Genomic DNA, 144,179 nt, shown 5'->3' on the forward strand with positions numbered 1-144,179 from the left:
TGTCGTCGATGAAAAGCCTCCACCGCCTTTGCTGCATTTGCAAGATTCTTTCTTGGTTCCCATGTGCATTCACTAATACCATATCCGCGCCAATGGACAAGATATTCCAATTTATTTCGGTGCCGCCTTGAATCTAAGACTTCTTCTACTTCAAACTCTTCATTATTGTCCACTTCTATGGGAGGAGGTGGAGCTTGTCGTCTTCTTGATATGTCCACTACCTTGTAAGGTTCAAGAAGAGACATGTGGAATACTAGATGGATTTTCATTGACTCCGATAGATGTAAACGATATGCAACTGAATTGATTTGTGAAGAAATAAAAAATGGTCCCAGCTTTCGATAGTCCACCTTATCACAAGTACAAGTGGTCTTGATATTGCGATGAAGTAGCCATATCTTATCACCCAAGTGGAATAGTGGTTGTTTCTTTTGATAGACATCCGCATTGACCTTTTGTTGTTCTTAAGCTTCTCTTATCTGCGCCTTCATCATTGCATGTAGCTCTAATAAATGAATTGCCAAATCTTTCGCAGCAGGATTATCAACTTTTGAAAAGTCAAAAGTATCAAGTCATGGATGATAACCATAATTAGTAAAAAAAGGTGTTTATTTTGTAGAAGAATGTATCGTGTTATTGTAAGCAAACTCTGCCAATGGCAAAAGAGTTGTCCAATCATCTTCTTGGTAGTTAATGGTACATCTTAAATATTGCTCCAAAACTTGATTATCCTACTCCGTTTGTCCATCAATTTGAGAATGGAATGTCGAAGATAGTTTTATATCCACTTTTAGAATCTTGAAAAGAGTTCGCCAAAATCTTGATACAAATTGAGTTCCCCTATCTGATATAATATCCTTGGATAATCCATGATAGCGATAGATATTGTCAAGAAAGAACTTAGCTATTTCTTCACCTGTGATAGATTTTATATATGGTACAAAATGTGCCATCTTGGTAAAATGATCTACTATCACGAATATAGAATCATAAGAACTTGAGATTGGAAGATCCATGATGAAGTCCATAGAAACAAAAGACCATGGTTGTTGTGGAATGGATAATGGCTGAAGAAGTCCAAAAGATCGATGACGAGGAGTTTTTAATCTTGAGCAAACATCACATGATTGTACAAAATCTTTGACTGCCTTCCACATTTGAGGCCACCAAAAATCCCTAGATATCAGCTCTAAAGTCTTATTATATCCAAAACGTCCTGCTGTTGGGAAGTCGTGACGAGCTTGAAGAACACGTAAACATGCTTCTCCTTTTGGAATATATAGGCGTCCTTTGAAATAGAGTAGGTTGTTCTTGAATTCAAATTTAGAGGAATCATGAAATTTAGAAGAATTATTCTTGATATCATGAACAAGAGGGTCTGAAGACATACTTAACTGAACTTGCTTAAAAATAGTTAAATCAACAGTCAATGTTGATTTTATTGCTCGAAGATGAAGTTACTCCGGCTTCAAGAAAACCGTTCTTTGTTGCTCAAAAGCTGCATCTCTTTCTTTTGGTGCAAGAAAAGAACATCTAGACAAGGCATCGGACAAACCTTGTTATTTTTCTGGCCGATAAGTGATGATGAATTCGAATCTTGATAAAGACATGCTCCAACGAGCTTGACGACGATTTAATACGCGTGCTGACATAAAATATTTGAGGTTCTTGTGATCCGTATACACGGTGACAAGATTGGAAGCGCCTTCTAGATAATGATGCCATTCTTAAAAAGAATCCACAATTGCAAGAAGTTCTTTGTCGTGGATCTCATAATTACTGAGAATTTTCTTGAATGAAAAGCTACTGGATGAAGTTTGTCATCTATTCCCATTTGTGATAAAACTGCACCCAGAGCAAAGTCTGATGCATCTGTTTCCATAAAAAAAATGCTTTGGAAAAATCAACACGATATAAGATTGGTGCAGAAACAAACGCTGTCTTCAAAGATTCAAAAGTAACTTTCGCTTTTTGATTCCATTGGAGTTTGTCTTTACAAGTCAAACGTATAAGTGGAGCTGCAACTTGAGAGAAGTCTTTGATGAAGATCCGATAGTAGTTGGCAAATCCCAAAAAAAATTGGACATCTCTTACCGTTTTTGGGATCTTCCAATCTATAATAGTTAGAACTTTCTTAGGTTCCATCATAAGTCCATCATTTGAAATGATGTAACCTAAGAAATTGACTTGAGTATTGTGGAATACACACTTTTCTATCTTGGCATAGAGACCTGCATCTCTTAATTTTTGTAACACATGACGAACATGAAGTTCATATTCTTTTGGATTCTTAGAATAGATCAAGATGTCGTCTAGATAACAGACCACAAAATCGTCCAAAAACTCTCACAAAACATCATTCATTAGATGTTGAAAAGCTGCTGGTGCATTTGTAAGTCCAAAAGGCATGACGTTTTATTCAAAATGTCCATACCTAGTTCGAAACGCAGTCTTCCATTCATCTCCTTCCTTGATGCATACTAGATTGTATGCTCCCCAAAGATCTATTTTTGTATAGATCTTAGCTTGATTCAGCTGATTAAGAAGTCCAAATATTAAAGGTAGTGGATACCTGTTCTTGATGGTAATCTTATTGAGTCCTCGATAATCAACACACATCCACAATGATTCATCTTTTTTCTTCTCAAATAGAATTGGAGCTCCTGCCGAAGATTTAGAATGGCGTATGAAATTCTTGGCTAGATTTTCTTCAATATACTCCTTGAGTTCAACCAACTCATTTTGTGATAAATTGTAGATTGGTCCGAATGGTGATTGTGCTCCTTCTTGAAGGTCTATTGAGCAATCATAGGGACGATGTTTCGGGAGTGTATCTGCATTCTTTTTTTCGAATACATCTTGAAATTCTTGATATTGGCTTGGAATGCCACTTGAAGTCTTTTCACCACTAGGAACAAGTGTGGCATAAATAATATATGGTGATTCTTTCATAGCAGTATGCAAGAAAGCTTTTGCACCTATAAATACGGGTTTAATTGAATTGGACTTATGACTCTCTACTTGATTAACTACACTGTTAGTTATACTTTTAGAGAAAGTAAGAGTTCGAGAAATCTAATCTATATGAGGGTTGTATTTTTTTAACCACGATAAACCTAAAATGACTGGATTATAGGGAGATCTAATGATATTAAATACTACAAAACTATTATGACCATTGATTATTACTTCTATAGGAAAGGTTTCGTGAGTAATATCTCCAGAAGACAATGGACGACCATCTATGACTTCTAAATGAACAGGTTTAGTTTTCTTTACTAAAGATATACTATGTCTTTTAGTAAACTCTTCATCTAAAAAACATGCTGAGGCTCCTGAATCTAATAAGGCAGAGACTTTGTAATGTTTAGGTCCTAAAATAATATTTAATATAAAACAAGGAGAGGGCTCTGAGGAGAGAATAGGACCTTTACTAGATGTTGTGCAAGGTTCCAGCCGCACGATCCCTATTGTAGCTGGACAAACTCGTTTTTCGACATATTATCTTGTTTCACAGCCATACTCCTCCTTTTGTGATTGCGTCGTTTCTTTGGACAATGTTGAGTAGTGTGCTTTGGTTCTCCACAATATAAACATAATCCTTCTTGATGACGACGAGTCTTTTCTTGCTCAGTAAGAGGTTTGAAACGTACTGCATCAATTTGCATATCCTCTACTTCCGAATGTATGTGTTGAAGAGGTGTTGGTGTTGCCATTGAATTATAGTAACATTGAGGTCCACTTATACGATTCTCAGATCGGAATTCAAAAAGGCGATTGTCACACTTCACAGCAAAGTCAATTGCTTGACTCAATGTTTCAGGATCAGGTAAGTTGAGCATTAATTTTTTTACTTCATATTGTAATCCATAGAAAAATTGACTAATAAGTGCAGCATTATCCCACTTGATATCAGTTGCAAGTTGTCAAAATTGTGAAGCATACAACGTTACTGATCGATTGCCTTGTCGTAAAATACATATCTTATTGGTTGCAACACGAATTGCATCATGTTCTCCATACATGGATCGAAACTCCACTAGAAAAGCCTCTAGATTATCTAATATTGGATCTCATCGTTCAAGAAAAGATGAAAACCATGATAGTGCTGAACCTGAAAGAAGCGTACCAATGAAACTAACTTGCGATCCTGGAGTTGGATAGCTTTAGGGTTGAAGTTCAATCACAAGTTGCACTTGATTGATAAATCCTCGAAACTTGGATCCGGTGCCATCAAACTTCTCGGCTAGGACAATTCTTGGTTCTCTAACACTGGAAGGGCGTTCCAGCATAGGAGAAAGGACATGGTTTGGTGCAGATGTTGAAGCAGCTCCAACTATTTCTATATCTTCACTTCTTGCCAATCTTGTTGCTCCTTGTGGTTGTAAATTTAGTTGATGCATCGCAAGCATTAACTCCCTCAATTGCTCTTGCATTTGTGCCATTGCATTCTTCATTTCAATAAGTTTTGTCATGATAACACTTAGAAAAGAGAAGATGTCTAATATCGCTCAAGACAAATAGAAGAGAAGACTTGAAAACAAAGAAAATACTAAGGACAATATTAGTTTAGAAGAGGATAATCCGCAACTTCTAATATGCTTATATCTTATCAAAAAAAATGGATAATCCACTCTTAATCAAGATTAGACAAAGCTGTGATATTGTAGGTGTATTCTTGTCAATCTGTCAAGGACAAGAACTAGATGAAAAAAGCAATTCAGACAAGTGAGCCTTCACTCAAAGAAAGGTAACAAAATATAAATAAACAAATATGTATATTGAAAGAGAAACTAGAATGGCTATTGCCAAAAGAAAAGAAAACTAGAGACCCTTGAAACTAGACTAGAAGCAAGAAAGGAGTTGACAAGAGTGAAGAAGGCTTCATTCTTGTCTCTATATATACTATCTAACTAGGGGCTACGTGGTGACTGTCTATAGGACCTCCAATATGTGTTGACTTTGTAGGACACATGCCTTGACTTACAAGGCAAGTTTTTCTACGTGTAGGCCACATAGTTAGCTTGATCTTCAAGCTAACAACATGTGTGGCACATGGCCAACTTGTTGACCACGTTTCTAATCCAAAAAGTCAATTAAAGACACCTATGAAGTCAAAGCAGCGTCTATGAAGCTTTTAGGAAGCTTCCATATTAAAAACTATAGAATTAACTTACTTTTACCTACTAAACTATTTAATTATTCTAAAATTAGTAAATATATAGGTATTTAAGTCTAATTTTATTTCACTTTTTTTTGCTTCAATAAAACTAGCAGATTTAACAAGATTGCAAAAAGTCTTACTGATCCTAAATTTCAATTATTTGAGACCATAATCTACAAAAACTCTTACAACCTTCAATCTAACAGTTCAATTGATATCAAATTTTTTATACGTATTAACAACAAGCACACTCACAAATTGATAAATTTTTATCCATAAATATCTTACAATACTCATAAAATTATCAAATTTGTGAAATTCTTTTTATTTCTTAAAATCCAAATACACCTTTTACTTTGAAAGACTCTCAAAACTTCTGTATACCTTCAAATTATATGAAATTAACTCTCAAAAATCTTTTACAAGTCTACTCTCAAATCCTATTCTTTGATCAATCAAAAAAACATTAAAGTTGCTATAGGTATATGGTTTTTTGCAGTAAGATCTAATTTCAACCTTCATTATCAATTAGTCCTCTCCAAATATCAATTCTTCATGTTTTGAGGTAATTTTTGCTAAAATCTATTCTTAATATTCTTTTAAACAAGTCTACATTAATTAATTATCTCATTTACTTTGATTTGGCTCATTTATGCTCTTACAAAGTAAATAGAAGTTTCTTCTACAAAGGATAGTATTAAGACTAAAGATTTTACTATTTTTCTATTATTTATCTTTATTTTTTTACTATATATTTTTATTATGTTCTTCTATAATAAAATAATTTCTTTCTTCTTTCACTTAATAATTGTATTACTATATAAGAATACATAATATGTAACTAATTTATTGGTCAATTTTTTAACCTATTAATCAACTATAAATATGTCTATAGTCAAATATGTATCTATTTAGCTTCTAAAAAGCTTTGCCACAAGATATTATCAAATTTACTTACATTTGCCTTCTATCTCATATTTCTTAACAAGATAAATATATTAGTTTGTGATAAATGGCTATTACCAAATTATAAAAAAATAAGAAATTATTAACTAGGATAGAGCATAAGAAAGACATTGACAAGAATGAAGAAGACTTCACTCTTATTTCTATATATAATATGTACTTAAAAATTATGTGATAATATCCTACAAGTCATATAACATGTATCCAACTTGCAAGACAAGTTTTTTATCTATGCAATACATGGTAAATTTTTAATATAAGTAGCTAAATATATAACATATGACCAACTTATTAGTTAAATTATCAACTTATAAATCACTTATAATACCACAGATATCTATATTTATCTAAATCAAAAGAATTAAATAGAAGTAAATAGAAGCAAATAGATTTGATAATATCTTGTAGAGAAGCTTTATAGATACGATTTGACTTTATATGAGTTTGTAGGTGATAGGTAGGTTAGAAACTTAGCCAAGAAGTTTGCCATAAGTTGCTCATATTGACCATTTGTAGTAGAAGTTTGTCATGTGATACATATATAAAACTTATCTTGTTAGTTAGACACATGTCTCACAAGTTGAATATATATTAGAGGTCTTAAAAAATAGTATGTGTTTTTTAGTTAAATTATATATATAGAAGCAAAAGTGAAGTCTTCTTCACTCTTGTCAATATCTTCCTTGTCCCTAGTCTTGTTTTAAGAGTCTCTAGTCTTCATCTCTTTAACAATAGCCATTCTAGTTCTAATATATTATTATCTTTGAATTAATATATTAAGTGAAATAAGAATGTATTGAAGATTTTATTATTTGAAATTCATGTCTTTAATATTTAACTATGTGTAAAGTATGCAAAACTTTTACAAAGTTTTTACACAAGAAATTAACAATTTAATCTACATTTACTTATTTCTAGCTACTTCTATTTATTTAAATAAAGTTATTAATGAGTATAACTATCTATTATATAAATTATTTCTTCTTCTTTTAAAATTTTTAATATTTATTATTAAGTAATTATTAAAATTTTAAGTCTTTGTGTTCAAATTTTTAATAACATAGAATTAGTATAAAATATGCTTTTTAAAACATTCTTTCTAAAAATATAGTAAGAATTTCTAAAAAGCATAATTCAACAATCAATAGATGTCTTTAGATTTCATGTAGGTTTATTACAAACACTATACAATATCATTAATATCTAAACTATTGTATTATTTAACCTAAAATAAAAATATTAATTAAACAAGTAACTTTCTTTTTGATATATATATATATATATATATATATATATATATATACATATAAATTATTAATTATTTTTAAAAGAACTTAAAATGATCCAAGACAGAATTCAAAAATAATTCAAAAATAAATCATCTTTGATTGATCAAAAGTTCTAGTTTTAAAGACTTTTAATTTTTGAGAAAATTTTAAAAAATTATTGGAATTTCTATTAATATAAATATTAAAATTTTAAATTTAATGTTTAAAAAATAATTAATAGATAAATTTATATTATTTTGTAGTATATTATGTGTAGTATTTTTATGTACATATTTCTAATTATTTTAATGTACATATTTTGTAGTATATTATATATTTTAATGTACTTATTTTTTATGTACATATTTTTAATTATTTATTACAAATTAACCATAGTTCAACAATCAATATACATATTTTTAATTATTTAACATACATACGGTTAATTTGCTTTTTAACCGTAATTTTCGGTGAATCAATATACATATTTTTAATTATGCTTTTTAGAAATAATTAATATACTACAAAATATTTTTTTATGCACATTAAAATAAATAATAATAATAATAATAATAATAATAATAATAATAATATGTACATAAAAAATTAAATAAATAATTAAATATAAATATATATATATATATATATTGATTATTGAATTACGGTTAAAAAGAATAATTCAAAAATTAATAGATGTAAAATAAATAATAATAATATGCACATATTTCTAATTATTTTTTACATATTTAAAATAAATAATAATAAATTATTTTAATGTACATATTTTTTTATGTACATATTTCTAATTATTTTGTACATATTTATTGATTTTTAAATTATGGTTTTTAGAAATAATTATTCTAATGTACATATTTTTAATTATTTTGTAGTATATATATATGTACATATTTTTTTTTGTAGTATATTATATTAAATTTTAATATTAAAAAAAATAAAATTATAATCACCAGATTATATATATATATATATATATATATATATATAAGGATTTATTAATGCTACACCCTATTTTTATTAAAACCACATCTCCCTTGATATTTCATAATTAGTTCCGTCCATCTTCTATCTCTGCTTCATATCCCTTGTTCCTCGTTTTCCATGCTTGTTCTATATTCTTAGTCTTCCATCCCCTCATTCCTCGCCACCCTATCTCCTATCTCTTGTTTCTCCTCTCCCTCTCCTTGTCTTCTATTCTTAGCCATCTTGTCCTTCATTTCCAACTTCCTCGTCCCTCATTTATAATTCCCTTGTTTTTCATTTTTAACTCCATCACCTTTCATTCTCAACTCCCTTATCTCCCATCCAAAATTCTCCTATCCCTTAGGTAAAAAATCAACTTGAATTGTGGTAATGAAGCTTTTTATTGTAAATAACATTTTTCGTAACATTTTATTCCATTCTATTTTATTTTTCTTCTAAAATTCTAATTTTGATCTTATTTTCTTTGAATTAAAGGTAAAACCAATTTAAGCTTGATAAATTCTATCATTTGTTTAAATTTTGTCATATAAAAAAAGAATTTACAAATAAATCAACTAAATAATAAATTCAATTAAAAAATACTTTGTTATATGGACATATTTTTTTATAATTATTTGTGGTTATTTAAAGAAATATTATATATAATTATTCATTATGTTTTTGAAATAATATATATATATATATATATATATATATATTTATATATATATATATATATAATAGTGATATTTAATTCAAATACTGAAAGAACATAAATTATTTAAAAATTAAATTAAAATAAAATGTAAAGTAAATATTAAAGCAAATAATTAACATTTTACAAAATATCTTTAAATATAATTTGATAATTTATATGTTTCTAAATATTTAATATTATATTATAATAATATTGTAGTGTAGAATTAAATAAATTTTATGTAAATTATGTTGTGAAATAATTAAAGTAATAAGAGGTCAATACATTTACATATAGTATGTATAAAAATCAATAAGCTAGAGTAGGTTTTAAGTAAATTATTAAATAAATTATTTATCGTCATTTGACATTGCCAAACATATTGAATATTAGTGCTTAAACAGGCATGGGAACATTGAATACGAAATGGTGTTAGATGGGACAATAATCTAATATAAAAAATTAAACAAGAAATAAACATGAATCATTACTTTTATTACTTTTTTAAAACAATTTTTTAATATATGTTTTGAAGTTCTTGAAGTAAAACACATATTCAAAAATAAAATTCGAAACTTAATTATGATGTTAGTAGAACAATCATTTTAACAAAGAATAACCATTTATGAAATGATTTTGATGATCCATTAAATTCGAAGAACACATATTAAAAAATAAAGCTCAATAATATACAAAAATAATCTTTTCTTAGTTTTTTTTATAAAAACGCCTGACTTATTTAATATTTACATAAATGAAGAACATCCAAGAAAAAAAAAATGAGATATTTTTATAATTAATAATGATTCCTACAAGAATGAAGAACTTGCAAATTGAGGTCTTAATTTGATTGGCCATTACGGGAGTTTGCACTAAAATAATCATCCAGAAAAATATGTCCACAGAATAAAGTGTTTTTTTATTTAAATTTATTATTTGGATGACTGATTTGTAAATTCTTTTTTTAAATGACCTATTTTAAACAAAAAAATAGAATATTTATTATTTACCAAGCTTAAATTGGTTTTATCTTCAACTTAAAAAAATAGGGTGAAAAATAGAATTCTAGAAGAAAAACAAAATAGAATAAAATAAAATATTACAAAAAAATTTATTTACAATAACAAGCTTCATTACCACAATCCAAGTTGAATTTACACCTAGGGAGTAGGGTAGGGGAGAGGGGGGGCGGCTAAAAACAAGAGACAAGGGATTATATACATACATACATACATACATACACACACATACACTCATTGCTTTGAAAAAAAAAATTAAGAAAAAAATTTTAATTTTTTAATTTATGATATTTTTATTATTTAAAAAATAATAATTAGAGTGATTTATTTTTTAAAAGTTATTTGAATTTATACTATAATATTATAGTTAGTTTAAAATTATTATATGAAATTTTTAATTTTTTTATAATTATGTTAGAAAAATAATAAATATCTATAAAAAGATTAATATATATATATATATATATATATTTTCTATTTATCTATATTGAAAAAAATAAAGATGATATGTTTCTGTAAAAATCTTATAAAATTTAACTTAAAAACATTGGAAACAAATAGATATATTCTTAGAGATATATAAGTTTGTAAAGGCGTTTTTAAATATTTATTTTCAATTATCTATATTTAAGACAAAAAAAATAGTAAAAATTAAACAATTATAATATTGATCCAAGATCAGAGTTGTTTCAACTTAGTGAAGAGATTCACTCTAGAGTAGTGTAATTTTGGAAGACAAAAACCATCCCTCTTCTTATTTGCATTAAAGTTGATTTATTACATGAAAATATAGTTGTTTAAAATGTGAATACATATTCATCTATTTTTAAATAAAAATCAAATATACAAGTCTAAAACAAGTAAGATGCTTAGTTCTTAAATTTTATTATGTTTATTGATAGATGCTAACTTTAGATTTGACGTTGGTTGGAAACATATTTCTTCTAAAAAATGATTGTTAAAATAAAAAGATGTAAAATTCAAAGAAGCAATACAAAAGAAACAGATGCATCTTAATTTGGAATCTAAACATCCTTGTAGGATCTCTGGTCTTGACTTTGGTACCATAGGTGTCTTCTAATCTCAAGTTTGTCAATCCATTTTTCAACACTCTCAACACAATTAAGTTGAACAAATACTTGATAAGAGAAAATTCTACACTGGTTATAATTATAAGTTAGACTATAATAACTTCAATTTGGTTAGTACATATAAATAAATAAAGAAAGAAAATAACATCAAGTTTAATTTGTAATAAACAATTTGAATAAGACGTAAGATTTTAATAAGATTGGAAAAAACACAAAAGACAAAAAATGAAGGTATATAGAAGTAATAATGAAGGTATATAGAAATTAATTTCAATTTTCATGAACAACAAAAACATGCAAATATGGCTCTCTTTTTTCTTTTCTTTTTTTTCTTTTTTATATAATACTATTCTAGTTTTTTGAAAAGTCTCTATCTCAAAATTTTGGTGTTACTTCATGCAAAATTAGATATAGATATTTATTTTGGTTTAAAAAAATGGTGAAATGTTATTTTGTAGAAACAATATGCCTAGTATAATACATATTCAAGCCACATTTTTTTTAAATAAGTTTTGATATATGATTCCATAAAACCAAATATGATTTGGAAATTACATTTATTCTCTTTTACCTATTGTATCTAGTTTGATTATAATGTAGGTGGTCAAACATGTCCATATAACGTTTAATATTTAAGTACTTAACATACTCATTTAATGAAGATCTAAGTGAGAAGATTCTATACATTGTAATATCTCAACATGGATAAGAAAAAAGTACTAATTTATTGCAAACAATGTTCAATAAAATAATGAATAAACACTCTTACTAAACTGCTGCCCATTGTAAAAACAGATTGTAGAAGATTGCATTTGATATTAAATAAATATAATAAACAACTTTTGTTTCTATTTGAAAATGAATTTTGAACATTGAAAAACACATATGTAGTTATTATCTTGTTCTCCTAGAACAACAAAAAAAAAAGCATGAACAATAGATTGCATCTTCAAAAGAAAAACTATTCCAAAAGAAATGAAACGATTAAAGGTTATTCGTGATCTACTAAATTCCTTGTATTCAGTATCTTTAATCGTGTCAGTCCACTACGCTGCCAAAAAGAAAAAAAAAAAAAAAAAGTTCTTGAATGTCATGAAGCAAGTGTAACATCTCAGAGCACAAAACCCCTCATTTTTAAATATAGTATGAAAAAATCTACACTGTTGACATTGCGACATCTGATTTGCACCTTCGAATGTATTTTGTTGTGTACTGTAGAAAAGTCTTGGATGAATTTGGATAAATTAAAGCCATTTCGAAAAGTTCTGAACAACTCATTGCAATCGTGACAACTTTGGCAGTTTTGAAAACTAACACTCAAAGATATAGACTACCATAGACAATTTTCATGCGATTCAAACCAAGTAAGCATGCGAAAACCCAGTGTTGACTAACTCGAGAAGTACTGAAAAAAACAGCATATGATACAAGATGTAAGACACAACGAATCGTGCATCTTCTAAGCAATAGACTATTGCACCATCCATTTAACACAGCAGTTTCGAGGAATCAGCTCTGGCATATGAAAGGATGTCATGCCCATGACACTGTTAGGCAACATCATCGCAATCCGAGGGTCTAACTCCCCATGCTACACCATGTCTTATTATGTAATATTTATGCACATCAGTACCATCAACTCGACGCTTATTCCACAAATGTCATGCGAAGATATGGCTGGCCAGAAGGCAACTTAAAAGTCTCCCATCCCTGAGGGAACAACTCCTTCGCCTCCTCATTTGAAACGGAGGGAGAAATGACAACGGGTTCACCCGGCTGCCAGTTGGCTGGGGTAGCGATCTTATGCTTGGATGCCAATTGCAATGAATCGAGCACCCGCAGAACCTCATCAAAATTGCGGCCGGTCGTGCCGGGATACAGGAAACTCAGCTTCAACTGCTCACAACAGACCCAATATCGAGACAAAAGTGAGAAAATAAAAATAATAAGAGATGTAACGCAGCTTTGAGTATGATGAAGATTCTGGTATGGTGGATCAACAATTCAGAGACGATCAAGGTGTTCTACTCGTAACTAGTTTGAAAGCAACCTCAGCTACCCTAAGATTATAGAACAAGGTAGCAAACATACCCTGCAGTCGGGGCCTACGATGTGTAACGCACGAGAAGCGAGTGGCTTTCCGTTCGCGTCTTTCTCATCAGGGTCCATCATGTTGAGGGCCACTGTTATCTTCCGGTCAGGGTCAGCAAGAATGGGGTACAATACTGGTGCACCCGGCTATCCACATTCCACCCAAAAATTTAGTATGAAACTACTTCCATGTGCATAAACCGATGAAAAAACTTCAAGTCTTCCTCTGCGATCGATTTAATCCCTGATCGTTAAAGGCTCTACCTAACCAACCAGCTGCCTCCAATTACTACTTCAGGAGCACATTTTCTAAATCAAGAAAAAAAAAATCATACAGAGTTTTGCAAGCATACTGTGTAAGTTTCAATGTCCTCAATCCAACCCAGATGATCCTCAACGGAATCGGTTGAAAGTCCTAGCAACTTCACACCACGATTCTCAAATTCAGGGTTGTATGCAGCGATCTTTCCTAATTCCGTGGTGCACACTGGTGTGTAGTCACCTGATCCAAGGAGTAAACATCTCGAGTAAGTTTCTAACCCAGATATTTATCATAGGAATTGTGTCATGGCATGCATGAGTAAACAGCAAAACTTAGGCAAATGAAGTTTGTCATCTGAAGCTCCCATACGGTCTCACAGCCGGGTTCGCATTCCACGCACCAGGGTGAGAGAAGATAATAGTCCAGCCATCCTTGCAGTAGTCCCGAACCTTAATGTGTCCCACAGTTGAGTCGGCCTCAACATCAGGCACCAATTCTCCCAAAGCCCATCCGCCTCCCATCTTGCTCAAACAAAGATCAAACTTCCTCAACCAAAACTGTCGTCTTCAAGAACTCTTAGACAAATCGCACGCCTGCAGTGAACAAGATCCCACACCATTTTTAAACCCCTTGCCAAAACCTCGCAGGAACAAATCTTCTTGGCACAGGATCCCTTTCTTGCAAAACCGTTAAACATACTCAAACTTTCAACAAGAACATGGACACGATACAACAAGATCCTAAACAGTTCAAATCCTTCCGCCTCATCACCACAACCAACAACAAACACGCAACACGTTCATCTCCACTGCCATCCACTAGACCCCATCTCAAGCAAACCCAAACCAGGTCCGAATTACGAAAAAAACGCACCTCCAAAAAAAAAACAGAGAGACGGTATCATATGGAACCAAAAAAATACAGCAGCTCGCAAAACCCAACGTCCCACCTCATACAAACAACTGCAGCTAAAATGGGAGCAGGAAATAAGCGGGAGAGAAGGCTCTGGAGACAGGCAAGGGGGGGGGGGGGGGGGGGGGGGGGGGGGGGGGGGGGGGGGGGGGGGGGTGGTAGAAAGAGGAGACATGGCGACACGCATGCACGCCATGTGCCACACGAAGGCGCCTGGCCAAGTGTCCGAAGCAAGGGGCAGTGAAGAAAGAGTCCCCCTTCACAGCTTGGTCATGTGGACGTGAGCTCTAAGGGCCTAGGCCATGACCGGCACGCAGCAGGGACGACGGCTCGCGACGCTGGGGAGTGAGAGAGAGGCACTGGCCCTGCTTCTGCTGCTGGGTGGTCGCGTGGTCGCGCGGTCGCGCGGTCGCGCTTGTGGTAGGTGCGAGCGAGGTGCGGAGGCGCCACGGCCACGCTGCCGCAGCGCGGCGAGGACAACGCCCCATGGCACTTAGCACGCTTCGCACACACGCTCCAATAAAAATAATTTTTTATTAAAGATGGATATAATTGAAAAATTAAGATGTACAACTTTGGTCATCAAAACATCCTTTTTTATGTATATTTTGAAAGTACGTCTAAAATATTTTGTAATTTTTTTATAAATCCACGACAATAACCAAATTATGTTGTTTTCTTAAAAGGTTCGAGAAGATTTGAGATAATGAGAACAAATCCAAGATAATCTAAGATTATTAATGCATTAATTTTATGGCAAATAAAAAATAATTGTCTAAACTTGTTACCAAGAACTCCTTATTAAATAGATAATTACCAGCTAAAGATAAATTTTGAATAAAAAGTACTTTAAAAAGTAATTATTTAACATCTATATACATATATGTAGTATAAAAAATTAATTTTTCACCAAAGAATTTAATTCTAAAAACTTCAATTATTATAAATAACAATGAATGTATTGGATGATGATAAGATTTTAAGTGTAAAATACTTCATATAAATATATGTATATATAGTATTTGTTTGAGATGATTTTCTTATGGATAATTCAAAGTTTGTATACACTACAATATGCATGAGTATTGTATTGATAGATTGATAATATAAAAAAATGTAGATGTGACTCTAATAACTATAAATAGTTATACGGTACAATAGAGATAAAAACATAAGAAAGACATGTGATTTTAATAGTAAAGATACAAGCAATTGAGATAGTATTTTATGTATTTATTACTAAAAAACATGTAGTTAACATATCAACACCAAAATATTCATTTGTTTTGAGCAACCAAATATATACACATATGTAAGGAACATGCTTGCACAACAATGAAAATTAGAAATATGGATGATAGAATCAAGTAATATGTTGATGCATTATATATAGAAGCAACCTAAATTTTATATAAATTAAAATGCAAGACAAGATTCTAAATATTATTTACCTTTATTAAATTTTCTTTTTTATTACAAGAACAAAAAAAGAAAAAAAATAATAAAATGTTCTAAAGAATGTGGTGTTACAAAAATCTCATATTGATATATATATATATATATATATTCAGAACTTCTACACTTTTGTAGAAAATTAGATTTAATAATAATAATAATAATAATAAATTTATGGATTTTTAATTAAAATTTTATATTTGAAAAACTCTAACATTGGTGTGAAATTTTATATTGGCCTTTTCTTACAAATATTTAAGGCTCAAAATATTTTAATGATTTGTACATAATAGATAGAATAGTCTCTCTTACATTCAAGAATACATACTTTGAAATAAAATTGTTAAAAGATAATAAATACTAGACCTAATCTTATTAAGAAATATTATCAACAAAGACTATAAGACAATAAAGAATATTTTAAAATAATTTTATTTTAATTTATACTTACCTTCGGAGAAATTTTAATTGTTTTTTTTTAAAAAATCTTTTTTTAATAACTTGTGTTCTTTTCTACTTTTCAAAACATATTATAGTTTATATACTCAAATGTTTATAATAAATACCAAAGTTAAATGCCTCAATGTCTCTGTTTTTAAAAAAATTAGCCATTCACTTATTTTTTTACCTTTAGCTAACAGAATAATATTTTAAAAATAATCTTATAATAACTTGTTCTGATTCATTTGAACTCATATTAATTTTTGATGATAGTTTTAAAAGATTTTATCTTATTGTGCCTTAATAAAAGTACTAGTCTCAATCCACAATCAAAGTTTTAATTTGATTAAATTTAAATTAATCTAAATCTCTTTACATAATTAAAAAAATTAAAAAAAAATTGGATATCTCAATTGAAAAAAATTGTTTAATTATGTTGTGATTAAGTTCAGTTAATTTTAAAAATATCATTCTTATAATTCATAATGTAAAGATTTTCATGAAAATATATATATATATATATATTTATTGGGATGTATAATTTTGACTTCTAAATTAGAAATCTAAATGGAAGAATAAAAATTAAAAAATATATTGCAAAAATTTAAAAAATCAGTTCATCATAAAACTAACATTGTTAAGAAATCTAAGTTATATAATTATTTTTTTCAAAAGAAATTAAAGAGAGTAATTATATATATATATATATATATATATAGCACATTAATTGTAACATCTACTAAAATAAAAGTTAATAATTCAAGTTTAAATATTCTTATTGAAATAAACGTTTCTGTATTTATAGTTTAAGCTTCCTTCTTTACATTTTGAACTTTTAATTCGAGGACAACAAACTTTGAGAAACATACATAAGTAAGTACATATGAACATGTTGAAAAAACCATCAATCATTTTAAATGATTAGTGTGTATCATTATGTTAATTTTTTGGAATTAAAATTGTTTTCCTTTTATGCACAACAACATTGGCATAAACGTTGTAACTATGGAGGAAAATAATCAGTAAGTAAGTTGACTCTTAAATATTGCTTACAGCAAATGAATTTAATATTATGTGATTAAGATTTATTCCAGATGAAAATTCAAATCTTCTATAAGTATGTAAAAAGATACTAAAAAATTTAAATGTTCTTACATAGTTATGCTAGTTTGTAGTATTTTCCGCTGGATTAGATAAATATGAATATTGATAACTTTTCAAAGACATCAGCAGATAGCATACCAGAACATTTACCCTTGCGTACTACGGTGGGGCTTTGTACAGATGTGGAATCGAAAGTCTGGAAGCTAGACTTGATATAGTTTGGTGGAGATCATGAACTGAAACAAAAACATTGTGTCGGTTGGTAGGAATGCATAGCAGTGATAGCACATGCCTCACAAAAGACTTCGCTAATCGGGACAAACTTACTAATAAGCTTACCCAGACACTGAGACAACTTTATAGAACAGAGGGCTGGAAAGAAAGGATTTACGCTGTTGTTTTCAGGATTTGAACTTTTGTAAGCCTGAATCTGGAGACTTTGAAGTTGTTCTGGATCCATCTCGAATAGCAAATAATTAATTGAGAATTTCAAAGATTATCTCCTGTGAACTATCTCAACACATCAACCGCCAAACAAAAACATGCACAAAATGGACAACTCAAGATCGGTGAGAAACGGAAAGAACAATCACGAAAGTCGACTACAGAAATGCAATGATGAAATATTAGTTCGAAGTCCTCTAACAGACTGAACTCACCGAGCAATTGACGCAGGGCACTGAATGAATACACAGCTCTGATCAATCCTAACGAATATTTAACTCAGAAACCAAATCCTGCACACAATAATTGCCACTAATTAGCGAATTCGTACAGCACTTATGCGAATACCAAGAATAACAAGACGAGCTCAGGATCGCCCGAGGATAGCCCCACTCCCTACTCTGAGCTCTCCAAAAATGATCCAACCAAAATAATCGTGTTTCTAAAACAGCTCCCACCGAATAGACTAGGGATGTCTAAAGCTACGAGCGTAGAAAATAAAGAAAAAAACGAAACTGGAGATACGATGAAAGCCTAGAACACGAAATTTGAAGAGACAAAAACCGTCGAAGGAAGCCGCCGCGCCATGGCTGGTTTTGGAACGTGACGTGATGTGACATGGCAACGTTGAGTTCGAATAAAACTGGGCATCGAGGTCGAGCGGGGTGGGGGGGGGGGGGAGAGACGAAGTTCCCAATGGGGAACGAGGTTCTCAGGTAGGGAACAATTGGGCTCCGTCCGAGGTGACGTTGCTCCTCCTCTTCCGGATGTGCTCGCTGCTGAGAGGATTTGGATTTAGATTGGGGTTGGGGCTGTTGCGTCGCTTGCAATTAGGAAGGTAGAGTCGCCTCTTGCAGACGGAGGGCCCTCTTCCTCTCACGTACTCCTCACCAATCCGTCTCACAGTCGACGCATTCGCGCAATCATTCTTGCAATTGAAAATGCCGGCGTCTACTCTGTTTCGAAGCGTCTGAGGAGGACTCAGTCCTGTGGATTTTGTCGCGTCGAGTGGGTTTTTGAGGGGATTATGAAGTGGGAATCAGCCAACAACAGTTGCCGATTCTGATGGTCAGAAGAGAACAATGACGGTTGCTTTGTGTGGTTACAATTGTTTGTAGAATTGGGAGCCAGGAGCAGGGGATACTGGGTTGTGATTGTGTGTGTGTGTGTGTGTTGTGGGTGCGGACGTTGGTGTCTAGGTGATGGTTCTTGAGTGGGGTTTGGGACGGTGGATTGTTTTTTTTGCAGGAATAAAATTTTAGGGGGTGTGACGTGAGTTTGGTTCTGTGCCTAAGCTGCCCTAATTTCGAAGATGAATTGCGAGTGGAGGGGCTTATCCGAGATAGAGGCTGCTGAAGAAGGGGTTGCGATACGCGAGGAAGTGAGGCGGGGATGTGTGTTGAATCTCTGGTCACATGTGTCGTTGTGAGGACTGGATTTGGGCGCAATTGGTAGCGGTAGTGGCGTCCCAGCTGCCGGTGTATGTTGTTTTCAACGAGTCCAGCAGTAGCTCGGTGAGTTTGTCGTTGGAGGCCCCTCGCGCCTCGTTTTGCAGGCAATAGTTGTACATGTGCAGCGCATTTCAATGGTTCCTGTGGCTGCCGAAATGGTGGTGCCGAGCTGTTTGCAAGGGCGACCCATGATATCCGTCGCGCCCCGAATTTCTTATGGAGTTCGTGGGAGTATTCTAGGGCTGGGGTCCTTTAAGCAGCTGCAATTGCGCACCAGGGTTGTTCGACCGCGTTCCAGAAGAAGAGCACGTTTAGGTTGTATCGTTGCGTCAGCTAGGGGCGGGGGTGAGGGAGAAGATTATATCTCCAAACTATTGACTGAAACTCCCAGTCAAGTGGAATCAAAGTATTTAGTCGGCGATACGTTGTACACATTGAAAGAATTGCGAGAGGCGGAGACTCCAATTTGGAGAGCGGTTACCGATGCTCTGTGGGGTACTGTTGTCCAGCCGTTGTTGGAAAGGCGGCAGTATGTAAAAGAGGATGCGGTTGAGTTAGCAGAGATACCGCCACCAACTGAAGGAGTTCCTGCCACTGCAAAGACTAAAGAACTAGCTAGCAGCCGTGTATATCTCAACGACCTTCTTCGTGGCTTCAAAGGCAACCTCTATGTTCCAGAAGAGGTCTTCGAGAGTCAGACGGATGAGTTTAAAGAATACAGCCGGCAGCTTGAATCACTACCCGAGATGAGCTTTGAGGAGTTCTTAAGGGCAGCCAGGGCAGGAGAGATTAACTTTTTAGTATCAAGAGGTGTAAAGACGCCGGAGGGCAAGCATGCTTACTATGACTTCCTCGTGGAGCTTAAGCCAGTTCCAGGTGAGTTAACCTTGCAGGCGCGGAAATGGTCGATGCATTTGTCTAAAGAAGAGGCCGAAGTTGCCCTCAAAGAATGCAAAGGCGAGCAAGTTGAGGTGGAGAGTCACTACTCGCCGTATGTTGCAGTTCCTGAAGCAGCACCGCATCCAGTTGCAGCTGCCATATCCGGGCGGGTTATGATGGAAGTTACGGTGATCGCTAGTTTGGTGGGTGCGGCGGCTCTCTCCGTTGGAGGCATGGCCTCAGCCGTTCTCTTTGCCGCGACTGGAATAGTCTCCTTTGTGATATTACGGGTGTTGTGGCCTTTGAGCTCACCGTTTGTGCGACCATTAGTTGGTCTGGTTGCTGCCATGGGTAGGAACATCGGATACATGATCTCTGAGGCACTCATAGGTGGTAAGGGAGCACGTATGTTTCCTGGCATTCGAGAAATGCTTTCTTCTGGCACAACGTATCAGTCCCTTCGCACACTGGGTGCAATCATCTTTGTCCTCGTTGCCATGGCCGCCCTTGCAAAGTTCACTCTCACAAGACGACCGAAAGACTTCACAAAGTGGGATTTATGGCAAGCAATCGAGTTTGGCCAGTCTAAGCCGCAAGCTCGGGTGGAGGGATCAACTGGGGTTGGATTCGCAGATGTTGCAGGAATAGATGATGTCGTTACTGAGCTTCAAGAGCTGGTGAGCTACTTGAAGGACCCTGAGCGGTTCAACCAGATGGGTACTAAACCCCCGCATGGAGTGCTTTTGGAAGGACCTCCCGGCTGTGGCAAAACTCTCCTGGCCAAGGCGATTGCAGGCGAAGCTGGTGTGCCATTTTACCAGATGGCTGGCTCTGAATTTGTTGAGGTCTTGGTTGGTGTTGGCGCTGCTCGGATTCGTGATCTCTTCAAGCGTGCAAAAGTGAATAGGCCATCTGTCGTCTTTATCGACGAGATTGATGCGCTAGGAGCCATGCGGCACGGAGCTGCTGGCGAGGAAGGAATGGACACTTACAATGCAGGAGCACAAGAACGAGAGACGACGTTGAATCAGCTGCTAATTGAGCTTGATGGTTTCGACACGGGCAAGGGTGTTGTGTTCTTGGGTGCGACGAATAGGATGGACATGTTGGATCCCGCCCTTCTACGACCTGGTCGGTTCGACCGCAAGGTAGCCATTCGACCTCCGCGTGCGAAAGGGCGGTACGAGATCCTCAAAGTACATGCCAAGAGTGTGAAGCTCGATGAGACTGTGAACCTAGAATCATACGCAAAGAATCTGCCTGGATGGTCTGGAGCCGAGCTCGCTCAGTTACTCCAGGAGGCGGCTTTAGTCGCTGTCCGCCATGGTGGAACTATCATTGAACGCATCGACATGGACCGGGCACTTGACCGTCTCACCATGGGTCCTGAGAGGATTGGGATGCGGCGTCGTCTTCCAGTGCACCGTCGCATGGCTGCCCACGAGCTCGGCATTGCTCTCACCTCCCACCTCCTCCGCCACTTTGAGCAAGCTGACACCGAATTCTGTGATCGTGTTTCCATTGTCCCGCGTGGGGATACCCTCGCCAGATGCATAATGAACCGCCTCGAAGACGAGTATTATTTATTTGAGCGAAGACCTGCTCTTCTCCATCGTCTGCAGGTGCTTCTGGGCGGCAGAGCGGGTGAAGAGGTTATGTATGGGCGCGATACCTCAAGTTACTCTCTGACTCATCTTCCTGACGCGACCTGGCTTGCTCGTAAGATAGTCTCAACTTGGAATCTAGAGAAAGGAATTGCATTGACTGGCGATCCATGTCCTTGGGACGGTGGGGGATCCATGACTGGTCCTCCATTAGGCTTTGAAGGTGGACTTTATGATGATTATGGCTTTGTCCAAAAGCCTCTGAATTATGACCTTGTTGATGCCACTATGGAGCAAACAGAGAACTTAATAGAATCTATGTACACGAAAACGTTGAAAATGCTGAAGCAGCATCACGCGGCGCTCACCAAAATGGTGTACGTGGTGATGGAGAGGGAAGAAATTTTTGGGGAAGAAATTGAGCAGATTCTAGAGCTGTACCCAGCAGGTACTTCAGTTCAAAAGGTTATGGATGAAGAGGAGCCTGGTGATTTGCCTCCTCTTAGCGACTCTTCTAAAGCAAGCTTTGCTGAGGTTACGACCCGCAATGAGCTTCCGTCTAGAGCTTCCCGAGACCCTTTTAGTGGCGCGGATGCTCTTACCACGGGTGCTGATGATACTGCTGAAATTTTTCGCCACTCTGGCTAATCGATCGATACTTTTTTGTATATCGTTTGTTTATGCTGTCATCTTGTTTGACTCACTGGAGAGCACCTTCATTGATGTGATGTAGAGTGCAGTTTCTTTTGCCCAATTGCTTGTGTTTGGGCTGCATTAGTAAATGTTTGGGAAACATGGGTGGACTTTTCTTTTCCTGTCTGTTTTTTCTTTGCGCACAGGATTTGAGATGGGTATACTTGCACTGTTTTTTTTAGCGTTATATTCACTCCCTGCAATTCCTTATTAACACGCCGTAGAATTCTGGACACTGCGACCCCACGTCAAGAGCTCACAGTACGATCACATCAACTGTGCTTATTTTGCATTTGTAGGTGATAAGTATGGTGCATACCAATTTTGACTGAAGTGTTATACTAATTATTGTATATTGGTTTGTCACTTACTTCCACCAAGAATTGTTGTTTGTTGTGGCATACAAAAGGTGGCACCTAAACCATTGCAGTAGCCTTGAAGATTTCATTTTGGTTACTCCTGTTGGGTTGTAGGTAGCTGAGCCATATATATATAAATATATATATATATATAGTTTGCAAAATTAAATTTTTGAGCTGCATTTATTGTAATACCATATTATAAGACAAAACGCAAGGTTGTGACTATGCCTTGCAAAGAGTTTTGCAACAAATTGGTAGTGTGTTGGAATGCGTCTAGTTCCTGTTATGAGTGCTTGTTCATTGTCTTAGTTTGGCATTCATGTAAAGTGGGGACATTGGTTTGTCATTTAGAATCAAACAAAAAAATTGAGAAAATATGTATTGGAAGAATAACAATTTTTTTAAAACAAGATTAGAAAGTAACAGTTTGTAAAATATCGATACAAGCATGGTTGACTAATGTCAAGTTGAAAACTTGGTCCTATTATTTAGAAAGAGGAAGAAGACATGTTATACTTCTTTAAAGAACATTATTATACAATATGATAAGTCATTGGATTAGAAATCAAGAATTTTCTTATGGACCTTACTTATATCCTTATCTATTTTTATGAAGGTCATCTACAAAGATTTCACTTTATAAATATTACATAATTTTAAAATTCGAAATAAAAGTTCCAAAGATGTGTTCAAAATAAACAAGTAAATATTTATTTATTAAAAATTAATAACAACGACAATATTTATATTACTTTAGATCTCAAGTATATATATATAAACAATGATGTCTAATTAATTCTATCATAAGGCAGATACATTTCTTTTACTATTCCGATGGAGATTCTCTTTAAAATCATTGAGATAGAAAGTTTTTGTCAAAAAAATTCTATTAAAGATTATTTTTTAAGAAGTGGTACATCAATTTCTTGATTTATAATTTATTTTCTGCTATTTCAATTATTTTTATTTGACTACATCTTCTTAGTCAAAATTAATTAATAGTGGAATTAATTTATTAAATATTTTATTGTATTTTTATTATTGTTGAAAGAGATTATGTTTTTAAACTTGTAAAAAATGTAACCTCAAATTATTTTTGATTCAAAGTGCAATTGAAATTTTTCTTTCCTATAAACTAATTAAGACATGTTAGATTTTTGGTTTGTCTTAATTATAAATTATAAAATAGGTTATTTTATTTCAATTTTACTTTAATGGTTATCAAATCCATTTAGTAAGTCATACAAATATTTCATTTTTCATCTTTAAGTAGAAATTATAAAATTTACAAAGTGTTTTTTTTTTAAGAATATTATTTAATTCTATTATCTACGAGAAAATAGTACAAGATTGAATTATATAATGAAAGATATTAAATTCTTTATATAATTTTACTAATAAAATTATAAATAAGAATTGACTAATTGAATTATCATCTTATCAATTTATTTATTATTTAACCAGACATTTTATTAGAATATATGTGTGGAAGCACTTATATTATTTTTTGTTTTTTTACTACCTTAATTCAACACAGGGTACATTATGTTTTCTTAAAAAGACCATAGAATTTTGTTCTGATTTCGTATAACTATTTTATAAACCTAATTACTTTTTGGAATTATTGACATGTTTTTGAATAAAAGTGCATATGTATCTATCTATCTATCTATCTATCTATATATATATATATATATATCTATCTAGAATTTCATACCTTATGTGTTTCTTAATATAAAATTGAATACGAATTTTTAATAAGTATGTATATATATGAATGTAACTTGGATTTTAAATAATTGATTGAAAAATTTATTGTAAAGATAATAAGGCTCTCATGAATTATAAAAGAAAACAAGTGATAATGACCAATTCTAAAAATGGAAATTTCAAGCTTAAAATTCAAAAGAGGATATTGGGATATAATTTGAAAAACGAAATAACAAATGAAAGCATTCCATAAATACAATATACCATAACGTATTTTCTATTATTATTTTTGGTAATGTAATACTACTTTGTTAGACCTGTATGTTCATTTATATATATATATATATGCACATAATGTTCAAATTAAAGTCTCAAATGTATGTCACATTTAATAAAAATATTATAGCTATCCTATTGATTTTTGATAATACTAATAATAATAACCATATTATTGATATCTCACTTTAGATTTTTCACAAAAAATTGGTAATAATGCATCTTTTTTTAATTTAAGAAAACATAAATTTGTGTCCAAAACATAAATGCTTGATAAGAGCAAATTCCACATCTTGTATTGTTTTTGATGATATATTTTATTATAAATTCAAATTTAGTATCATGTAAATTTACTTAAATGATTGAGTATATTCAAATATTATATTAAATAGAATAATTTGAAAACTAAAAAACTAAAAATAGTCAAATCATATTAAATACAAATACGTTGGTTTTTTGTTCCCACATAAAGCCACATAATAATTTGGATATTAATATTGTTTCTAAGTACTAAGTTAAATTTGAAAAGTAAAATTTCACAAGATATGTAGATTCCAAAAAATTATTATTTTTGGATAAATTACAAAATGGTTTTTTTGTAATTAATTAAAGGTTATATGTTCAATAATTATATTAATGTTTGTTAAAATCTATTTATATATGATTTTATTTTCATTAATAGAATTTGATGTTTTTTTTAATATTGTTATCTTGTTTCTAATAATTCTGTAAATTTCAAATGATTTTCATTTATTATGTGAAGTTTATGTCTTTGAAGGAATTTGTTTTAAAAAAATAAAAAAATCTTCTACAAATTTATAAGGATATTCTATTTTGCTAAATATTCAAATTTCATATAGTAAAAAACAGATTGAGGAAGTAAGTAAAGATGTAAATTTAGATCAACACTAATATAATTTATTTTGTTTTATAAATAATCTTTTTAATATTATTATAATGTATTAACACTACCACCACAAATTGCTACCTACTTAACATGTTTTTTTTATTATTATTTATTTTTAAAATGCAGTTAAAGATTATGTTCAATCAATTGATTTGAAAGGTATTTAAGAAAGAAAATTTGATTTTAGAGGTACTAAATAAAGATGGCATATGGTAGATGGAAGAATGTGGAGGCAATAGCAAAAATTGTGGCGGTATGAATAATATCCTTATTATATCATTTAATTGTTACATGTTTGTATATAAATATATATATATATATATATACACACACTTCTTTTAATATATATTTAAAATATTTCCAATAATTTTATATAAATCAAATGTATGTTTTTGCAATCTATAATTATATTTTAATTTCAAGGAATCACTATGTAGACACCTTCCATTTTATTATGTAGACACCTCCTTGTGCCACACATTGTGTATACACACAATATAATTCTTATTTATATTAAAAAAAATTAGAGTAAATTTACAACATGTGATTTTTTAAATGAAATTGATGAACATTTTTATAAAAATATAAGTATCAAATAAATTTTATTATAAAATTGTATTAGAATTAATAAATAAAATATAATAAAATAAAAATGTCATAAGCCATTGTACAAAAATCTTTTTTTGTAAATTTATCCTAAATATTTTTAATGTAAATAAGAATTTTATTGTATGTATATAGAATTGTATGCCACAAAAAAGGATGTTCATGTAGTAAAAAGAGGTATCCAACTAATAATTCTCTAATTTATCTTACTTATTTTAATATGGTACATTAATGATCTAATTATAGATGATTTGAATCATCATAAAAAGATCTATTATATAAAAATAACTTAGATATAAGATGAAAAGACAAAGAAGCCTTATCATTGGCTATAAAGAAAGAAATGCAAGGAGTACAAGAAATGTGAGAACATTAGAACTTAGAAAATGTAGGAATGCATAAAATGCACGAGCACAAGCACCTCTTTAAATGTGATCAAAATTTTAAAATTTTAAATCATTATATAATATACAATAATTTATTAACTTATTTATTATAATATCAAGATAATCATGTTAAATATAAGGAGTTGTTAAAACAATACCTTATTTTGTTAATTCTACATTCTCTTTGCCATCTTATGATTAATTTTGTCTATCTTCCATCTCTTGTCTTTAGCCTTGAATCTCATTATCTCCATTTTTTTAGTTCTTAATCTCTCATTCTCTGTCCCCAATTCTCCACTTCCTATCTTGAGTATCATGTCCCAATATCCTCACCCACATTCCATGTCTCCAATTCTCCATTTCCTATCTTGAGTATCATGTCTCAATATCCTCATCTACATTCCATGTCCCCAATTCTCCACTTCTTATCTTGAGTATCATGTCTCAATATCCTCATCCACATTCCATGTCTCCAATTTTCTATTTCCTATTTTGAGTACTATGTTCCAATATCCTCATCCACATTCCATATCCCCAATTTTCCATTTCCTATCTTGAGTACCATGTCCCAATATCCTCATCCACATTCCATGTCTCCAATTTTCCATTTCCTATCTTGAGTACTATGTCCCAATATCCTCATCCACATTCCATGTCTCCAATTTTCCATTTCCTATCTTGAGTACCATGTCCCAATATCCTCATCCACATTCCATGTCTCTAATTCTCCATTTCCTATCTTGAGTACCATATCCCAATATCCTCATCTACATTCCATGTCCCTAGTCTTCCATTCTCTATCCTAAGTTTCTTGTTCCCTATCTTGAGTACCTTGTTCCAACCTCCTTGTCTCCTATCTCAAACCCCTTTTCTTCTCTCCTTCTCTCATGTCTTTGTTCTTAGAACTTGTCCCTCACTCTCATTCTTTATCATTGTGAATAGCAACAATAACTTTAAATCAAGATATTTTTTTACAAAATTGTTTTATGACTAAAACTTTATTGATGTTGCATTGTAATCTTCTAATTGCAATTAAAGGCAATACATCTCTTTTAGATTTAAATATTATTGGATTAATTGATTGTGTTCTATATACCTTTGAAATCTTAAATTTTCTAGTTAAAATTTAAAATGTACATGTCTTTTGAAATAAACACCATGTATTAAATCCATGACTAAAGGGTTTGGGATTTAGGATTGGTTTCTCAAGATATGGATTGGAAATAGGGACAAGGGCTATGAATAAGGGATGGAAGACAAGGAACAAGGGATGGTAGGATTTGGAATGGGAGACATGGAATGTGGATGGAGAGGGGTCAAGATGGGAGACAATGAATAGAGACAAGAGATTAAGGATTTAAAATATGGAATAGGGATGGGAGGTAGACTGAATTAATAATGAGATGGCAAAAAGGGGTGTGGTGTTAATATAATAGAGGTGTGGATTCAACAACTCTCTTTCTATATATATATATATATATATATAGGTTCTTTGTATAACTTTTTCAATTTTGATTTTGACTTTCTATATACACACATGATTGATGTTTAAATATGATTTGAAGTGATTTTTTATTAAAAGAATAAAAAAAATCTTTGTTTCATTGAAATGGCTTCTTAGTGCAACATTTACTTCATTTTTGTCTTAGATATGTTTTTAAGCATATAAAGAATGACATATATATATATATATATATATGCTCCAAAATTACATTTTGGAAGTATAAGAATCATAGAAGATAAAAAATTAGAGTAACACTAAAACAATTAATTAATAATATAAATTTGCACTTTTAGAGCAAGTAGTGTTGAAGTATGAACTAGATTTTGTTTTATTTATTTTTAATCTTAAAAATAAATGATCATGGCAATCTTCCTTACTCTTCAACATCAGTTTTTAAGATGTAGAAAAATTTATGGTTCTGTACATGATAATACAAATAAGACTTCAAAACAATAATAAAAATTACTTGTTTGCTTTCATAGTGTTGTTCAGCCATTTAATACTTGATTGAGTCAAATCTCTTATTAAATTATCCTTATAATAATTCAATTAGTTCATCACGTTTGTACAAATCAAATTACTTGAGATACACTTCAAAATTATCAAAATTACATTCTAAAAATTTCTACACATAGTTTTTCAAAAATTCATACAGTATGATGAAAAAAGATCATTAAAAAGTAATATCTTTTCTAACTAACACGTATGCTTAATTGCAATAGATCCAAGATAGTGAACATTTACAGACAACATGACATGAAATTAAAACAATTATAATCAAAAGCATATGAATGGAACATGTAATACCTGGGTGACATACATTGGAAGGGTAACATAAGCCTATTTTTAAAATGCTATAATACAAATCAAACATGAAGAATATCCAAACAAATACCGAAACAAAACGTGATCAAGAAGCTCAAAGTAATCAAAACTCAATACTATTGAACCATTTAAAAGATTATCTCTATACAGTTCATGTCCATTAGGTGGTGTACAAATGAACCTGGTAAATTAGTGCTGTTATGGACAATGCCATCAAGCAATGCAAACTCTCGTAGTTCAATGTCAGATAATAGCTGGAGGCAGAAACAAGTAGGGAAGTAGAGGAACTCCAAACCCCAAAAACGAAAACCCTAAATCCCGAACTCGATCCCTAAATTCCAAACCCTGAAACGCGAGGAAAAGTTGTCGCACTTTCCAGCGATGGATTCGGAACGGCGGATGGAAGGAGAGGGTCAGTTCTTTGCTACATATTCCATGGTGGGGTTGAGAACCTCCCAGATGGCTTTCACCATCTTGTCGAGGCGGTAATACTCTGCCTCTTTGAGAAGCGCCCTGTAGCTGGCCGCGTCCAACTCCGGTACCACGCCGTCGCCGTCACGGAGCCAATTTAATATGTGCCGGAAGTGCGTGCCATCCCGATCGATAAAAGTCTCTGCATTGGAATAAATGGTAGTGAGCCGTTTCAGCCCGCGCCTCCTGCGACAGCACCAGCGCTTTGTGACCATCAGGGCAAGCAAGTTTGTGCGATCTTTCCCTCGTCTCGTGACGGTGCCGAATGTTGTGTCGAATTTCGCACCTCCGACGTTGAACCTCACGTGTTTGTTCCACTTCTTGCAGCCGCAACAGCAGTTCCCCATGATGGTTTCAGTGAGGTGATGCAGTTGTTGGAACTGTTGGAGAGATCATCGCACTGTAGCTGTGCGCTGGGGGAGACATTGATTATATTCAGAGAGTTCCCCGTAACGGTGGTTCTTTGTCTTCTATCCTCAGCTCTTCGGATTCTCCCCTACACCGGTTCATATGCACTCCATAGCATTTGTCACTTGGCCCATCTTACCGTTTTCAAAACACTCTCAAGGTTGGGCAAACCTCTTCGAATTCCGTGCGATAAAATTGAGAGCTCGTCGGCAAGACATGGACCAAGTTCAAACTACCTGAGATGAAGTAGAAGGGCCGCTGCTAGCTGTAAATTCCCAGATGCAGATTTGTGTTCAATGCTAATCATATATGAACAGATGATTACGCTCTCAAGTCCACTATTCAATAGATTCCACGTCATAGAAACTTAAATTCATCTGACAATGGCTGTCAAATGAATGTCACTCGCAAGCATACATGTGCCAGCAATCTTAATTCCCCTCATGGAGATGCTGCAGTATAGAGTGAACGAGCTGGACATGCAGTGCAGCATTTCCCTTTTCGTCCATTCCTTGAGGTCACTTCATATGGGGAGAATTTTTTTGCGTGCAGCTTCGTTGAACAATCCTCGAGCTCCTGAACACACACGACGACTCAATAGTCATGGATACAGGTACGTGAAGGTTAGATGCAGGAGGAATTTCATTTAATCTACTCAAAGGTCAAATGTAGGGAGGCTCTCGGTCATGAAACTGAATTTGTGTTTCGCAATCCTAAACCCTAAACCATTGATCAACAGTCTCCGAAACCCAGCCTTCAGAATGCGGATTGCACCCAGAGTGAGGCGACTGGATCTGATATAAATGTAACATTATTTCTTAATATTCTTAGTTATGAAATATGTTCTAATAAAAAACACAGGCATTGTATTAGACATCCAATAATCCTTTCCCTAAACTTGACTTTTGACAAAGTAAGTATTTTTACATTCATTTTTGTACTGTAAATTATAGAAAATGGTGACAATGTATCATTTGGGATACAACCATTCCTATAAAAAAATGTCTTTGATGAGATTCAAAGCAACAATGACAGATGATTCTTAAGTTTCAAGGATTTATTTATATGTATGTATGTATTTATGTCACTTAATGCAAGCTTTGATAAATATAAACTAAACATATTATTCATCTATTTTTTGAAGATGATTGTGAAGTTTCTTTTGTTACACTATCTCTAATAAGTTTTATACAAGTCATAAAATTCTAATGTAGATTTATATAATTAGGCTTGAAAGTATCTTTCTTATCAGAAATGTTTTAAAATTCTACAGAATCTGTTTTTCAGTATTAAAGAAGTTAAAGAGTTATTTATTTTATTTTATTTCAAATTTTTTCAAATTTTTAACACAAATTTTATTCCATGTATTGTACTAAATATTCTCTAACAAGAAATTCAATATCTTTAGAAAAACTTTAGATCATTCACTATTTATTTATTATTATATATATACACACACACACACACACATACATATATATATATATATATATATATATATGATCTTGTGTTTATACTTAAAGTATTGTTATATTTCTTATTTATATCCAAATGTGTAAATCTTGGACATAAATTAAAGATTTGACTTGCATTTATAAAACCATGAATACTCTTTCAAAAAAAGACATACATTAGTATCATGTTTCTGTAATAAAAAAAGGATAATGTAGAAAGAATCATCTTATTTGGTGTTGATAGTTTTTTTATTTTATTATGAATGTATCTATATAAACACACACACACACACATACATACATACATACATACATACATACATATATATATATATATATATATATATAATCACTAAAAACGTTAATTGTTTTTATAATTATAGCACAAATGTTATTGGGTATTTTATACATGAATAAAACCTTTATTATAAATAACATCAATGATTATAATATTGAAAAAGATATTTATTGTAAAGTAATAATATAAAATAGAATAGAATTAGTAAGTCTAAGCATAACTAAATATAATCTAGATTAACTTCATAGATTCAATACACATGAATAATTTTAAAAATATGAAGTATATGGATTTTAAGTTATTCATCTTCTGGTTTATATATATATATATATATATATATATATATATATATCACCAATTTTATAAAATCTATATATGATTCTAAAATATTAAAAAAAAGAAAATTCAAATTATGTGTTACGTGTTAGACAGAATTAGTAAAAGGAATTGATAGGATTAAAGATGGTTTTCAGCATGCATTTGATAATGTTAATTTGAAAGCTAGAAATTTATTGAAGAATTATGTAATAGCTTGTTTTGTCAGCTTCCAAAAGAAGCTGTACTGTATGACATGCTACCTAGGCTATTAGAGAGACTATTTTTATCGAGTTTTCCCACAAAGACTTACCAACCATATAGCTAAAATAATAGTACATAAAAAAAATAAATAAATAAAAACACATTATTTTAAAAAATTCATAATCAATTCAATTAAAAAATTAAAAATCAATAAAAAAAAGTTTTAGAGCCAATTTGCAAGAATCCTAATTAATTAATTCGATTTACATAGTTTTTCTTAACATAATATGTGTTAACATATATATATATATATATATATATATATATTGTTAATTCATTTTAGGTTTTTAATTTTTTTTAGAAATGCTTATTCTTATATTAATAATTGGATGTATAAAAAATATATTTTAAATAAATATAGATTTAAAATAATTACAAAGTTAACAAAGATTAATTCATGTGAGATATAAAAAAAAGAATTAAAAAATATTTAAACTTTATTGACTAAAAGTAAATAAATGGTTCTTTCCAAACTTATAATTTATTTCTAATTAATTATATTATTATATTATTTAAATTAGAATCTATTATATTTATCATGAAAAAATTTATATTTGATCTAAATAAATATAAAACATCAAATTTTTTTCTTTCATAGTTTGAATAAGTGATCCAAAAAAATATTGATCAAACATATTGTAAGGCACAAAACAACTCAATTAAAACTAAATGTTGACAAATATATGTTATTTTTAGTAAATAAAATAAAAATATGATTTATACTCATTTAATCATAATTTTTATTATATAATTTTTATTTGGATGCACAGTAATGCATATATGTATATATATACCAACATTGGTCCCTCTTTTTGTGTAAAGTGTAACAACAAGGCCCTAAATGCTTCTTCTAGGGAGGTAGAAATTAGTCTTTGCTGGGGTTTTGTTGAATTTCAAATTTTATTTATATTATTTAAATACTTGAAATAAATAAATAATTAAAAACAATTGAGTAATGTTTTAATTTGTTTGAACGTTCCCCTCCCTTTTTTTCGAAATGATTTTGGCGGCAGAATGAAAATGACGCAAAGGCGCGGCACAAGGTGCCAGAGAGTCATCGGCGTCACGAAGATGCCTGACAAGAAGTGGAAATCAAGCTCCATTTCTTCAGGCCCCGCGTTGTTTCTCACTCGCAGATTGCTGGAAGGAAGGAGATGCGCCGCGCCTACGGATGCTTTGCAACTCACAGACACCAAAGGCACCGGGGAAATTTATTACTTTAAGTAGCGATCGGACCCAGATGGCTTTTCACCAAGTGGAGCGTGGGCGAGAGGGGATAGTGGTGATGATCACATGCACGCGATGGGCGGGCGCCGCAGATTGTGAGCTGTGACCTTGTAATTATCTTCTCACTATGCGAGTCACAATGCGAAGCTTTCGTTAGGCCGAAATAAGCTGGGAGGAGGGATCGTAGCGATCATAACTTGACATGTCATGAGCGTCCATCTCTGATTTTCAATCAAGTTCACGTGGCCAAGTATCCACTGCGTATCCTTGCACTGGATCCGCAGCAAGAAACTTATTACTTCCCTTTCGCTGGTCTGCGTATGCTTGTGTCCAATGGTTGAGTTCGTAAGTGTGCTTTTCTTTCAGTTGTTGCGAGGTGCGCATTCGGAATAGAGAATTGGATTGAACAAGTTTTGGATTCGGAAGAGTTGGTCAGTATGGCAGACGAGGATTGCTTTGAGAGGTTAGACGTCGGGGGGAAGAAATTTGTCACCACGGCGAGTACTCTTACCAAGAGAGACATAGGCTCGGCCCTGGCTGTCATGGCTAGCGAACTTCAGGAGAAGAGAAAGACTCAGGGCTATGAAGCGAGAGAAATGTTTTTAGATCGGGATGGAACGCACTTCAGGCACATTCTGAATTGGCTTCGTGATGGCGCCATCACTCCAGAGATGGAAACGTCCATTTACCACGAGCTTCTCCAAGAAGCAGAATATTACAGGCTGCCGGGTTTAGTGTACGCTATCAAATCGATTCTGACTGAGAAACGTGAAGGCAACAGCACGCAGCCGAGAACGAGCAAAGTTGAGTGGATTGATGAGTTTACACCGCCCTTCAAGAAAGTTGACAACAGCATTAACTTGGGAGAGGCTGAAATGAGTCGCCGGGATGTAATCGAATTGCTGCATGGTCCACTGCGGTTGCAAGGAACGAATCTTTCGGGTCTAAACCTGTCCGGTCTCAATTTAAGTGGCGGAAATTTTCGAAATACCCGTCTCATCAATACTAAATTCCCCTTTACCGACCTCGAAAATGCAAACTTCGAAAGCTGTGAGGCAACTGGGGCTAATTTCAGAAAAGCAAGACTTCTGAATTGCGATTTTTCAGGTACGACAATCTTGCATTGTTTTGCTGCGACGACCTCATTTCCAGTAAAGTGAAACGTTGGTTGCAATTCAGATCTCAAATGATCTGGTGCGTGGTTAAACCTGGAGTATTACACGTAGTTTATTCGTAAATTCAGCTTCCTGAAATTACCGTACCTTTTGCTTATTTGTTAGTGTATGACATTTTTGTAGGTGATCGAAATTATCCGCGAAACTGTGGTAACAACACTTTTCATTTTACTGTCCAAAAATTTTAGTAGAATGAGGAGATTCACGTCACTTACGAGATTCAGTTTTCCAGGTGGGGAGATGGTTGGGGCGGTGCTGGACGGTACGCATTCAAAGAATGCCAAGTTTGATGAAGTACGCCTTGAGAATGCAAGCTTTCGCGAGGCTAATCTAAGTTGCGCGACATTCGATGGCGCTAACCTTTCCAAGACAAATATGTCGAGATCAAGGTTGGTGGGAGCATCGTTTAGAAATGCCAACCTTACCGAAGCAAACTTGTCGCATGCAGACTTGCATGAAAAACATGGCTACTGGGACGGTGGTCCAGCTATTCTGACACAAGCAAGGCTCACTAGAGTGAACTTCTTTCGAGCAAATCTGAAAAATGTTAATGTCAAGGACTCTGTAGACTACCGGAGTGCCATCAATTTGAGTACAGCGATAGGCTATACACCAGCCGGGTAGGCGGGCCAGCAGAAAACACTGATAAATTTAGAAATATCTTACCCAAGTTAAGCGCTGTTCAAACAGCCAGTCACCATAGTAGTAACAGAACCAGAATTACTATTTCGAATGTAAACTGGACCTCTGAAACCAACTATGAAAGTTGCTCATGCTACATCGACGTTTCAGCCTCCAATCTCAATTAAGTATTTCTTCAGTTGGCGTGTGTTTTGCAGGTAGATGTTCTATTGCAGTTCATCGTAAAACAAGGAAAAAATGAACGTTTTGTAATGCAGTTCAAATCAATACTACCGCAACAGATTTGTGCTGGAAGCTCGTACATCAAGTTCAAACCTTATATTGCTTCTGCCCCACGCCCCTAATTTTTGAACAGGAGCAGCAATTTGGACATGTCCAGCTTTCAGGATGAGTCAAACCCCATACAACCAAATTCAGAGCAGCAAAATATTTAGCAATAAAAGCAAGGAGGCCACCAGATCTTCCGCCTCTAAAGTTCTGCGACTGGAGTTGTGTTGAGCTTGAGAATGGAAGTTCCTAGCCATGAGAGTTAGTGGAAATAGCAGTTATATTCACCCTCATAATCTCCAACTGTAATACTGCGCCCTTTTAGCTTTCAGTACACAATTACCCTCATTCCAATCATTGGAATTCTTCACACAGAACTGCCATTCACATTATGGTGTTTCACACAAACAGAGACTCATTTTCTTTGCTGAACTACAATCAAATTTCAACATTCAATCTTTCTTCTTCTCAAATAATATCAATCACATTTCCATTCCATAATTCACTTCAAAATATTCAGAAACTCTCAATCCTCTTATTTAAAGAAAATAACAAACAAAAGAAAAGAGGTAGCACCAAACTTACCCCGGCTCACACTATCACAATGATGGCCCTCGGCTCATGACTATCACAGTCTGGCACCCGTAATTAACTTCTACAACTCCTATATACTTTCCCCTGATTCTCCAGATTCTAACCGTAATTCTGTAATTAACCGCTTTTAAGAACTAAATCACTCATCCGTCTTCCTGAATTTCTTATTATATAGATTATTAATATATTTTACCAATATCTTTCAAAAACGAATTAATTTCTATTCTATACACTTTGACTTGTGGGTTGAGGTTTGAATCAACTATTCACAATTTCGAAAAGGAATTAAGTTTGCAAAACCACAGTCTCTGGGTGAACTCATTTATCACAATGCATGCTTGATGAGTTCCACAATAGTCTGTTCATTTCTTCAAAAGTTAACAAAGGTCGACCTGGAGGCGATTCTATACTCCATATAATGTACAAATATATGTACAGAATGAAACTGAATAGTTGAAAGACTTTCTTTCCTCTTCCCTTTCATGACTAGTCTTATGTTATATCTTGATTGGAATATATTGTTGGTGATGCTTTATTAAATTGTTTTTACTTAAGAAAATAATAAGAATAGAAGTAACGGGATGTTGGGTTGTTCAATCACAACCATGCTTTGTAGCATCTAGTTCTGATGTAGCCAGCCAGACACACGGCCTTCCGATGGAGAACAAGCGCGCTAGTTCACTGAAATCGTGAGCCGAACGCAACATTCTACGTTCGGTTCTCACGTTCAGGATCACTGAAACTAGTAAACCAAGTACCCACATAGTGATCTGGAACAAAAGCAAATTGATTCCTGGCAATAGTTCGATGTATTCAATGGCTTGTCAAGCTTGGTGACAGCCGATACTGTACAGCCGTTCTCTAGGAGGCCGAGGGAGCCTACATTAACAAAATTTGGAGAGCACAACCAGCCGAAACGAGACGTTCCCTACAGATTGGCTATACGGCACGTGACTTTGTCGACAAGTTCAGTGCTTTCCATTTAGATACCCGATGACGCTGCTGACATCCTTGTCACCACGGCCACTGCAATTCAGTACCACTCGGGCACCGTCTTCAAGTGTGGGGCAGAGCTTGTCCAAGTAGGCCAGAGCGTGGGAGGTTTCCAATGCTGGAATGATGCCCTCCAGCTTTGACAGCCTCTGGAATGCTGCAATACGAAAAGACGAACTTTAAAGGAAGACTACCAAAGGCAAAGAATCATTCTTCAGAAAATTCAATCTCCAGGGAATACAGTCGGTGACATGAGGAGGCCACCTTAATCAGACCCTAATGACGAGGGATTACAAGCTAGCTTAGACCTCGCAAAAACGAAAAGGCAGGGTCCACAAAACAGAATGATAAGTCGAGAAGACTATCTACTGTTCTCTCTTACCCTCAAGGGCTTCATCGTCAGTAACGCTGTAGTATTCAGCTCGACCAACGTCTTTCAGAAAACTGTGTTCGGGACCGATACCTGGGTAATCCAAGCTGCGTACCACGAACTCCCGGTGTCAAATAAAAAAATAAGTTAGCTGATTGAAACACAATTGTCTTGGTGAACTGACAAACGATCACGACGCAAGTATTGGGCACGGCATTTAATCCTGACAGGTACATGCAGAGCACAATGCACGATGGACTCCGAAGTTGGCCAGGCTCAGCGGAATGTAAGGATCGTTCATGATAGATGATTACCTGGCACTGATAGAGTGGGGTTCAATGATCTGACCATCGGCATCCTGCAGCAGATAGCTCATAGCGCCGTGCAAGACACCAACTGCTCCCATGGTCAACGTGGCTGTGTGATTGTCGGTATCAGCACCCAAACCAGCTGCCTCTACACCAATAAGGCGGACGCTATCGTCTTCGATGAATTCGTGGAACAACCCCATTGCATTGGAGCCTCCCCCAACACAAGCTAAAAGTACATCGGGCTTACCGCCCCACTTCTCCATTGCCTGAAGGCGAACTTCTGCGCCAATCATAGAATGAAAATCTCGCACAATCATCGGGTAAGGATGAGGTCCGGCAACAGAGCCCAGAATGTAGTGAGTAGTTTCCACATTTGTAACCCAGTCGCGAATGGCCTCAGAGGTTGCATCTTTCAAAGTCGCAGTTCCAGAATTCACAGGACGAACCTAAATTGCGAGTAACAACGAAGATTGCTTGATTACGGTTCCAAAAAATACCTAGATTCCAACGACTAACGGACGAAACGAAACGACGTCTGAATTTCGAAGAATACAAAACACCCAGGGCGCTACGCAAGAACAGCAGTACCCAGGTCAAGTTACTCTCTCCACTGAAAGTCTATAAAAACTTAATGGATTCCGTACCTCAGCTCCAAGGAGACGCATTCTAAACACGTTCAAGGCTTGTCTCTCCATATCTTGAGCTCCCATGTAAACAATGCACTCCATTCCAAAGCGAGCACAAACAGTGGCAGTGGCAACGCCGTGCTGCCCTGCCCCTGTTTCAGCAATGATACGCTTCTTTCCAATTCGCTTCGCTAATAAAGCTTGGGCAATGGCGTTGTTAATCAAATGAGCGCCAGTGTGGTTCAGATCCCCCCTCTTTAGAAAGATCAGAGGGCCTTTCCCATCACGTTTGTAGTGCTCGGTGAGGCGTTCGGCAAAGTATAATGGAGTCTCCCTGCCAACGTAGTCCCTGAGTACTTCATTGAGCTCTTTCTGCGCGAGGAAACAAGACCATATTATCTCTTCACATTCATACATCAAAACCAGCGACGGGAAACACCATGGGTCTGCTGTAAGACTCGCAGCAAGAGATGGCGAGCAAGAGAGTAAGTCGTCTAGATGATGGCGGAGACCTTGAAAAAGCATCTCACCTTGAATTCTGTGTCGTTGATGGTAGAACGATATGCTGTCTCCAAGTTGCTTAGAGCAGTCATGAGTGTCTCAGGGACGTACATTCCTCCATAGACGCCATATCTTCCGAAGAAGTCAGGGCGTTTGAGTCCCTTGCAAGATGGGCAGTCAATCTGATCCTTGGTGTACACATCAGCTGCAAGAGTGCAGCGCGCCTGACCTGGAGGAACTATATACTTTTTTCTGCATGCTACGGCGCTTTTGAGGTTTTGGGATATGCTGCGCGCAGCCCCGTTCATGGCGAAGGGGAGGGCATTTGTTCTGGACAGTCTTGCATCCTTCCATGTCGGAGGTTTACGGGTTACTTGACAAGAGGCGATAGAGCCAGTGGCAAAGGTTGAAGCCAACGCCGCCATAGACATTGCTGGTAGGAACAATAATATCTACCTGATGAATCAAAAGGAGGCAAGCAGGATGGTAGTTAATCTCCACGCATGAGGAAGATTGAAAGGGCATCTATTGAAGTTTTGACAACATAAAAAGCGCTCAAGGGTGGGGATAAATCGCTGCGAAGACCACAAATACGGAGAGCATATTTCAGCAAGCAGGCAGTGAGGATGCGAAGAGACTGGATGCACATTGCTCTAGCTGACACGGCACTTAAATCTACTTACACGTGTCGGCGGATCGATTCAATTATTCAAGATGTCAATAGAAAAGAAAACGCATCCTAAAACACGTAAGCTGTCTCCCAGAAGAAGTGTATCCTAAGAACGAAAGCCTGATCACGGTCGAATCAGTTGCTAACCATCAGGCAGTTATGATGGACTGTAGTGATTATTCCATTGCAAATCAGACACAGAAGAGACTCGACCCACTGCAAGAATACACGATGAACTCATGGGTGTTACATTAACTGGAGTAGCAGAGGCGGAGTTCGATCAATATAAAATAGGAATCACAAGTCAGATCGTGCACCGCCTACCTCACCACCACGACACCACTCTCCTTCCCTGATGACCCAAATAAAATGCTAATATCGAGCATTACACACAGCCGCTACCTTCCCAAAAGAATACCAATGAACACCACGAACCGAAACTTCCGATGGAGATGGTGAAATCATCAACGGCTAAAATTTCAGAAACGAACCCCAACAACTGACGTCGCGATCGCCCAACCACAGACCTGGAATCTTGCATGGTTAGATACAACTAGCCTGCGTGTTTCTACCTAAAATAGTAATCGGTGAATGCGGGGTAATGCCGATTTCTTTGAACATGTATCGAGCGCAAGGGAAATCATCCAGGAAGAAGAAAGTTACGCCCTGTCGGTCCAGGCAGAACGGCAGTCAAATTTAAATGTGTTCAGGAATATGAATGCAATTACACGAGACGGTGGGCCTGTCGAGATCTTGATGCCACAACCGGCGGCGCGGAAATGGCGAGTGTGTGAACAAGGAACTTATGACCATCCAGGAGTGTCGCTTCACGGATTTCAAACGGGGAATGGGCCGTTCGAAAAGGTTTGAAAGGACCGTTTGAGAATGTGCGATATTGACTCTTCCTTTTTAAGCGCTTCACTTGTCCGGAAGTGGGTCAAGCGGAGCTTTACAGCTACCCTCTGCGACAAAAGAGGTTATAATTTCGCAGACGCAGATCGTCCCAGTGACCTGCATGACTCTCCGCATGCGATGACTGAGATATTACAGGTGCCAGCACGTTTGACGCACATTACCATGTGACCAGTACACAATCTATTTACCGAAGTCTCCCCTCATCGTCGGTCGAGAAGACCCAAGCAGCTGGACGTCCTGTCGCTAGAAGGATTCTCTCGCCATCCACAAGAATGCTTGGATTTTCAAACTTCTGGGCATTCATCAACTATTACACCGACATCGATTATAATGCCAACCTTTGTAATTGCTTCAAAACCCTAGTTCATTAATGTAGAACAGGTTCAATTGAGAACTCAATTGCGCGTCCAAGGGACATCGGTTTTTATGTTTTTTCCGCTGTGGGACGTCGTCCTCTCCTCCTGCTGAAATCAGAGTTCAGTACCCAGAGACGTAGGCCGAAATTACAGTCGAATCAGTCTCTGAAGCCAATTAAGTCTTTCAGACCCGTCTAATCTGTGTGCATGAACACCACGGATAATTGGTATTGGTTGCTTTCCTTAGGTTTCTTACCTTTCTTCTCCTAGTCTACTTCCTTTCCCAGTTTTAAGAGATCCTTCTTGTCCATAGGGTTCTTTTCTATCAAGTATTTGGCTACAAAATCAACTGGATTGTCCGGCCTGAAATGACCATTGCACACATAAGATTCGGAATAGTTTGCTCCAGACCTTGTACCCACCTTTTTCAAGGCAGAAGGATAGCCAACTAGCACAACAGAAAATTGTGCCCAAGAAAACCAGATTTAAATGAAAAAACATTGCACAGGACTAGGACAGTAAAAGGTAGCAACCCATTGCAACGGCCACCGTGTAGATTTGAAAACAATCTGAAAGAAATGCTGTTTCCAAGCCACCCTGAAATGTCTAATCTTCTGAATGGTGACTGAAATCATGGTCTACCAAATACACCCTTGGTATTCAGGGCTCTCGACTCTCGTTTTTGAATGTATCACAAACGAGATCGAAGTTTTTGAAATAATTCATGCATTGCAAACCATGAGCACGTCAGAATTTTAACACTGTTCGATTATAAAACTGAACACCACTCAGTCATGCCACAACATCAAACTTTAATACGGAATTGGATACGCTATACTTGTAGCATTAATGAACACAAGTGAATATTGTAGAACCGCTTGAAAAAACAACGCAATCTTGCGTAGTGACCTACACTGGTTGTTCCACTACCTTGCACAAGAGTAAATAAATGGACAGAGCAAACTGAACGATGAGAACTTAACTTGCGTGCCACATGAAATGAAAAACTTGTGGCGTGTCTTTCAGATGGCATGACAAAGGATGCTTATGAACGTACCTCTCGGTCGCCAGTAGCTGCAAACCATGGAGCAGCAATGGAATCACGGCAGCTTCCTGCTCAACAGATCATATTAACAGTAATCTAGCTTCATGCTCGAACAGATTCTGAAATCTTTAAGAAAAGAGGCAAAAACAGTCAGAAGTAACCGTAATAATCTTATTCTTTCCACGAGGTCCAGATACTCAGTGAATGGCTTTGTGAGATCCTATTTGAACTTGGTATCACACAGAGACTCACGATCTACATCCTGACATTTTGGGGTATTCCCTTTACCAAGTACTCTCTCACAGGCACGACCCTGATCTCCATCTTCTCTGCAGCTTCATTTGCTGCTAGTTCTTCCTGCAAACTTCTGGATTGATTCAGGATGGAACGGAAGTTGAGTATGAGATTGGCCACTTTCAGAAAACAGAGACCCGAAATACGAGCTTAAAATGCTCAAGTAAATAATGTGTTACACAGGCCATCCAGATGCCGATGCCTGTGGGCTGCAGGTACACATATGAATGGTACCGACAATGTCTAAAAAGATGATGTGAGTTCAGTGCCTTTATTATGAAATTGCCAGAGAGCATCGTAGCGATCCTTCAATGCAAGACATAGAAGTATGTGGACATGGAAACTAAGATCATGTGGGAAGACTTGATTAAAGCACATGTTAACCGTGGTGTCCATCTTTAAAGGACACAAAGCGAAACAGGGTATACCTCCAGTTTGGGATCAAACCATAACTCAGGAGTAAACCCTAAAGTTGACGCAGCATCCCCAGCTACTGCTCAAGACAAGGTTAATCAAAACTTATGGATCTGGTTTCAAGTTGAATGCAGTGCAAGCCCGGAATTTTCCTGCGACATCAAATAGTCTCAACCAAGCTTATCTGATATACAGAGAAATACAAGAGATATCAAAAGCACCGGATACGCCAGCAGCGGCAGCCGAATCTAGGGCAACAAAGACCTTTTCTTCCCCAGAAATAAAGCCATTCTTCTCAGCCATTTTCATATAAATAGAAAGCCTGTGAGCAATAACATGATTTTAGTAACAAGAGTGATCTTTCTGTGTTACAAGAAGAACAATAGTACCACACAAAAACCTCAGTTGGAAAACTACTTACTATTTTGAGATATGAAAACACAAAGACAAAAAATTTAAGCACCTGCCGGTGATGTCGAAGGGGAGGGCGAAGGGGAGGGCGAGGATTCATCCACCATGATCAGGTGTTAAGTTGCGAAAAACCCTGCCAGTTTCGAGCTGGAGCTCTTCATAGCCAAAAGGTTATAAATGTGGGCGACCTTTCACAAACAAACCGACACAGCTGGCTTCTGCGATATATCCCATGTCAATCAACTTTTCTATTTGACATCCAGATATGCAGTGACAATTTCAGGCTATTCTGTCGGAAATCTGCATTGTAAGATGCATTCAGAGCGCTGCTTCCAAAGGTGTAGGTTTCTCAATATTCTGTCACACACAGAACCACCAATATGCGTCGTATTCTTCTTCTCACATTGTAAGGAACTCATTTGAAGGCGGTTTCCTTTGCTGATAAGTCTTTCACAAGAGACTGTATGCTTACCAAATACGCTACAAACCCTGGATGCAAACGAGTGCAGTACTTCAGGAACCCTATAAATTGCCCTTATATCTAAGTCAATTGAATCGAAAAAGATGGTCTCGTCCCTCTCAGACGCATAATTTTTAGGTCGATTAGTATAGTATTACCTGATTTTCAAGACAGGCCCCATGGCGAACCAACCTCCACTCACGCAGGCCGCAGTCGATGACATCACAACGAATATCATGCAGGCGAGACAAAACATGCTCGACGCCACCATAGAAGCCGCTGCTCTTAAGGTTGTCATCGCTCCAAACACGTTAATAGTTCTGACTTTTCGGCTAACCTTTGGAGATGTATTACGCCTCGTCCTGTGAAATAATGATGATAAGCAGAACATCGTTGAGGTCTCTCGGAAAAGGAACCTAGATATCAGAATAGCAATCTGTATGTGGTCAGATTGTTTGTTACTGCTGTCCTACATTAGCGGAGATCAATGTGAGAGATGTGTACAAAACTTCTGAATTCCAAATCATCGCTCGAATTTGCTGTGCTCTTCAAGCGAATACCACGAGTGCTACAAGTTTTGTGCTAATCTATAATCCAAATCGATTACCACCGATGTAATTAAATCTAAGAAACAAACTATCAACCATTCACCAGCCTATATTTTCCTGCATTATGAGAAATCCTAAAATTCAACGTCACAAACCATAACTCACAGCCAAAGATGGTGGTATCATGCAGAGAGCACCTAATTTAAGCCGCGTGCTGTACGTAGGCAAAATTCCTGCGGAAAAGTGGCCAGAGACCTCGAAGGAACGCGTAAGGGGTATTGAACCCTGAACCACCCAGTGATACCATCGAAAGCAAAGCTGCAATCGCCTACGTCAAGTTAAAAAAACTCTACAATAGCCTCCAAAAAACAAATTCCAGGTAACAAAGCATATGTTGAAACCAATAAGAACTGGAGTACACGCACCCATTGACAAACGACTTCATGTCAACTAGGTGCGCAGAGTGGCATGAGACCGTAATGAAAGGTGCAGGCATGGTAACCAAAATGTACGGCTTTCTTATGGTGTACCCAACTTGCGTCCTACATATGCTCGAGGTAGCATCCGATCAAAACCCAATTCTAACACCTTTCCACCCACAAGTTTGCTAGCATCCGCGCCCTGCAGCACCACCTAATGAAAAATTGGCTGCGTGAGTGCCCACCCCACAGGCAGAAACAGCGGTGCTTATGCACGTGGTGAGGGCGCTGCGTGGCGAAGGCAAGCTGGAACCCATCCTGGAAGGCGTCTGCGTCCTCTCCTTCACGGAAATGGTAAATCACAGCCTGCAAGTTGCGTCGCTCGCGCTCCGTCGCGCCTCGTCGCGCCTCGACGCGCTGCTGCTGGTGGGGTTCGTACCGTGACGGCGTGGGCTGGGGCGTGCAGGTCGCTATGAAAGTGTGGCCGGCGTGGATGAGCACCTTCGTAAAGAGCGACAACCTGGGGCCCTACGTCCACGAGGGCTTCCACGTCATCCGCAAGGTGGGTCCATGTCATCCGCAAGGTTGCTGCCACTTGTCACCTCCTTTCGTGCTTGACCTGGTCCATGGTTTTGGATGTGGGGGAAAAATAAATTAAATAAACAAAAAATGGTAGAAATTTTCATTTCAAACTTTCATGTTGAGTGAAATTTATCACAATTCTAAGTGTAATATGCAATAATGGCAAATGGTATTTTGTTTGAAGAATTTTGCTACTTTCATGTCAATTGAAACATGATGAGGGTCAGATTTCTATTAACCGACCAATTGTCTAAAGAATTCCCTTGAGGGAAATCTCTAAAAATATTATTGATTTTCAAATTTTTGTAGGTTGGTAACATACAGCATCAAAGAAAGAAAGAAAGAAAGAATTATCTAGTCGTTTTCTCACGTGAAAGAAGCTGGAATCATCAGAAAATTTTAATAAGTGCAAGATTATTATGTTTTAATTAATGATAAACAAATTAAATTTGGGTGAGGTGGACTATTAATTGCAGATATCAGAGGTGAACATAAATTTACTCAAGGCTGGTCGCATATTCTCCGATTTGCCAAAGGTTTTTCTATCACTACTAAAAGATCTCGTTGTGACAAAATTATTGGATTTTCAATTAACAAGGAACTCAACTATGTTGATATATGAATATGTGTAATAGGATAATAAATCAATCAATCAATTAAGAATATAGTAGCTTCAAATCTTAATTATATGTGGTTGTTATTTCTAAACGATGCATGTGTATTGTCCCAGGATGATTTGCCGGGAGCTTTAGAATCACTACGGCACACTGTGGAAGATCTTGTAGTGTGGGATCCCAATGAAATATGGAAATGTAAGCTTATTATACCTTCTAAATTATTTGCACTCGGTTTGGTGTATGTATGTGTGTGTATATATACATTTATACACACACATAAGAATTTCTATATTGAGTTATATTGAATTGAAGTGAAAAGAAAAATATTCAGATCTTAGATTATATTATGCTTATATTTGATTCTGATTACTTTGACATACACAGATATATATATATATATATATATATATATACATACACATGCACATATTTCTATCTAAACTTTGCATCAATAAAAAATAAAAAATTAAGCCAACAGTGCAAATTGAAAACCAGTCATACTAGACGAAAAAACACCGAAGTTGGATGAATTTTGGGAATTGATGTGCGAGCCTCCAGTGGTGGTTTTTGATTCAGATATCCTATTTTTAATTTTCGAATGAGAAAAAAAAATTAGAACTTAGTTTAATCATAAAATATTGGGTGTTTGTGTTGTATGAAAAAAATGGTTCTTATTATATAAAGCTAAAACTAATTTTACATTTGCATATTGCAAACGTAAATGTGCTTAACATTATCACCTTAATAACAATTTTCTACAAATTAGATGTACATTTGAACAATGTAAGTATATGTATACAAATGTACCTCCTTGACCTTCAGCACATAAGATATGGCCAATGACGGACCTCCCAATTAGAGTTTTGGATTGATTTTTTTTCTTATTTCTTTTTTATGTTTCTGTTGTTGTTCAATTGGATTAAAATTTTGAAGGAACCTTTATTTTTTTTTACAAAACAATGTTCTTAATGTGGAACACAATTTTGAATTCAAGAATGATTATTCTAAGAATAAATAAAATAAAATAAAATATTCTCTGTAACTTTATTCTATATTTATATGATTTAACCTCAAGAATTGATAATATTCAATAGTATCCGTTTCAATATCATTCTATTAATATAAGGTTGTATCTTTTTGATAATTTACATAAGGAAAATCAAAGGTGGTAATAGATGTTAAAATGATATTGTTATATTTTTTTTTATTCTTAATCTTTCATTATTTTTTATATATAATATTTTAATTTTTATTGAATCTAAAATATCTATGCAATAGAATAGATTCGTATTAGATCTATTGCATAGATATTTGCAAACAGTCTTACTTTTATTTGATCATAAAGTTATATCTAAAAAATATTAATGAAATTGTTATGACTCCATTTGTCCTAATTATATCCAACTCTTATATATATATATATATATATATATATATATATATATATTTTAATGTACATAATTCAAATTCTTCTAATCAAATTCTTCAAACAGCTTTTTTTTCAATTACATAACTCTATTTTTATTTATTTATTTATTTATTTATTTTTTCTATTTCACCACAAATCATCACATTTCTAAAATTCACAAATCATTGCTCCAAAACATTTTGCTTTAACCCTTTTAATCATCTCATTGTCACACACAGTCCAAACCATTATATTAACCACAATATTTTCTATTCTAATGGAAAAATATCAATAATATCAATAACAAGAATAAGATCCAATATTAAATAATAAATGCTATTGTATAATTCACCAACTTTGGACCTTATGCATGATTTAAAACCAACTTTTTGAATAGTACCATAAGCATTGTATTACAAGCTAGGACTTGTCCAGCACCTAATCAAAGTTCAACAAACTGCTGCCCTTTTCTTCTTCGTGCGTATTTTTGTTTGCAACATTGAATCAATATTATTTTTGTAACATGGTATTAGAGCCATGGATAAACAAGAGCCGTGGATAAAAAAGATCCATAGATGAACAATGATTGTGGATGAAAGTAGCTCAATGAATATTCTATTGAATATGCTTGTCATTTTGATTATCTTGTTTAATATTACATACAAAAAAAAAAAAAAAAAAAAAAAAAAAACTTCAATAGCTTGATACAAAGACAAAGAAAGGAACTGTTGTTGGATATTTAGATATAGCAAAAAGACATAAGTTTTTTCTATTTGAGAAGAAGAAGATGATTCTTAGTTAAGATGTCATTTATTTTTTATTTTTTTTATGACAAAGATGAGTTAATTGATGAGCCATTAACTTCTCAAGAAAATTATAGAAGAGATGGAGATTACAAAAACAAGCTTGATTTATTTAATTACTAATTTTTATAGGGATTAAAAACACCTAAATATCAAGCCTTGGAATCACATGTATATAATAGATTTAATAGAAGAGTGGTTGGTGAGAAGTGAAGTTCTATAATAACAAAAGTAGAAGAATTCTATTAATTAGAAGTGGAGGCAATTACTCAAGTTCTACTATAAAGATGTTACATAGGTGAAATTAATCTAGCCAACATATTAAGTAACAATAAGTTATGTTATAAGCCTTGAAAAAATGACAATAAGTTTATTTGAAGAAATTATGATTTGCTAGTTGAAGTAATATATATTGTTCATGTTGATGAACATACAGAATCAAAAACCATTGAGCAAACCATGAGTACATTCTTTAATAAAGAGTAGAATCATGCTATGAAAAAAGAACTTGATTCTTTGAAAGATCATAATACATGGGATTTTTTATCTTACCAAATAACTAGAAGGCTAAAAAATTAAAATAGTTTTTTAAAAAGAAGCTTGCTAATAATAATTCCATGAAGAATTTAAAGCACGTCCAATTGCAATAGATTTTATGTAAGTGAAGGGTCTTGATTATCAAGAAACTATTATATCAATTTTTCTTCTTGTAAAAATTTATATATTTTTGGAATTGTTGCTATTATTGATTAGAGTATGTTATGTGAATTAAGAATTTAAAAAAGAAATTATCTATATAAAGATTATAAATAAATAAGAAGTTTTGCTTAAATACAAAGACATTGCATTTGTTTATCAATACTTTGCTCAATACATACTACACCCATGTGTTTTGCATTGGAAATAGGTAAAACAAATATTTTGTTACTTGCAAGAAATAAAAGCTTTGGTATTGCAATATAGAGGCAAAGGAGCAAGTTTACAACTTGTATGCTATTGTGATGCAAATGGAACAAGTTGTGTAAAGATGTGTCGTTGAGTAGGTAGTTATGCATTCCTATTGGGTAGTACACTTATCACTTGGTCAAGCAAGAACCAATCATTAGTTTTTATTTCATTAAGAAAAGTAGAGTATATAGCTTTGGCCACTATAATGAGGGAAACTTTGTGGCTTCATGAAATATTTAGAAATTATAACATTCTTGAGTTGGAAAAGTTCTTTATTTATAAAGATAATCAAAATGCTATTGTTATTACTAATAATCCTACAAACCATGGTCAAATGAAGCATTGGGACATGGAATATGTTTTCATCAAGCAATGCATAGAAAAAGAATAGACTGAATTGAAGTATTGTACCTATAAAGCAAATGATGGCACATATCTTCATAAAACCTCTTCTTCGAGATAACTTTCTAGCTTCTAAAGATATGTTAGGTCTTGTTTTGGTAGAGAACTAAGTTCCACTTCTGAAAGAGAAGTGTTGAATAGTATTGTAAGCATTGCACCATAAGCTAGCACTTATCCAACATACAACTGAAGTTTGACAAAGTGTTGTCTTTTCCTTGTTTTGGTGCATTTATGTTTGTAACATTGGATGAATGTCGTTTAATACAAAAATATAATATTTGGCAAAATCCTAATACAATCAAGTTTATAGGATCCTAGTGTACACACACTTACTCTCACACACACTAGTTTTTCAGGGCATGTATCCCCACCGTGGGAACGGGTTGGTGAGGGTTTGAATCCCATGGCGGAAGTCTTCCAGGCCGCTAAACAGTAGAGGGAGGCGCGACGACGACGGAGAGATTGAGAGGCGAGAGATAAAAATTTTGGGTTCACCACCGATCGTGATGAAGAACCTGAGGACGTTGCTCGATGCTGCTGAGACTATGGCTGCATACAAGTGGTTGGTTCGTTGGGATGTCGACGTTTCTTCGTGCTTCGGCTGGCGTCGTGCCACTCTCCCTCATGGATCTGCTCGCGTTTCCAACGAGGTCGCGGTGGACGTGGACAAGTTTCGAGGTTGACACCCAATCATCGTTCCAGCCAACGAAGATCCTGTAAAGCGAGTGCTACTGTTCGAGGAATGATGGTGATTGGGATTTGATATACGAGGGGAATTGATCTTGGGTAATCAGTGAAGATCATGCGAAACGGCGTCGCTTTCCTTTTCGCCCCGGCCTTCGCAGCAACTCTTCAACCCGCTTCTCTTGGTTGTTGTGGTCGCTGTTTTGTTGCTATAATTGATGGTGAAATTCGGTGAGTCTTTCTCTCGGAATTGCGGATGATTTTGGGGGTCGTTGTGCTGTTGCGGTGTAGATTGTTAGTACAGCTTCGAGGAATCGATTTCTGTGAGTGGGCTGGTTGGAAGAAATGGCAGACGAGCTGGAGTCTGATATGCCCCCATTGGAGGATATTTCAGACGAGGCGGACGAGCATGACTTTGAGACGTTGAATGTTGGAGGAATGAAGTTCGTTACCACGGTCAGCACCCTCACTAAGAGAGACACACACTCAGTGCTTGCTGTGATGACAACTCAGCGCCACGAGAAGAGCAAGGTCCTGAGAGATGAAGATGGGTGCATGTTTATTGATCGGGATGGAACACATTTCAGGCACGTTCTTAACTGGCTTCGCGATGGCGTCGTCACGCCTGAGCTGGAGACACCAGAATACCATGAGATTCTTCGAGAAGCAGAGTATTATATGCTGTCGGGTTTGGTAGAGGCTGTGTTACTGACGTCAGGTAAGAAACGTGAAGACGTCCGTGCGAAGTCGGGAGCAGCCAAGGAAGTGAGGATTGCTTCGTCGATTACATCCCAGATCGCCCGGATGGCGAGGCCTGAGTTGAGTCGCCTGGATGTAATAAAATTGCAGCAACATGAGCATGGTGTGCGTGTGAGAGGAGTGAATCTCTCAGGATTGAACTTGTCCAATCTAGATTTAAGAGAGGGAGATTTCCGTAATGCTCAACTGATCAACACTACCTTCGACAATGCGTACCTCATGAATGCGAGTTTCGAAAACTGTGAGGCTACTGGAGCTAGTTTCAAAAACGCTATGCTTCACTATTGCGACTTCACAGGTATGATCACGCAATTTTTGCGCGAATGACCTCATTTGTCTTACATTTGAGACCACTCCAAATTATCCACAAGTCACACAATCACAGCACTTTCAGAATGAAACTTAATTATCTGTTCACGTTAATTTTGCTAATTACATAATTTAGTAGATTTAAGGTTTTATGTTGCTTTCTATAAATCAATATTCTAGGATCGGAGATGGTTGGAGTGGTGCTGGACGGTGCGATCCTGAAGGATGCAGAACTGAAGGGAGCGTGCCTCCAGAATGCAAGCCTTCGCAATGCGAGTCTGGTTGGCGCGGAATTCGATGACGCTGACCTTTACAAGGCGAATCTGACTCGAGCAGATATGTGCGGAGCAAAGTTTAGGAAAGCTAATCTCACTGAGGCAAATTTAACGGAGGCAAACCTTTCTTCCAAAGGAAGAGAAGGTGGTACAGCTATTCTAACACAGGCAAGGCTCACGAGAACTAACTTCTTTCAAGCAAATCTGAAAAATGTGAACGTGTCTGAAGCATGGGACTATCAGAATGCTGTCAACTTGAACGAAGCGATAGGCTACACCGCACCTAAGGAGAAGAGCAAGGAGAGACAGTTTGATGGCAACTACAAATCCCTCCTCACCATGCCCCACAAACATTTCACCGTATGAATCTCGACACACCGTATCCAAGTAGCATGTTCATGGTTGACGCTCATGAACCAAGAAGCTGCACCCTGTTCTTCAGGAAGTACTAGTCTCAGACTTGGTAGAGGTGCAATTGTGATTGCATGACAGGCATATGGTAGCAAAAGACCAACGTCTCTCTCGTTGTATCGAAATTTCAGACTTCAATCTCAAACAAGTTCTCACTAATCTCTTCGCTTCATTATAAAGACGAAAGTCATGATTGCTCTGTTTTGCGCTTCAAAATCATGCCACCTAACTTTGCAAAAATTAAAACTAAAGCACTTGCTGGAAGCAACAAAACTTTCATGAAATGTCTACTCTGCGTTACAATAACGAATGTGCTTCACAGTCCGTGCTCCATCTCAACGATCTGAACCAGCCCTACATTCAGAAGGGCGACGAACTGAAAAATGAGTTGCAATCGATAAACACAGGTACACACTTTGTGTGATCGGCGAGGCCACGGCAGAGGCCGATGGGATATTTTTCTGGCCGCACCACGATGTTGCAGGCAGCATCCAACACTCACTTCACAGATTGTGCGACGCCCCTCAAGAAGAGGTGCACATTGTCATTCTCGACCTGCGAGGGTGTGTTGTTTTCGGGTCTGTTTGTTTTTTTGGATGCATCCCATGCGATCGACGTGGCGATGGAGGAGTGATTAGAGCTTTACGGATCTGAGTGAGCGTCGTGGAGATCTGAGGAAGGAAGGAATCGTGGTGTGTCTTGCGCCGCCTTTTATTTTATTGAGTCGACTTGAGCCCCACCGCGAGCCTCCATAACGTCGTGCCGATACTTTTATGTGATACTTTTTTGTTCTGAAAAAGCTAAAGTTACCGTGTGATTCATGGCATTGAGATTCTGGTAACGTGTGTTTGTTACAATAAAAAAAAATATATATATATATATATATATATATAATAAAATAAATTCACACATAATAGGAATATATATATATATATAATAAAATAAATTCACATATAATAGGAATATATATATATATATATATATATATATATAATAAAATAAATTCACACATACTAGGAATATATATATATATATATATATATGTGAAGAAAAAAATAAGTAAAACTAAAGTGATTGAATTTTTTTGAGAAGATTGAACATGTATCAAAATTTTCTTTTAGGTTTTTCTTCTACCATTTTTATTTATAGATTTGTAAAAAATGATATCAGTAATTTATTTAAATTATATATATATATATATATATATATATATATATGTGAAGAAAAAAATAAGTAAAACTAAAGTGATTGAATTTTTTTGAGAAGATTGAACATGTATCAAAATTTTCTTTTAGGTTTTTCTTCTACCATTTTTATTTATAGATTTGTAAAAAATGATATCAGTAATTTATTTAAATTATTTATATATATATATATATATATATATATATGTGTGTGTGTGTGTGTGTGTGTATGTATATATGTTTTTATATATATATATATATATATATATATATATAAAATGTTAAAATGACCCACTTATTTGCAAAATCGACCTATCCTATTGTAGAGAATAAGGGGAACTACAAGGATAGTTGGGAATAAGGTTAGGAGAAGAGGGGGGGGGGTGGGATGAAGAAGATTGGGAACATAGGGACTAAGGACTTAAAAAAGAGGGAGGTTGGAAGAAGGGTCATTTTTCTAATGATGGTTACAATAGGGTGGATTGATTTACTAAATGGGTAGGTCATTTTAACATTTCTCTCTCTCTTTGTTTATATATATATATATATATATATATATAAGCCCATAAATGTTTATTCAATGCTTTAAATATGATGTTAATATTAATTTTCAAAATTGACTCTTAATAAATGGATTGTAGCAGACAAGTTTTTCAAATAGACATTATATTTTTATTGTATATAATTTTTATTTCTTTTATTTATATTTCAAGTAATCTAAAAAAAGATTATATGAATATATAAGTATATGTATATATTAGCAATAGGACACCTTGTTTTAACTTTAAAAACATATCTTAAAGTAATAGAGTTCTAAATGTTTTTAAAGAGGAAAAAATTAATTGTTGTGAAGGAATTTATTCTTTAAAATAGCATCACAACAAAAAATTATTAATAGAAGAATGTCATGTGTCTCTTGCAAAGTGGACAACACATGATATGATAAAAAGTGTAGTTCTTGATATAAGACTTATATGTTGAGTGTAGTTCATTCTTTACTTTTTTTTTATTTTTTTATTGTGACATTTAAATGAGGCAAGAATTGGCTAATCTTATGGTTAAAAATCTAGATGTATTCATAGATAGATGGATTTATAAAGAAATAGTTGGTGCTTTAGATAGATGCTTATAAGTAAATATAATTATCTTTAGTATGTATAATATATGACAAATCATATTTTTAAACATTCTAGTATATTTATGTATTATTTCTAATAAGTATTGATAAAAATTTCAGTATATTGATTATATGCATACTATACATTTTAAAATTATAACAATGAAAATTCCATCTTTTTTTTACTACATAGGTCAAAACATTATAGATAAAATTTTATTTATATTTAAATTAAATATAGAAATAATTACACACATGTAATCAAATATCCCATTCTATTCAAAAACTATTGGTATGCTAATTTTATCATGTTTAATATTAAAATAACACTAAAATTAGATATATTTTATAACTTTAAATATAAGTGTAACTTCTTTCTTAATTGGACTTAGTACATTTGTTTGTGTATCTATTGCCATAATGTAAACAATCATTTATGAGAACATAGGAGTATGTAGAAGTTTTTGTATGAAAATTCAATTATGAGTTCTTAAGAATCTTAATTGTGATATTAAAAAGTAAGAATTAAAATCTTATCAATGCCATAGTTTTTTATAATATAAAAATATTGCATTATCATTTATTGAGTTATGTTTTGCTACTTCACATAAAAAATGGAGATATTGATGATTATTTATTTTTCTAAAATGTAATAAGTTTTTAAATTTTAATTCTTGAATATTCATAATCTAAAAATGCACAACAAACTAAACTTGAAGGTTTGTGTTGTTTTGTTTTAAGTAACCTTTTGTTACAACTATTTTTATTATAAGTATTTATTGTCAACATCGTCCAAAAACCATCAGAAGCAAGTGCAACATATCCAAACCATTTATTATATATTTTTTTACTTATACATAACTTTTAAACGAGCCATCACTTTATTTTCTTGAAATACACCAAAATGCATATTCAAACTTAAACCTATAGTCACATGAATTAAAGTGGTGCCCAACCAAACCAAGCAGGTTCCGGACTTTTGTCCCTCACAAGGAAACTAAATTCAATCTGTCAAGTCGGAGAATCTCGATTCTGTGTGAAATGTGAATTCCACTGGTGAGAGATGGCCAGGTGGATCTGAGGATTGCACAGGCTTTTTGATGCGAAGGAATAAAAATGGAAGATCCTTGTGCCGTTGACGATTATAGACCAATCTTTGTGAAAATGAATACAAATAAAGTATTCTACTGGAGAAAATTAGAAGCTATATATGAAAACTTGGTGATGTAAAAACATTGAGGCAAATCAAACTACAGTTACAGATCAGGGATATTTTTTCCTTTTGAAATCAGAAAAATTCATGCCTCGGATGTTTCTCCAGGACGATGAGATCTCAAACCTACTGAAGTTGAACCACCATAGCAAATGCAAATAACACCATGAAAAGCAATTCGAAATCTCTTAGGAGACTTATGCTTTGTTTGTTCTGGATACAACGATACCCACCGTGGTCATACTTTCAACGGCAATCAGAATTTTCACGTCACAACCACAGTTGGTGCTACCCAAGCTCTTCCTCTACCGCCACTTTAATGGTTGACAATTCAAAGCTTCACAGCAAACCAACTGTATCTCAAAGCTGTTATATGCGTGTACTCCATCGTTTAACCTCACCCTGGACTTGGCCCTGAACAAAAGGCCCTATTTAGCATATCTAATGAAGTATGGACATCAAGGACATGCCCCACCAGCCGATGCTGTTGTGATGGATGTCTGTCTGCTGTGCTTGCAAATATCGGTCGAGATGGACACCTGGAGTTTGATCTCTGCTGCCAACTGCATTTCTAGTGCCAAAAAAAAGCGCATTATGTTACCAATACTCATCACCAAGGCCGCCATGGAGAAAGTGAAACTCTGTTGCATATGGTACGCCTACGCTGTAGAGAGCGAAAAACACTGCCACGGAGAGGCCAAACACAAGGAGGAGCCGATATGGATGAATGCCCTCGTTCAATAGAAGATACGACTCCATTGCGTCATCATCATTTTCATCATTCACATCTTCAACGTGCACATTCACTCGAACTAGGGGGCAAGTGAGTAGACCAAAGGAAAGGCCACTTATTGCTGCTCCCAAGTGGGTCCTGCAATATTTGCAAGCAGCTCACAATCAAAAGTCAAGAAAAATACAGACAAAGGTAAGAAAATAAATAAAGGTGTGTATAAGAAACTTCAAGGGACAAAATTTGCTTTTTATTGTATCCAAATTCTATTGCTAAGCTTTAAGAAGAATTGATTTAATCGTCTTCAATATACTGGGCAGAGACTCAAGGAATCCACTTACCAGTCATCAACAGGGAAGGAGTTGCACAATGCATAAGTAATGGCAGTAAAAATGATCACTTTCCGAACTATTTCACCTGCCACATCCAGACCGATTATATCACGGTTGCGTAGTATATAGACCACCCAAGCAGCCATTAAGGCAAAGATGGGGCCCTGTCCAAAACAAAACACTATCAGTCAGAAGATTTATTTGAGAGGAAAATTTACAGGAAGTTGCAACGTGCCGAAATCTTAGATATATGGTATACAGTTTCATTTTATACATAATCAGTAAATCTGCAAGACGAATAGATTCTTAGGCTTAACATGCAGCCAAACCTCAAGCAAAAATGCAATTTACCGCAAACTAAGCCACAATAACCGACATCCGTATACAAATCCAGATTACTGCAAGGTTGGAGAAAGACCGACTTACAGATCCACCAACAGTGCCTTGAGGTGTGTGGAAGAAGCTCAGTAGGTTACCATACGCACCGCCAAGTAGATAGATCATGGTAAACCCTAAAGTTCCATACGCACTTTCCACTGCAGGACCGAATTCTAGCAATGCCCAGGTACTCAAACCTAAGTGCAAGAGGCCAGAATGCTGCACTCCCACAAAAACAATTTATTGCCTCGATTAGGAGAAGCATTTCTTGATGTATAGTTAAATTTCATTCAAAATCCAGGTATCGTAATAACAAGCAGGCAGGACAATATTCGATTCACAAGCTAAGAACTACGAATTTATCTAGCGCACTTAATCACAAGAGACTTTGCTGAAAAAAAAAAATGAAAAGAACAGTGCAAGCTTCTGAAATAGCAAACGAGTCTGGTCAACAACAGTATCATGTCAGGCTTCAGAGCCTGAAATGAGCCATCGTGATCCTTGATCATTAAGCTTGTCACTATGTGATGTCGACATGACCTCTTTGCTTTTCGCCAATTCGGTGATAAAATGTTGAGAGGCAATGCTACTATAGAGTCCACTTGGTACTCACAGTAAGTGTTTCAAAAATACATGCTCCATTCTAAATCACCAAATCCGAGTAGATTATGCACGCATCGGCAAAATCAAACCAATAACGGGGTAATGATTATTACCAGAAACATTGGAGTAACTAGACGCCACCAGTCGCCATTCACGATTAGTTCGTTCACTTTTGCTCCATAGAGATAAGGAAGAGAGGCATCGACCATACCAGGCACCTCTAGAGGACTGGCCAAGCCAAACAAATATACAGCGATATTCAAAGCCACCAAGCCGTTCCTGCAAGTGAGATTGTATTTTAGGTTAGTATGTTATGATACAATGATCACATTCAACTCGTAGGATTCAGACATTTATACTCCTGAAAAAGCACAGAGGACATATCAACATTGCCACAAAGAGATTCGAGGGTAAGATCTGATACTGCAGCATCATCTGCAGACACTTGACTAGTTAGAAAGAACTATCACACCATAGTCTATGGAAAAAAGGGAAGTAGTTCAACCTAAGAAAGATCAGTGAAACGACTTCAGGACTCACACAAAATAGGAATTCGGAGTGGCAGCTTGCAAACCCCAAGAAGAACCCTGCATGAAGTTCTCATTTTCTGCAGAAAGAAGCTTTCCTGATTCAGCTTGTTGCCGAAGAGCCTTCTCTAGCTCTTTCATGAGCTCTCTATATTCTAGTTCCTCATCCTCCTCTGCAGAAGTTTCCGATGCACCAGCGACCTTGATATTTACTTCCTTCTCTTCGTTGACTGTGCTCTGCTTGCCCTCTTCCACTGCCTTCTTTATATCCTCGTAGGAGCCTGCGACTACACAGATGTGATACACCGACTAAGCACAAAGGTTCAGATAGATTCGTTTCACCTATCCTTGATCAAAGCAGTAACTAATCACTGAAAAAAGAGGGTCATCAGCCTTTTTCAAAGTAAAACTCACCCGCCATTTTCAAAACAAAGATCAACCAATGGTGAATTTTAGCTAACGCTACTACAACTTTATCACAACCAATGCTTACTTTTCTCAGGTTCACGTAACTTGCCGAAATATGCATCTAGTGCATCAAGACCGCTCTTGTCGGAGTGTGCATCAGTTTTACTTTTGAATTTGTCATCTTCTACACGATCCTTCACTACGTTTCCTGCGTCAGCTACTTCGGAAGTCACAACCAGCCCACTACTGTCTGTTTTGGGTGGCAAGGCAGTCGTAGGAACCCCAGTATCTGTTCCTTGAGATCGTAATGTTGAGATAGATTTTTCTTCCGCCCTGCTCGCGTGGAGTTTGTCAAAGTAAGCATCCAATGCATTCAGACCCTTCTTAACAGCCCACTCATCTGTCTCTGTAACATCTCCCTTCTTAATTTCAACACAAGAATCCAATGTTTTCTCTTTCGGCAATGTGTCCTCCGCATGCTCCACTTGCCTTGTTTGTAAACAATTCAGGGGACCCGAGCCTAATACAAACTTCTCACCCCTGAGTTTGCTCCGATACGTAAGCCACACCGGCTCCTGATGGAAAAATCTCAGACGCGCAAACCTCTGTTTCCTTGCCTCAGCACTGATAATTCTCTTAGTCTGAGAACCCAAACCACGATTACCTCTAAAGTCCTTACATGAAAAGTCCTTCAAATTGCTACTGCATTCGAGGGGTTGATGTGGAGGTTGCAGATGTCGCATGTGGCTGTAGAGCACAGTCTGTATTCCCTGCACGAGGGCCATGGTCTACACACTGATTTCACCAGTTACTAATTTTCAGAATAGGATATTCATCTTCGTGAAACTTGCATCCTTCAATGCCGAAGGATTAATGACGAATGAGTTCGAATAGGGCCGAGGCCGCCATGAAAATCCCGCAGAGAAACGATCCCAACTACCTGACACATCATCACAAACCACACACGCGACGTCAAATATAATCCCAAATCCTTAATATCTAGCAAGTGTGCGGCCACACAAACCACTCCCCGAAAAATTGGAAACAGGAGTAGCAAAGCAACAAAGTTTACAAGTAGGCGCCCTGATGTCCACCAAGAGCAAGACTAAATTCTAACACGGAGAGAATTAAAAATGTGAAAGTTCTAACTGCATAATCTCTGAAGATTAATGAAACTTTAGCCCGAATACAAAAGCAAAGCAATACCATTAGAAAACAGAAATTAAAGAAATTACGGCGAAGAACAAATGCAACAATACGCAACCTGAGCGACACGAAGGAGGGGATGAAACGATACAATCTAGCTGAACAACACACTACAAATCACTACTGCGGCGTCGTATCTCACTTGCAATGAAAAACAAGACACATATCCAAGCTCCAGCATAAAAGCCGCCATTCACTACGGCGAACTCCCACAAAACACAATGAAACTTACAGGGAGAAGAACCTCGATGAGGGTTTAGAACAACATGCCCACCGACGACCAGTCCAAGCCGGAACCCAATCAAGTCACCGAAATATGCGAAATGGTGCGACCCACCAGAGACGCGCGACGCCCTCTTGTTAATATCTACTCTCTTCTTCCAATCATATCTTCTTCGCCTGTACAATCCAGAATCATCGTCACCACAGTTTGTGGCATCCAGATGTATGGTTTCGATGAAGACGGATGAAATATTGGATAATTACGCATTTTTTTTTCACTTTAGGGGATTTGTTTATGGGATGTTGACGATGGCACCTGTTGCTCACTCGGTTACACACAGTCTTCCTGGAAAAGGAATCCACAAAGAGCGACAGCAATGGGGCCACCTCGTGCGAGGCGCCATCAGCGTTCTTGATGCGTGTTGTTGACGAGGGTTCTTTTGAGGGCATTTAGTTTCTGGGACACCATCTCCTGTAACTGGCATCCGAAGATTGTGACGCTCGGTCTTTTCGGCAGCACGCCCAATGTATCAAACGAGTTTAGGACTAAGACGGGATGTAGAGGCTCATTGGTGAAGACATTCTCGCTCTTGTCATCAGGATAAGGAATCGACACTTTAGTTCGACCTATTCTTCAATAGCTACCCTGTTTCGTGAGCATTCAGTTTAAGGGTCAATAGCTTGACATGGCGAAATCTTTGAAGTGCTCGGATTCAACCCTCATTGGTGGTATAGATCTTTCCTGCCCTTTTGTCTGCAGTGCCCTTTGCAAAGGAGTAAAGAGTATGTAGCCTTCGGTTTCTTATGGATCTATTAAATCTACGTAAGAGTTTTCAACGGTAGGACTTCTTGAGCAATGCTTTGTGCAAGATGCGAGTTGAACCACAAACTCTACGCAGGTCAAATGCCTGCTCCATGAGTTGGCGGTCCTCATAGCCATCTGGAATTTGAGTGTATGTGTAATCGCGTTGTTCTTTTCTTGCTGTTTTGTGTTATTTTTCAACTCTTGCCGTGATGTCCACAGAAACATGCAACTCGATGTAGGAGAAAGTTGAGCTGCTTGTTTCGAGATCATTAGAACATATGCCGTACAAACCTGCGAGCAAAATTGCTCGATGTCGTGCATTGGAAACAAGTGAAACGGATCATTGTATTATGTATGTTCATGTTGCCATTCACACCTAGCCATTCACATCAGCTTGATATGCTTCGTTTTCTCTAGGCTATTGTAGTTAGGTTCTCTCACATCTCAAAAACTATGAGGAATCTATATATTTCGTTATTTGTAAATTGAAACTAAGCTTTATAAAACTAGTATGTCTAATTATTGTGTATTTTTCACTTAGTTCCAATTGTCTTCTAAAATTGACAATAATCCTATATAAACTTCTTATTTTGTATATAAAGATTATGAATTGTTGTTGCTTGAAGACTCTTTTATCACATAGAAATTCAAATGTTTATTCAATGGAGAGTTTTTTTTCTTTACTAAAGGTGTTTTTTCATTTAACTTTTCTTATAGGTCAAATTAAACCGTAGATAATCAATTATTTTTATCCATAAAGCAAAAGAATGGATTTCTTTTTATTTTCTTATTAAAGAAATGAATAGGTTTAAGTTTAAATTAAGACGTGAAATGGTAGAGGATTCAACATTATTGTATCAATTTTTAATTATTTTAGATGTTGGATATTCAATGCATATCATCTAAATAAGAAGTATTAGATAAAAGATAAATGAAGGTAAATTTGATATTATCTTATGAGAAAGTGTCAAGGACAAGAACTCGATGAAAAAATAATTCAGACAAGTGAGCCTTCACTCAAAGAAAGGTAACAAAATATAAATAAACAAGTATGTATATTGAAAGAGAAACTGGAATGGCTATTGCCAAAAGACAAGAAAACTAGAGATCCTTGAAACTAGACTAGAACCAAGAAAGGAGTTGACAAGAGTGAAGAAGGCTTCACTCTTGTTTCTATATATACTATTTAACTAAGGGCTACATGGCAGCGTTCTATAGGACCTCCAATATGTGTTGACTTTGTAGGACACATGCCTTGACTTACAAGGCAAGTTTTTCTACATGTGGGCCACATAGTTAGCTTGATCTTCAAGCTAATAACATGTGTGGCACATGGCTAACTTGTTGACCACGTTTTTAATCCAAAAAGTCAATTAAAGACACCTATGAAGTCAAAGCAGCGTCTATGAAGCTTCTAGGAATCTTTCATATTAAATACTATAGAATTAACTTACTTTTACCTACTTGTACTTACTTCCACCTATTTGTATATGTAATTACTAGCTTACATGAGTATGTCCGTGATATTACCCTCCTTTCTAGGGACAAGTTCCATGAGGAGCAGTCATCATATGTTGAGGAAATCTATGATGCGACGAATTGTGTTCGCTACATACTCTGATTTTTGTTCTCTTTGAAGATGATTGATAGGGCCTCTCAACCATCGGTAGTATCTCATACCAGGGCGAGAAGACCACTCAGTTATTTGATCATTGTTGAGGCCTTCATAATTTCCTTCAAATAGAACATTTGGAACACCATGAGGAGTTGTTCCTACCTCTAGCACAATCACCAAACATCGGGAGTCCCTTCCCAAATCGTGATACCAAACGCGTTGTATCTCGCCATCTATTCGAGGAAGAACATGTCGTTCTTGAAGATCTTCATCTCGATTACATCGTCTTGAAGGTTGTGACAATCGTAATGTCTCATTTGGCAGGTCAGCAAATGAAGGCTCTCGAGTCGAATCTGCTGGTTGTTGGTTCTCCATCTCCTAAGTGTCACAACTACAAAGAAGCTATGAACAAGGATTGAAAGTAGAATGTTATCTTGTCTAGATATTGTTTCTTTTATAAACAAGGTTTTCATCTTGATTTTGATGGATGTCGTCGATGAAAAGCCTCCACCGCCTTTACTACATTTGCAAGATTCTTTATTGGCTCCCATGTACGTTCATTAATATCATATCCGCGTCAATGGACAAGATATTCTAATTTATTTCAGTGTTGCCTTGAATCTAAGACTTCTTCTACTTCAAACTCTTCATTATTGTCCACTTCTATAGAAGGAGGTGGAGCTTGTCAACTTCTTGGTATGTCCATTGTCTTGTATGATTCAAGAAGAGACACGTGGAATATTGGATGGATTTTTATTGATTCCTATAAATGTAAACGATATGCAACTGAATTGATTTGTGTAGAAATAGAAAATGGTCCCAGCCTTCGATAGTCCAACTTGTCACAAGGACAAGTGGTCTTGATAATGCGACGAAGTAGCCATACCTTATCACTCAAGTGGAATGGTAGTTATTCCTTTCGATAGACATCCGCATTGACCTTTTGTTGTTCTTGAGCTTCTTTTAACTGCGCCTTCATCATTGCATATAGCTTTGATAAATGAATCGTCAAATCTTTCGCAGCAGGAATATCAACTTTTGAAAAGTCAAAGGTATCAAGTCATGGATGATAACTATAATTAGCAAAGAAAGGTATTTGTTTTGTAGAAGAATGTACCATGTTATTGTAAGCAAACTCTGCCAATGGCAAAAGAGTTGTCCAATCATCTTATTGGTAGTTAATGATATATCTTAAATATTGCTCCAAAATTTGATTAACACGCTCCGTTTGTCCATCAGTTTGAGGATGGAATGTTGAAGATAGTTTTATATCCACTTTTAGAATCTTGAAAAGAGTACGCCAAAATCTTGATATAAATTGAGTTCTCCTATCTGATATAATATCCTTGGGTAATCCATGATAGTGATAGATATTGTCAAGAAAGAGCTTAGCTGTTTCTTCACCTGTGATAGATTTTATATATGGTACAAAATGTGCCATCTTAGTAAAACGATCTACTATCACGAATATAGAGTCATAAGAACCTGAGATTGGAAGATCCCTGATGAAATCCATAGAAATAGAAGACCATGGTTGTTCGGGAATGGGTAATGGCTGAAGAAGTCTAAAAGATCGATGATGAGGAGTTTTTGATCTTGAGCAAACATCACATGATTGTACAAAATCTTTGATTGCCTTCTACATTTGAGGCCACCAAAAAACCCTAGATATCAGCTCCAAAGTCTTATTATATCCAAAATGTCCTGCTGTTGGAAAGTCGTGATGAGCTTGAAGAATACATAAACGTGCTTCTCCTTTTGGAATATATAGGCATCCTTCAAAATAGAGTAGGTTGTTCATGAATTCAAATTTAGAGGAATCATGAGATTTAAAAGAATTATTCTTGATATCATGAACAAGAGGGTCTGAAGACATACTTAACTGGACTTGCTTAAGAAAAATTAAATCAACAGTCAATGTTGATTTTATTGCTTGAAGATGAAATTGCTCTTGCTTCAAGAGAACCATTCTTTGTTGCTCAAAAGTTGCATCTCCTTCTTTTGGTACAAGATAAGAACGTCTAGACGAGGCATCAAACAAACCTTGTTGTTTTCTTGGCCGATAAGTGATGATGAACTCGAATCTTAATAAAGACATGCTCCAACAAGCTTGATGATGATTTAATACATGTGTTGACATAAAATATTTGAGGTTCTTATGATCTATATACACGGTGACTGGATTGGAAGCGTCTTTTAGGTAATGATGCCATTCTTGAAAAGAATCTACAATTGTAAGAAGTTCTTTGTCATGGATCTCATAATTGATTTCTGCAGCTGAGAATTTTTTTGAATGAAAGGCTACTGGATGAAGTTTGTCATCTGTTTTCATTTGTGATAAGATTACACCCAGAGCAAAGTCTGATGTATCTATTTCCATAAAAAATGCTTTGGAAAAATCAACACAATACAAGATTGATGCAGAAACAAACGCTCTCTTCAAAGATTCAAAAGCAACTTCTGCTTCTTAATTCCATTGGAGTTTGTCTTTACAAGTCAAACGTGTAAGTGGAGCTGCAACTCGAGAGAAGTCCTTAATGAAGATTCGATAGTAGTTGGTAAATCTCAAAAAGCATTGGACATCTCTTATCATTTTTTGGATCTTCCAATCTATAATAGTTTGAACTTTTTTAGGATCCATCATAAGTTCATCATTTGAAATGATGTAACCTAAGAAATTGACTTGAGTATTGTGGAATACACACTTTTTTTTATCTTGGCATAGAGTCATGCATCTCTTAATTTTTATAACACACGACGAACATGAAGTTCATGTTCTTTTGGATTCTTAGAATAGATCAAGATGTCGTCTAGATAATAGACCACAAAATCGTCCAAAAACTCTCAAAAAACATTATTCATTAAATGTTGAAAAGCTGCTAGTGTATTTGTAAGTCCAAAAGGCATGACGTTGTATTCAAAATGTCCATACCTAGTTCGAAACGCAGTCTTCCATTCATCTCCTTTTTTTGATGCGTACTAGATTGTATGCTCCTTGAAGATCTATTTTTGTATAGATCTTAGCTTGATTCAGTTGATCAAGAAGTTCAGATATTAAAGGTAGTCGATACCTGTTCTTGATGGTAATCTTGTTGAGTCCTCAATAATCAACACACATCCACAATGATCCATCTTTTTTCTTCACAAATAGAATTGGAGCTCCTGCTGGAGATTTAGAATGGCCTATGAAATTCTTGGCTAGATTTTCTTCTATATACTCCTTGAATTCAGTCAACTCATTTTGTGATAAATTGTAGATTGGTCCGAATGGAGGTTGTACTCTTTTTTGAAGGTCAATTGAGCAATCATAGGGATGATGTTCCGGGAGTGTATCCGCATTCCTTTTTTCGAATACATCTTGAAATTCTTGATATTGGCTTGGAATACCACTTCAAGTCTTTCTACCAGCAGAAACAGGTGTGGCATAAATAATATATGGTGATTCTTTTATTGCAGCATGTAAGAAAGCTTTTACACCTATATATAGGGGTTTAATTGAACTGAACTTATGACTCTCTACTTGATTAACTACACTGTTAGTTATACTTTTAGAAAAAGTAAGAGTTCAGAAAATCCAATCTATATGAGGATTGTATTTTTCTAACCACGATAAACCTAAAATGACTGGATTAGAGAGAGATCTAATGATATTAAATACTACAAAACTATTATGACCATTGATTATTACTTCTATAGGAAGGGTTTCGTGAGCAATATCTCTAGAAGACAATGGACGACCATCTATGACTTCTACATGAACAAGTTTAGTTTTCTTTAGTAAAGATATGCTATGTCTTTTAGTAAATTCTTCATGTAAGAAACACGCTGAGGCTCTTGAATCTAACAAGGCAGAGGCTTTGTAATATTTAGGTCCTAAAATAACATTTAATATAAAACAAGGAGAGGGCTTTGAAGAGAGAATAGGACCTTTACTAGATGTTGTGCAAGATTCCAGCCGCACTGTCCCTATTATAGCTGGACAAACTCGTTTTCTGACATATTGTCTTCTTTTATAGCCATACTCCTCATTTTGTGATTGCGTCAATTTTTTGGACAATGTTGAGCAGTGTGCTTTGGTTCTCCACAATATAAACATAATCTTTCTTGACGACGACGAGTCTTTTCTTGCTCAGTAAGAGGTTTGAAATGTACTGCAACAATTTGCATATCCTCTACTTCTGAATGTATGTATTAAAGAGGTGTTGGTGTTGCTATTGAATTATAGTAACGTTGAGGTCCACTTGTACGATTCTCAGATCGAAATTCAAAAAGGTGATTGTCGCACTTTACAACAAAGTCAATTGTTTGATTCAATGTTTGAGGATCAGGTAAGTTGAGCATTAATTTTTTTACCTCATATTGTAATCCGTAGAGAAATTGGCTAATAAGTGCAGCATTATCCCACTTGATATCAGTTGCAAGTTGTCAAAATTGTGAAGCGTACAACATTATTGATCGATTGCCTTGTCATAAAATATGGATCTTATTGGTTGCAACACAAATTGCATCATGTTCTCCATACATGGATCGAAACTCTCTCAGAAAATCCTCTAGATTATCCAATATTGAATCTTATTGTTCAAGAAAAGATGAAAACCATGATAGTGTTGAACTTGAAAGAAGCGTATTAATGAATCTAACTTACGATCCTGAAATTGGATAGCTTTGGGGTTGAAGTTCAATCACAAGTTGCACTTGATTGATAAATCCTCGAAACTTGGATCTGGTACCATCAAACTTCTCGAGTAGGGTAATTCTTGGTTCTCTAACATTTGAAGGGCGTTCCACCATAGGAGAAAGGATATGGTTTGGTACAGATGTTGAAGCAGTTCCAACCATTTCTATATCTTCACTTCCTGTCAATCTTGTTGCTCCTTGTGGTGGTAAATTGAGTTGATGCATCGTAAGCATTAACTCCCTCAATTGCTCTTGTATTTGTGCCATTACACTCTTTATTTCAACAAGTTCTGCCATGATAACACTTAGAAAAGAGAAGATGTCTAATATCGCTTAAGACAAATAGAAGAGAGGATTTGAGAATAAAAAAAATACTAAGAATAATATCAATTTAGAAGAGGGTAATCTGTAACTTCTAATATGCTTATATCTTATCAAGAAAAATGGGTAATCCATTCTTAATCAAGATTAGACAAAGCTCTAATATTATAGGTGTATTCTTGTCAATCTGTCAAAAACAAGAACTGGATGAAAAAGCAATTCAAACAAGTGAGCCTTCACTCAAAGAAAGGTAACAAAATATAAATAAACAAGTATGTATATTGAAAGAAAAATTAGAATGGCTATTGCCAAAAGACAAGAAAACTAGAGATCCTTGAAACTAGACTGGAAGCAAGAAAGGAGTTGACAAGAGTGAAGAAGGCTTCACTCTTGTCTCTATATATACTTTCTAACTAGGGGCTACGTGGCGATGTTCTATAGGACCTCCAATATGTGTTGACTTTGTAGGACACATGCCTTGACTTACAAGGCAAGTTTTTCTACGTGTGGGCCACATAGTTAGCTTGATCTTCAAACTAACAACATGTGTGGTACATGGCCAACTTATTGACCACATTTCTAATCCAAAAAGTCAATTAAAGACACCTAAGAAGTCAAAGCAGTATCTATAAAGCTTCTAGAAAGCTTCCATATTAAATACTATAGAATTAACTTACTTTTACCTATTTTTACTTACTTCTACCTATTTGTGTATATAATTACTAGCTTACATGAATATGTTCCTGACAGAAAGCTTCTTAAAAGTTTTATAGATATATATTTGACTTTTTATATGTTTATAATTAATTGATAGATTAAAAACTTAATCAACAAGTTAATCATATATTGCATATGTTGATAGCTTGTTATATAAGTTTGTGATGTGGTATGGATATAAGAATTTTTTTTTGCAAATTAAGATATATATTTTGTAAATTGGATACATATTTGAGGTCCTGTAAGTATTATTACATAGCTCTTAGTTGATTAGTATATGTATAAGCAAGAATAAACTCTTGGTAATGCCTTTCTAGTCTTTAGTCTTATTTTAAAACTTTCTAGTCTTCTTATCTTTGGCAATAATCATTTAAGTTTAATATATTACTATCCTTGACTAATTTTTAAATCTTTCCAATGACATAATAATGTATTGAGATTTTTTTTTTTTTTTTTTTTTTTTTTTTTTTTTTGAGATTTATGTTCTTAACAGTTTCATAAAAGTATTAATTTGTTATCTTTATTTTTTTATTAGAAATGAATAAAATATATTATTTCTATAATTAGATTTAAAAGATTACAAACTATTCATCTTTAAATTCACTTTTAGTTTTTAACTCTAATATTTTTTAAAGTGAGTGAATTATTCCTCTTTATTAAAAAAATTATTTAAAATTAGATGTTGTAGATTACCTGTATTTAATTTTATTTTTAGATTTATTTAAGTTGTCAATAGAAGCAAAAATTATTGATGCTATTTCAAATAAAAATAAGAATAGATTTGCAACTTTTACAAATATTTATGAACTTGTCAATACTTTATAAGTAAAAATTTCACATATCTCTAATATCAAACATAAAGATAGTATTCATGTCTTTGACACATTTCACATAGGCTCTTATGTATCAAGGACATGAACTTCAAAGAATTAAAATATCTATATATTCTTGTGTCACTTAAAAATCATATAATATTAAACTAAAATGACTATTGCTAAAGACAAGAAGACTTAGAAAGTCTTGGCACAAGACTAAAGACTAAAAAAGCATTGATAAGAATAAAGAAGGCTTCACTCTTGCCTCTATGTATATTCTTAATTAGTAGCTCTATTGTAATATCTTATAGGACCTCCAAAATGTATTGACTTTATAAGATATGTATCTTAACTTATAAGGCAAGTTTTTTATATAAGCGCCACATAGTTAGCATATTTCACAAGCTACCAATACATGATTAACTTATTGATAAAGTTTTTAACCTACTAATCAACTACAAATACATGTAAAGTCAAAGTAACATCTATATAGCTTTTAAGAAGCATTTCTAAAAAATATTATGAAATAAATCTATTTTTACCTACTTCTATTTAATCATATAGATAAATATTAGAATAAATATGTATGTTCATGATATTATTCCTCTTTTTGAGGATAAGTTCTACAAGAAGTGATCATCATATGTTGAGGAAATCCAAGATGCAGCAAATTATCTTTATCACATATTCAAATCTTTGTTCTCTTTAAAAATGATTGATACGTCCTCTCAGCCATTGATAGTGTCCTATACTAAGGCAGGAAGACTATCCTATTATTTGATTGTTGTTAAGGCCTTTGTAACTCTCTTCAAATAAAAATATTTGGAACACCATTAGAAATTATTCCTATCTGTAATAAAATCACCAAACATTTGAAGTCTCTTCCAAGGTCGTGATACCAAACATATTGTATTTTGCCATCTAATTAAAGAAAGACATGTAGTTCTTAATTACGTAATCTTAAACGTTGTGACAATCACAATGTCTTATCTAATAAGTTAATAAGTAATAATTCTTTAGTTGAATTTGCTTGTTGTTGGTTCTCCATCTACTTAGTATCATAAATATAAAAAAGTTACAAACAAGAGTAGAAAGTAGAATGATATCTTCTTTAAATCTTGTTTCTTTTATAGCAAAGATTTGTTATTCTTCATCTTTGTTTTGATGGATATCAATGATGAAAAGCATCAACTTTTTTTATTGCATTTACAAGATTTTTTTTTGGCTCTCATATACATTCACTAATATCATATTTGTGCTAATAAATAATATATTTTGGCATTGCCTTGAATCTAAGACTTCTTCCACCTTCAATTCTTTATTATTATCAACTTTTATAGGAGAAGGTGGCATTTGTCTTCTTCTTAAGATACTCATTGTCTTATATAGCTCAAGAAAGAAAACATGGAATACATGATGGATCTTTATAGACTTTGATAGATGTAATCAATAAGCAATAAGATTGAATTGTTTACTAATAAAAAAGGTCCAAACCTACAATAATCCAACTTCTCATAAAGATAAGTAGTCTTGATATTGCAAAAAAATAGCCATATTTTTCCAATTATGTTGAATTATGGTTGTTTTTTGTGAAAAGCATCTGTATTGATCTTTTGGCATTCTTGAACTTCCTTTAACTATGCCTTTATTATTGCATGTAGCTCTAATAAATGACTTGTAAAATCTTCTACCATACAATTATTAACTTTTAAAAAGTCAAAAGTGTCATATTGTAGATAATAATCATAATTGGTAAAAAAAGATATTTATTAAATAGAAAAATGTACCAAATTATTTTATACTAATTTTGCTAATGGTAAAAGAGTTGTCCAATCATCTTGATAATAGTTGATAGTATACTTCAAATAAGGCTCTAGAACTTGATTCACCTATTTCATTTGTCTATTAATTTGAGGATAAAAAGCTGAAGAGAGCTTTATATCCATCTTTAGAATCTTAAAAAAGATCTCCAAAATCTTGATACAAATTGAATCTCCTCGTCCAATATAATAATCCTTGGATAATCTATGATAACAATAGATATTATCAATAAAAAATTTAGCTATTTTTTCACTTATAATAGATTTTTTACATGATACAAAATATACCAACTTGATAAAATGATTTACTATCATAAATATAACATCATTTGAATATGAGAGTGAAAGATTTGTAATAAAGCCATAGAAATAGAAGACCATGGTTGCTCCAAAATAAGTAATAATTGAAAAAGTTCATAAGATTGATGACAAGGAGTATTTGATCTTGAACAAATATCATTTGATTGTACAAAGTCTTTGACAGGTTTTCACATTTGAGGTTATCAAAAATCTTTAGATATTAACTTCAAAGTCTTATTGTATCTAAAATATCCAAATGTTGAAAAGTCATGACAAGCTTGAAGAATACGTAATTGTATTTTGTCTTTTAAATGTATAATCATTCCTCAAAATGGAATAGTATATTTTTAAACTCAAACTTAGACATATCATGAGCATTAGAAGAATTATTCTTCATATCATGAATAAGAGTGTCAGAAGACATACTTCATTGAATTTTCTTCACAAAGATTGAATCAACAATCAATGTTGTTTTTATTATTTGAAGATGAAAATGATCCACCTTCAAGATAATCATTCTTTGATGATCAAAAGCTACATCTTTTTCTTTTGGTGCAAGATAAGAATATATAAAAAGGACATCTCACAAATCTTATTATTTTTTTAGATCTATAGGTGATCTTAAAATCAAATCTTTATAATGACATATTTCAATAGACTTGGCAAAAATTTAAAACACATGTTGACATGAAATATTAGAAGTTCTTCTGATTTGTATATGTAGTAACAAGATTAGGAGTGCCTTCTAGATAATGACGCCATTCTTGAAATAAATCCATAATTATAAGAAGTTCTTTATTAAAGATCTTAAAATTAATCTTAGTTGTTGAAAGTTTTTTGAAATGAAAAGCTACCAAATGGAGCTTATCATCTACTCCTATTTGTGATAAAACAACATTCATAACAAGGTTTGTTGCATTACTTTTCATAAAAAAAATCTTAAAAAAATCAATATAATATAAAATTAATATAGAAATAAATGATGTCTTCAAAGCTTCAAAAGATGTTTCAATTTCTTTACTCTACTCAAATTTGTCTTTACATGTCAAACTTCTAAAAAGAGCTGTAACTTAAAAAAAAAGTTCTTGATGAAGATTCAATAATAATTGAAAAATTTTAAAAAAATTACACATCTTTGACTATTATTGAGACCTTTCAATCCATGATAGTCTACTTTTTTTTATAATCCATCATTAATCTTGTAATATCCATACTTAGTTTAAAAATCAATCTTCTATTCATTTCTTTCTTTGATGCAGACCTAGTTGTATGTTCTTCGTAGATTTATTTTTGTATAGATCTTTGCTTGATTGAATTAGTTAAGAAGTCTTCAAATCAAAGATTGCAAATAATTATTCTTGATGTTGATCTTATTAAGTGCTCAATAGTCTATGTACATTTGCAAAGATTCATCTTTTCTCTTCACAAATAAGATAGGAGCTCCTATTAGAATTTCTAAATGGCATATGAAGTTCTTAGCCAAGTTCTTGTCAATGTATTCTTTGAGTACAATCAACTCATTTTGCAATAAGCTATAGATTGGTTCAAATGGTGGTTGAGCTCTTTCTTATAGATCAATTATACAATCATAGGATTAATATTCTATAAGAATATTTGTATTTTTTATTTTTCAAAAATATCTAAAAAATCTTAATATTGGCTAGGAGTACCACTTGAAATCTTTCTACCATCAAAAATGGATGTGGAATATATAATAAAAGATGATCCTTCTTTTGTTGTATGCTATATATTAGTAAGAGTTTAGATGTTCTAATCTTATCTATTTCTACTTCACTATTAAGATTTTAAATTAAACTACAAAAAAAGTTAAGATTATAAAGAATCTTATTTATTTAAGATTTATATTTTTTAACCACAATAATCCTAAAATAATTGGATTAAAAAAATCTTATCACATTAAATAAAACTATATTGTTGTGATCTTTAATTATTACATTTAAAAGAACAATCTCATGAATAATATTTCTAAAAGATAACAAACAACTATCTATGACTTCTACATGTATGAATTTAGTTTTCTTGACTAAAGATATTTCTTTTTTCTTGACAAAGTCTTTATCTATAAAATAGGCTGAGTCTTTTAAATCTAATGATGTAAAAATATTTTGATTTTTAAGTCATAAATATACATCTATTATAAAACAAGATGAGGGATCTGAGGTGAGAATAAGACCTTTACTAGGTATTGCATATGATTCTAGCTGCATAGTTCCTATTGTAGCTGAAAAACTCGTTTATTGATACATTGTCTTCTTATTAATTTACATTGGTTCAAGCCTTGATAAATAAGTTTCTAAAAATTTGGGTGTTTCTATCATTACTTGGCTTATTTATCTTTAACGAAGTCTTTGTTATTGATTCTTTTCAAATAATTGATTATTGCATGCAATGGCTCGAGTAATAAATTATTTCAAAGATTTTACTTACAATATTTTTACTAATAAATCTTTGACTTTATCTTTCAATTCATATCAAAATTAATTGATAAGGGCTTTGTCATTCTATTCCATGTCACAAGCAAGGTTTTAGAATTTAAAAGCATATATGATAGCTAATCGTGATCTTTGTTGTAAAGATAAGAATTTGGTCTTTGCTTCTTTTTTTCAATTATTTTTTTCAAATGTAGCCATGAATTCTTTTAAGAATGAATTCAAATCATAAAAGAATTATGAATCTTTTTCTATTAATATTACAAATTAAGAAAGAGTATTTCTAAATAGAAGTACATTTATGAAACCAACTTGAGTAAATCTATAAGAATATTGGAATAAATACAACTTTAGATAAAGCTTGAATTGTTGCAAAAATCCTTGAAATTTTAATCTTATTCCAATAAACTTATTAGGCATATTAATCCATATCTTCATCATACTTGTAGAAGCAAAACTTCTTGGATTTGGTTAAAAGATTGATCTACTTGTTTCCGCAAGCTATCAATACATGTGTAACTTTTTGACCAAGTTTTTAACCTACTAATTAAATATAAATACATATAAAATCAAAGAAACATCTATGAAGCTTCTAAGAAGCATTTCTAAAAAATATTATAAAATAAATCTACTTTTACTTATTTCTACTTAATCATAAAGGTAAATATTAGAATAAATGTATATACCTTTAACACTATAGAAGAGATCAACAATAAAGTTCAAAGTCTACATTAAGAAGTTATGTAATTGAGAGAAGTAAGTAGATAAAATTTACAACTAAATCTAAGAAGTATTGCTATTTGAAATAAAAAAGAAGTAAGAATAAATATATTTAAAAAATTTGATGGAAAAGATCAAAAAATTTAATATTTTTATAATAAATAAAGTTCTATGTAAGATTTTATTCCTTTCAATATCTTGAAGAATTTACTAAAATTAAATTCATAAATATATTTCTTTCTAGAAGTCCTCTATTCAATTTACATCTTTAATAGATAAAGATTAATATCTTCTTTATGATTTGAATTCATTTTTAAAAGTGTTTATAGCTACTTTTAAAGAAAGTAATTAAGAAAGGATGGCATAGACTAAAATTATATATTTATGATCAAGATCACATTGTTATCTGATAAGACAATTATATAATGAAAAATATGGATGTTATTATAGAAGAACCTAATAGAAATATGTAGTAGAAAAATAAGAATAAAAGATAGAAAGGTAATAAAATATTTAATTTAATATATTTTTTTTTTATAGAAGGAGCTTCTATTTATTTTATAGAGGCATAAATGAGAAAAATCAAAATAAATTAGATAAGAAATTAATATAATTATGTTTAAAAGAGAATTAAAAATAGAATAAAGAAAAAATTACTTCAAATTATTAAAAATTGATACTTAAAAAAGACTAGTTTTCAACCTAGCTTGAAATCAAAATTTGAGGCATAAAATTATATTTATATTCTAATTTTGAAATTCTTTGATAGATTGAAGAAAATAATTTAAGATTCAACTTGAAGTAAGATTTTTAGGCATTCATTTTATATCAATTGGATCAATATTGAATTTTTGAAAGATTTTCAAAGTTAATAATATTTTTAATTGATTTAGACTTTAAAAAATAAACATATGTTCAAAAATTTGAGAATTTCTTGGATTCTATGGTGTATATATAAGTGAATTTTAGGTAGTATAATGCTGTATTAGTTGTAAATGTGTATAAAAATTTTGAGATCAATCAAACAATTACATCAAATTATGTGAAGGTTTTTGTGGATTGATATCTCAGAAATTGGAGTTTGAAGGTTAGTAAGTATTTCTAAGATGTTCAATAATCTTTCAATTGGATTGAAGTGAAAAAAAATTATTTAGATACTAGATTCGTTTTTCAATGTTTAAGTGAAATTTGAGAGCAATTCAACATTTAAGAAAGAGATATTGATACTAAAAATTCAACATTCAGTTTGGAAGAGGAGGCTACCTAATATCCAATTGGATTATCTTGCATTTCTCTCAATTAGTAGGTGCAATTGATTTCATCTTTCATATTCTTATTTCTAATTAAGATATTAAGAAGTATGCTGATTTTAAATTGATATCAACAGTTTGATTATTAGTTGTTGAAATTTTATTTTCTATAGGATTTGATTTAAGGTTTGCGTATAGTGTGATTAGAGCTTAAGATTTGGTCTAGGATTTGTGTAACAGGGCATGGATAAGATAATTATATTATTGTTGTGTAACAACACATAATTGGAGCCATTTTTGAAAAGTTTTGAGAAGTTTTTAGAAGTTTTTAGAAATGGAACTAGGTTGGTGGTTCATTTGAAGTCTACTATAGAACATCCTAGAAGAACTAAAAGCATTTATTTTAGGTGGAATCCACCTCAAGAATCTTTTAAAAGGTCAATTATCTTGATAAAGCCTACCATTAAGGACATTCTAGAAAGTTCCAAGATGGTTGAAGAATATATAAATAGGATTGACAAAGGCCATTTGGGACATTTGGTCAAGTATGGCTTTGGACCGTTTTTCTTAGTAAAGTTTGGTTTGTATTTTTTGTTCTATTTTATTCTATTTTCTTTTATTCTATTTTCTTTTGTTCTATTTTATCTTTCATGTTTTATTTTGTTTAGTGCTGTTTAGTTTTGTTTTAGTTTATTTTTTCTTACTTTGTGATGGAATTTATATTGCTATAGATTTGAAGAATTTTTAGATCTTTAAGAGAATTCAATCTTGTTTCATTGATATTACAACAAATATTAGTGTGTTCTTTGGTAGTGTATTAATAGCCACTATTTAGTTAAAGGTTACTTGTTGTGGTTCCATTGGTTACAATTTTAGGAGTATCACGAGTTACTTTTAAAAAATCAACTAAAAGAATAGAAGGCATTATGGTAGCAAAGTTTGGCAAGGAAATTATAGCATGGGAGATATGATAGAGCCATCTCAGATGGAAGCTTAGGTACAACACTTCCTAGAATAAATAGCTACTTTGCAAGGACAAAAAGAAGCTTTTAGAGAAAAAAAAAAAGTTGATACTTGCTAGGCTGAAATTAAACAAGTTCGAAACATAGTTTGAAACTTCAAGGAAAGAAGATGTATGCCAATGGTTCTTTAGTGTGCAACAATACTTCCAACTATTTGGAGTAAGCACCACTCAAGAAATTGTATATCCGACTAACTATTTGAAAGGTGCGGCAATCATTTGGTGGCAACATCAAGCTCAAAATTATATAATTTAAGGTGGATTTTGTAATTGGGAGGAGTTTAGAACTGAATTTATAAATCAATTTTGGCCCATCAATACAGAGAAGTTAAAAGGCAATGAATTATCTAACCTTATACAATCTAGGTCAAAGCAAGATTATGTCTCCCAATTCAAGTTTGTAAACCTGCAAATGGGCAATATTTTAGGAGCAAAGATGATGGATTGATTTATATAAGGATTGAAACTCGGGGTTTAGCAAAAAATAGAATTAAAGAATTTGCAAACATTTGAAGAGGTAGATATAGATTGATTGTAGAGATGGTCAATGCTATAGATTTCAAAAATCATGGAGTACAAGCTATAGAACAAAATCCTATGTTAGTCTTTGATACTATGGCATAACAATTAGTATCAATGGAGATTGATGCCTTGTAAGGACCATTGATATCACAAAGTAAAAAAATATTGGGACAAAAAGAATTATATTATTATTGTCAAGAAATAGATCATTAAATTAAAGATTGTCCAAAGTGTCAAAATTTAGGTACCAACAAATCAAGGTGGATTCACAATCTTGAGGCTCACCAAGATGATATAAAAATGGAGCAAGAAAATGGGGCTTTGTAGTAAAAGCATCAAGGATCAATATTGGCGATACTTATTGTCTCTCAAAGACAAATGGCATGATCTCAAACAACTATCAAAAAGATTGATAAGTATGTCTAGCAGATCGACTAAGAAGATAACTATGTCATGTACTAATAGATTACAATTTTATGGAAAATTACATCTTGATTGATATTATCAACCGACTTGGGATTAAAACTAAGGTAATTAAAAGAAGAAGTGTATATCTAGCTGAAGACTAAGAAAATATATTAAATAAGACATGTGAAGAAGAAACCTTGAAGTTGAATGACATCGATGCCTTGAGAGAGAAGTTTAAGTTTATAAAGTTCAAATATGATATCATCTTTAATATGACATGCCTAAAAGTGGAAATTAAGAAAGTTGATTGGCTAGCAAAGACGATCTTCTTCAAAGATGAAGTGATTCTTTCTGCCTCTTCATTAAATAAGGTAACAAAATAATCAGTGGCTAAAAGCTTACTTGTAGGAATGGCCTTTATGAAGAAGAAATTACAACATAAGTAACTAGTATATATAATGGTTCCAAATCTTATCTCAATCATAGAAAAGACTATTAAAAGAATGTAATAGTCAAAACAACTCATATGTAAATATTGAAAATATTTTTCCAACTGACTTATTTAATAGCATGTCACCAAATAAAGGTATCTCCTTTCAAATAGAATTATTGTTTGGAACTAAAACCTAGTCGGCTAATTTATTACCTCATACTAAATGAATTTGAAGAGTTGTAAAAGATATTGGAAGAACTCTTAAAAAAGAGCCTTATTTGAAAAAACACATTGCTATCGAGAGCACCTATACTCTTTGGACCTAAAAAAAATGGTAGACTTTGGCTTTGCATCAATTATTGAGGCTTCAATAAAAAGACTGTCAAGAATGCATATCTACTCCTATGTATGAATGATCTTCTTAATCAACTTTGAGGTGCAACCATCTTTAGCAAATTGGATCTTTGTAGTGGCTATTGGGATATAATTATTGCAAATGAGGATACAGAAAAGACAACATTATATATACACTATAGATATTTTGAATGGCTTGTTTTATTTTTTGGCCACATCAATGCTCTAGCGTCTTTCATGGATCACATGAATACATTGTTTCAGGACCGTTTGGATAAGTATGTAATTATCTTCATCAATGATATCCTAATCTATAGTAAAACTTCTAAAGATCATGAACAACATATATAAAAATTACTACACTGACAATGAGATAGTTGCTTTCATTACAAGAAATCAAAGTATAAACTTTGAAAGTTAGAGGTCACCTTTTTAAGATATATAGTGTCTTTTCAGGACATGTGCATAAAATAGGATAAAGTAAAAGCAATGAAATATTGGCCAACTTTCAAAGATGCTTCTAAAATCCTCTTATTCTTAAACCTTATTAGTTATTATAGCCATTTTGTTTGGCAATTTGCACACACTGCTACCTCATTAACAAACCTATTTGAGAAAGGTGCCTCATTTGAATAGAAATTGGAGTAATAAAAGGCCTTTTATAGATTGAAGGAAGCACTCATTATTGTTCCAATATTGCAACTATATGATCTCAACTTTCTTTGTACACTTAACATTGATGCTTTCAACTTTTCTATTCGAGCGGTCCTTAAACAAGATTTTGGTAGGAGCCTTCAATTTGTGGTATATAAATTATGCAAGCTCAAAAGAACAAAGTACAATTATTTTGTAAGTGATTGAGGAAAAATTAGTAATTGTACATGCTACAAAGGTGTAGTGATACTATGTATTAAAAAAGCCAGTGACTGTTTGAACTGACCATCAATCCTTACTACACGATTTGCATTTGAAAAATATAAAATAACAACATCATTATTAGAAAGAACACTTGCAGCTTTTTAACATTTAACTTGAATATAAGCAAGGACAACAACATATTGTGGTAGACAACTTATTGTGAAGATTATATTTGAAGGCCAAATTAAAGTACAATGTAGAAGTTGCTACTATTAGTAGTGTCATTTCAAACTTAACAAAAGAAACAAAATAGAAGGTAGCTACGTATTGAGATGTTTATTTCAAGATGGTTTGTAATTAGCTAAATGTAGGCCATGTAAACTATCAAGATTATAATCTTAGTAATGGCTTGTTCTATTTCAAGAAGTAAATTTATATACATAATGATGTTATATTTTGAACATGTATACTTTAAGAAAGATATAAAATTCTAATATTTAAGCATCTAAGGCATAAAAAGATTCTAAAATGAATCTTAAAGATATTATTTTGAGTAAGTTTGGACCATGATGTTCGAGCTTTTATACACTCTTGCAAATCATGTCAACATAATAAAGCATGAAATGTGACATCTTTTAGGCTATTATAGCCAATTCCACTATTTACGACATATTGAAAGTAAGTGATCATAGATCTTAATACCTGCTTGTTGTAGACACCTCATAATTATATCAAAGTTGTTGTCTTTTTAGACCGAGTCTTAAAGCAATTTTATTTGGCAGCGATATAATTTGATATTGATGTCCTAGCACTTGTACGGATTTTTTTTAATATTATCTTTCGTCACTATGGATTATTTCGTGTCATAGTTTCAGATCAAGATCTGTGCTTTATGAGGAGTTTTTGGCAGGCCTTATTTAAGCTATTGGATACATGACTTGCCATATCTTTAGCCTTCCATCTTCAAATAGATGGACAAGCAGAGGGTGGAAATCAAATCTTAAAAGATATGCTATATGCATTTGTAAAGATTCACCATAATGACGAGGATGAATATTTGTCATTCTTGGAGTTTGTTTAGAATGATAGTATTCAAGCAAGTCCCAATCATTCACCATTCTTTTTTAATATTAATTACCATCCAATTATACTAATAATTCTCTATCATTCCATCAACACCAACAATTTCATAATAGTAGAATTTATACAAAAGCTTACAATTGTCTTGCAAGAAGCATAATATTGCCATTTTATCTCAAAAAATTGATAGAAGCAGTACATACTTAACCACCAATAATATAAGACCTTTTGGGAGAGTGACTAGGTATTACTCTCTAATTCTAACTTTTCACTTGCTACATCAATCCAAGTCTATAAACAAGCATCCTGATTGTTTGGATCTTTTTGTATTTGTACACTGATTTTTGATGTTGTATACCACCTCAAGCTTTTGCCACATATTTGGGTCCATTTGGACTCTCATATTTTATAATTTAAGGAATTTCATATTCAACCAAGGTGCTTCTCAAATTAATACCAACTACTACCACCACTAATTAACATTGATGACAAATAAAAGGATGAACTAAATAATATTTTGGAGCATTGCTATCTTTCTCACGGTAAGGGATGTTTGTAACTTCAACACAAGGTCCTTTGGAAAGGCTATTCCATCTATGATGCAATGTTGGAACTTGTACAGAACCTCACCTATTATCAAGAAATAATCTAGAAATACCATTGAGAGAAAAATAAGGATGTTTTGTATTAGTAGAGGGAGATTAACTATATTGGAATATAAATAAGATGTTTATATTATTAAAACATAGAAATAGCATAATTTGAGCTATTTTTGAGAAGTTTCTAAAAATTTTAGAATTGATGTCAACTTAGTGGTTTATATGAGGTCCACCATAGAACATCCTAAAATAATTAAAGGTAGTTATTTAAATAGGGCCTATCTCTAGAATCTTCTAGAAAGGTAATTATTTTGGTAGATTCTACCATTAGGAATATTTTAGAAAGTTTCAAGATAGTTGGACAAAGTATAAATAAGATTGACCAAGGCTATTTGGGACATTTGGTCAAATATAGCTTTGATTCTTTTTCTTAGTAAAGTTTGATTTGTATTTTCTATTCTATTTCTTTTTGTATTACTTTTTCTTTTATGTTCAATTTTATTTAGTTTTTTTTAGTTTTGTTCTAATTTGTTTTGTCTTACTTTATCATGGAATTTATATTACTATATTTTAAAAAGATTTTTAGATCTTTGAGAGAATTTAGTCTCATTATAATTAGATTAGAATTAAAATTTACTTAGAATTTGATTTAGAACTTGATTAGAAATTAATTAGGATTTATTTAAGATTTATGTAGAATTTAGGATTTTATTAGGATTTCATTAGAATTTGACCTAAGGTTTGATTAAACTTCAATTAAGGTTTTAATTAGGATTTGTTATAGAGATTGGTTAAAATTTAATTATGGTTCTTATTTTTAGTATTTTTAAAAGATTTTTTATTATTTCTTTACATATTTTTTATTTCTAATATTTCTTTAAGATTATTATTATTTCTTTATTTTTTTTGAGATTAATTAAGGATTTTTTTTTTGCTTATTTATTTTGAATTGATCAAAGTTTGATTAGGATTATTAAGGTTTATTTAAAGTTTAACTAAGATTCTATTAGACTTGTATGAGTGTAAATTTCACCCCTCTATCCAAATTACAAGATAACCTCAATTAAGAGTCGCTTGTAATGGGTAGTATGAAGTGGAAGATGCAATGAACAAGAACAAAAGAAGAAACAATACAAACAAGTGAAAAGAATGTGTACAAGCAAATACACACTCCAAAACTCGGTTACAGTCTGTTCACGGAGTTTTTATCTACTAAAAAATAAAATGTAAAAAATAAAAAGTATATTTTTAGAAATTTAATTTTTTAAGCTTTCTAATGATATAAGAAACATGTAAATCCGAGTTACTATGACTAAGTTATGAAGGTTTAAAAATAATAAGTAAATAAATAAAAGTTAAGTAAAAATATTTTATCTCAAGGATAACTTGCTTATAGGTCAAGGGTTCGAGCCTCACGAAGGCTCACATGTAGTGTATATCGGATATCTCAAGAGGCCTTGATGCCTTAGTCTTATCTTCCTACCTATACCCAAGGTGCTACAACCCATATGGACCTTGTGCACCTTCCTTCCTACAAGGACTAGACTAGCTGCTGGTCCTCCTATTATCTACTAGTAAAACTCAATTTTTTGTATTTTTGACTTCACCATGGTTTTTAAAAACACCCAATTAACTCAGGAACTTAATGTGGCCTTCAAATCTTACTTCCTTTCTTCATAATGGCTTCCGAAGTGGTAAAATTCATTTTTACCAAGATCTTAAATATTGCTCTAAAAATTCCTAAAAAATTATAAATAAATTTTAAATAAATTCTGAAAAATCCTAGAATTTTTTTATAATACTTATATCCATGTAAGGCTAGATTTTCCTACCTTCATGATTTTTGATAATAATAAACATCAATTTAAATCCACTATAAATCCTATTTTTTATATCAATAACTAAAATGACATGAAGTTCTTTCTCATGTTTTTTCTAACTACTAACATTTATAGTTTTTATAAATAATACATATAGATAGAAGACCAATATAAATACTAGTCTCAATAAATAATCCTTAATACTCAATAATGAATAAAAATACTAAATCAATGAAGATAATTACCTCCAAGACTTACTAAGACTCCATCTCCACCACTAACATTCTAATTTTCTATTTCTCAAACGATTTCTACACTAATCACTATATATTGTGATTTAAAGCATTCTAAATGCATTTTTTTTATCCTAAAATAAAAAGCGAGTCAATTTTATGACTCACAACTTGATAGGATTGTTGTTGCATTTTTACTTACCTTCTATAGTTTGATATTCAGTACATTAATAAGTAAGAATATACATAATACAACAATATTTAGCCAACATCTAAACATAATATTATCTTTTGTCAACATGTATATGTAAAATTCATAAATAATTAAGTATTATTTTTTAAAAATATTATCCATGAAACAATTCTATTAGATATAGCAACTAAAGATCATAATAGCTTAGTAATATTCAATGTCATTGGATTACTATCCAACCTAATTATTTTAGAATTATTGTTGCTAATGAAATATAATTTCTTAAACAAACTAAACTTCTTATAAACTTAATTATTCTAGTAGTTTGATTTAAGATCTTACTCATCAAATAAAAATCTATAAGTCCAATATAATCAAACTCTTGTTGGTAGGTGCAAGATCTTTCATGCATGTAGCAAAAAAAATATTAATTTTAGTTATATATACCATATCTATTTTTTATAGAAAAAAATCTTCAAGTCATATTCTAAGCCAATATTATGATTATCAAGATAATTTTAAGAAAAAAAAATACAAATATTCTTCTACATCATTGTTTTTATTAGCGGTCCATTGATCTTCAAGATGGAGTTTAGTAACCAATTGATCAATCTATAATTTATTGTAAAATGAATTAGCTGCACTTAAAAAATACATTGGCAAGAACTTAGCTAAAAACTTTATATACTATTTTAAATCTCCAACACGAGCTCCTATCTTACTTATAAAGAAAAAAAATAAATCTTTGCAAATATGTGTAGACTATTAAGGGTTCAATAAGATCACCATCAAAAATAGGTATCATCTACCTTTGATTTTATGACTTTTTAATCTATAAAATCAAGGAAAGTTCAATACAAAAATAGATCTATAAGAAACATACAATATAGTATGCATTAAAGAAAGAAATAAATATAACACTACAATTTAAATTAGGTATGGATATTTTGAATATAATATCATACCTTTTGAATTTATAAATATATTAGCCATATTTCAATATGTAATGAATAATGTCTTTTATGAATTTTTTGATGATTTCGTTATTTATTATTTAAATATGAATAATATGAAGTCAACTTCAGTAGCAAGAATTTCATATTTATTGTGTGCTACAAAAACTTAAAGATATACGATTATATATTAAGATAAAAAAAGTATATATTTCATACTACTCAAGTTGACTTCTTAGAATACATCATTTCAAATAATGGTCTCATGATGGATCATAAGAAGGTCCAAACTATCATAGATTGAAAGATTTTAAAAATAATTAAAGATGTAAAATATGTTTTGAAATTTTTCAATTATTATTGAATCTTTATCAAGGATTTTTTTTAAATTGTAGCTTCTTTAACATATTTGACATGTAAAAATAAACTTAAGTGGAATAAAGATAGTAAAGTATCTTTTGAAGTCTTAAAAAGAATATTTATTTTTGTTCCTATCTTGTATTGAATTGACTTTTTCAAGGCATTCTTTATAGAAAAAAATACATTAGATTTTAATGTAAGTATAATGCTAATAAAAATAAGAGTAAATAATAAGTTTTACATGATAGCTTTCTATTTCAAGAAATTTTTTGCAACCAAGATTAATCATAAGATCCACAACAAAGAGCTTCTTGTAATTATAGATTCATTTCAAGAGTGGTATCAATATCTAGAAAACGCTTAAAGTTTAGTCACCATACATATAAATCATAAGAATCTTAAGTATTTTATATAAGTTTATACTTTGAATTGTTGCCAAGTCCATTGGAGCATATCTTTATCAAGATTTGATTTCAACATCTTTTATTAATCTAAAAATTATCAAGGTTTGTCATATGACTTTTGTACGCATTCTTATCTTACATCCAAAGAAAATAAAATATAGCTTTTGATCAATATAGAATAATTTTTTTGGAGCCAGAGTATTTTCATCTTCAAGCAATGAAATCAACATTAACTATTGATTTTATCTTTCTCAAGCAAGTTCAATCAAGTATGTGTTTTGATCTTCTTATTTATGATATTAAAAATATTTTTTTAATTTTATGATACTTTAAAGTTTGAATTAAATTATAATATATTCTATTTTAAGTAAAAATTATATATTCTAAATAACAAAGCATAATTACATGTATTTCAAGCTTATTTTTAACTTTCCAATAATTAGAGATTTTGATACAATAAGACTTTAGAGCTGATATGAAGAGATTTTTGGTACCCTCAAATGTATGAGGCAGTCAAAGACTTTGTACAATCATGTGACATTTATTCAAGATTAAAAACTCTTCGTCATTGACCTAATAGATTTCTTCAAGTATTATGTATTTCAAAAAAATCATGGTCTTTTATTTCTATGGATTTTTTTTATGGATCTTTCAATCTCAAATTTTTTATGATTTTATATAAATGATAGTAAATTATTTTACTAAGATGGTATATTTTGTATAATGTATAAAATCTATCATAGGTGAAGAAATGGCTAAATTTTTTTTTAACAATATCTATTACTATTATCATTTGCCTTAAAATATTATATTAGATAGATGGATTCAATTTGAATCAAGATTTTAAAAAACCTTTATTAAGATTCTAAAAGTAGATATAAAGCTCTCTTAAGCTTTTCATCCTTCTATTGATGGAAAGAATGTGAACAAGATTAATACTTCTAATGATTAGTTATAATCACTTTTATAATTTTTAATATATTTTTAGTAATTTTAAAGCTGTAATAATTAATTAATAGATTCAAATTCGTTTTTTAATTAATGATAATTTTTAATATATTTTTTAGATTTATAATTAGATATATACTTCTAATAATTAGATTAAGTAATTATTTAAAATTCTAAAAATAGTAAATTTAGGAGATCTATGATTTCTTTTTTTTTATTTGATTTAAATTTTTTTTAGTGCTGAAATTAATATTTTAGTAGAATTTTTCTTCTAATTCATAGGAATTATAGCTTGAATTAATCTTAAATTTTAACGTTCAATTCCAAGACAAATCTCTAATTTGACTATGGTTAAAAACTCCTTAAATCTAATTGTTCTATTTTTATAATTAATTTCAAGATTTTAAAGTTTAAATTCTATTTTATAATTTAAAATAGATCAAAAATATAAAATCTAATTTTTAAATTAATGATGAACTTTTAAAGACAAAAATGAGCTATTCTTTGTAGTGGAATTTCCTCTCTTAATGATTTTAATCACTATCTAAAGTTACAAAAAAAAAAAAAAAAAACAAAAGAGTATGAATTAAAGGTCAAAGTAATTGGGATTTTTATTTGCTAAAAGTTCGTGCTTAAATAAGTTTAAATCAAAGAATGGTGATCATAATAGCCTTGATGGCAAGAATCCTTGCTAATCTTCTAAGTAGGCTGATTAGAATTAAAATTATAATTGAAGTTTACAAGTAGATTAGTAAATTAATAAATTTTAATAATTTAAAATTTAAGTTTGGACTTGTGAATAGTCAATTGTAGGATTAAAATTTATTTTGGACACATTGGTGGTATTATTTTCTTCAGAAAGGCATTAGTTTTTAAGTTGTAGGCATTTCCAACCTTGAAATTGGATTTAGGCTTGGAATTACTACAGACCCTTGATCTTTGTTAGGAATTTTGGATCCAAGTAATGGAGATGTGGTTGCCACCAAGGGGCCTCTTTTCAAAGGATTAAAAGAGCATTAAGCAACCACTTTCATTCTCTCTCTCTTTTTTCTTTGTACGGCAAAGCTATGCCAATTTTTTCTATCTTCTTTGCTTCTAATTCAATAAAAATTCCCTCTATTTTGTAATCACTTAGATTTTTCTCTCCCAATTGCTTCAATTTTTATTTTTTTTATCTTTTGCAATATTTTGAGACCACTTTTTTCAAGTTGTTAGTTTTCAATGAATACCAAGCACAAATTATTTGGAGCTCTAATGAATTGTTGGCGAATTTTCAAGTGAAGAAGGGTGCACTACCTTGGCTACGGGAAACTACTAATTACAAAAATAAAATTTCTCAATGATCTCTATCTTGCTTCCCAAGTAGTTGCTATATTTATTGTGCTCTAAAGTTTAGTTTCTAGAAAAACTTAAATTAAAATTTTTGAAGATTTTATAAATTTTTAGTAAATTTTTGAGTAAGAAAGGGTCAAATACCAAATAATACAAGTGTAATGCAATGGAGTTAGCTTCGAATTTCATAGCACAGTGCTTATTAAAGATCTTTTTGTGAAAATTATTATAATAGAAGTATCTTAAGGATTAGTTTCAAAAAAATGTTAAGTTAGAATTTTTGAAGCTTTTATGACTTATTAGTGAATTTTTAAGTACAAAAAGATCAGTTGCCTTGGTAGTTCCAAGACCTCAACTTTGAAAAATCACATCTCAACCATTGCATACTGAAAATATTACGAAAATTAGGGAATAGGAGCTCGTCAAAGTGAAGGCTTTGCACAAAAATAAATAAATAAATAAAAATAATGCACACACATAGGAGCTAAAGAAGATTTTGACAGATTTTCAATTGATAAGAGATTGCTACCTCAATTCGGCATGATGAAAGTAAGCTTTTTTTTTCTAATCACCTCCTAATTATACTTTTTAGTGCATGGATTGATAGATTATTTGTATACTTATCTTATTATCTTTAATTAATATTATATTAATTAAACCTTTTATCTTAATTTGGTAATTATTTGTTAAAGTTTAACTTCTAATTACCTTTCTATCTTCTATTTTTAACCTTATGTTATTTCAATTTTTACTTCACTTTTAACTTTTAATTTATTTTTTTATTTTTAATTTTCATATTATTTTATTTTTGACCTAATTTTTAACTTCAATTTTATTATTTACTTTCAACTTGAAGTTCTTATTTTATTTCAAATTTAACTTAATTTTTAATTTTTATTCCTACCTTAATTATTGATTTTTAACTTTTATCATTATTTTATTATTTTAGAAATAATTCAATTAATTTTTGGACTAAAAAAATAAAAAATAAAAAATAAATAAATAAAAATTCAATGATTATTTATCATTCAACTTAATAAATTTAATTTAATTAAGTGGTAAAAGAAATTTAAGCCACCCCATCTAAGAGGGTTTATTTTAGCTCATACAGATAGACCATGTAAACCATGTTTTAGAGCAATATTTAAGTTGTACCATCAATTACTAATAAGATGATTAGACAACTTTTTTTCATATAAAAAGTTTATTTATAGTAACATGGTATATTTTGCTATCAAATAAATATCTTTCTTTGCTAATTATGATAATCATTCATGACTTGATGCTTTTTACTTCTCAAAAGTTGATAATCCTATAGCAAAAGATTTAGTAAATTATTTATTTTAACTACATACACAAATAATGGTACAACTAAAAGAGGCTCAAAAATGAAAAAAGATAAATTTGGATGCCTAATACAAGGAAAAACTTTAATTTTATGTTTGGAACAACATATAATTACTTAGTTAGAATATCAAGACTAGCTGCTTTAGAAATAAGTTGCATTACCATAGGCTTTCACCATTTATTATTTGTAAACAAATCAATCCTATTGTTTATCAATTATATGTAACAAAGTCTATGAAGATCCAAGCTATATTTCACATATGTCTTCTTGAACCATATAAGTCAATGAATATCTTAGAAAGATGATAAATATCATTTTTTTTTTTTGTAGAACTAGATAATAATTAAGAATATAAAGTAGAAGAAGACTTCGATTCAAGATAGTACCAAAATAGGTTGGAATATCTTAATCATTGGCATGGATATGATATTAGTAAATGCACATGAGATCAAGCAAAAAATCTCATAAATGCAATAAAGAAGATTGATGCTTTTTATTGATGATATCCATTAAAACTTAGATGCAAATTATTAAATCTTTGCTACAAAAGAAATAAAATTATGTATATTAATAGTCCTAAGATATCATAGATATAAATATTTATTCTAATAATTATTTATATAATTAAATAAAAGTAGCTAAAAAGAGATTTATTTTATAATATCTTTTAGAAAAGCTTCTTAGAAGCTTTATATGTGTTTCTTTGATTTTATATTTATTTATAGTTTAGAAACTTATTCAATGAAGATAATGAGGCGAGGTGGCACAAGGTATGGTATGAAATAGACAAAGAAGTCAAGCAATGTTGTGCGGCATGATTTTTTATTTGAAAATACACTAAGTACCTAGCTATAGAGAATTTAGTTTTAATTTATTGAACAAATTCCAATAAGTGATGTATTCTTATTACAAAGGGTAAAAAAACATAATAATATCAAAAGATATTCTATTCATAAAGCCCTTTTATATTTAAGAAGCTTTATATATAAGGCTTTTTAAGAATTTAAAAATGTCCTAATATCCTTGACTATACAAAATCATAACTAACTATTTGCTGATAAGTTTGATTTTTCATAAGTTTAAAGAAAATCCATAATCTTCTTACAAATATCCATCATTATATCAAAAAAATTCCATAGCTCCATATCTCCATCTTTAACATATATATATATATATATATATATATATATATAAACTTGGCTCCCAAAAATCCCTTTATTTTGCATAAAATGTCCAAATTATAGCAAAACTCTTTCAAAATATTTTTTTCATCCAAAGAATTTTTTTCCTTCAAACTTTAGAAATTTAAATCTCTTGATGCAACTATTCAATTTTTTTCAACTTTCTAGATAGTATATAATTTTTTTTAAAACTTTACTAAAAAAAATAAACTATAAATATAGTATAGATCATTTGGCATCTTAAAAATCCTAATAGGTGCTTTAAATTCTAATTTACAAACACTTAAACACTATTTTCTCCATATTTCAAAAATCCAAATTCCAAATACTATAAAATTTGTGTATAAATTTTAATAATATAATAACATACATTTTTAGAAATATTTAGCTAAGCCTTGTCAAATTGCTCAAAATATGGCTCAAAAAAAAACCACTATTAAATTGGATTGCTTTCTGTTCTTAGATTGCAAGTGCTAACTTCAACTTCATATAACTCCTTCAATCTAGCTTAGCATACATCAAAGAGTATATAAAAAGTATAGTCAAAAAAGTGTTCTTTCCAATCTCAATTGTCAATCTTTCATTGTATTTTGTATGTATATATTATATCTAAAAAAGTGATAATATGTACAAAATCCATACTTTAATTTTGAGTGCCTATATCTCTTTTATAAAAATTCCAAATTATAAAAAATTTGTACCAATACCATAGCTAAAACCTAAACTTTTTGGTCCTAGCCTCTCAAGTTCCAATTGCCTCCAAAAAGCAACCCTTATCCCTAATAAGGTCTTAGGCAGCCTCCTTGAAGTCCATAGTACATGTTTTTTGGCCACTAGCAATGGAAATTTTCATCATCCATCTCCATTCATCCATATAGATGCCCCAACTATTCTTTATTCTCTCAAAATCCCTCTTTAATAATTTTTCTTATAAGATTTATATAATCTATGCCCTAAATATTAAATAATAAAAAAAAATAAGGTTTCAAGAATCACCAATGTTTGATAAAAATAACTCTAAATATATAAAAATTATTATTAATATAAAATCAATTTTAATAATAATTTTTTAAACTAACGACTTCAAAGTAATTATCTAACCATATTTTGTGACTAATTAATATCTAATAATGTGGCTCTTATCAAATTATATAATAAATTATATATTGAATATTTATGTACATTATTTTTACATAGTAGCCAAACCACAATACGACAATGGAGGATAATTTTATAGGAGACATGTATATTGTTTAAAAAGTTTGTATTTAAGAAAAAGTGAGGATTGAAGGATAGACTAGCAATTTGTATCAAAGTTATATAGAAGATTGAATACTGATCTAGTTTTTTAGGATGAGTGGAAAAATCTAATGAAAAGAAGATGAGAGTTATAGCAAAAAGAGATTGTTGATTATAGGGCATAGGAGTAGATCTAGATTAATAGAGAAGATTACAAATCAAGAAAAAGAAAAGATGCAAATTCTAAAAGAACTTGAGTTAACTGAAGTAAAAGCAATAGCGATGCCACATTGGATTGATGTTGACAGATTTAAAGTGAACAATCATTTCAGAGGAGGGAACAAAGTCAAGGCAATCCTATTAGAGGAGATCTATTGAAGAAACAGAATAAGCAAGACACAAGTAAGTAGAAATCAGCAAGGTTAGACAAAAGAGAAGTATGGAATGAGATACCTCTCACTTCCAACATCATTTACTTATAGGTAGAGATTACATCCATTTTGACTAGTATTCATCTTACTTTCATCCAACTAAATCCTAGATTCCTCTTAATCTAGCTACCATTTTAAATCCTAGCTGCCACCTATAACCCTAGCCACTACTTAAAACCCTAGCCACCACCTAAAATCCTAGCCGCCACCTTAGTAACTTTTCTTCATCTTTTTACTGCCCTTTGACCATTAACAACTTATCTAAGATAATATCTTTTACCTTCTAACTTATCCTCTATTTACTTTAACACTTCTACTTTGCAATTGGTCAAAGGCTAATAAACCTAGTCCCTTTGTCAATTTCTAATGTCTATCCTTCTTCAATACTTTTATGAGCAAATCAGCAAGCATGTCTTCCGTTGCACAATATTTCATATCAATTACTCCCATCTCAATTTTCTCCCATATGAAGTAATGTTGAATATCAATGTGCTTTCTCTTTGAATAATGCTTTGGATTCTTGACAAAAGCAAGGCATTTTTGATTGTTGCACTTCATTGCAGTTGCTTCCAATTGCACAAGTCCAATGTCTTCTAAAACTTGTCTTAGCCATATTGCTTCCATTGTACCATGACTTGCTGCCATGTATTCCGTCTCCATTGTAGACCTTGCAATAATTGGTTGTCTCTTACAATTCCATGAAATTACTCCCACTCCAACAAAGAATACATATCCCATTGTTGATCTTCTATCATTTGCATCTCTAGCCCAATCTGTATCACAATATCCATGCAATATAATACTATCATCTCCAAGACACAATTTGAAGTTCAAAGTACCTTTTAAGTACCTCAAAGTCCTCTTAATGGTTGCCCAATGAATTAGTCCAGCCTTTGACATGTGTTGACTCACAACACTCACCGCATATGCAAGATCCACCTTTATACCAACCATTGCATATATAAATGAGCCTACTATTGCTTTGTATGAAACATCTTTCATTTCTTCTTCAACTTCAGTAAATTCCTCATCCGTGAGCTTCATCAACTTCAAATTTGCCTCCAAAGATGTTCTAATGGACTTGCACTCCTCCATGTTGAACTGTTTCAATACTTCTTCAATGAACTTCTTTTGGCTCAATGTAATGATCTTCTTAGCTTGATCTCTCACAAATTCCACTCCTAAGTAATAGTAGAACTCTCCCAAATCACTCATTTCAAATTCTTTTGCTAACTTTGCCTTCAATCAATCCATCTTTTTCAAAGTATTGGTCAAAATGATCAAATCACAACATAAAGAATAACAATCAGTAAGAAGGCTTTTGATAGCATCACATACATGAAATAATCAACCTCACTCCTCACAAATCCTTCATTCACAAAGAAGGTGTCGATACGTTGGTACCATATCCTTAATGATTGCTTAAGCCTATACAAGGATTTCTTCAACTTACACACAAGGTGTTGTTTTTCTTCTTCAACAAATCCTTGAGGTTGATCCGTGTAGATGCCTTCTTTCAATTCTCTATTCAAGGAAGCCGTCTTCACATACATTTGGTGCATCTCCAAGTCCATTGTTGCCCCAATTGCCACAATGATTCTAATGGTGGTGAATTTGGCCATGGGAGCAAATGTCTCATTGAAATCAATACCAGCAACTTGTGAGTAGCTTTTGGCAACCAATCTTGCCTTATACCTCATAATATTACCCATTGCATCCCTTTTGGTTCTAAACACCCACTTACAACCAATTGAAGCTCGATTTGGTGGAAGTTGAGTCAATTCCCATGTTCCATTGTCCATGAGTGATTTTTACTCTTCTTCTATAGTATTCTCCCACTTCATAGCATCCGTGGACTTCATTGCATCACATAAACTCAACAGATCAGCAAGAAGTACAACATTGGCATGTTCTTTACTTACTTGAGGAAAAATATGGTCCTTCTACCATTCACCACGTTGTTATCTATCTCTCAAAGGATATCTCACTTCATTTGAAGAAAATTCAACTTGTTTCATTCCACGGTCATCTCTAACCTTCTTTTCTTTTAAAGATAGTCTTTTCTCACTCAAAGATTCATAATCCTCATCATCATCATTATCAACATCTTCATGCTCTTCATTTCTGGTCTTAGCAATTGTAGAGGCTTTCTTGTCCACTTTCTTTGTCTCTTCATCTTCATTTCCACCTTTACAACCATCATTGTCTTTGTCTTCTTCCTTCTTTGCTAAATTTGAAGATGTGTCCACAAACACACCATTACTCCCACTTGGACACATCTCCAAGTGCTCACAAGCACTCTTGTGCTCCAAAAACTCAATATCACGACTTTTGATGATCTTTTTAGTCTCCAAATATATGAGCCTATAAGCCTTTGTACCTTCACAATATCCAACAAACATATATTTTGTATCTTTTGCATCAAATTTTGATCTCATATAATTTGGTATCTTTACATATGCTATGCATCTAAAGGTCCTCATGTGAGAAACACAAGATTTTCTTCCATTCCAAGCTTCTTCTGACGTCATTGATGTAAGTGCACTTGTAGGACACCTATTTTTTGTGTACACTGCATTCACCACTACTTCCGCCCAAAACTCATGTCCAAGATATTGTACATGAAGCATACTCCTTATCATCTCCACAATGGTCCGATTTACTCTTTCAACAACTCCATTTTATTGTCGAATGTAAGGAGTGGAGGTTTGTCTTACAATACCATGCAACTATAAGAAATCATTGAATTGCTTTGACATATACTCACCTCCATTTTCTATATGTAATACCTTGATTTTGCATTCACATTACTTCTCCACAAGTATCTTAAACTCCTTAAACCTTGTGAAACACTCACTCTTTGCTTTGAGGATAAAAATCCATACTTTCTTTGAAAAGTCATCAATGAATGTGACAAAATACCTTGCACCTCTTATTGATGGCATCCTCATAGGTCTACAAACATTAGAATGGACAATCTCCAATAACTTGGTTTCACATATTGCAACTCCACTTGGAAATGAGGCCCTTTATTGTTTGCCTTCAATACAACCTTCATAAGCAAGTGTCATAGCATTGTGGCTTATATGACCAAGATCTAAGCCACTTACCATGGATTGGAGTTCCATCATGCTCTTGGCATTCAAATGACCAAGGCATCAATGCCAAATGCCAAATTTATCTTGATCTTGAGGAAATTCAACAAATGCGGCCACTTCAACTCCATTCACCTTCTTACACTTGATGAAGTAGAAGTTGCCATCTCTAAAGCTCTTTGTAATATGATCTCTTTTCAATGTCTTCACAAAACACCCATTCTTATCAAATTGTACTTTACAACCATGTGAAACAAGTTTACTCACTGAGAGGAGGTTTTTCTTCATCTTTGGCACATGTAAGACGTCCTTCAATCTGATCCTCTTAGTTTGGCCTTTCACAACAATCTTTATAACAATGGAGCCCATTCCAATAGCTTATACTATGCCATTGTCTCCCATGAGGATATTTGATGTTGAAATCTCTTCATAAGTGTCAAATGAACACTTGCATGGAGTCATGAGCTTGGTGGCACCAAAATCAATGATCCACTTGGACATGGCAGCCACGGAAGTGCCTTCACTTGCCATGAATGCATAATCATCACCTCCATATTCATCACGGGCATTGTTTGCACTTTCTCTATCTCTTTTCTTAGCCTTGTAGCAATTTCGAATAAAGTGACCTGGTTTTCCACAAATGAAGCAAGTTCTCACATTGCCACATTAGTTAGAATGACTCTCCTTGCCTTGTCTTGAAAAGAGAGCCGAATCCTCACTTTGGGGCTCTTTTTCTTTTCTCTTGGTCACTTCATGGACAAGTCTTGCCGTCACATAATCCATTGTGAGTTCTTTTACTTTGATAGATTCCAATGCCACAATGATGTAGTTGTAGGACTCGAGAAGGCTCACAAGCAAGGTCATGACAATATCACTCTCTTCAAAAGGCTTGTCAATAATAGAAAGTTGCTAAGCAAGGGCCTTTACCTTGTTGACATGAGCCATGAGGTCTTCACTTTCTTCCATCTTACAAGTGAAGAATTTCCTCCTTGTGAAGATAATATTAGACAAGTTCTTCCTCTCATATATGTTGCAAAGAGTCCTCCATGCTTCTGCTGGTCCTTTACAAGAGATGATGTAAGAAAAGTTGGCTTCATTCAAATTAATGGCAATCATACCAAAAGCCTTCTTTTCACGTCTTGTGAAGTCCTTTTTTTCTTTAGTATTAGCATGCGTGCTTGGAGGCTCTTCACTTTCATCTACAATGTCCCAAAGTTCCAAAGATGCCAACAAAAGCTCCATTTTGACCTTCCAATGGTAGAAATTGTCACCTCTAAACTTCTCAATCACTCTCAAATCTTTACCTTTCCTTGAAGCCATGTCTTAGAAGACGTCTATCAAAAAAATATCAAAAAAAAGAGTCTTTATGTGCTTAAAATTACTAAAACAATTTTATACTAGCAAAATCTCAGAATGCCCTCTTGTGAACAAATGAATGTTTTTCACTCCAAACACTCCTAGATCAACTTTTGAAACTTCTAACAAGTATGTGAACTCCAATCAACCTCACCATCTAATTCTTCCACTCATAAAACTCACTTTCTTATCATAAAATCAAAGACACTATCAAGGTCTTTGTATAAGGTCTTAATCATTCAATCCTAGGAGTTAAGAACCTTCAAACTAATGTAAGAGATCTATAAGGCCTAAATCAGAACCTCCTTAAGTCAAAACACAAGATTAGATCATACAATCTGTAATATCAGCAAACACCATAAGATCTATTCCACATAAGAACAACAACCAGCAAATGACTTCAACTTACTTAAATAGTACAACAAAGTGTGTGTGGGCCCATAACCTATTGAAGAAACATAATAAGCAAGACACAAGTAAGTAGAAATCAGCAAGATTAGATACAAGAGAAGTGTGGAATGAGATACCTCTCACTTCCAACATCTTTTACTTATAGGTAGAGGTTACATCCATTCTAGCTATTATTCATCTTACTTTCATCCAACTAAATCCTAGATTCTTCTTAACCTAGCCGCCACTTTAAATCCTAGCCACCACCTTGGTAACTTTCCTTCATCTTTTTACTGTCCTTTGACCATTAGCAACTTATCTAAGATAATATCTTTTACCTTCTAACTTATCCTCCATTTACTTTAACAAGATCACAATGGTGGTGTTGCAAAGACATGGAGATGGATTGATAGCCAGGAAGATAGGATATGGCTTGGAAATTAATGATCATAATAGATTAGTCATGATTTGTCATGTTGTTGTAAGATAATAGTTGATTTTTAGTCGTTGTTAGACAACAAGTTCAAAAGAATTTTGATACATAATTTTTGGTGTAATAATAAGTAATTATAGTATTATGATCAATATTTTTATATAATCATTTTTTTTCTTGAAAAATATGATGCATATAAGAACTTTCATAAGCTGATTGCTTCATAGTTTAAATAATTAACTAAATAATTTAAATAATATATATAAAATAAATAATTAATTATTTTAAAATAAATAAAATCAAAAAATTAAAAAAATAATTAAAAATAATTAAAATTTAAAATTATATAAATAAATTTAATTAATTAATTAATTAACTAGTTAAAAAAATTGATAAAATAAAACCATAGATAAACAATGATTAAGAAAGAAAAGACATCTAATCTTACATAAATAAAGTTACTCTACGTGATTATTAAATGCAATTGAAATGGATTGATTTTGGTGGCAATTGCTTAATATTGTCTAAAAAAATAATACAATCACAAAATAAGAAGCATGGTTGCTATAGAAGATGATGTGTTGAAAAACGAATTTCTCTAATTACAATAGAAACCATATAATTAGAATCTTATATAGTTTCTAATAAAGGTCATATTCTCTTCCTAGATCCTTTATCTTGTTTTATAACAGAAGTTTGTTTAGGACCAAAAAATTACAAAGTTTTAGCCTTCTTGGATTTAAAAGCCTCAGCATGTTTTATAAATGAAGACTTTGTCAAAAAATATGATATATCTTTAGTTGAATAAATCAAAGCTATGCATGTAAAAATAATAGATAGTTGTTCATTATCTTTTGAAAATATTATACATAAAATTATTCTTATAAAATTAATAATTAAAGGTCATAATAATTTAATAATATTTAATATGATTCGACCTTTTTTAATCCAATTATTTTAAGATTATTGTAATTAGAAAGGTATAATCTTTAGATAGATTAGATTTCTTGCAAACTTGATTTTTTCCATAATTTAGTCTAAGATTCTATTATATAAGTAAAAATCTATAAGATCAATACACCCAAAATATTATTGATATGAGCAAGAACTTTCATACATGATATAAAAGAAATATCAACTTTTGTTATATATGCCACACTTATTGTTGAAAAAAAAAACAAAAAAAAAAAAAAAAAATACATTCTAAATTAATACCAAGATTATCAAGACATCTTTGAAAAAAAGAATGCACATATTCTTCTAAAACATACTCCTTATAATTTTTCCATTGTCAAGGACATGAACTAAAAGAAGATGCATAAACTTCAAAAATCTATGTCAAAAGAAAAGTGACAAAATAACAACAAAGTAGTATGTATATTATAAAAAAAAACTCAAATGACTATTACTAAAAGAGAAGGAAACTAAAGATTCTTAAATATAAAAAAGAAGCAAGAAAAGAATTAATAAGAATAAAGAGGACTTTAATCTTGCCTCTATATATACTATCTAATTAAGAGCTACATGGTGATGTTCTATATGACCTCTAATATGTATTGACTTTGCAAGAAATATACCTTAGCTTACAAGATAAGTTTTTTTTTGTGTGGGCAACATAATTAGCTTTTTTTTTAAGCTACCAAGATGTGTGGCACATGGCCAATTTGTTGAGCATGTTTTTAATCTAAAAATTCAATTATAGATACTTATCAAGTCAAAACAGCATCTATAGAAGATATTATGGAATTAATCTATTTTTACCTCCTTTTATCTAATTATATAGATAATTATTAGTTTATATATGTATGTCTGTGACATTACACCCTCTTCTAGGGATGATCCACAAAGAGCAATCATCATATGTTGAGAAAAACTAAGATGCAGCAAATTATATTTGCCACATACTCTGATCTTTTTTCTCTTTAAAAAATAGTTTATAGGGCCTCTCAACCATCGATAGTATCCATACCACGAAGAGAAGACTACCAAGTTATTTGATCATTGTTGAAGCCTTCATAAATTTTTTTCAAAATTAAATATTTAGAACATTGTCAAGAGTTGTTTCTACCTTTAGTAAAATCACCAAACATTGAAATTCCCTTCTAAGGTCGTAATACCAAACGTATTGTCGTATGTCGTGATTTACAATCTAGAAATATACTAGATACTTAGCTACAAAGAATTTAGCTTTAGCTTATATATGATGTCGTAGCTCCCAAAAATCCCTTTATTTTGCACAAAATTTCAAATTATAATAAAATCCTTCAAAATATTTTCTTCTCATAAAGGATATTTTTACCTTGAAATTTGGAAATTCATATCTCTTAATCCAATTATTGAATTTTTTTTCAAATTTCTCTATAACATAGATTCTATCCTAAAACTTTATAACAAAAAAAAATAAATCATAAATCTTTTGTTGAACTTCTGGCATCTTAGAAATCCTAAAAGGTGCTCTAAATCCTAATTTACAAGCATCTAAAAACTATCTTTCTCATATCTCAAAAATCCAAAATCCAAATGCTACAAAATTTATAAATAAATTTTATTAACATGACAACTTACAATCTAGAAAATTTTGAGCCAAAATCTTGTCAAATTGCATAAGATATATCTCAAAACACAACCACTAATAAAATGGATTTTTTACTACCCTTAGATTTGAAGTGCTCACTTCAACTTTCAATATCTCTTCCAATCAAACTTGAAATTCATCAAATAATATACCAAAAATATAGCTGAAAAAATTTTCTCTTCAATTCCAATCTCCAATTCTTTATTACTTTATGTATGTGCATATTATATCCAAAAGAGTGATAATAGGTAAAAAATCAATATCTTAACTTTGAGTGCCTATAATTTTTTTATATAAACTCCAAATCATACAAAATTTACACCAAATCTATAAAAAAAAATCTAAACTTGCTGATTCTAGCCTCCAAAGCTTAAATGGCTTCAAAATAATAACCTTAGTTCCTAATAAGGCCTAGGGCAGCCTCCTTGAAGCCCATTGGACATGATTTTTAGTCAATAGGAATGGAGATTTTTATCATCCATCTCTATTCATCCATATGGATATCCTAACTTCTCTTTTTGCTACCAAGATCCCTCTCCTACCTTTTTTCTAATAAGATTTATATTATATATGCCCTAAACATCAAATAAAAGAAATAAATTAAGACTTCAAGAGTCACCAATGTCTAACAAAGGTGACTTTAAATATGTAAAAGTCATTGTCAACTAAAATTAATCTTAAAAGTCACTATCAAAAAAAATAAAGTTATGTAAATTCTAATAGTAGTCCTTTTAAATAACCTCTTTTTAAAGTAGTAATTTAATTACATTCTACAACCAATTAAAATCCATCAACATGGCTCTTACTATGTTATTTAATAAATTATATATCAAATACATAAACTTAATATTTTTACATGGTAGCCAAACCACAATACTATAGCATTGTATCTCACCATCTATTTGAAGAAGAACATGTTGTTCTTGATGATCTATATCTCAATTGCATCATCTTGAAGGTTGTGACAATCACAATATCTTGTCCAATAAGTCAGTAATCCAAGATTCTTCACTCAAATCTACTGGTTGTTGGTTCTCCATTTCTTTATTATCTCAAAAACCATAAACAAGGATACAATATAAAATATAATCTTTCCTAGTTCTTATTTCTTTAATAGCAAAAACTTCCTACTCTTCATCTTAGTTTTGATGGATGTTGTCAATAAAAAGCTTCCACTGCCTTTGTTGCATTTACAAGATTCTTTACTAGCTCCTATGTATATTCACAAATATCATATTCATGCCAATAGAAAAGATATTCTAATTTACTTTGACGCCACTTTGAGTCTAGAATTCATTCTACTTCAAACCCTTTATTTTTGTTTACTTCTACAAGAAGAAGTGGGGTTTATCTTTTTTTTGGTATATTCATAGTCTTGTATGGTTCAAAAAGAGACACATCAAAGATAGGATGATCTTTATTTACTACAATAGATGTAATCAATAAGCAATTGAATTGATTTCTCTACAAATAGAAAAAGGTCGAAGCTTGTGATAGTCCAACTTATCGCAAGGACGACTAGTCTTAATATTACAATAAAATAATCATACATTCGTATCTACATTAGTTATTTTTTTTTGTAGGCCTCCATATTGATCTTTTGTTGTTCTTAAGCTTCTTTTAATTATACCTTCATTGTTGCATATAGGTCTGACAAATGATTTTTCAAACCTTTTTTCCTGGGATTATCAACTCTTAAAAAATCAAAAGTATTAAATCATGGATGGTAACCATAATTGGCAAATAAAGATGTTTGTTGCATAGAAGAATGCATCGTATTATTATAAACAAACTCTGTGAATGGCAAGAGGGCTCTTCAATTATCTTATTGATAATTAATGGTATACCTTAAATATTGTTTTAAAACTTGATTTACGCATTGTGTTTGTCTATTAGTTTGAGGATGAAAGGCCAAAGAAAGCTTTAAGTCCATCTTTAGAATCTTAAAAAGAATTCTCAAAAATCTTGATATAAATTGAGTCTTCCAATCTAATATAATATCTTTAAGTAATGCACAATATCAATAGATATTATCAAAAAAAAGCTTGGGAGTTTCTTTACTTGTGATAGATTTTGTTTATAGTAGAAAATGTGTCATTTTGATAAAATGATCTACTATCATAAATATAAAATCACACAAATCTGAGACTTAAAGATCTTTAATAAAATCCATAGAAATAAAAGACCATAGTTGTTTTTGAATAGGTAGAGATTGAAGAAGTCCATAAGGTCAATGACGAGGAATTTTTAGCATTAAACAAATGTCACATGATTGAATAAAGTCTTTTACAGCCTTCCACATTTGCAGCCACCAAAAATCTCTAGATATTAACTTCAAAGACTTGTTGTATCCAAAATGTACTACCATTGAAAAGTCATGACATGCTTGAAGAACATGAAAATATGCTTTTCTTTCTAATACATATAGGAGTCTTTCAAAATAAAATAGGTTGTTCTTGAATCCAAACTTAGAAGTATTACAAGACTTAAAAGAAGTATTATTAATATCATAAATAAGAGGATTAGAGGATATACTTGATTGAATTTTGTTTGAGAAAAGTTGAATCAATACTCAATGTTGATTTCACTACTTAAAGATGAAATTATTCTGGCTTTCATAAAATTGTCCTTTGTTGATTAAAAGTTGCATCTTTTTTTTTAGGTACAAGGTAAGAACATTTAAAAAAGATATTAGACAAATCTTGTTATTTTCCTAGCTGATAAGTGATATTGAACTCAAATCTTAACAAAGATAAGCTCCAACAAGCTTGGTGATAATTCAAAATATGAGCTGATATGAAATACTTGAGGTTCTTGTGATCCATATATACAGTGATTGGATTGGAAGTACCTTCTAAATAATGATGCTATTCTTGAAAAGAATCTACAATTGCAAGAAGCAATTTGTTATGGATCTCATAGTTAATCTTAAGTGCTGAATTTTTTTTGAAATAAAAAGCAATTGGGTGAATTTTATCATCTATTTCTATTTTTAATAATAAAAAATTTAAACCAAAGTCTGATTCGTCTATTTCCATAAAGAATGCATTAAAGAGGTCAACGCAATATAAGATTAGTACAAAAACAAAAGCTATTTTTATAGCTTTATATGTTGCTTCTGCTTCTTCATTCCACTGAAGTTTGTCTTTACAAGTCAAATTTGTAAGTAGACCTATAATTTGATAGAAACCAATGTGGCATAAATGAAATAAGGTGATCTTTTTTTTGCGACATGTAAGAAAGTTCTTACACCTACCAATACAAGTTTAATTATCTTAAACCTCTAATTTTTTACTTGATTAAGTACATTCTTAATTATACTTTTAAAAAAAGTTGAGAAGAAAAGTAATCCAATCTATTTAAGAGTTATATTATTTTAACTATGATAAATCCAAAATAATTAGATTAGAAAGAGAACTAATGATATCAACTATTATGACTGTAAGTTATTATGACTATTAGTTATTACTTCTATAATAAGGATTTTGTAAGTATCATCTCCAAAAGACAACAGACAACCATCTATGACTTGTACATGAACATGTTTAGTTTTCCTTACTAAAGATATGTTAAGTCTTTTAGCAAATTTTTCATCTAAAAAATATGCTAAGGCTCCTAAATCTAATAAAGAAGAAATTTTGTAATATTAAGATTCTAAAATAATATTTAATATAAAATTAGAAGAAGATTTTGAAGAATAAATAAGACCTTTATTAGGTATTGTATAAGATTTTAGGAGTATGGTCCCTATTGTAGTATGACAAACTTATTTTTTGATATATTATCTTTTTTGATATTCATACTCCTCATTTTATAATTGCGTTGTTTCTTTGGATAATATTGAGTATTATTCTTAAGTTTTCCATAATATAAGTACAATCATTTTTAACAATGACGAGTATTTTCTTGCTTAGTAAGAGGTTTGAAATATATTGTATCAATTTGAATATTCTTTACTTCCAAATATATGTGTTGATGAGGCATTGATGTTGCCATTGAATTATAGTAACGTTAAAGCCCACTTATTCAACTCTTAGATCAAAATTTTAAAAATAGATTGTCATACTTTACAGCAAAGTCAAGTATTTGACTTAACATTTGACGATTAGGTAAATTGAGCATCAATTTTTTTACCTCTTATTGTAATCCATAGAAAAATTGGCTAATAAGTGCAGCATTATCTTACTTGATATCAATTTTAAGTTGTCAAAATTGTAAAGCATATAATATTACAAATTGATTGCCTAGTCGTAAGATACAAAACTTATTGGATGCAACACAAGTTGCATTATATTTTCTATACATGGATGGAAACTCCACTAAAAAAGCCTTCAAATTATCAAATATTTAATCTTGTTGTGTAAGAAAAGATAAAAACCATCATGATGTTGAAATTGAAAGAAGTGTAGCAATAAATCTAACTTGTGATCTTGGAACTTAATAGCTTTGGAATTAAAGTTCAATTACAAGTTGTACTTGATTGATAAATCCTCAAAATTTGGATCTTGTACCATCAAACTTCTCAAGCATTGCAACTCTTGGTTCTTTAATACCAGAAGGATGTTGCATTATAGAAAAAGGGACATAATTAGGTGTAGATGTTGAAGCAACTGTAATCATATCTATATCTTCATTTCCTGCCATTCTTGTTGCTTCTTGTGGTGGTAAATTGAGTTGATGCATTGTAAGTATTAACTCCCTCAATTGCTCTTATATTTGTGCAATTGCACACTTTCTTTCAAAAAGCTTTTCTATGATAATACTTAGAAAATAAATATCTAATATTGCTCAAGACAAGTAGAAGAGAGGACTTGAAAATAAAGAAGATATTAAAAATAATATTAGTTTAAAAGAAGGTAATCCGCAACTTCTAATATGCTTATGTCTTATCAAGAGAAAGAAATAATCCACTCTTAATCAAATAAAGACAAAGCTCTAATATTATAAGTGTACTCTTGTCAATCTATTAAAGACATGAACTGGAAGAAGATGCATAAATCTGAGAAATCTGTGATAAAAAAATAAATAAATAAAATAGCAATAAAGTAGTATGTATATTTAAAAAAAACTTGAATGACTATTGTCAAAAGAGAAGGAAATTAGAGACTCTTAAATCTAGACTAGAAGTAAGAAAAGAATTGATAAAAGTGAAGAAGACTTTATTCTTACTTTTATATATATTATCTAATTAGGAGCTATGTAGCAATATTCTATAGGACCTCTAATATGTGTTGACTTTATAAGACATATGCCTTAGCTTACAATACAAGTTTCTTATGAGTGAGCCACATAGTTAGCTTGTTCTTCAAGCTACCAACATGTGTGGCACATGGCCAATTTTTTGAGTATATTTCTAAGCTAAAAAGTCAATTATAGATACTTATAAAGTCAATGCAGTATCTATAAAGCTTCTAAAAAGCTTGTATAGATAATATTATAGAATTAATCTATTTTCATATAATTTTATATAATCATATAAGTAATTATTACTTTAGATGTGTATGTCTATGACATCCATTGATCTTCAAGAAAGAATTCAACCACCATTTGGACCAATCTATAGTCTATTACAAAATGAATTGGCTACACTTAAGGAATACATTGATGAAAACTTGGCTAAGAATTTCATATGCCATTTTAAATTTTTAGTTGAAATTTCTATCTTATTTGTAGAGAAAAAAGATGAATCATTGTAGATGTGTACAAACTATTGACAAGTCAATAAAATCACCATTAAAAATAGTTTTTTTCTATTCTTGATTTCAAAACTTTTGAATCAAATGAATCAAGCAAAGATCTAAATAAAAATAGATCTTCAAAGAACATACAATCAAATATACATTAAAATAAAAAAACAAATAAAAAATTTTGTTTTGAATCAGGTATGGATATTTTAAATATAATATTATGTCTTTTAGACTCATAAATATATTAGTTATTTTTCAATATCTAATGAATGATATTATTTATGAGTTTCTTCATAATTTTTTATCTATTATTTAAATAATATATTAATCTATTCTAAGAATATAAATGAATATTTACAAAAATTAAAAAATACACGATTATATGCTAAGATGAAAAAGTGTCTATTTTACACTACTTAAGTTGACTTCTTAGGATACATCATTTCAAACAAAAGTCTTATGATAGATCCTAACAAGGTTCAAATTATCATAGATTAAAAGATTTCAAAAATAATCAAAGATATGTAATATTTTTTAAAATTTACTTATTATTATAAAATCTTTATCAAAAAAAATTTCCAAGTTGCACCTCTACTTATATACTTAACATGTAAAGAAAAACTTGACTAGAGTAAAGAAGCCAAAGTATCTTTTGAAGCCTTCAAAATAACATTTATTTTTGCACTAATCTTATATTACATCAATTTTTTGAAGGCATTCTTCATAGAAATAGTTGCATCAAATTTTGCTATGGAGCAATTTTTTAAAAATTAGAAGCTGATGACAACTTCCATCCAGTAGCTTTTCATTCTAAAAAAAATTCAAGAACCACGATTAACTATGAAATCCATGATAATGAACTTCTTATAATTGTGGATTCATTTCAAAAATGGCATCATTATCTATAAGGTACTTCTAATCTAGTTATCATATTTACAAATCACAAGAACCTCAAGTATTTCATATCAAGAAGTATTTTGAATTGTTGCCAAACTTGTTGAAACAAGTCTTTATCAAGATTTAATTTCAAGGTATTTATTAACCTAAAAAATAATAAGATTTATTATATGCCTTTTTAAAATATTTTTATCTTGGACCAAAAGAAAAAAATATAGCTTTTGATCAAAAAAGAATAATCTTCTTAAAGCTAAAGTATTTTCATATTTAAGCAATAAAATCAACATTGAATATTGATTCAACTTTTGTCAAGCAAATTCAATCAATTATGTCCTTTGATCTTCTTATTCATGATATCAAGAATAATTCTTTTAATTCTTATAATACTTCTAAGTTTGAGTTTAAAAATAATTTATTTTATATTAAAAAATGATTAAATATTTGAAAAGACAAAGCACAATTATGTACTCTTGAAGTTCATCATGACTTTTTAACAACCAAACATTTTTAGTAAATTCAAATATTAGAGGTAATTAAAGACTTTGTACAATCATGTGATATTTGTTCAAGATCAAAAACTCCTTGCCATCAATCTTATTATCTATTTCAGAACAACCATTGTCTTTTGTTTATCATAGATTTTATCATAGATCTTTTAATCTCAAGTTTTTATGATTCTATATTTATAATAGTAGATTATTTTATCAAGATGGCATATTTTGTACTATGTACAAAATGTACTACAAGTGAAGAAACACCTACACTTTTTTTTACAATATCTATTCCTATTATGAATTATCTAAAGATATTATATCAAATAAGAAGATTCAATTTTTATCAAGATTTTAGAAAATCCTTTTCAAGATTCTAGAGATAGATATAAAGCTCTCTTTGACTTTTTATCTTCAAATTAATAGACAAATGAAAGAAGTGAATTAAGTTTTGAAGTAGTATTTGAGATGTATCATCAATTATCATCAAGTTGATTGAATAACTCTTTTACCATTAGCAAAGTTAGTATATAATAATTTGGTACATTTTTCTATTGAATAAATATATATTTTTTATAATTATGATTATCATCCATAACTTAGTACTTTTGACTTTTAAGAAAGTTTATAATTCTATAATAGAAGATTTAATAAATTATTTGTCCGAGCTATATGCAATAATGAAGGCATAGTTAAAGAAAGCTCAAGAATGACAAAAGATAAATGCAAATTTCTATTGCAAAAAACAACCACAATTCAACTTAAATGACAAGGTATGATTACTTCATTGTAATATCAAAATTATTCATCTTTCTGACAAATTCGACTATAATTCCTTAGTGTCACAATTTTTATTTATAAATAAATCAATCATATTACTTATTAATTACATCTATTGGATTCTATGAAGATTCATCATATATTCCATGTATCTTTTCTTAAGCCATATAAGATGGTGAATATTTTGGAAAGAAGACAAATACTTCCTCTTCTTATAAGAATTCATAATAATTAAGAGTTTGACATAAAAGAAGATTTAGATTCAAGGTGGTACAAAAATAGATTAGAATATCTTATTTATTAGCATAGATATGATATTAGTGAATACACATGGAAGCTAATAAAGATTCTTATAAATACAATAAAAAAGGTTGAAGCTTTTTATCATTGACATTGATCAAAATAAAGATGAAGAATTTTTAATCTTTGCTATAAAAATAAATAAATAAATCCAAAAAAGATAACATTCTATCAACTATTATTGTTTGTAAATTTAATATTTGTGACACTAAGGAAATGGAGAACCAACAATTAATAGATTCAACTCAAGAGTTAACACTTGTTGACTTCTTGGATAAGATATTGCAATTGTCACAATCTTCAAGATGATGTACTTGAAATGAAGATCTTTAAGAATGACATGTCCTTCGTCAAATAAATGGCAAGATACAACATGTTTGATATCACAACCTTGAAAGAGACTCCCAATGTTTGGTGATTTTATTAGGCGTAGAAAAAACTTGTGACAATACTTCAAATATTTTGTTTGAAGAAAGTTAGAAAGGCCTCAACAATAATCAAATAACAAGGTGGTCTTCTTGCCTTGATATGGGACACTATTAATGGCTAAGAGGACTTATCAACCATCTTCAAAGAGAATAAAAATCAGAGTATGTAGCAAATACAATTCATTGCATCTTCAATTTTTTCAACATATGATGACTATTTCTCATAGAACTTATCTTTAGATAGGATGATATGTATATTCAAAAATAAAATTGAAGCTTTCTTCATTCTTCTTTATGTCTTTCTAATCTTTAGTCTTATTTCAAAACTTTTTAAGTCTTCTTGTCTTTAGCAATAGCCATTCTAGTTTAATACTATATCATCTTTGAGTGATTTTATAGTCTTTTTAAGTGACTTAAGAATATATTGGCATTTTATGTCTTTGAGGTTTATGTCTTTGATAATAAGTTTTTAAAATCTTATTTTTTAAAATCAAAGCCTATGCAAATTGAGACAACACATTTTAAATTTTTTATTAAGCAAAAAAAAACTTGTTGTTGTCAAAAAGTTTTATACATATATTATGGAAAATCCAAGTACACTGCTCTATATTGTCCAAAGAAGCAAAGCAATTACAAAATGAGGAGCATGGTTGTTAAAGAAGACAATGTGTCAAAAAATAAATTTCACCAGCTACAACAAAGATTATGCAATTGAAATCTTGCATAATATCTACTAAAAGTCAAATTCTTTCTTCAAATTCTTTAATTTCTTTCACAATAGAAATTTATTTAAGATCAAAAAACCACAAAGCCTATATCTTATTAGATTTAGGAATCTCGGCTCATTTTATAGACAAAGGCTTTATCAAATAATAAGAAATATCATTAATTAAGAAAATTAAATATATATATATATAGAAGTCATAGATGATCGTTTGCTATCTTCTAGTGATGTTTTTCATAAGACTATTTCTTTAGATGTAGCAAGTAAAGATCATTATAGTGTAATAATATTTAATGTAATAAAATATCCTTCTAATTCAATTATTTTTGAATTATCTTGATTAAAAAAAATTAATTTATAAATAGATTTAATTTCTTATAATCTTAATTTTTCTTATGGTTTGATTCAAAATTTTGTTAGTCAGGTAGAAATATATAAGTCTAGTACATCCAAACTTTTATTTTTAGGTATAAAAGTTTTTATTATTGCAATAAAAGAAGGATTATCTTTTGCTATATATGTTATATCCATTTTCAATGGTAGAAAGATGTAAAGTGATATTCTTAGTCAATATCAAGATTTTCAAGTCATTTTTTAAAAGAAGAATGTAGATATTCTTCTAAAGCTTCAATCCTATAATTACTCAATTGATTTGCAAGAAGAAACTCAACTACCATTTGGATCAATCTATAGCTTATTGCAAAATGAATTGGCTGTATTAAATAAACATAATGATGAAAACTTAGCTAAAACTTCATATGCCATTTAAAATCTCTAATAAGAGCTCTTATCTTATTTACAAAGGAAAAAGATGAATCTCTATAGATATGCATAGACTATCAAGGATTTAATAAGATCACTATCAAAAATAGTTATTTTTTACTTCTAATTTCAAAACTTCTTAATAAATTCAATCAACCAAAGATCTATACAAAAATAGATCTAGGAGGAGCTTGTAACTAGGTTCGCATCAAAGAACAAGATAAGTAGAAGACTACTTTTCAAATTAGATATGCATATCTCAAATATAATGTCATGCCTTTTAGACTAATAAATACACCAATTAATTTTTAATATCTTATGAATGATATTTTTATGAATTTCTTGATAATTTTATTGTCTATTATTTAAAAATTATTTTAATCTATTCTAAGAACACAAAAAAATATGAACTTCATATTTATTGTATATTAAAAAAAATTAGAGATGCAGGATTATATACTAAGATAAAAAAAAAAAAAAAAAAAAAAAAAGTATATATTGTATACTACTCAAGTTGACCTCTTAAATTTCATTGTTTCTAATAAAGGATTAATAATAGATCCAAAGAAGATCCAAACTATTATAGATTGGAAGATTTCAAAAATAGTTAGAGATATACAATATTTTTCCAATTATATCGTAATTTTCATCAAGAACTTTTTTTTAAATTAGAGCTCATTGTACACATCTAACATAAAAACATAAGTATAATAAAGAAGTTGAAGCATCTTTTAAAGCCTTAAAGATAGCATTTATTTTTGTATCAATTTTATATTGCATCAAATTTTCCAATGCATTTTTTATGGAATTAAATACATCACACTTGGCTATAGGTATAATTATCTCATAAATAGAAGCAAATAAAAAATTCCGCTAGATAGCTTTATATTCCAAAAATATTTCAATAGCCAAAATTAACTACAAGTTTTACAAAAAAGAACTTCTTGTAATAATAGATTCATTTGAAAAATAGTGTCATCATCTATATGGCACTTCTAGTTTAATCATTGTATATATGGTGTTGTATTATAATACAATCATATGATGAAAATATAATCAAAAATAAATTTTTAATTAATATCTAATCATCTTGGTTCATTAAAAATTCAATATATTTAAACATGGCTTTTGTAAAAGCCTCTTAGTTTATTTTCTTATCTTAATAGCTAGTAGATTAAAAGTTGGTTAATAATTTTACCTTCTAGGCTATAGAAATTCTTTTGTTGCTTTAAAAAGGCCATAAATTGATAAAATCAGATTATAAGACATAAATAATTAGCATGGTTGATACTAAGATTAAATTGAAGATAGTATTAGACTAAAAAATCCCTATAGTAGATTAATTTGATACCCAAGGGTTAATCATTTGTAAGACATGGTCAAAGTCAACTCTTCAGCTATTAAAATACTTAGCTCATATAAAATAGAGGGACATTTTGAAGATTGGCAAGTAAAATTGGTAAGCTAGCTTCAAGTTGATTCTAACGGTATAAGGTTTATTTTCAAAAGGTCTTAAATAACTTTGCAATTATTATTCAAAGTTAGAATTTATATTGATGATTTGGAATTTATGCAATACAGTTAGGACTAGCACTCTCGGCTAGTTTGTGAAATTGATATCATATTTGTAATTCAAAGTTTGATAGTGTTTGGTTGATTGGGTGTATTAAGTATATTTAAAAATTTTGTATTAATCTAATGGTGCAATTAGAAGATATGTGGGATTTGATACAAGAAGATACTAGAAGTTGGCAATTTGGGGTTGCATAAGGTTTCTATGATATCTAAAGATCTACAAATTGGATGAAGATGAAATTTGGCATGGTAATAAAAGACTTCAAGATAAAACTATATAATTATTTGAATTGAAATTAGTGATTATGAAGGAAAAATTGCTATTAGAACATCTGCACCAACTTTCAAGTTGGTAGCCAAGTGACATTAGTGTGATTTTTGGACTTTTTTTCACAATCTATAAGTTGGATTGGACTGATTTTTTTTTTTTTGAGCATATAAAAGACTTATAGTGGCATTTTTATATAAAATTTTATATTAAGTGGATAATTAGATTAGAAATAATAGCTTGCTAAAACTCTCTAATTAGGATTAGGACATGCAAGAAAAAATTGAAATTATCTAATTATGAAAGTAATAAGGTAATTGGAATTTGTATATGATTGAAGTTATTGAGAAGAAAGTTTTGAGCACTTTATATTAGCTTTAAGTACTTTTAAGTTGAAATTCGAATTACTTTGTATTTAGATAGTTGTAACTTATTAAGTTTCTTGGGTATTTATAAAATACAACTTTATTTTCTACAGTCATGTGTCTCGTGCATTCTCAAGCAAGAATTCACATAATATAATAATGAATCATAAGAATCTTGAATACTACATAATAATATGTATTTTAAATTATTATCAAACCTATTAGAATATGTTTAAATTAAGATTTTATTTTAAAATCACTTATCAATCCAAAAATCAAGGTTTATTAAATGCTCTCTTTTAATGTTTGTACCTTGCATAAAAAAAAAAAAAGATGCATCTTTTAATCAATAAAAACTAATTCTTTTAAAGTTAGAGCATTTTTATCTTTGAGTAATAAAATCATGGATCTTTTAATCTCAAGTTTGTATGATACTATATTTATGATAGTAGATCATTTTACTAACATGTCTTATTTTGTACCATGTACAAAATCTATCACAAGTGAAAAAATGGCTAAGTTTTGTCTTAATAATATCTATTGCTCTCAAAGATTGCCTAAAGATATTATATTAGATGAGAAACTCAATTTGTATTAAGATTTTAAAAAATTCTTTGTAAGATTTTAAAGAGGGATATAAAACTCTCTTCAGTTTTTTATCCTCAAACTAATGGATAAATGAAATAGATGAATCAAATTTTAGAGAATTATTTAAAATATACCATCAACTATCATTAAGATAATTATATAATTCTTTTACTATTGATAAAATTAGTATATAATAATTTGATATATTTTTCTACTCAAAAAATACCTTTTTTTTTACCAATTATGATTATCATCAATAATTTGATACTTTTGACTTTTTAAAAGTTAATAATCTTTGACAAAGGATTTAACAAATTATTTTTCAAAACTACATATAATAATAAAGATATAATTAAAAGAAGCTTAAGAACAATAAAAGATCAAAGTCGATGTTTATTATAAAAAACAACCACAATTCAATGTAAGTGACGAGATATGGTTATTTTATTGCAATATCAAGACTACTTATTATTGTGACAAGTTGTACTATTGTAGGCTTGGATATTTTTTTATTAGTGAACAGGTCAATCTTATTACTTATTAATTACGTATATCAAAGTCTATAAAGATCCATCTTGTATACTACATTTCTCTTCTTGAACCACATAAAACAAAGAATATCTTGTAAAGAAGACAAATGCCACCTCTTCCTATAGAAATAGATAATAATTAAGAATTTAAAATAAAAAAGATTTTAGATTCAAGGTAGTACCAAAATAGATTAAAATATCTTGTTTATCAATATAGTTATGATATTAGTGAATGCACGTGGAAGTCAGCAAATAATCTTACAAATGCTGTAAAGAGGGTTGAAGCTTTTCATCATTGATATCCATCAAAATCAAAATAAAAAATAGCAAGATCCATGAAAGATAATAATTACTACTTGTAGAACATGTCCTTAGAAGGGATGTAATATCACAAACATACATATTTATTCCATTAATTACCTATATGATTAAGTAAAAGTAATTAAAAGTAGATTAATTTCATAATAATTTTTAAAAAAGTTTTCTAAAAACTTCATATACATTGCTTTGATTTTATACGTATTTGTAAATAATTAGTAGGCTAAAAACTTAGTCAACAAATTAGCCACATGTCACTTATGTTAGTAGCTTGAAGAATAAGCTAATTATGTGGCACACATATAATTAATTTGCTTTGTAAGTTAAATCATGTATCTAACCAAGTCAACATCATTTGGAGATTCTATAGAATATCGCCACGTAACTCTTACTTAAAGAGTTTATATGGAGGTAAGAGTGAAGCCTTCTTTATTCTTATCAATATCTTTCTAGTCTTTAGTCTTGTTTCAAAACTTTCTTATCTTCTTGTCTTAGATAGTAGCCATTCTAGTTTATTATTATATCATCTTTAAATAATTATTTAGTCTTTTTGAGTAGTAAAAGAGTGACTTCATTTTTCAATTTTTCAAGATTCATGTTCTTCATACCAAGATGTAATATACACAAATATTTATATAATATAATATGTATGCATATACATTTATGTAATATAATATATATGCATACATATGTATGTAATATAATATGTATGCATATACATGTATGTAATATAATATATATGCATACACATGTATGTAATATAATATATATGCATATACATGTATGTAATATAATATGTATGCATATACATGTATGTAATATAATATATATGCATACATATGTATGTAATATAATATATATGCATACATATGTATGTAATATAATATGTATGCATATACATGTATGTAATATAATATGTATGCATACACATGTATGTAATATAATATGTATGCATACACATGTATGTAATATAATATGTATGCATACACATGTATGTAATATAATATGTATGCATACACATGTATGTAATATAATATGTATGCATATACATGTATGTAATATAATATATATGCATACACATGTATGTAATATAATATAATATTGAAACATAGAAAGCATACTCCATACAAGTAAGTTAGGACCAGCAAGGTTGCATTTTAACAAATAGAATGTGGTATGAGATAATTCTTCCCATACCAATCCTTTCCTTATATATTAGTATCAAGGTACCAAGTGCTACAACCCATATGAGATATCTCCTAGGACCAGCCCTCCCCTTGTACTCTAATGCACTATAGACTAGCACCTAACCTTATGGGATATCTCCTAGGACCAGCCCTCCCCTTGTACTCTAATGCACTATAGACTAGCACCTAACCTTATGGGATATCCCTAACAACACTTGTACTCTATTGACCATTAGCAACTACTTAAAGAGTTCTTTCCTTCAATACTCCCACTTTGCTATTGGTCAATTAGCTATCAATCCTAATGCCTTACTCAACTTGTTGTGTCTTTCTCTAACTAAGGCTTTTGTCAAGAAATCAGCCAACATGTCTTTGATTTCACAATACATCATATCAATAACCCCCATCTCTATCTTCTCTCTTATGAAATGATGCTGAATATCAATGTGCTTGGTTCTTGCATGATGCTTTGGATTCTTTGCAAAAGTAAGACATCCTTGATTGCCACACCTCAATGGAGTGGCCTCCAATTGCACAAGTCCAATATCTTCTAATAACAACCTCAACCAAATTGCTTCCATTGCTCCATGACTTGCTGCCATGTACTCCGCCTCTATTGTGGACCTTGTAATAGTTGGTTGTCTCTTGCAATTCCAAGATATGGCTCCCACTCCAACAAAGAATACATAGTCCATTGTTGATCTTTTATCGTTTGCATCTCCAGCCCAATCCGCATCACAATATCCATGTAATGCAATATTATCTCCTCCAAGACATAGTTTGAAGTTCAAAGAGCCTTTCAAGTACCTCATGATTCTCTTGATGGTTACCCAATGCATAGGACCTGGTTTTGCCATGTGTTGGCTTACAACACTTATCGCAAATGCAAGATCTATCCTTGTGCCTACCATTGCATACATGAGTGAGCCTACTACTGCCTTGTATAGTATGCCTTGCATTTGATGCTCAACTTCAGCATACTCCTCATCCGTGAGCTTCATCAACTTCAAGTTGGCCTCCAAAGGAGTTCCAATGGGCTTGCAATCTCCCATGTTGAATCGTTTCAACACTTCTTCAATGTACTTGCTTTGGCTCAATGTGATGGTCTTTGATTCTCTACTTCTTGTGAATTCCACACCCAAACAATAATACAACTCTCCCAAATCACTCATCTCAAACTCTCTCTCCAATTTCTTCTTGAACCAATCCAATCTTACCATGGTGTTACTTAAGATGATTAAATCATCTACATAGAGGATCACAGCTAGCAAGAAGTCCTTGGCTTACAATACATACAAAGAATGGTCAGCTTTACTCCTTACAAAACCTTCCTTCACAAAGAATGAGTCAATGCGTTGGTACCATGCTCTTGGTGATTGCTTGAGTCCATACAATGACTTCTTCAACTTGCAAACAAGGTGGTGTTTGTCTTATTCAATAAATCTTTGAAGTTCTTCCATATAGATGTCTTCTTCTAATTCTCCATTCAAGAATATTGTCTTGACGTCCATTTGATGCATCTCAAGGTCCATTGGTGCTCCAATTGCTACTATGATTCTAATCGTGGTGAACATGGCCACGGGTGCAAATGTCTCATTAAAGTCCACTCCAACAACTTTTGAGTAGCCTTTGGCAATCAATCTTGCCTTGTACCTCACAACATTGCCCATAGCATCTCTCTTGGTTCTAAACACCCACTTACATCCAATTACTGATCGATTTGGTGGAAGTGGAGACAACTCCTATGTCTCATTATCCATAAGAGATTTGTATTCTTCTTGCATGGTAATCTCCCACTTCATTGCATCACCACACCTCATTACATCACACAAAGTCAATGGGTCATCAAGAAGAACAACATTGGCATGGTCTTCACTTACTTGTGGAAAGATGTGGTTCTTCCACCATTCACCTTGTGGTCTTCTTTCACGTGTTGGATATCTTCTTTCATGCAAAGAGGATGAGCCTTCATGCACCTCTTGCTGCTTTGTATGGCTCATGGAATTCTTTCTCTTACTCATTGGTTGGTATTCTTCATCTTCATTCTCTTCATTGTCCTTGTTGTATCTTGCTGGAATTGAAGTCTTCATAGTATTGGGCTCTTCTATCATGGCATCTTCCTCTCTTTCTTCACTTTGAGAATACTCTTCTTCATCTTCTTGTTTGCTTGTTGGAATTGAAGATGTGTCCACAAACACACCACTACTCCCACTTGGACATATCTTCCACTTTTCACTACCACTCTTATGCTCCAAGAACTCTACATCACGAATTTTGATGATCTTTTTGGTATCTAAACACATGAGCCTATATGCCTTGGTGCCTTCACAATAACCAAGGAATACACATCTTGTGCCTTTTGCATCAAGTTTGTCTCTCATACTATCTGAAACCTTGATATATGCAATGCACCTAAAAATCCTCATGTGGAATATACAAGGTTTGTTACCAGTCCAAGCTTCTTGGGGAGTCATTCCTTCAAGTGCACTTGTGGGACACCTATTTCTTGTATACACGGCATTTACCATAGCTTCCACCCAATACTCATATCCAAGTTTTTGAGCATGAATCATACTCCTTGCTATCTCCACAATGGTGCAATTTACTCTTTCAGCAACTCCATTTTTTTGTGGGGTGTAGGGAGTGGAGGTTTGTCTTGCAATGCCTTCATGCTTCAATAACTCATCAAAGTGTTTGGACAAATACTCACCTCCATTGTCTGATCGCAGCACCTTAATCTTGTGTTCACATTACTTCTCCACAAGTGCTTTCCACTCCTTAAACTTGGCAAAACACTCACTCTTGGCCTTGATGATGTAAATCCATACCTTTCTTGAGAAGTCATCAATAAATGTGACAAAGTACCTTGTTCCACTCATAGATGGTGTCCTCATGGATCCACAAACATCTGAATGCACAAGCTCCAGGAATTGGTTTGCTCTTGTTGCAACTCTACTATGAAATGGTGTCCTATGTTATTTACCTTGAATGCATCCCTCACAAGTAAGATTCATAGTAGAATGGCCAAGGTCTAAGCCACTTATCATGGATTGAAGCTCCTTCATGCTTTTGGCATTCAAATGCCCAAGTCTTTGATGCCAAATGCCCACCTTGTCTTCATTTGATGGAAATTCAGTAAAGGCAGCAACCTCCACTCCATTGATCCTCTTGCAATTGATAATATAGAGATTGCCATCCCTAGTCCCTTTTGCTACTTCTTTACCTTCCATGGTTCTCACAAAACATCCATTTATGTTAAATTACACTTTGCACCCATGAGTTACAAGTTTACTCACCGAAAGGAGGTTCTTCTTCATCTTTGGTACATTCAACACATCCTTGAGAGTGATTCTCTTGCTTATGTCCTTCACCACCACCTCCACTACAATGGTGCCCATTCCAATGGCTTGTACCATACAATTATCACCTAACCAAACCTTGGTTGTTGGAATTGGTTGATAAGTGTTAAATGAACACTTGTATAGAGTCATGTGTTTGATACATCTGGAATCTACAATCCATTTGCTCATATCAAGCATGGAAGGAGTTTGTTTTGCCATGAATGCAAAGTCTTCAACTCCATGGTCATGAAAAGCATTGTTGGCATTCTCTCTTTCTCCTCTCTTTGCCTTGAAATAATTTCTAGCAAAATGGCCTGGTTTTCCACAAATATAACAAGTTTTAGGAGGATAATGTTGAAAAGGAGCACTTGCCTTACTTGGTCTTGTAAATAGTGTTGATTGCTCCCCAATAGACTCCTTTTGCTTTCTTTTGGTCACTTCATGGGCTAATCTTGCCGTGACATAGTCCAAAGTGAGGTCTTTCCTTGAAATGGACTCCAATGCCAGAATGAGGGAGGAATAGAAGTCCGGATGGCTTGAGAACAATGTCATCACAACATCTTCTTCAAGTAAAGGCTTGTCAACAATAGCAAGTTGGTTTGCAAGTGCTTTTACTTTATTCACATGAGCCATGAGATCTTCACCTTCTTCCATCTTCACAGTGAAGAATTTTTGCCTTGACCATAGCACATTAGAGAGATTCCTACTTTCATAGACATTGCAAAGAATCTTCCATGCATCTGCTGCCTCTTTGCAAAAAATGACATGAGCAAAATTGCTTTCATCTAAATTGGTGGCAATTATGCCAAAAGCCTTCTTCTCTCATCTTTTGAAGTCCTTTTGCTCCTTGATGCTTGCCTCTACCCGAGGTGCAAGTTCCTCCTCATCTACTATCTCCCAAAGATCCAATGACGCCAAAAGTAGCTCCATTTTGGCCTTCCAGTGGTGAAAGTTGTCACTTCTAAACTTTTCAACAACTCTTAAGCTATCACCCTCAAAAGATGCCATCTCAAGCTACAAGTAGGTCCAAAAAACTCTTAATTTGGAGTTGTAATGCAAAAGATATGACTACTTAAAGATTGCTGAATTACAAACCCAGAATTTGCTGTTTTGCAACTTTTTGCATATTTTGAGTCCAAATTACGTCTAAATGGTGGGGAATGGTTTATAATGTGATTTTATGACTTTCAAAAGTCTCTCTTACGTCACTTCACTCAAAATGACTCACTTTCTCATAAAACTTTCAAATACTAGTGCTCCTTCAGTAAAGACACTATCAAGGTCTTGCATTAAGCTCATACACTCACAAATCCAGGAGCAATGACTTCAACAATTCACTAGCAAGACTCTACCATAAGATCTCAACCACCAAAAACAAGCAACAAAGAAATAATGCAAGAACTACTTACTTGGTAAGAGAATGTGGGCCCATAACCTATTGAAACATAGAAAGCATACTCCACACAAGTAAGTTAGGACCAGCAAGGTTGCATTTTAACAAATAGAGTGTGGTATGAGATAATTCTTCCCATGCCAACCCTTTCCTTATATACTAGTACCAAGGTACCAAGTGCTACAACCCATATGGGATATCTCCTAAGAGCAGCCCTCCCCTTGTACTCTAATGCACTATAGACCAGCATCTAACCTTATAGAATATTCCTAACAAGACTTGTACTCTATTGACCATTAGCAACTACTTAAAGAGTTCTTTCCTTCAACAATATATATGCATACACATGTATGTAATATAATATGTATGCATATATATGTATGTAATATAACATGTATGCATATACATGTATGTAATATAATATGTATGCATACACATGTATGTAATATAATATGTATGAATACACATGTATGTAATATAATATGTATGCATATACATGTATGTAATATAATATGTATGCATATACATGTATGTAATATAATATGTATGCATACACATGTATGTAATATAATATGTATGCATACACATGTATCTAATATAATATGTATGCATACACATGTATGTAATATAATATGTATGCATACACATGTATGTAATATAATATATATGCATACACATGTATGTAATATAATATGTATGCATACACATGTATGTAATATAATATGTATGCATACACGTGTATGTAATATAATATATATGCATACACATGTATGTAATATAATATGTATGCATACACATGTATGTAATATAATATGTATGCATACACATGTATGTAATATAATATGTATGCATACACATGTATGTAATATAATATGTATGTATATACATTTATGTAATATAATGTGTACACACATATATTTATATAATATAATATATATAAATATATTGAGGACATTTTGACAAAGATTAGAAATTGAAGTACTACATGTTCAAGTTTTTTATTAAAGTTTATAAAAAAATAAATTATTAAAAATACATATATATATATATATATATATATATATAATTTATGAATATTCTAAAAATAAAGAATATTATAATTAAGTGTATTTTTCATTTTTTTTAAATGATTTATTGATTCAAAACTAGATCTAAATGGTAACAACCATCATAATTGGCTCTTTAAGAACACAGAATTTATTCCTTGAAGATAAAGTTGAATATTTATGTTATTTTCAATTCAAGTAAAATCTTAAAGCATCTTTATTTTTAGAATTTAATCTAACATAAAATTTCATCTTTTTATTCTATTTTTATGTACATCTACTTTAGAAAGCTTGTAATTTTTACTGTTAGAACAAAAAATTAATGATAGTTTTTAAAAGTTGCATTGTATAGAACTTGATAAAATTATGAAAGGATATAACAGTAAAGCTTTAGAATACAGGTAACAATATATTTCATGAAACATTGTATAATTCTTAACATTATATATAACATTATATAATTTTTAAACATGAAATATTGTGAAAAACTTAAGTTTATATCATGTTTAAAAATTATCAAATCTGTGTATTAATTGCTTCAAAGGAAAAATAATTTCTCTATGCTCTTCTGACACCCACAACATCAGTAAAAACTGTTCTTCTGATATAATGTTGTGTAAATTCTTTTGTTGTTTTCAGAATTAATTTTTAGGTGTTGAGTATCAAATAAATAAAATAAAATATACTTAAATATAGATCCTTTTAGAAACTAAATCAATTGTATTTGAAAAATTAAATATGATGATTAATATCTTCTCCGTTTTCCACTTTAAATAATTTTTAACATATTAGGTCTGTAAACAATAAAATGAATATTAAAAAAATTATGAAATCAATCACAAAGTGTATAATTATTCTTCTTAAAAATTGGATAAACATTAAGTGTCTCAGAAAAAGATTATGATATTAATTTACTTAGAATGTTGATGTAGACATTTCAATAAACAATAAACATGATAATAATTAAATTGATGATTTGTATAATATTGATATTTTTAAATATATATAAATTAAATTTTTCATCCTCAATGGGAAAACATCAATTTTGAATCTATTCCTTATTTCCAATCAAAAATTTAAGAAATAAATATTTTATAGAATTTATAAGAAAACTTCTATCAGAAATTCACAGGACATTCCTTATATTGTTATTTTCAAAAATAAATTTTAAAAAGTTATTTTGATACCATTCTTTTTTAAAAAACGGAGAATAATTCATATATTAACATAACAAAGTAAAAGTATTTATTAATTTTAGAGGTGTGAGTTGTGATTTTTGATTTTTTTATATTTGATATTAATGCGAAATAATTTCATAGAACTCGTAATAAGCAGATTTATTTTTATATTCATATAAAACATGAACGAGAACTGTACATTTTCTTACTGCATTTCAAATACCTTCTATAAACTTTTTGACGTCTGATGAATTTACAAAAAATTATAAAAAAAAATAAAACAAAACTTTTATTGAATATAAAAAATGAAGATTATCTTGAAAAAATCATCTAACATTGTGCCAAGAAACAATCAAATATCTTCAGCAACTAAATAGCATATACTGCACTTCGATTTATCATATCCTTTTTAGATGATTTATTCACTGATCACATTTTAAAAGTCAAATTAAGCTACATGTTTTCAACACAACTTCATTCTTTTGTTCTTTTTTCTTTTTTTCTTTTTGTAGTAATCTTAGACACATTATGATAATACAATAATATTGTGAAATTTTAATAAAAAAATATATTATTTTCTCATATATACACGAACTAGATTAATCTTGAAACATTTCAAGTTTATTCGTAGTGTTCCTCTTATTTGAAAAAAATAAAAAAGATTTAGAATTAGTATCAAAGAGCATAAAGCGTGTGAACATTTATGTTTTAAAAACAATGTTTCATAAGAACTGATTTTTAGTTTCAATTATTAAAAAAATAAAAAATAAAAAATTGCTCACATTCACATTTTATTTACATTTCATACAACATCACAGGTTGCTTACAAGATTTATTTATTCATTAATTTTTTGTTGAGAACTCAAACTCCTGCAATTCATTTCCAAACATTCCGTCAAACACAAAAGCTCGTTTTGTTTCTCCAGTTTTATAAAAATGATGTGGCCACTAAATTTTTGAAAAAGCTTTATAAGCACAATCACGACTTTTCCTTCTTTTAGACGCTTGCTTTGTGACAATCCCAAAGCAACACACACAAGAGCAAGTTCTTATTTCTAAGTGCGAAACCAGTAGACAAGGAAGACACGAAAAGTGCTATCAATTTACAAATCAATCACGTAAATTAGTAAACCAAGAAGGAGTTGAATGACCGAGACAGAGTTTTCAAAACGACCATTTTTAGGGTTTCGTATCGAAGGCATCGCAGTCCCACCGACGGTGAATTCGAGCAGCGCCAAATCGTCGTCGACGTGGTTCCCATCGCAAAATCCCGGTGATGGACGTCTCCATGCGGTACGAAATCCAGTACCCACACGTCGCAGAGCTGTAAAGCCAGCTTTAGATGGGATTCTCCAGTTTGGGGTTTCTTGTTTTGGAGTAATAGGGTTCAGGGGACTGGGGATAGCAAGGCCACACCACAATCTCTCCTGAAGATGACATTGTGCGGCAAGCGGAAGCCAGTGAACAGATTTGTGTTCAGAGTCAGCCGACGTGGGATTTGGTGGCGTGAGTGGTTCACTGTGCATCCAAGTGGCGCGATCGCATTTGGACAAGTGTGGGAATTTATACTTTCTGACACAGTCAGAGCTTCGACAAAGTCTTTGCATCGTGAGTGAGTGAGTACTGCGGTTTTGCACAGAGCTCGTCCACGAGGCGACTTGTGTACTGCCCTCATCTTCACTGGTAAAAAACATTGTAAGATTGAAATGGGTATTGTCTGTGCAATCATGAACGTGTCTATATTGGGAGAAATGGAATCTGTGAGGTCGAAGGCAGTTGGGTCTTTGTGACGCTTACGATTCTAGACCCGTTTCAGGGGTGGAACCACGTAATATGCAGCGACAAAACCAAACGCATTCACGGAATATCCGGACTAGAATGAGAATGATTCTTAGTAGGTCCGACAGCAGACGAACTCTGATCCTGTTGACCATACCAACTGTACAAGCATACTACGATGTGTGGAAATTCACTGGTGGCTGTCGAGTCACAGCAAGTGATGCAACCAAAACCCAATCCTCAAGACGAATGTGCGCTCCAGGTGCTGATGACTACAGCGCACATGACGAAATAAGGTGCAAACCATCCCCAACACGAAACAAAACCTGAGATTTCCAATATGACGCGTTCAACAGGTCCGTGTTACTCCCACGCCCAATTTCTCTTCCGGAAACACCCAAGACAAACCCTCGCCGTCCCGACAGTTCAAACCCACTCTTCTTTAGAGCTGCTGCGCCACTGCAGGACAAAAGAACACAGTAACCCCAGCGAAAAGTTCCACTCAGAGATCGGTCAGATCCAGGTGATTTGCGAGCACCAGGGCACTTCCACAAAAAAAAAAAAAAAAAAAAAAAAAAAACAAGAATCGAGTGAATCGCCGCAACAGTCTACATAAATAAGCTCATCGAGGCTCAACCCCTCCTCAGCCTTCGTCATTCATATAATTCACACATACAAGCTCACCTCGGTATGAGGAAGAATCCTTTGGTGTTCACGAATGGAGACGTGAGGCCCTGATCGCTCGCTGCAATCAGACACCAAATCAGGGTGCCACGCGCACGGCAATGTCAGTGGAGGAGGCTGTAGTGGAGCAGGGGGGCGGCCATTTAGGCCGGTGAAGGTCGGCACCGCAATGGGGTGGCTCCCCCGAGCAGAGCAAAGCAGTTGGGTAGTGTTCCCACAAATATCTGCGATAATAACCACAAATTGGGTGATTATACAAACTGTACTACTCGGTAATGCGCAGTGGTTGGATGCAGCAGAAGCAGGATGAGACTCGATGTGAGGCCGCGACGCCCCATGAACAGAACAAAACAGAAGGAAACAGAACAGAAGTGCACCAGTGCCATCGCCGAGCTGGGTTTGCAACAAGGATGGATGGTTCGGGGCGGGAGGGGGGCGGCAAACTTTTCCCTATTCTTTTCCTTCCTTTTGCCTTATTGCCAGATTAGGGGTTCTGTTGACTCTTAGCCGGTGTCTACATGTATGTATATATATGTATATATGTATATGTATATATAAGATAAAAAGATAGAGAGAAAGAGATTATTTTACTTTTATTTTTGTTTTGTGTGTGTGTGTGTGTTTTTTTTTTTTTTTTTTTTTTTTTGTTTCTTTTCTTACATCAAGAGTAATGGTCATACTTTAGTAGTTGAAGTTGAATGTTGTGGATTCTTTTAAGATGAAGAATAAGATGATGAATAGTGATGGGGTGTTATGTGATTGTGTTGATATGAATTAAATGAAATTGGATGTAGTAAATTAAACATAAAATAAAATAAAATATGGATGTGGAAATTCATTGCAATTGATTGTTACGTTGTTTGTTGAAGAGCATTGAAATATCTTGTAAAAATGAATTAAATTACTTTTTTGTGATTGTAGTACTTTAACAAGCATAGTTGAATGTAAAATAAGTACATAAGAACAATATATGTCTTGTAAAAATAAAATAAGAAAAATTTTGTTTTGGATATTTGAAAATTGTTTAAATAGAACTTCATAAGTAATGTTAGGTGCTAAATAAAAATATGTATTATTGTATTTTGTAAATAGATAATAAATAGTAAAATAGGATATAAATCTTTATTCCTCTACCTTTGTTTTGCATATTTTTTCATATTCACAAAATCAGTATAAAATAAAGATCACACAGATATTCATTGCAAAAGAAATAAAAATATGAGAACAAGTTGTCATGTTGACTGGTGTAGTTTTCTAAATTTAGAACACCAAGATTATTTCATTGCTCAAGCTTAAAGTCGACCTTTCGTGAGAATTTTAATCCTACAAACAAAAAAAAACAAAAAAACGAATCTGATTATCAAGTGGCTCAAAAATTCTTTATAATTTTTTAAATCAGGCGCCTTTTAATATTATTATTTTAATATTTATAGTAAAATATATGGGAAAGAGATTATAATATTTGTATTGAAATAAAAAATATCCATTTTGCTCACAATATTGTACATGTATACATACACATACACACATTGATTTATGTGAGAAGGATTAGAAATGTTCGAGATTGGTTGTCCTAAACCAATTAGATCAAAAAAAAATTCAAGGTGATGTTGAATGGTGAAAACTTCAAGCTTCAAAAAAATCCTAAACTAATACATATAGTTAGTATCTTTAGTGATTGTGATATCTTCTTGGATGTTATTAATCCGTCACCAAATTTGCAAAATCACACTACATTTAGCCATTAATATACCATTCATATAAAATGTCAAAACTGCACCTCTGGAGTCTAAGAATCCATAGAACCCATAAACATGGTTTGGATCCTTTGATGCTATTGTACAAACTATAATTTCCATTGAACTTTGCAGATATCTACGTGAGTAATAGGGAATTCACACTTCAAATAAATTAAATAAAATAGAGTAAAATATTACATTTCAAGGTTTCAAATCTGAAGAAGTAAAAAACACTAATATTGAATAAGCAAATAAATGTATTAACAAACAAGCACTTCTAACAAGAAAGTTATGAACTAATAGTATGCATCAGTACATCACCTCAACAACAACAACAACAACTGCTAAAGAAACACAATTGTAAATACACCAAAGGCCTTTTGTCAAGACCTTTAAAGCAAATCCAACTATCAAATAGTACACATACAGTGAGGGCCTGTGGTCAACTTTTGCATCAGAATTTTAATTTAACAAGAATTAAATTGGTTAAATTCACTTTACACTTTATTACCCACAGTTTGTAAGTAAAGCAACTTGAAAAATAAGTCTCAAGTAAATGTGAATTTTATTGTCTTGGAATGTAGCAAAGCATAAAAGCATATGGTGGCTTTCAATTCCATAGGGGCATTTTAATGATTTATTCTCATATTAGATTGAAAGAAAGACAACAAAATTGTGTCCCTTGCATGTAGATGTGAACTACATATTCTACAAATTGGATTTTCAATAGGACAATATCAAACATATTCATTTCATTGTTATGTTTTCACAAATAAATTAATAAGTAATTCAAAAAAGAAGTTAAAAAAGAGGAGAGTTAACAAAACATAAGTAAAAAATTAAAATGCACGTGGATAAATGCCACAAACTTGCGTGTACATTTATCTTTGACCTCTAATTTTTAAACATTGTTTCTGTATCTGATGTATTAATATACTATTCAACATCATAATTTTATTTTATATTTTGAAATAGAATATTGATATATTTCTAAAAGAGATATACAGTGATAATCACAAACTTAATCAAAATACAAGACAGAATGATTGTTTTGAACACAACATGTCTTAAACTGTTTAAGTTTAAGTTTTTTTTTTTTTTTTTTTTTTTTTTTTTTTTGTAATGATCAGTATCTGTATTAATTCTATGAAAAAAACAATAAAATGTCTGAAAATAACTTGAGTAATTCATCATAATGTATAATGATGAGTATTTGGTAGACATTTTCCTTTTCCAATTCAATATAAATATTCAAATAAATAAACTAAATCATCAAATAATTGATTAATCACTGTTTTCTGATTTTCTAGCTTTTTAATCATAAAGCATTCATACCTTATGAAAGTGATAGTAATACATGCTTATTAATAAAGATAAATATCATATTTAAAATTTAAAATTTGAATTGAAGGATTTATGTAAGCGTTGTTTTAAAATAACAATTAAATATGTTCAATTTTTTATTACTTTCCTACAACACAAGTATTTTTTAATCCATTAAATTTTTGAAATGTAAAACGAACTGGCAAAGAACAGTATTTCACTTATATTATGTTACAGTTGCAATTTGGCAATTACATAATTAAGAAATCAATATCTAGTTTGATCTTAGAAAGCTTTTTCCAAAAAAACTAATTACAATATTTTCACTCTATAATTACTTCGAAATAATATATATTTATTTGGCCCATTAATGTATTTGGCCAAATATATATATATATATATATATATATATATATTCCAAAAATATATAGTAATAATATTGTCATTCTATCATTATTTGTAAAATATTATATATTATTTTATATATGCATATATATACGTATGTAACTGATTTGGACATTATGAATCATCGAATTATGTCAAAAAAAATTGAATGACTTTATTTCTACCATTATAATTTTAACTTTTGACAATCAAGCCACTCTCTCTCTCTATATATATATATATATATATATACATATAATTCTGTGAATAGGTAAAAGCATTCTGATGCCCTAAAATATTCTTTGAATTTACACGTAAACTTATTCAGATATTTACAAATCATGTTTTCTGATAAATAATTTTTGTGATATGCAAAGAAGGTGTTGCATAAAACTCATCTACCTTTCTGAAACTAAATCTCTTATTTGTCAAATTTAAATATGCATCAAGTTTCAAACATATCATTATTTTACATCAAATTTTTAATTTTAATTTTATTTTTATTTTTTATTGTATATCTACCGCATAGTTTTTTAAACAATTGGTGTGTGCTTTAGAAATATGCTAATTGGCTATATTTTTTAATCTATTCTTAAACTTTGAGATTGGAAGAACCATTTAGAAAGTAAATTAATTCTTGATTCATGAAAACTAATGAATTTGAAAGAATTTAGCAAAATTCATTTACAAACTTTATTCTTGTAAGGAAAGTAAAGCTAAAATGCAAAATCAATTTTGAGTATGTATTACACATTTTCAAATTTATTGAAATTTATTTTGAATTAGATAGCCAAAATCTCAAACTAATTATTAAAAACTGAAACAAATTAACTGTTATACAATAAAATTGTCATTTTATCAAGTACATATATATATATATATATATATATTTGTTTTGTTATTATGATAACAAAGGTCATATACTGAATGAACAATATTTATGTTTTGATTGTATATACTAAATATAGAAACTTGCTCAATAATATTTTATATATTAGCCAAAGTTTAAAAATTATAAATATGCTAATAAAAGATATCTAAAATCAAATAGTTTCTATTCTTGTGTACATATTTATTGACATGCTTCTTTATTATTTCATGTTGATTCTATAAATAGAATGTAAATAAAATCAAATAGAAAGAATGTACATTTTTCAGGATTAACTGAAAAAGACTTATGTGTGTACAAGATTTATTTCAGCACATCTGAATAGTCTTTAATTATATCCAATGAATGAGATGGACACAACACTTGTACAAAAATGAATCATGAGGTGGGAAGGGGGGTGTGGTTTTAATAAAGATGGGGTGTGGCTTGAACAGGTCCCTGTGTATATATACATACATAACATTTTGTTACATTGTACAAAGTTGGTGTTTAACTTGTTAATTGTTATTATCATCAATCATATATATATATATATATATATATTTGTGTGTTTGAATGTGTATAGGTTTGAGTGCATAGGTTTGAGTCTCTACCATCAATGTCCAAATAACTTTCAATAATTTAACCTTACATCCACAATTTGACAGGTGAACAATCATTCAATGACAGCAATGGACACCAATATTGCAGCTTTACTTTCTTCAAAATAAGAGGGAAAAAATAAAGTAAAAAATAAATCAAAGTAACATTCTTACAGAAACCTACGACATAAAATAAAAAACTGAATATCAGCAGAAATGTAAAAAAAGTACAAAAGTAGTAATGAAGAAAGCAATCACAATTTTAACAATCCAATGTGTATCAATTTCCTCACTACAGTTGACACAGACAAATTTATTCATCCCAGTGGCCAACATTGAAAAGCTACCGAATAGTCCATATAGTTCCAGATGGTTAAAGAAAAAAAACACATGAAAATATGTGGTTTCATGTTCCATCCCATTGTGGGAACAATTTGTTCCCAATTGTAAATAGCATGTTCCCCTGCTTCAGTTATTCTTACGCATCCACACATCTTTCTGGAGGAGTGCTCTCCATATTCCAGCATTCATCCACTTCATTCATCCATGTGGTTCGCTCATCCGTCCGTCTTTATTGGGGGGGGGGGGTTATCAGGTGGTGATGATTTGGTGACAAAAATGAGATACTTGTGAACATCCAACGAGTATACATTGTGGTGAGCTTTATTCTCTTCTTTCCTACACCAAAATGCCATGTGGAATGTTTTAATAAAGAGCTCAGTGATTGTCAAAGAATTGCTCAAGGCTGATAGTCAAGGCTCTCTTCCTGACCCACATTTGGAATAATAAAGTTAGTATCGGCATTTGCAAAAAGTTATAAATTAAAAAGGATCCCAGTAGAGATCTAGCTTCCATAGCTTGGCAGTGTTTCAAAGGACCCAATCTTCTCTGTTTGTGAGCATTGATAAATAGAAGGGTTATTCCCAACTTTTTAAGTTTTGCTTTATGTTGAACCTCACTTTTGCTCCAATGTTGGGTTTTCAGAGGCAGTAAAGGACGTTCCAGCATTAAAAACACTGGAGTGTGAATGAGGTTCCAACACAATGCAGATTTAGCGTTTGATTAAAAAAGTGGGCCTAAATAGTCCACCGTGGAGACCTATGGGAATCTTTACCCGGCCTTCCTTTGAGCATCTCCACCGTGCCACTGTAAGCGATTCTCACCAAAGCTGCTCCATCCATATTCCGACCACTGCAAAATGGATACCGAGCTCGCTAAAAGCAAGCTTGGGGACATCAAATCTAGCGAATTGGGGAGAGTTATGCCGAATCTCAGCTTCCAATTAGGTCAAGCATTAATGGCTCCAGCACTGTATCGTTTAGACCGGGTGGGGGCTGCAACGGTGGGTTCCATTGCTGAGCCCAGTGCCGGGCCCCGTTTAGTGAGGCATGGGTGGAGATGCCTCTCCCCCCTGCAAATTGAAGGGAAGGCTCTTCGAGAGATGGGAATAATACAGGCATGGATGGGTCAAATACCAAGATAGATGTCTTCGTTGTTTTGGGTCCTAGATCCCAAAGGTGGCAAATATTGGCTTCTAGTACTGTGCTTGGGAACCATGAGGTTCTACATGCTCTCATCTCCATGGTTTAAATATGAGCCATGTAAAAAGATATAATATTATTTGAAATAAATAAATAAATAACTGACCAACTCAGTCCCTGATCCTTTCCCGCTAGCGATCTGTTTGATGGAGAGCGCAATCTTCCTTTTATGAAAGTAAAAGGAGAAATGAAAAAAGGAATGAGAGGGGAAGAAAGAACTCTGGGGGGTGAGCACAGAGATAATTCTTTTTTATTTGTTTATTTGTTTAGTTTTTGCTCTGCTTTGCTGACTGTATGAAAATATGAAAAAACAGTTATTTTTCTTTTTCTTTTACTGTCTTCATCTGGCATGAAACACCAAGTGTCTTTGCCACTCTCTTGCTTTCTCGAAAGCAGGGTTTCTTTTTTACCTTTTTACTTCTTCATTTGGATATTTTGGTAAAAGCTCATGCCCAAGTATTTAGACAAAATGGGCTTGGGTGGGGATGTACACGATCAAAATATATTAGAGTTACAGGAAGACAGTATCTGGAAAGGCCAATTGGGGGTTAGCTGGGGCAGCGCAATTGAAGTAGAAAGTATGGCTGAGGAATAATAATTGATAGGGCAGGAAAAAGGGATACCCAACACACATGTGTTGCAGTGAGACCAGTCACTTCTCAGCTTTCAGTGGAACACATTTGTTGAATCGTATTTTTCCACAAAAAAGAAAGAAAATAGAAAGAAAAAGAAAAAGTGATGATAATTTATGCGCAAATAATGAGGAGAGTTTAGGGTGGTGCACAAACCTCAAGAAGAATGAACCTTTGGCCGATGAAAACCTCCAAAATTCTGATATTATGATTATTATTATCATTATCATTGTTGTTGTTGACATTGGGTTGGAGTCAGATGCATGCTGACTGGGCACAGTTATCAACACGTTCCCCACCGAACTCACTCACTCACACACTCCGAAAGAAAAGAAAGAAAGTATGAAAAAGAAATAAAATATAAAGGTAAACGCCGACGATGGTGATTGGGCACTATTATCCTTTTCAACACCCCTCGAATCTCCTCCAATAAGAATATATATATATATATCTGTTTTTTTATTTTTGTTTGTATTCCCCTCTCCTTCGGGCAGGCCTGAATGTTCGTATATTCCCTTGGGCTGCAATACGAGACAAAAGGGGGGAAATATACTACTACCGCGCAAGCGAGCGTGTAAAGTGGATAAACCCAGGGAATCGACCCCCCCGCCGTTTCTCTCTCCACCCCCTCCCTCGCTGTCTTTGTTTCTCTCTCTCTCTCTCTCTCTCTCTCTACTCGCTGCATTGGGAAGGGGGTTTGGGCAGGCCTCCTAAATTTTGGCATTCTAAAATAGACGCCGAATTTGCAGAATTTAAAACAGGCTGGGCGCCGAAATTAAGCATTGTTTTGGTTCAGACCAAAATTGCAAAGTTGCGCACCTCAAACCCTCCAACCAGTATTTTCCATGTAAAAGCGCGATATGCCATTCCAGCCTCAGCATGCTCTTGAATTTGGAGTTGAGATTTGTTCTCACGATGTTCATGGGGCTGTTTTTTCGGTTCAATGTTTGTTTTGTGTGATTAGTGGTCGTGAAGACAGAGATGGGCCTGGCGTGAAGCGTCGCAGCATTGTAAATGTTCAATTCTACAAGCGAGAGTTCCACAAAGAAAATTATTGCAATGACAATGAATGCCAATATTCTGTTAACCAACAGAGGAAGTATACTACTTGTTAACCAACAAAGCAAAGAAATCATACGTCATGGACAAGAAGAAGTCAACTATAGATACATTTTTGGATAGCTCCAACAATTAGCTCCACTTTGATATTTTGGCTTCAATTGTTGAAAACATCATTGGTGATTCATTCTTCCATCTAGAAGAGGATGATTTTGAAATCATCACAATGAGAAATCCATTGAAATTGTTCTATAAACAACCAAATGATTTATATTTTGTGAAGATAAAAAATCCCACCAGATCTGAACTTGCTTTGAAGCATAAATCAATTAATCTTTCTTTCGGACAAACTACTATGATCATCAGCCATTAGAATGAAAAGTTCAAAAATCCAAAATTTGCTAGTCTCAATGATCACATATTCAACTAGTTTGTTTGTTTTTTTGTTGGCATAAACTTGCAAATCACCTTAGACATTCTTAGTAATGATTTTGTATGGTCATTTGCCTTGATTGGATACAATTATTGCCAAAGATATTATTCTTTGTTATATAAATCCGAATTTACATCAATAGTGTGCCATATAACTTGCATTTGATTGCCGTTCCATTTTTTGACTATCATACTACTATGAATATTATCTTGCTTATTTGCAAAATGCTAGATAACATACATTCTGATTGGTGGGACAAACTAATTGCCTTGAGTTCAGATGGTGAAATCACCATGATAGGTTGACATATTGGCATAGCCATTCTTTTTGACTAAAAAGCAATTAAACAAATACTTCATATTTTATGTCTTCTTTATCAAATCAATATTGTAACAAAAAAAAAGGATCATTAAGATGAATTCAAGCAACTTCTAATCAAGTGTCTACATCAACATTGTTATGGTAGATAATACATGGCAAGATACATCCCATATTAGAAATTTATAATATTACAATGGTCATTTTGTAGTCTCCAAAAATAATTCTATTGTAGCAAATTATAGAGATAAAGATTTTAATCATGAATTTGTGTACAATTATGTGAATCAAATTAGCCAACATCAATCATATCTTTTTAGATGTTTTTGAGTTCTAAATGCATAGTTGTTGGTGGTTAAAACTCAACAACGTCATTGCACATATTTATGATCATGAGTTCTTGACATGTTTGCTTTGTTGTCGACTCAAGAGTAATTCCATGCACTTCCAGAAATTGTTGAATTTGGAATATGTTTGTTTGAAGGAATATCATTCATTCAAGCAAAGCGAGATGTAAATAATAATATTTTGATGAAGGAGGTTTTACCTATAATACTTACAATGCTTGTCAAAATGTAAACATGTACATTCATCAACATTGTTCTTAACCCTCATGGCAATCACATTAGAAATTACTAATTGGAAGTGAATGTAGAAAAAAATAAAATAGATCATGAGCTATTAATCAAAGCATATAATAGTGAGGCCACAATCACAATTTGTATTGATTGGCACAACCATAATACCATGTTGAATGATGCTTGGGATGATGTTAAGGGCCAATTCATGCACCTTCACAATTTTTGTGGATGATTGGCTAATGTGTTTTTGTAAGTACAACATTGATGGAGTCATATTTCTCAAACTTGGAGCGGAAGAAGGACAAGTTTTGCCAATTGCTAATCAGTTTGGCTCTAAAAGGTGTGTTTCAAGTGTTCTCCCGCTCTCAAATTTGGAGCGGGAGAAGGACAAGTTTTGCCAATTGCTGATCAGTTTGGCTCTAAAAGGAGTGTTCCAAGTATTCTCCCGCTCTCAAACTTGGAACGGGAGAAGGACAAGTTTTGCCAATTGCTGACTAGTTTGGCTCTAAAAAGAGTGTTCCAAGTGTTCTCTCGCTCTCAAACTTGGAGCGGGAGAAGGACAAGTTTTGCCAATTGTTGACTAGTTTGGCTCTAAAAGGAGTGTTTCAAGTGTTCTCCCGCTCTCAAACTTGGAGAGGGAGAAGGACAAGTTTTGCCAATTGCTGCCGAGTTTGGCTCTAAAAGGAGTGTTCCAAGTGTTCTCTCGCTCTCAAACTTGGAGGAGGAGAACGAGAAGTTTTGGCAATTGTTGACTAGTTTGGCTCTAAAAAGAGTGTTTCAAGTGTTCTCCCGCTCTCAAACTTGGAGCGGGAGAAGGACAAGTTTTGCCAATTGTTGACTAGTTTGGCTCTAAAAGGAGTGTTTCAAGTGTTCTCCCACTCTCAAACTTGGAGCGGAAGAAGGACAAGTTTAGGCAATTGTTGACTAGTTTGGCTCTAAAAGGAGTGTTCCAAGTGTTCTTCCGCTCTCAAACTTGGAGCCGGAGAAGGACAAGTTTTTTCCAATTGTTGATTAGTTTGGCTCTAAAAGAAGTGTTCCAAGTGTTCTCCCGCTCTCAAACTTGGAGCGGGAGAAGGACAAGTTTTGCCAATTGTTGACTAGTTTGGCTCTAAAAGGAGTGTTCCAAGTATTCTCCCGCTCTCAAACTTGGAGCGGGAGAAGGACGAGTTTTGCCAATTGTTGACTAGTTTGGCTCTAAAAGGAGTGTTTGAAGTGTTCTCCCGCTCTCAAACTTGGAGCGGGAGAAGGACAAGTTTTTCCAATTGCTGCCGAGTTTGGCTCTAAAAAGAGTGTTCCAAGTGTTCTCTTGCTCTCAAACTTGGAGCGGGAGAAGGACAAGTTTTGCCAATTGTTGACTAGTTTGGCTCTAAAAGGAGTGTTCGAAGTGTTCTCTCGCTCTGAAACTTGGAGCGGGAGAAGGACAAGTTTTGCCAATTGTTGACTAGTTTGGCTCTAAAAGGAGTGTTACAAGTGTTCTCCCGCTCTCAAACTTGGAGCAGGAGAAGGACAAGTTTTGGCAATTGTTGACTAGTTTGGCTCTAAAAGGAGTGTTCCAAGTATTCTCCCGCTCTCAAACTTGGAGCGGGAAAAGGACAAGTTTTGCCAATTGTTGACTGGTTTGGCTCTAAAAGGAGTGTTTCAAGTGTTCTTCCGCTCTCAAACTTGGAGCAGGAGAAGGACAAGTTTTTTCCAAATGTTGACTAGTTTGGCTCTAAAAGGAGTGTTACAAGTGTTCTCCCTCTCTCAAACTTGGAGCGGGAGAAGGACAAGTTTTGCCAATTGTTGATTAGTTTGGCTCTAAAAGGAGTGTTCGAAGTGTTCTCTTGCTCTCAAACTTGGAGCGGGAGAAGGACAAGTTTTTCCAATTGTTGATTAATTTGGCTCTAAAAGGAGTGTTCCAATTGTTCTCCCGCTCTCAAACTTGGAGCAGGAGAAGGACGAGTTTTGCCAATTGTTGACTAGTTTGGCTCATAAAGGAGTGTTCCAAGTATTCTCCCGCTCTCAAACTTGGAGCAGGAGAAGGACAAGTTTTGCCAATTGTTGACTAGTTTGGCTCTAAAAGGAGTGTTTCAAGTGTTCTCCCGCTCTCAAACTTGGAGCGGGAGAAGGACAAGTTTTGCCAATTGCTGCCGAGTTTGGCTCTAAAAGGAGTGTTCCAAATGAAACAACATGAATTCTTTGCAGTATCAAGTAAGGTAGGTGCGATTCATTCAAAACAGTGATTCCGTTGATTTTTCTCATAAACTATTGTTTTATGGCTTTTATTAGAAATTCCATATCTCATCAAAGACTGGCGCCAAAATTAAGCTAATTTTGGTAATTTCGGCATTTGCTGAAATTTAAAAGGCTTGGGTTTGGGAATTCCTCCTAAGTTCAAATCGCTCTTCTACTAACTACGCCAGTCCTCCTCCCGAATTCAAATTCAGTCACTAGCGAGGGCTTCCAGGAAGCTGTCCCTCCTTCCTATTGCTCACCACCTTCATGAACGGAGACGACGAGAGAGAGACGAGAGAGAGACGAGAGAGAGACGACGATAGTGGCGAGGAGGAGGCGGGTGTAGGTGAGCAATAATAAGTATCTTCCCGTTTTTACATTTATTTAGTTTTAAGAACCTTTTTATTTTTTCTCTTACGTGGTGTTAATGGCCCGTAAAATTAATGGAGGCGTGACTTTATAGGTGTGCAGGAGGGGCTTTATGGCTATAGATGAGGGCAGAGTGAGTGGAACGATTAGGGCCAGCATTGAGGGTGTGGGCGTTGGGGGGAGAGAGGGAGGGGGGGGGGGGAGTAAGCAAGCCTTGGTTGGGACGCCGCTCATCAATGCGGTGTGAAAAATGCAACGAGAATTTGAACGGGGAAATTTGTATCTCACTTCGAGAAATACACATCGGTCGAGTGAGTGAGTGAGTGAGTGAGTATGATTTTTTTTACGGTGAGAAAAAAATTGTTTCGGAGGGAGCTCTTTCTCGTGTGTGAGCACAAAGCGATTGCAACCTCAAAACTAAGAAACCTAGCTCCAGAAACACGTTTCGGGCAACGGGAATTTACACGCAAGATGCGAAATGGCCTACAACCTAGTAACATGCCGTGTAGGCTTCGAATATTCCTGGACGAGATCTATTATGAGCACATCGTGACTTGCAAGGGAGAAATCGCATTGCACTGGTTTCGTGGAGTACGCTTCAGGAAAAAAAAGAAAAAAAAGAAAAAAAAAACTCAGAAAAAAACAAGAGGCTGGGTGAAGCACCGGAGGTGTAAAGAATCTCGAAAGAGGAGGAGAACTAGGGCTGCCCCTCTCGGTATGTCTCGTTCGCCGCGGGGAGAGAGGGGGCACGAGGGCAGCGGAGGTGTAAAAAACGAAACGAAACAGAACGAAACGGAAAATGGAAAAAACTAAAACAAACGCATAAAGTACAAGAAAAACAAAACAAAACGAAACGAAATGCAACAAACTAACACACAAAGTAGGAAGAAGGAGAAGCAGAAGAGGCAGCTAGCTCGCTCTTCCTTCATCTCCCTTCTTCACTCCCTCGCCTTCTTTTCATCGTTTTTCAAGAGCCATGAGTCTCGCGGTCGCCATCGTTTCCTCCCAGATCTAGACTACAGCTTGCGCATCACATCTTTGTTGCGTCTCCATTGCTCCTCCTTTTCCAACAGCGTCTGTGACTCGAAGAAGAAGAGCCGTGCAGCGGCAAGGCGCCCCCTCCGTCAATCGTGTTGCAGCTAGCTGTTTGCTCGAGTCCCCTTCCCCCTTGGCCCCGTTGGTTTCGGAATTGGGAGAGTTCATGTGGTGTGAAAGACAGCTAGCAGCTGCGGCTCCGATACGCTAGTGTGAAAGCTTTAGTGGTGAAGAAGACTTGCTTGCTTGGATCCGGGTCTGTAGTGGCGTTGCACGCGGTGCACTTCCTGATCTCTCACCTGCTTGCTCTTCCCACTGCCGGGAGAGTGGTGTGTTACGCAGGTTTCTTTGACGATTTTGCCTTCATTTATCTGCTGGTGAGAGGGAGGGATGTTTCAAGGTGTGTCGCAAGTTGGTTTGTGGTCGCAACGGCAGGGAGCGGGGATTTGACTGGCGAGTATTAGGCTTGTGACGAGGAAGCGCGTGAGGCTGCGTAACTCGTGGAGTGGAGTGGAGTGTGGGACGCTCTTGAAGGAGGGTTCGTGGAGGGTTGCAGTGTGCAAGCTTGGACGAGAATTTGGCGTTCCCGCGGATAAATAGGCAGTCTCTTCGTATTACGTTGTGACGTAGAAGTGTATTTTTAGTGTAGTTTCTTCTGGTTTACGCGATCAACGGAGAAAAGGCAAAGATCTGTAGCAAGGGGGAGAAAAAAACAATTTAGATTACGCGCAGCGTTTTGCAAAGACTCGCAGGTGGTTTTCTGGTTTTCTCTGAATCTTGGGCTTTGCTACTCCTGATGGTATTTGCAGGAATCGGGTTAAGGAGTGTATTGTGTGGTTGTGCTGTCAACTTTCATGTCTAGCAGTACAACTCCGGCTCCTGTGTTGCGAGGGGTTTCACAGATCGCATTTGCTCTTTTCGGCAAGCCGACTCTAGCTCTTCGATTTCTTCATCTTGTTCGCTCTATGTAGGTGGGGTTCGGTATTTTGGCTGAGTGGTCTACGTTCGAGCAGTTTCATGCCTGGCCGTCGAAGTTGGCGCTGGAATGTCCGACGGAGACTTCCATAGATTCTGTTCCACTGCGGTTGCAGTCTTTTACATCTCTCGATTTCGCGAATTTCACTCCTTTTGCCCCTAACTATTGGACTGCAGGGGTAGTGCTGTCGGTGTGTCGCAGGACATCCCGTAGTAGTCAGGGCATTCTAAGCTGTACCACATTCCGCGACTGTGGTATCTAGTGTGCCCGTAATTTCTTCCTCACAGGCGTCTAGTCTGAGAGAGAAGACTAGTGTAGGTAGCGCCTGTGAAGCACTGCAGACCCTTGTTGAGTATTTTTAATTTCCATCTGGTTAGGTTCGAAGGGGTTGCGGAGCCGGATGGTTATGGTTGGATAGGGAAAATTCAGGAAGGGAGCTCGTCGACCTTGAAAATGCTGCCAAATGAAAAGAATCTCGTAATGGTACCGGAAAGAGTACTCTTGAACTAGTGGAACATATTTGACTTTTGAGGAGATATTCCAGCAACCATTTGGAATTGGATATTTTTCAACGTCCTAAGCGGGTTTTTGAACCTCCAGTTCGGGTGCGTGTTAATAACCATATTTTAGCTTTGACGTCTTGCTTTTGTCATGTGTAATTGTTGGTTCCAGGGCTTACAGTATGTTAAACACTCTCGTATCCTTTTTCGATTCATACTTTCCGTGACAATTTCCTCGCAGTTTGCATCGCATGTTTCAAAAGGTCGTGTTTGAAAAGTAATTCGTGATGGAATGATCTCGAACGAAGCTCAGTCGCACTGCTTTGTGCTTCTAATCTGCCGATCTGTAACATTCTGAACATAGACTTAGAGTACCCCTTGCTCTTATTTTGCTTGCCTTGTTACAAATTCCGTTGCTAAGAATTGCAGTTTCTTCTGAGCTGGATTTTCTTCCGAGGTTTACATTTGCATTTTTTTTAATTTTATTTTTTTAAATCTAGTTATTATTATTTGGACCGGGGGTCTTTCAAATTCAAAGATGCTACACGTTCGGATTTAAAGTGCTCTGAGGCTCTGATCGTGCTTTTTCCCGTGGCAAATTCTTGCAGATATATAAACTTCAGCGCCGGATTCAAACAACCAATCCAATGCAAGACAGGCAACCAGAGGTAGGTCGTAGAATTTCTTCAAAAAGTTTTCATTAAACTCTTATTATATGAGTACAATCCCCTGATTAGGTAGTGGAAAGTTAGGGTTCGTTGCTCTTCCAACGCGAGGATATGCCCGAGCGATGCTCAGCCCTTGGATCGATGATGCCCGATAACCATATCTGCTGCTGAATTATGTTTACATATTTCTCGCAACGTGCATGTTGTTCTGGGTTGTGAACGGAGTGTCTATTAAGCGACTGTTAATGGAAGGATACAAGTCGTTGCTCCTTTTCTAGTCTTCAAGTTGTTCTTGCTGAGTCTCACGAAGAATTCATGCAGCTCTTTAATAAAAACTTGTTTGTGGTCGTTGCAGTTCTGGCCTCGGCAACTGTTGAAAAAATGGATCAGCTTTAGAGAGACTGGAGATGACTTTGAACGAGATTGTGAAACGGATGCCGATGAGTTCAGCGAGTCCGAAGAATTTGAAGATACTGATGGTAATAATATCTCTATTACACCATTTTCTCTCGTGTTCTCCCTGTTCTAGCGAGTGAAAGGAATGTGTGTGGTGCCACCGGACCCTGTGTATTTTTCGAAAGGTGCCGGTATGCCTTCGTTTTCGTAAACCGGGTGGTCAGTGTGAACGTTAACATGTCAGTGTCTGCTGTGTATCTTCAGGTGTTGGCGAGTCTGGTGATGAGGATACGAGGAGATTACTCGATTCGGATTTTGAGACAGATTCTGCACAACACGCAGGTCAGTATTATCGTTAACATTTGCATATCGAGGTTTCACTATTGAATTCACCGGTGGATTAGAAGTCACCACCTGTTTCAGTGTTTCAGATGTTTCAGAATATGAATGTGTATGTCCTCTGTGTAGTCTTCGTACTAGTAACTCGTATATTTATGTGCATTCCTGAAGTGGTGTTGTGGCTTGTTTCTTTGATCAAAGACGTATCAAATAAAAACCCACTTCCGCGGGTGCAGTCCGAGACTCTTCGTGAGCAATTTGTCGTCAACAACGAATATAAGTAAGTTCCTTTACAATATCTTTTGACCTTCGCGGTTTGGTCACCATGCTGATTTCCTGAGAATCGATAATCCTGAGGTGTTTACATTGAGATGGTTATTGAGTATTCTCATTGCATTTTTAGATTTAAATTGTGGTAGGACTAGCTTCTAAACTAGGATTGCTTGTCACCTTTTCTGACTCGCATTGTTCGAATGGAACAGGATTGCAGTTGGAACCTGGAATGTTGGAGGATTACTTCCTCCAGAAGATATTAACTTAGATGGATTCTTAGACTCATCCGACCCTGCAGACATCTATGTCCTTGGGTATGTATCTCTTATCACATTGTTTGAGGTGCTTGGACATATCCTCTCTCATTTGTACGTCGAGGGAAAAGGACGCAGATAGAATCAATATAATGAACATTGATATATTTAGAAGATTAGGAGCATGTCGTCTACTTCTGTAGCCTATGCACTGCGGTGCTTACTTGTAAATGGGGTGGAGGTTTTTTCAGGTTTCAAGAGATTGTGCCACTGAATTCCAACAACGTGTTGTGTGTCGAAGACGACCATCCTACTGTCGTATGGGATGGCTTGATTCGGCAGGCTCTCAATAACGGTGTGAAGTGTTGCGAGAGACCTCATAGAAGTTGTAGTGCACCAACGTCTCCAAGGTGGAATGTGAAAGAAGACATTAGTGACGTTCCTGAGGTTTCTGATGTTAATGGTTTATTAAACACAGCTGTTGCTGAAGCAACCCTTGAATCAACTTTACTTTTTCAGAAGTTTCCAAATCCAAGCGATAACCATTGGCCCTTGGAAAGAACTGCACTGAAGAATGTGGATCAATCCCTAAAAAGAGTGACTAAGAATGTCAAATCATCCGAGGCTTGGCTCTACGAGGCCACCGTGTCTGATGATGTTACTAGAGGATCTCTGCTAGTCAATTCCTCTCCAACTCCTACCAAGCATTCTTGCAACCGATACGTTCGGATTGCAAGTAAGCAGATGGTGGGGATATTTATATCTGTATGGGTTCGGACAGAGCTAAGGCGTTATGTCAACAACGTCAAAGTTTGCGTTGTTGGTTGTGGAATTTTGAATTTTCTCAGGAATAAGGTGTGTTTTAAACTTTCTTTGCAGTTTAGGTGTGGATTTTTGAAGAACTCTCGTTTTGCGTGATCATGTTCTTGCTGCAATTCTGGTTCCTACATGTTATACTCCTAGTGAATGTGATTTAATTGACAACAATAGGCTTTAAGATTGGATCCCTTTGTCTTGCCCTAGATACTTTGCAGAGTTCTCACCAAAAGAGGCTTCTGTGCAGGGTGCTGTTTCTGTCAGTATGTGTCTTCACCAAACCAGCTTCTGCTTTGTGTGTACCCATTTGACATCTGGTCACAAGGAAGGTGATGAATTGCGTCGGAATGCTGATGTTGCTGACGTGCTTCGTCGCACCACGTTTCCTAGATTGGTAAAACTTTCTGGAGTGAAGCTACCAGAAACAATTATGGGACATGAGTATGTATCGTTCTGATTAGCACGCTTGCTCCGCTCAATTTATGCTGCAATGTTTGTAATGGTTGAGATTTATCCGTGAATATATGTTTTTAGTGATCCCAGGTTCCACATCTTGGAACCGTGTCTTGTGGTATAGTTCTCGTTTCAGGTGCTTTATATAAATGTAGATGATGGAATCTTGTAGGCACTACATTTAAGCCTCTAGTTAATTTTTTTTTTGTTTTTTTTGTTTTCTACTATGTGTGTGTGTGTGTGTGTTATTTGATTTTCTTTGTATTAATCCTTTGATGTGTTGAATTAATGACGTGCAGCCGAATTATATGGTTGGGAGACCTGAACTATCGTATTGACCTACCGGATTTGGAAACATGGATTTTAGTGAACCAATCTGATTGGAAGAGTCTTCTTCCTAAAGATCAGGTAATACTTTCGACATTTTAGGTAGTTTACAGAAGATAGTATTTACCAGGATGATTGTTTTATCGTACAATCAGCTGTAGTACCTTTGGCGCTGGGATTTACTGTTGAGTGTTGAGCATGCCTTTTTGGGGATTTTACTATGAACCCTATTTCACTTGCAGCTAATGCTCAAACTTTTGTTCCTCAGTTGAAAGTAGAGAGAGATGCTGGGCGGGTCTTTCAGGGTTGGCATGAGGATGCTATTTCTTTTCCTCCAACATACAAGTTTGTGGTGGAATCTGATGAATACTTTGGTGAAGATACTTTCAAAGGAGACAAGCGACGGACACCCGCCTGGTGAATGAAGCCTCTATCTCTTTCCCATAAAAGCAGCACAACCGTTTTCTAAAATATTTTAGATGATAATGTTTACGGTCAGCCACATACCATATTTTAATAAAGTCATGCTTGTGATCTGAAGACTACTTTAATAACTATTCACGAGTGTTTTAACTCACTCTTTGGTCTAAAGCTGTTAGTTTTAGACATGTCTTGTGTGTTCTGTATGCATAGTTTGTGATCATCTGAAGAACTTTTATATTTAGTTCCTGTTCATGAGGGATTTCGTGTATCTGCAGGTGTGACCGAATCTTATCCCATGGACAAGGGTTGGCGCAGTTGAGTTACTTGATGGTAGACGCAAAGCTTTCAGACCATCGACCCGTTATTGCGAAGTTTATGGCCGAAGTGGAAGCAGTAAGCGGTCGAAAGCTAAGGGAAGTTTGTAGGCATTCGAATGATGCAAAAGTTAACGTTGAGGAGCTCTTGCCTAGAATTTTGCCTGTCAGCAGGTTTCACAGCTTACACAATCACGAGGTATTTTGCTTTTAGGTTTTTTTTTTTGATTTGTCAGCCACATATTGAATGGTTCCTAATCATCATGTTTTTTTAATAGGATTTAAAATTTTGGTTAATTTGACACCTCCAAAGAATTCTCACTCTTCAGGCAAAGTTTGCTAAGTTTCTAGTAATCAGTTTACTAGAAGTCCCTCATCATTTTACGTTTTTACTTTTTACTTTTTCCCCTTTTATTTGCTTTGTATTGTTTTCTTTTTTTGTTCTTTAGCATCACCTTCTGCTTCTCTTTTAATTTTATTTTTTCTTATTTATGAAGATTTATTTTATGTTTGCAGATAGTTTTGTGCGGATATTGGATAGTAAACTTTTAGATAATTACTAGTGTCATGCTTATAAGTGATTATCATGCTTGTGGGTGAAGAGATTCTTGACGGCTTTATTTGTTATGGATCCTGTCATCAATCACTATATTATTTTCTAACTGGTATTAGTAGTTCCGTGGTTGACAGTTCATCATAAATTCAAATGTATAGCCACATAAAGTGTGCAAGAGGCTAACGAAAATATTCTTGAAGTGATTCGGGATCCCACAAGGATCCCATTAGGATTACAACGAGTTGAGCGTTAGAGAAACCAGTTATATGGGAATTCTCTCACTCTTAACAGTGTTTCAGTTTCTAATTTTTGTCATTTTGAATCGTTAGCAGCATATCGAGCACTCTAGGATAAACTCTAGCCAAACAAGCATTATTGGCGCAAACATTTGTTAGTGCAACATGGAAGTGGCCTCATCAACTTGGTATATCACCAGGACTTCGAAGGTCTCCACTGGCTGTGCTGTTGAGCTAGTTACCAGTGGGTGTTAAATGACATCCTATCATTATTTGAGGTATGGCTAGATGCTATAATGAGTCTATGCTTGTCAGCGGCTAAAGTGCAGTGAACATGTTCATGTGTCTGTTGAATTTACTTAATCAAGTCCTATTTTTGGTTTCAAATGCTCGTGTGAGCTCCCGAAACCCGAGTGAAACGTTTCAGGATACTTTCAATTAGTATGATTTGTAGAAGACATTACAGGACATCTGTTTATACCGTTGTTTTATGGGTGCAGGGTCAGGAACTCAAGGGTAGCTGTGAACTTATATACCTAACTGGGTTTATGTAGTTATAAGAGATAGATGTATATTATACTAAACAAGCCCATGGTGGTCATTACACTTACTATGGAGTGCAAGTTGATCCATTTGTAAAAATTTAGGAAGTTCATTGAACTTCTTAGCGCCTTTTCAACACCTTGTCTACCTAAGCTCCCATTTCAAAGAGGTATCTGGGTCAAGTTACTTGTGGCGTTGGTTGTTAGTTGAGTATGATGAGAGAAAATGTTCTGAAGTTCAGACACGTTTTGGTTCATGCTCGAAGTTTTCAGCATGGAAGGACATATCCAGTTTAATTAGTGTAGGTTTTTCCACGGCAGACTGTTGAAATTAATTTGATCGGCTTTGATTACCTGGTCTATGCTTTTGGAAGAGTTATTTTAGTTGATTTTTCCTGTTTCTTTAATGTGAAATGTGTCCGACCTCGAGCAGTCAGAAATAGGAATCGTTTTGGGTGCTGTCGACTGTGTCCATCATTCATACTTTGACGTATATAGTTACTGTCCGTAATGCGCATATTGCTTTGAACTCGAGCCGAAACAAAAAAATCGACATTTTGACATCGAAAGAGTGCTAAACCCAAGCTTGAAGGTGTAGTGTTAGGTTCCTCTTCCACTTTAATGGAACTATGGCTTAAGGTGAGAAGATGGAGGGGCTGCCATAACTGCTGTGATGAGTCTTTATCAGCTCAACCTGTTTTGTGGTGGCAAGGACAACTGCAAGAACCATCTTTGAACTCCAGAAAGGTAATATACTTTCATTGTCAATATGTTGTTTTGAAATGACGGCCTTTGCTCGCTTCTGGGCAATAGTTACCTCCCGCTTATCCCTCCACGTTCGAACTAATAATTGCATATTCAACTTCATTTTGTCCCCTTGGTATGAACCTTAAATTCAAGTTTTCACGCAGAAATTTTCAGTCTCAGGGTCAGCCAACTAACCTGTCTCTGGGGCAAGTCAGGGGTA

General features: G+C 32.9%; 10 protein-coding genes and 1 long non-coding RNA gene across 43 annotated transcripts; 5 read left to right on the forward strand and 6 right to left on the reverse strand.

The window, feature by feature from the left end:
* Positions 1-12,557: 12,557 nt before the first annotated feature.
* LOC112274798 (putative 1-Cys peroxiredoxin) lies at positions 12,558-14,482 on the reverse strand. Its single transcript, XM_024504567.3, has 5 exons — positions 14,413-14,482; positions 13,940-14,132; positions 13,631-13,779; positions 13,278-13,424; positions 12,558-13,082 (listed from the first exon to the last, which is right to left on the reverse strand). Exons 2-5 carry the CDS (start codon positions 14,058-14,060, stop codon positions 12,834-12,836), a joined length of 666 nt encoding a protein of 221 aa, XP_024360335.1. The 5' UTR covers positions 14,061-14,132; positions 14,413-14,482; the 3' UTR covers positions 12,558-12,833.
* Positions 14,483-17,057: 2,575 nt separating this feature from the next.
* LOC149986620 (uncharacterized) lies at positions 17,058-18,512 on the reverse strand. Its single transcript, XR_016500063.1, has 3 exons — positions 18,460-18,512; positions 18,111-18,188; positions 17,058-17,954 (listed from the first exon to the last, which is right to left on the reverse strand). It is a non-coding gene; the product is annotated as an uncharacterized LOC149986620 (long non-coding RNA).
* Positions 18,513-18,733: 221 nt separating this feature from the next.
* LOC112275073 (putative inactive ATP-dependent zinc metalloprotease FTSHI 1, chloroplastic) lies at positions 18,734-22,497 on the forward strand. The gene is made up of 2 exons (XM_024505054.3): positions 18,734-18,963; positions 19,144-22,497. The coding sequence occupies exon 2, from the start codon at positions 19,481-19,483 to the stop codon at positions 22,475-22,477; it is 2,997 nt and encodes a 998-aa protein (XP_024360822.1). The 5' UTR covers positions 18,734-18,963; positions 19,144-19,480; the 3' UTR covers positions 22,478-22,497.
* Positions 22,498-29,341: 6,844 nt separating this feature from the next.
* On the reverse strand, positions 29,342-29,916 carry LOC112274989 (FH protein interacting protein FIP2). Its single transcript, XM_024504900.1, has 2 exons — positions 29,551-29,916; positions 29,342-29,443 (listed from the first exon to the last, which is right to left on the reverse strand). Exons 1-2 carry the CDS (start codon positions 29,914-29,916, stop codon positions 29,342-29,344), a joined length of 468 nt encoding a protein of 155 aa, XP_024360668.1.
* A 3,456-nt stretch (positions 29,917-33,372) lies between these two features.
* Positions 33,373-35,488, forward strand: LOC112274941 (uncharacterized). The gene is made up of 3 exons (XM_073530249.2): positions 33,373-33,645; positions 33,902-34,642; positions 34,943-35,488. The coding sequence occupies exons 2-3, from the start codon at positions 33,973-33,975 to the stop codon at positions 35,332-35,334; spliced, it is 1,062 nt and encodes a 353-aa protein (XP_073386350.1). The 5' UTR covers positions 33,373-33,645; positions 33,902-33,972; the 3' UTR covers positions 35,335-35,488.
* A 1,515-nt stretch (positions 35,489-37,003) lies between these two features.
* LOC112275158 (tryptophan synthase beta chain 1) lies at positions 37,004-43,312 on the reverse strand. Of its 18 annotated transcripts, none has more exons than XM_090246055.1 (10): positions 43,172-43,312; positions 42,973-43,030; positions 42,723-42,787; positions 41,489-42,357; positions 40,087-41,318; positions 39,044-39,470; positions 38,532-38,885; positions 37,891-38,333; positions 37,589-37,683; positions 37,004-37,363 (listed from the first exon to the last, which is right to left on the reverse strand). In XM_090246055.1, exons 6-10 carry the CDS (start codon positions 39,443-39,445, stop codon positions 37,182-37,184), a joined length of 1,476 nt encoding a protein of 491 aa, XP_090102181.1. In that variant the 5' UTR covers positions 39,446-39,470; positions 40,087-41,318; positions 41,489-42,357; positions 42,723-42,787; positions 42,973-43,030; positions 43,172-43,312; the 3' UTR covers positions 37,004-37,181. The 18 variants fall into 18 exon arrangements, with proteins under 18 accessions (XP_090102181.1, XP_090102182.1, XP_090102176.1 ...); XM_090246056.1 differs by having other exon boundaries at positions 41,489-42,367; XM_090246050.1 differs by having other exon boundaries at positions 40,087-41,154; positions 42,013-42,068; positions 42,253-42,357; positions 42,723-43,030.
* On the forward strand, positions 43,297-46,787 carry LOC112275160 (uncharacterized). 5 transcript variants are annotated; one of them, XR_016499946.1, is made up of 9 exons: positions 43,297-43,525; positions 44,352-44,402; positions 44,590-44,684; positions 44,799-44,900; positions 45,013-45,108; positions 45,605-45,664; positions 45,859-45,940; positions 46,224-46,321; positions 46,571-46,707. XR_016499946.1 is itself a non-coding variant. In XM_090246058.1 (9 exons), exons 1-9 carry the CDS (start codon positions 43,297-43,299, stop codon positions 46,615-46,617), a joined length of 843 nt encoding a protein of 280 aa, XP_090102184.1. In that variant the 3' UTR covers positions 46,618-46,787. The 5 variants fall into 5 exon arrangements, 4 of the variants coding, with proteins under 4 accessions (XP_090102184.1, XP_090102185.1, XP_090102186.1 ...); XM_090246058.1 differs by having other exon boundaries at positions 46,241-46,321; positions 46,571-46,787; XM_090246060.1 differs by having other exon boundaries at positions 43,392-43,525; positions 44,582-44,684; positions 46,241-46,321; positions 46,571-46,787.
* A 3,450-nt stretch (positions 46,788-50,237) lies between these two features.
* On the forward strand, positions 50,238-51,903 carry LOC112274947 (uncharacterized). Its single transcript, XM_024504825.2, has 2 exons — positions 50,238-51,047; positions 51,239-51,903. The coding sequence occupies exons 1-2, from the start codon at positions 50,336-50,338 to the stop codon at positions 51,697-51,699; spliced, it is 1,173 nt and encodes a 390-aa protein (XP_024360593.1). The 5' UTR covers positions 50,238-50,335; the 3' UTR covers positions 51,700-51,903.
* Positions 51,904-55,425: 3,522 nt separating this feature from the next.
* On the reverse strand, positions 55,426-59,769 carry LOC112275110 (uncharacterized). 5 transcript variants are annotated; one of them, XM_090246328.1, is made up of 7 exons: positions 59,675-59,769; positions 58,346-59,176; positions 57,842-58,115; positions 57,415-57,580; positions 56,747-56,917; positions 56,330-56,484; positions 55,426-56,129 (listed from the first exon to the last, which is right to left on the reverse strand). In XM_090246328.1, the coding sequence occupies exons 2-7, from the start codon at positions 59,019-59,021 to the stop codon at positions 55,856-55,858; spliced, it is 1,716 nt and encodes a 571-aa protein (XP_090102454.1). In that variant the 5' UTR covers positions 59,022-59,176; positions 59,675-59,769; the 3' UTR covers positions 55,426-55,855. The 5 variants fall into 5 exon arrangements, with proteins under 5 accessions (XP_090102454.1, XP_024360910.1, XP_024360912.1 ...); XM_024505142.3 differs by having other exon boundaries at positions 58,322-59,176; XM_024505144.3 differs by having other exon boundaries at positions 59,585-59,769.
* Positions 59,770-120,037: 60,268 nt separating this feature from the next.
* Positions 120,038-123,621, reverse strand: LOC112274933 (uncharacterized). Of its 3 annotated transcripts, none has more exons than XM_073530118.2 (3): positions 123,042-123,621; positions 121,753-122,816; positions 120,038-121,448 (listed from the first exon to the last, which is right to left on the reverse strand). In XM_073530118.2, exons 2-3 carry the CDS (start codon positions 122,270-122,272, stop codon positions 121,441-121,443), a joined length of 528 nt encoding a protein of 175 aa, XP_073386219.1. In that variant the 5' UTR covers positions 122,273-122,816; positions 123,042-123,621; the 3' UTR covers positions 120,038-121,440. The 3 variants fall into 3 exon arrangements, with proteins under 3 accessions (XP_073386219.1, XP_073386218.1, XP_024360558.1); XM_073530117.2 differs by having other exon boundaries at positions 120,038-122,816; positions 123,042-123,265; positions 123,419-123,620; XM_024504790.3 differs by having other exon boundaries at positions 120,038-122,816; positions 123,042-123,620.
* Positions 123,622-137,579: 13,958 nt separating this feature from the next.
* LOC112275046 (type I inositol polyphosphate 5-phosphatase 10) lies at positions 137,580-143,572 on the forward strand. Of its 6 annotated transcripts, none has more exons than XM_024504981.3 (14): positions 137,580-137,720; positions 137,857-137,961; positions 138,224-138,283; positions 138,639-138,762; positions 138,944-139,021; positions 139,220-139,298; positions 139,501-139,605; positions 139,797-140,400; positions 140,609-140,802; positions 141,114-141,222; positions 141,410-141,558; positions 141,840-142,077; positions 142,764-142,948; positions 143,171-143,572. In XM_024504981.3, the coding sequence occupies exons 2-13, from the start codon at positions 137,908-137,910 to the stop codon at positions 142,827-142,829; spliced, it is 1,860 nt and encodes a 619-aa protein (XP_024360749.1). In that variant the 5' UTR covers positions 137,580-137,720; positions 137,857-137,907; the 3' UTR covers positions 142,830-142,948; positions 143,171-143,572. The 6 variants fall into 6 exon arrangements, with proteins under 6 accessions (XP_024360749.1, XP_024360750.1, XP_090102140.1 ...); XM_024504982.3 differs by having other exon boundaries at positions 142,767-142,948; XM_090246014.1 differs by having other exon boundaries at positions 141,446-141,558.
* Positions 143,573-144,179: the final 607 nt, after the last annotated feature.

The sequence above is a fragment of the Physcomitrium patens genome, chromosome 22, assembly GCF_059467195.1.
Source record: "Physcomitrium patens ecotype Gransden chromosome 22, ASM5946719v1, whole genome shotgun sequence".
In the NCBI taxonomy this organism is placed as follows: domain Eukaryota; kingdom Viridiplantae; phylum Streptophyta; class Bryopsida; order Funariales; family Funariaceae; genus Physcomitrium; species Physcomitrium patens.

Coding starts and splice junctions, on each gene's coding strand:
- LOC112274798 (XM_024504567.3), bottom strand. CDS start 14,060: ATGGGAGGCGGATGGGCTTTGGGAGAATTGGTGCCTGATGTTGAGGCC. Junction 13,425..13,630: donor AGGACATTGAAACTTACACA/GTATGCTTGCAA, acceptor GAATGTGGATAG/CCGGGTGCACCAGTATTGTA. Junction 13,083..13,277: donor TCGTAGGCCCCGACTGCAGG/GTATGTTTGCTA, acceptor TGTTGTGAGCAG/TTGAAGCTGAGTTTCCTGTA.
- LOC112275160 (XM_090246058.1), top strand. CDS start 43,297: ATGTGGGCGACCTTTCACAAACAAACCGACACAGCTGGCTTCTGCGAT. Junction 44,685..44,798: donor GCGTCCTACATATGCTCGAG/GTAGCATCCGAT, acceptor CCCACCCCACAG/GCAGAAACAGCGGTGCTTAT. Junction 45,109..45,604: donor GCTTCCACGTCATCCGCAAG/GTGGGTCCATGT, acceptor TATTAATTGCAG/ATATCAGAGGTGAACATAAA.
- LOC112275046 (XM_024504981.3), top strand. CDS start 137,908: ATGATCTCGAACGAAGCTCAGTCGCACTGCTTTGTGCTTCTAATCTGC. Junction 138,284..138,638: donor TGCAAGACAGGCAACCAGAG/GTAGGTCGTAGA, acceptor TGGTCGTTGCAG/TTCTGGCCTCGGCAACTGTT. Junction 139,299..139,500: donor GTCGTCAACAACGAATATAA/GTAAGTTCCTTT, acceptor CGAATGGAACAG/GATTGCAGTTGGAACCTGGA.
- LOC112274941 (XM_073530249.2), top strand. CDS start 33,973: ATGGCAGACGAGGATTGCTTTGAGAGGTTAGACGTCGGGGGGAAGAAA. Junction 34,643..34,942: donor TCTGAATTGCGATTTTTCAG/GTACGACAATCT, acceptor TCAGTTTTCCAG/GTGGGGAGATGGTTGGGGCG.
- LOC112275158 (XM_090246055.1), bottom strand. CDS start 39,445: ATGTCTATGGCGGCGTTGGCTTCAACCTTTGCCACTGGCTCTATCGCC. Junction 38,886..39,043: donor TCAACGACACAGAATTCAAG/GTGAGATGCTTT, acceptor TTCCTCGCGCAG/AAAGAGCTCAATGAAGTACT. Junction 38,334..38,531: donor TGCGTCTCCTTGGAGCTGAG/GTACGGAATCCA, acceptor CTCGCAATTTAG/GTTCGTCCTGTGAATTCTGG.
- LOC112275073 (XM_024505054.3), top strand. CDS start 19,481: ATGGTTCCTGTGGCTGCCGAAATGGTGGTGCCGAGCTGTTTGCAAGGG.
- LOC112274947 (XM_024504825.2), top strand. CDS start 50,336: ATGGCAGACGAGCTGGAGTCTGATATGCCCCCATTGGAGGATATTTCA. Junction 51,048..51,238: donor TCACTATTGCGACTTCACAG/GTATGATCACGC, acceptor TCAATATTCTAG/GATCGGAGATGGTTGGAGTG.
- LOC112275110 (XM_024505142.3), bottom strand. CDS start 59,021: ATGGCCCTCGTGCAGGGAATACAGACTGTGCTCTACAGCCACATGCGA. Junction 58,116..58,321: donor GTTACGTGAACCTGAGAAAA/GTAAGCATTGGT, acceptor ACATCTGTGTAG/TCGCAGGCTCCTACGAGGAT. Junction 56,485..56,746: donor AAGGCACTGTTGGTGGATCT/GTAAGTCGGTCT, acceptor TGTTTTGGACAG/GGCCCCATCTTTGCCTTAAT.
- LOC112274933 (XM_073530117.2), bottom strand. CDS start 122,272: ATGTTTTTTACCAGTGAAGATGAGGGCAGTACACAAGTCGCCTCGTGG.
- LOC112274989 (XM_024504900.1), bottom strand. CDS start 29,916: ATGGGGAACTGCTGTTGCGGCTGCAAGAAGTGGAACAAACACGTGAGG. Junction 29,444..29,550: donor TGGTGAAAGCCATCTGGGAG/GTTCTCAACCCC, acceptor CTCGCGTTTCAG/GGTTTGGAATTTAGGGATCG.